A 137,053-nucleotide genomic window follows, 5' to 3' on the forward strand; every position below is an offset into this window, starting at 1 on the left:
TATAGGCAGTAGTCAAAATCGGTAAATCTAAATACCGATTTTGCGTTAATTTTAAAGGTGCTGTTTCATTTATGGGTGCAATGTTTTTTCCGCACAGCTGAATAAGGGCAACATAAAATTAAAATAGCCTCTATGTCTCTTACAGGACTGTATGTGTGTCTAGATTATTTTTTTTTTATGTTTCTTTAAAACCACAAGGGGCTTGACAAATGGTTTGAAAATCTACACTGAATCATGCAAACAAGACAGTAATTCCAATGTTTCCCTCATGTTATTACAATGGACTTGGGTTATTACATTATTCTAAATGTTTACAAATGACCCCTCCGCCCCCCCCCCTCCCCCACCTGTATGTAAGCTTCTGATTGGCTGGCACGGGGCCAAAGCATTGTCAGTCACAGAATGTAAACAAGACTCTGATTGGCTGTTAGCCAGTCCGCATTGGGCTGTCTGAAAAAAAAGGCAATAACTGGCCCTGCGGTTTCAAGGCTTCCCGGGTTAGATGATGAAAGGGGATAAGAAGAGTCGGTTTCAAGGCACCCCAAAGGCGGACCCCTATTGGCCCTAAAGCCATATGAGTCAAGCGTGAATCAAAGGGAATACTGCAGACAGGGGGAAATTATATGTTGGATATTTAAAATAATCGAGGTTAGTTTTCGGATAAATGCCTGATCATTATGAAAAGTTGTGAAAACAAGTTAAATTCGAAATAATTCGGGTTAGAGGCTGCACGTGATGGTGAAGGATCGCCCTGCCGAAGTCCGCTTTAATGGAGAAAATCTGCATGGAGTCTCTCACCATTTTAAAGTGTGGCTGCATGAGGTTTGTCGTAGTGGGGGTTAGTGCGGTAAAAATAATAATAATAAGTTGTTTGATGTAAAATTCGACGATGAGTCAGCCTAATCGGGTGATAGCGTCGCATGCTGTTTGTAATAGTTGTGGTCTGGCTTTAGTCGGTAAATTCAGATTGGGTGAACAATGTTTACACGGAGCCTGGAGCGGGTGGATAAATGAAGACAATGTAGACGATCATAAATGTGGTGCAGCAAAAAATATTTAACATTTTCCTCCTGCATGTTTGTGCCATGTAGGTTATACACTGGCTGCTCATGCCAGCCATGTAGCAAAAAAAAAAAAAAAAAGTCCATCACGTTTGTTTTCTGAAAATAGCCTCTTTTTGATAGCCTCCTCCCTGATTGACTTTTGGTAATAAAAAATAGCTGCTACTTCCTGATGTACACAACATTTTTTATTGTGTGTTTGCTTTGTAAGGATAATAAAGGAGAGGACTGTCTTCATTTACTTCTCATTTTGTTATTTCTCTACACAATTAAACAGGGTAGGCTAACATCGTTTTTTGTTTTTTGTTTTTTTAACTCTTTAACTATCAGATCACAGGGAAATATAATATACCAAGAGGCTATTAACATTTATGACAGAAATTACAAATGCACTTTCATGTGTGTTAGTGACCCCTGACCCACATTAGAATTTTTTTTATTATTCAGCTGTTTTTAAGTAGTTTAGAAACATTCATGCTTATTTATTTAGTATTTTTTGGGGGGGGGGAGTCAGATGAAACCTCAGACTGGCTGTGTGCTATTTGTCCATTTACAACATTTAGCCTGATATCCTGAATCCAGTGAACCTGGGCCTGCAATAATAAAAGAACATTAACACAAAATATTTTTGAAATCATCCTATTTATACACATTAATATCGAGTTGAATGTAATGGATTTTTATTTTATTATTCCTGACGGTACCCAGTTCAGTGTGGCCATAATGTCATTTACCACAGAGAGATTATTTTCGTCGTGCACTGCTCTGTGTAAGGTCTGACAAAAGGTCGGCTGCTGTGCTTGAATGCTAACTTGTATTTTAGCAGATGGTGTTGGAATTTCATCTCATCACGGGCTCCTCTCAACTGAGTGCATGCAATGTGAAATAGTCAAAGAGGTGGTTTAGTTTCACACACACACACACACACACACACACACACACACACACACACACACATAATACAGCAGGCAGAGTGATAATTAATGCGGAGTGAGTGATTTCTTAAGAAAAAGACCAGTTTTACGACGAGGATTGTCCTTGATCAATGAAGCGTTGTTGATTGACGGTGTGTGCCTCCCACCCACGTCAACAGACGGTGAAAGGGCCATTGGATATTAAGGACAGGCAAACTCATTGTCTGTATGCTTTTATATCAATGCATAAAATACTCACTACAAGCATGGATGATCACCTGACAGCGAGGATTCATGTTCTGGAAATATTTGTGATTGTTTTCAAACAAAAAGTCGTTATATTTGATGGGCATCTTTTTTTTTCCCACTGTTTAGCTGCTTAAATGCTAACAATCTCACTGCATGAACTTCATAGCACGAGCTTTAAACAAAACAATGACCCAATGTGAGTGAGGACTGGGATTGGTTTTATGAGTTTAGTTTGGTCAAGTTAAGTCATGAAAACGTAGTGCGAAATCATCTGGAGAAGGCTGACAAGGGGTAGCCTTTGACCTGTGTGTGTGTGTGTGTGTGTGTGTGTGTGTGTGTGTGTGTGTTTGGGAGAAAGAGAGACAGCATTCTGTGAAGGCATGATCTGAATGTCAGTCAATATATTAATACGCCCATAATAAATCACATATGGACAATGTTACACATACATTACATTCCATTTAGGGAGAAAATTTAACAGCACACATATTAGTATTGAAAATATTGTCCAAATAACATAATATATAGATATTTTTTATGTCTGTCATGATTGGATCAGGCAGGGTACGTGAGAGCAGCTTGAATCATGTTGGTATATGGCATAACCAGAAGCTCACTGAAGGCTGGCACTTTCACTCAGATCTGTCTTCACTTCCAAGGATCTGATCTTAACACACTAATAAAACTGTTGGTTTTATTTTTAGGTAATTCTCGCTGAGATGTAACTCTCGCTTAAGGGCAGCTCAGACACATTTCATTTTTAGCAACAGGCCAAAGAAAAGTCTGTTTTAAATCAGGTGTAGTTAATTCACATCATACTCCTCTGACTGAAAACAAAGACCACTGAAAACATCAGTGCCCACACAAGACAGTGGACACCAGAGCCCATATGATGGAGCACCCAAAAATTAGATAAATATACGTTGACTACCTGCAAATTAACAAAATAAAAGAGTAATAATAATAAAGATTGCCAATGAAAATATTACGCTATGAGATTTTTGCCACTGAAGGATGAAGGACGTTTGTGTCATGCAGATCAAAGACACAATCATTTCGACTTGCCCGCAGGCCTGTGACATCCTCTGGCCCATTTGTACTTTACCTTTAAGTTCACCCATCCAGGGCTCCTACCTGACATCATATTTAACCCCCTCATTACCACACTGAGAGGTTGATTCCTGTTGTTTCCTATGGTAGTCCTGCAGCACTACAGTGGAAATAACAAGTTCATCATCAGTTAGAGGCTGTCAGAACGAAGTTTTCAAAGGTGAACTCTCTGTGTGTTTATGCTCATGTGTGTGCAACAAAACACAACTGTTGCAACTAATGAACTTCACTGATTGACAAGCACTCACAAATGAATTGTTCCAGATTTAACCCATCTGGGCTGTCTTTATAAAGGTGGATGTGTCAGCATTTCTTTCCGGTGGCACTCAGGTAACTGCTCCCTCTACACTTTTAATATAAGTACAAATTAATGGACAGATTTATATTCACATAAGTCAGTAGATCATTTCCTCCAACTGTATCACACAGTACGTTAAGTCTTGTGATCATGGATGTCTAACACAACTGTTAACGGCTTAACAACACAAGACATTGTGCCTCCTTTATTAAATTCACAGGCCATGTTGTCACCCAACATCTGCAGCGAGGGGTGCATGGGGAGGAGGGGGGGGTCATGATGCTCCCATGGTCATGTGACCAAGATGACTGTTGTCACTAAAAAGCTCTTGTCTGAGAGAAGAAAGGGGGGTTTGTGGTGTGATTGATTTCTCTCCCAGCTGTAGGTTGGAGGAGCACTGCATCGCATCACATGGCTGGACCAGGCAGTGATCATGCAGATCAGCTCAGGGTCCCAGGCCCAGGTCTGTCCAGATCTCAGAGCCTCATCTCATTCATCTCATTCATTTTAAACAACTCACAATTTATCCACACTCTAATGACGCCCTAAATGCTGATTTATTAGGATATTCTGATTTGTCTTGCCAGTTTGATAGAGAGATAGCACCTCAGGATTACTGTTGGCAGCGACACGGTGCAAATGAAGGCTGTTGTATTTGTCTTGCTCATATTGTGATTGAGTTTCCGCTTCAAGTTGACTAGCAACAGACTGCTAAAATCCTCTGCATGCAGATGAGAGCCGAATGGAAGCAGATGATCACAGAATTTCACAATGAGGAAGTGTGAAATGTATACAAGTTACAGTTAAAATTCCCTTAGTGGTTACAAAGTCAAACTGTTTGATATGAAGATAATTCAGTAATTACTTAATAATTATTGCAGGGACTAAAACATAGTAGCTGTTGGGATGATGCTGAGACACAAACTATAAAATAATAAGAACTTGGTTTACACTTAAACAAAAATGTAAAAGTTTGTTTTCCCAGCTGAGAAATCTAACAATTACTAATGTGAACATTGGCGAAGAAAAAAAGTCTCATCCGCATAACAGGTTCGAGGTCAGAAAATGAAAGCAGAGTATACCAGTGAAGGCAACCTCCAGTCATCCACCTCTCCCTGTAAACTGCTGCTGAGACCAGGCCACCAGTTACCGATGGAGGATCAATGGGGATTCACTGAGTCAGGCCTGGCAGCACAGCAGGCTGCAGTTTCAGCTAAGACTGTCTGACTTACTTAAAAGATAAATAGCCTTATATGTTGACGCTTATCTACAATAACAAAGAAAACAATAAGATGCGTGATAAAAGGCTCCTGATAACAAGCGACTTTTGAACGGTGAGATTAAAACTCGGCATTCCTTCACAGTGATCTGACTTTATTCACTGATTGTAAAGTATTAACCAAACTAACTAACTAATGGATTGCTTTTATTTTTCCTTCAAAGCAGCTCTTTCTCTCTCCCGTCTCGATTTTGCTCAGCGCCATAAATCCAGCTTAGCCTTCATACCAGCGGATCATTTTATGTGACATGTATATGCTCTTCACATGAAGCTTGCAATTAAAAATGTCCTCTGCAAGGCTGCAAGGCCTAAAACAGTTTTCCTGTTTGTCATTGTGCCCCCCCCCCCATAGCAGATGGCCCCTCTGTCATATTAATTTCACATCCCGATAGTCGATTGTGCTTCCAACATAAAAGTGATGAGCTGTATTTCAGTGTCCCGCTGATGAGACTCCAAAAGATATGTGAGCCTTTTTATGGATCTTCAAATATGCAGTTACTGTTCCCGCTGCCCACCTGACAAGTCGGCAACATATAATGCCAGATCATTGTAACAATGCTGAAGTGGAGAAAAGAAGAAACAGCAGCAGGGACAGCCAGTTCAACAAGCAACACTAAAATCTTGAGCATAAATGCTAAGGTGCATAACTGATTTATCCAACATTTACACATAAATGGCTTTTTTTTTTTAAATTAGGGAAGTCATGATATATATTTTAAAAAAATATATAAACATGACGAATTCATTGTCTTTCAGCAGATCAGCCATAGCCACATTTGAAGAAACCACCAGATATGCACAGAGAATTGTTTGCCAGTACACATACTGCTAACTTTATATGTAGAATGGATACTGTAATGTGTTGTGTGATTATTAATCTGCGCCCCCAGTGTATGCAAATATCTTTCTCTGTGTCTTTTCACTATGATTTTTTTTCAGAAATGCAATATCCTTGTCGTTCGAAATGAAGCCGAATGCATGCTTCTGCATAGGCCCGTGCGCACGCAATACACGTGTGCCAGTGCATCATTTGGCCCCCTCACATAGATATTACAAAAGATATAAGTTGATATTATTGTTTGGCAGAATATGACCAGGGAGCCATGTTCTCTGTTCTCAGGAGGACATGACACATGGCCCAGGCCAGAGGATAGAATAATGTGTGGCAGAGTGAATGGCTGCACATGCTCATTAGTATCATTAATCACCAGGGATAGAGATGCCTAATGATAGAAGGAGGAGGGACATCATAGAGGGAGGATATGACAGAGATGAAATATTTCTCAAGAATATTAACATTTGGAAAATATAAGGCGTTTTCACATTAATTTAAATTTATCTATTTTGGGCACTCCCGGATCTGGCAACATCACACAGATTGCTCGAAACAAAAGGAACAGTGTAATTAATACCAGGCTTAACTGTCACTTTAAATTGTCATATAATCCTAATTTAATGTGGCGTCTTCACTCAGAGTGTGAAAGAAAATGGGACTGAGACAGTTCTCTTGTGGGAAAAAATGGGATCTCTTTGGAGAATCAAATAGGGTGTGTGTCATTTTCTCACAGACGTTTGGTTGTGAACTTAGGGATTCCTCTTATGGGGTTTCCACTTGTCCACTGTGCTATGCAGCTAATGGGAGTAGCAGAGCCTTGAACCAGATCTCAGACTGGAGGGTATCGGTTGTAGTCCTGCCGGCTGTTGCAGCCCATTCAGTGAGAGCACAAGGCCCTGAGCTTGGCCGTCCCTCTGCAGCAGCAGCGGAGGCTCTGGGGATAGTCGTGCATGGCGAGGGCAGGCTGTTTGATCAGCACATATTTTTAATTGGCTCCAGGCACCCTGGAGTGTCAGCATTGCCGTGGAGTAGATTCCTATTGCACCTTTCCTAATTAAAATCATTACAAATTCCAGGCGCATCATAAAGGATTAAATGAGACTGTGTGTGTGAGTGTGTATGTGTGTTTGTCTGTCTGTCTGTGTGTGTTTTATCCATTGGTGTGCCTGTGCATGGGTACGTTGTCTTCTTGATAGCTAATGTGTATAGCTTAATTGTTTTTCTCCTCAGTAATAGTAAATGAGGGAGGGCTAGCTGTAATCCTGGTCTTCTAATCAAATTACATGAAAGCGAATCCTTCAATGTGAAAGAAGGATTTAACTTTCTATATGTCTCTTCATGATAATTGAAATTAGATACGAAAAAGCAAAAACTCCTACTTTGGGGACTGTTTAACCTGGAGTGTTATGTCTTTTATTGAATATTCAAATCTGTCCTGCTGTGTATAGTGACTTTAACGAGAGCTGTTTGTCTTATTAGAAATAACTGATGTCAGACAAACTGCGCAACTCCTTGGAGAATTATTTTGAAAGACAAATGGTTCCAAGAAAACTTGCATTAAACGTCAGAGGATGTTTTATTCATCAGATCTTTTATAGAAACAAAACTCTTCCCACTTGTTAAATTAGATGCATACATGATAAAGATAGTATATAAAAGCTTCGTGATTTTTGCTGCTTTACTGTGCTTTAGGGAGCCAAGGAAGGAGTGGCTACAGCCCCCATAAACAAAGGAGGCTTAAATCTCTTAAATATCTACCAGTGCCACTTTGCCCTGAGGGAGCGCAGAAACAAGAGAGTGTTTCTTCGGTCTGATATTGGAAGCTAGAGTTCATGAAGGCGAAACCCAAGTGATGACTATGGTAGGATTTTAAGAGCTGGCTCTGTTCGAAAACATGCCCCTAAAGTCTTAACACACACCCTGACACAAACATTAAAATCACATGACATATGACAGAGAAAATTACTACAATTTATAACAGTAATAACCACGTCTGACCAAAGTTTAAGATGAATATCTCAGTCATGAGCCGTTATGAGAACCTCCGCAGCGTTCGGGGACAATACATAAGTGCTGGACAGAAGCCGCTGCGCGCAAGTTGTAGTCTGTAGTTATGGCGATCGAGAATGATAATGTCTCTTGTAGAACACAGTTGGACTTCTTTTCACAACAACAGCCAATAAAACTACAGTAACTCATATAATAGTTAGTGGGCAGTATTGTCCAGCAGTGAATGGATATGTTATGGGTAGGCAGACACAACAATAGACAGAATACAGACGCCAGCCGAAGGTTCATTGTAACTGTTGTGGCTGTGGATGTGAAAACTAAACCAGTCGCAGTGTGTAAACACAAAGAGGACATTAATGTTTTTGATTTTCATGGGAAACAGTGGTACACACATAGATGAATTATAAAAATTATGAGTGTAGTTACATGTTCCCCTTTTTCTTATCAAAGTTTTTGAGGGGAAAAACATGGAGTGGAATTCAATGGAATTTTGTAGATCCTTCCGTTAAACCAACACATCTGGACTTAAAAAGGTTATTCTAAGGCGTTGTGGGGATTCAACTTTCTCAAGAAAATGAAAAATGCAACCACATGTTTTATAGAGCTAGATTTGTTTAACACCATCGCTCGGTTTCTATTGACTCAAGAGGGCTCAACAACAGAGAGACGTGGCGGAGGAAAGAAAGTGAAAAATGGATCGGAAAGATGAGTGAGGGCGGGGTGACTCTTCAGCCATCGCCGCTTCCTGTCCGGAAAACTCCATTCATCATTTTCACGTCTTTGTGTCATGGCTTACTTTGCCAATAGCCAGAAGTGTGGCAACGACGACACAGAGGATTGATGAGGTGCAGGCGGGGGTTGCTAGCAGGGGTTTGGGGCGGAGATGGTCAAACCAGATGTGGCGCGAGGTGGAACTGAGATGGACTACGAGGGTAACCCGATGAAGGTCATGATGTTACCCAATGCCCCCCGTTAACCATATCCATTTGCAGACACACATGAATGTGGGCCACGTACAAAGCCTGGTTTCTGGTATATATGCAAACGAATCCTCAAAAACACAAGTTTGCACATGTCATTACCCACCAGCATGCAGGAAGACCTTTCCTAGAATCTGCAAGAATTCGTGGCACTACAATTACGTTACAAAAACAACATATTGCACTAAAACAATGTAACCCCCCCCCCCCCCCCAAAAAAAGGAACAGTAAATGCGTGTATTTATTTTCTTGCTGGGGGGGGTGTATTAAGAAACTGATACCTCTCCCATGGTATCTGCATGGTATAAATGAAGCTAATGGCAGCAGCTGGTTTTTGAGCTGAGCATCAAGAAAGTATTCTGTCTCAAAGCTCTCAAACTTATTAACACTGTAGCCTAAAAAACAAACAAACAAAAACAAAACCCAAACAGAAGAGAGCTTACATGTTGTTGCTTTACATTTTCCAGTCTTTGTGCTAAGCTAGCTCAGCCTCATATTTATAAGACATTTTAACTAACTCCGTAGCAAATAATATTTGAAACATTGCTGGTACATAATATTAATTTTCATGCTTAATTACCAGCAGTTACTGTCAGTGTATAGGCCTATATGTCTGTCTCAGAAGTACTGATTGTCAAATCTCAATCATTGACAAACGGTGCTAATAAGCCTTCATACTAATACTCCATGCTTCTGTAGCAGCATGTGAAATGTTAATTATGGAATTAATTCATTTAATTTTTTTATTAGTTTTTACAATATTTTGACCAACCCCCCGTTAATGTTTTGTGTGGCTAACGTGATAGCAAGAATTCATTAATATTCTATCTAACAATTAAATCTGAAAAAGACCTGTCAGTGTCACACTGTATTTGAAATCTTTTATTAATTTTAAATTAAATAATTTGAAACTGTAGCTTAACTCCTCTCTGTTGTACTGTAGATGAATGCTCTCTTTCCACATTAGCAGACACAGTGATACTGCACATGAGTGGGTACTGCGGGACTCCCCCTTGTGGTAAAATATTACACAACTGTAAAAGGTCTGCCAGACAGATAGCAATACACGGAAATGTGAAGGGGTAAGTGAACGCAAACTGAATTAAATTCCAGCCAAGAGTAATATGAAAAGGTGTTCTCTCTTTCCTCTCTCTTTCTCTTCGCTGCGCTGTGCAGTGTATCCCCTGCTGGCACCGGGCGTACTCTGAAGACTGTGGCTCTCCCAACTCAGTAGCTGATCAGAACCAGGTGGGAAGGCCTCCATGTGCTTTCCATTTGTGCAGGATGTAAATGGATTCAATTAGTTCCAAATGCACAACCTGTCAGCCAGGGGGAAGTGGCAGACTTTCAAAGGCCATTAGATTATGGACAGGATTTGGAATAAAAACTTCACTGGCCGGGATTGTGCCATTAAATTGCTTGATGTGAAACTATTGAAGTGATTTGAGCTCGCATGCTGACTGTGCTCTATTCATGTGGGCACAGATTCTGTCACACACTCCCAAATTATCATTAGTAGCCCTCCAACCCCCCCTTCTTCTTTTTCCATCTTTCTCCCTCCTTCCTTCATGCACACCCACACATACAAATGCAAATACACAAATGGCATACATAAAGCTGCACTATATCCTCAGACATATTGCCAATGGCCTCACAAACAGAAGCTCTTACGGCTTTAAAGTCAAATGGCTCCATCAGTCATGGCTGTTAAGAAGCCCAGCCATAAAAATTAAAGACTTCCAGCAAACTGACCAACTGTAACACGTCGCCTTTATTTTGATTGGCTGGAATAATATGATGTCTACTGTTAACATTCGGTTTCGCTCGCTGGTCTCTGTAAACATGTAAAATATGGAGGGATTTAAGCATTGCTTTGAAACGCAAAGGAGTCGTTCATCTTCTAAGGAGCACTACATTTAAGCACTGTTGTTAAAGAAATGGATATTATGGGGCCAAACAGATGTGTTAACTACAAACCAGTTTCACTCATCACGAGTTGGGTGCGGGGGATGGGCATTTGCTTTGAAAACAAAGGACCTGTCACCCAGATGTAGGATAGATGATGGATAGAAGAGGAGGTTCAGATGACCCATGATTTCAATGCAGGCTTTTGCTTTCACTTTACAGACCTGATATAGAAGTGAATCAATGGGACATTTCTAAGCCATTATTATCAATCACCATTGCTTAAGACATACTAATGAGCTCATTAGATAAGATGAACAGCAGATTGATTGCAAAAATGGGGCAGGCAAAAAGTAAGATGTAGAGGAGGAGAAGGTGATGGAGGAGAAAGGAAATAGGTCTCATGGATCTCCAGAAAGAGAACTAGGAGAGTAAAATTAAATGAGTCAGTGAGAGACAGTCCACATCTCTTGGGCTTCAAATTTCAAAAATTCTTTGCATCTCTTCAAGCTGTTTTTCCACCTGCACAATCCTTACAAAGATCATAGAGATTTATCTGTCATGCTGAGATGCAGATGTGGTTTTTGAAGGCAAGACGTCATCAAAAGGGGTCGGCAAAATGACCACGAACCCTTGCAGAAATTATAACTCGATGTATTCCACACACAGCTGGTGATCTTTGCTGTCTGCTGTCCATGGAGCCGAGAAGTTCAAGGTGATTCACCGGCTGATAATATGCAGACATAAGTAGGAGGGAAAAGAGACAGACAGAAAAGTGGTGAGAAAAGGAGAAACAAGAAAGAGGTAAAAGAACAAAAGAAGAAAGCCAGAGAGAGTCAGTGAAGTCACAGAAGCAAGAACACAAAGAAGGAGGGGAAATGATGTGTACGAGAGTGTAAACGATGTGATTTGGGCAGACATTTGTTCCCCTCGGGCGAGCTTGATAGGTCATTCTGTCTGAATCGGGGGTGGGGTGGGGGGCACGTACGAGAGCCCCGCTGGTGTTGGAGTTTGGCTGCTGTGGTACTACAGTGGATCAAGGGAGTGAAAATATTTAAGAGAAGGTCAGCATTAAAGCCGCATCAACCCTGTCTGTTTCCACCTAGGATGGAACAGATGTGCTCACAGTCCCAGCTGTTGCCAGATGTGGATATAGGACCATCTGCATGAGCTGTTACTGTGTGTGTATGTGTGTGTGTGTGTGTGTTTTAAAAAAAGAAGCAGCCATTGAAAGCCGGTTCATACGTGAGTCAAAGTGAGTAGTGTTACTATTTTTTGATGATTTGATTCTGATGTCACCCACTCCTCCCCTCCCCCATCAGGATTATCGTAGCTTCTGATAGCCTCAAGGTGAATTACAATTTTTAATTACTGGAACATAATTTGGAGTGTGTAAATACACTTTCAGCATCTTGTCGCAGTTCTGCATTAAAACACAGATCATAAATTGCTGATGCACAAGCACCTTGATCTCGTGCGCACAATTACAACCTGGAGATTGCTTCTATTCATCTGTGTGCAGATCCATACAAACACAGCATTCCTTCAATGTTAATTTAAAGGGGCTGACAATAAACGTTTCTACGTTAATTAAATGGTAGACATTGACCCTTCTCAAAATCCAAATTTCTAAGAACTAGAAACTACAGTGACTGAAAAGCCAAAAAGAAGAGTGAAGGAACAAAAAAAGCAAAGTCTTTTTTTTTTTTTGTTCATTCCCAGAGTATAAAACCTGATGAGACATATACAGCTATAAAGTGTTATGACACCCCAGGAGATGGCAGATTAAAATGTGCAAGGGCGATTTCCACCTATAAAGATGGAGACAGCGGCTGCTCCACCGCTGTGCTCTGCTCCACCAGGCAAAGAGAATGGTCTGAATAGATTTCAGCAACCCTCATGAAGCCAGGACTAAAGCTACCTCACAAAAGGGAATGGAAACCAAGCCAATCAATTAATGCCCCCCAACAATGATAACCATAGACAAGGAGAAATGCTTTCAGACCTGGTGTGCGTCTGAAACTTGCTGGGTTCCAGCATCCTGAAGCATTGAGCGAATGAGTCAGGGTCTCCTCTCTGCATGTTCACCGCTGCTTCCTTTGTGTGTGTGCATGTGTGTGTGTTCTAATGTATTTTTATATGTGTGTATGTGCGAGTGTGTTAAAAAAAAAAAAAAAAAAAAAAAAAAACCTCACTATTGAATGAGTACATTCAACAGAGAACCGAGCTCTTTAAATGCCAATGAAAATAAAGAGAGGGAAATTGTAGGCACTCTGAACCAACAGGGGAAAAAAATCAACAGAGCGAGACAGAGAAAGCAAAACCTTACAGTGCCAAGAGAGACTTCGTAAGGTTTAGCAGCCCTCCACTCAAATATATGACGGCCATAAATTCTCCACTTAATGTCCTTTGGGCTCCACTTTTTATGGGTAGTGACAATGACAGTAAGTGACTTCTTTTGAAAAAGAAAATATTAATCAACATAGCAAAATTCAACAAGGCTGTCTGGACAAACTCCAAGGTTTACTTTTTCAAAAAAAACTCCCATTCCTGTAATGAAAGCCGACATTACGTTCCGTTGCACTACATGAGACTTTCAAAGGGATGTAAAACATTATGTTTCCACTGAAGATTGGAAGGAGTAAATCATTAAATAAAATGCAGACAGCGCAATACACGATACTGTATCCTTAAGGAGGCCACACTTGATGAAATATATTTGTGTTAGGTTTCTTTTTTTTGGCGTTGTTTCTAGAACCCGATTCAGTCCTAAAAATGTCATTCGCAGTGACAACGCTAGTACAACATCACAAAAGAAGTTGCACTGAAGTATCAGCGGCAAAATCATTCATCAAATAAATAGCAGTGCTCTCTGTGAAGAGTGGTCTCTTTCAGAATGGTAAAGTATTAATGCACAAAACCTTTGGCAGCATTTTAATGTGGGCTTGGTCAAACTACTGTCTATACGTGTGTTAAATGTATAGTTCTACATTTTGGCAATTGGTTTTGCTCTTTGATGAAGAGCAGATAAGAAAGTCAGTTCAATAACCTCTGTCCATTAAAGCTAGTGTTAGATTATTTTAGAAGCTTTTTTGTGTTTGCAGAAAACTCCTTAACATCTTGACAACAATGAAAAAATCAAATGCTCTAATGAGAAGAAAGAAAGATGTCTGGTGTCTGTGGTTATAGCAGGCCTGTAATTTGTGCCTGTCTCCCTTAACCTGCCTACCCTTGTGCACTCTGTCTGTTTCTTTATAACTCATGGCCAGAGTCTTCCACAAGGCTGGAAGGATATGTTCCAAAGATATAAGCAAGTTTGTCACACAAGAAGAAAACATGCAAATAAAATCTCCAGTACCAACATGCAGGGCTGACAGCTGTGTGTACCAACAATAGCCACGTTCGCTGCTGCCGTTCATTTTGATAATGCTGGGTGTTTTCTCACATGTGAATGGGACATTAGATTGGCAAACTGGATATGGCGTCGAGAGAGATGTGCGAATGACAAGCAAGCATGCAAGCAAATGACTTAAGTTAAGATGGAATACATATGTGTCTCAACAAAGGATGGTGTGAAAATGTAAGGCCAACAGTTTGTATGTCTGTATTCCCAGGTCCCTGCGCCTGTGTTCTTTCCTCTCGCACAGATACAGGATACACGTTAGTTGGGAATTAGCTGAGGTCTTTGAGCTGTATGCAAGCACATTTTTTTTTTCTCTCGGATGTAAGTGAAGGAATATGACACAATAGTCAGTCTTCATCGCTGCTAGTTCTGACGTCAGATTGGTGTGTCTGTGACTAAATGCAACTGCAGAGCATCTTTTATTAGACCCTATTGAGCTTTCCAGTTTTCACATTTTGGAAATTTCCTTTCAGAGCCATAGAAGACAACATACAACTGTTTTTACAGGCTGACTAGAACTTACCATGACAACATGACAAATTAAGGCAAAATCAGTGACGTGCCCCTTTAAAGGTGTATTATTTTCCTTTCCTAATCTATTGAAGCAAGTACACCAAACACAAATATATTCAAGAACAGTGCCAGTGAAATTAAACAAAAATAAATGCACTTCCACGTACAAATCCAACTTAGCCACCAGCATCAACATCAGCCTTTTTTCTGGATCACATATAGGCCGAGAGTTTTAAATGCTTGTGTGTAATACAAGTGCTGCAAAGTTCAAAATCGCTCTCAAAATGTTTTCAATTTCTCCCTCTTTGTGTGTGTGCGTTATTAAACCAGTAATGCTTTGTGGATGAAAAGGCTCATCTCTGTGTATATTGTTCATGGGAACTCGTCTCCCTTCTGGTTTGATGATTGCTCGTGTTTTTGCGCCCCCCTCTTTGTAACTGGTCCAGCATAGACAAGTGTGCACCATCATTCACTGTTGCGTCGAGGTGTTTCAACAATCGTGAGCATGCCCAAACAATCCACTCTGTCCAAGGATTACTCACTGTTTTCTTTGGAGAGTCAGTTTGTTTTTCTATTTTGTCCATATATCCATGACTCCATACCAGGGCTCTGTGATGTCAGCCTTTTCTCTCCATGTTTCTGGTTGTTCACAGTCGATCTTGATGGCTCATCAAGTTGTCATGGCCCTCCAGCCTTTACAGCATTCCTTTCTTTATGTCCTTAGAGGTGGGTTTTTTTTTTCCATCAGTACTCACTGACTTCACTGTAAAATAAGCCCAGAGGTAAACCAAAAGCTTTGAGGTGCATTCAAGGCCAGGTATGTTGTGTTAATGTTGGAAGAGTCCTGCCTTCCATCAGAGTGCGATGCCACTTTGGGCTTGGCCTTGCTTTTGGAGGAACAGGAGGAGGTCACAGTCTTTGAAAGTCTGCTTTGGGTTTTTGTTCGTGTGAAAACAAAGGCACTTACACTCGAGAAATCTGTGTGGGAGAGAAAAAGAGAAGGAAGTTTGTGACGGCCTTAAGTTTCATGTTCAACAGAGGAGCGATCATCACCGTGCTAGGGGAGGAGAAAAGCGATGGTGACTTAGTAACGACTAGACCAACAGACATGATAGATGTCTTTAATAACCTCTGGCTGCTTTTTTATTGTCCTCCAGGATTTGTTGTTATTAAGATCTAGACCTTATTACGATGACCACCTCTGTCATCCGCTCCCACATCACGCTGGGAGTCAGTCCACACAGTCAAAATAAACACAAAGTCAAAAGGCCCCTGCACTTGTGCTGATGTGGCGCTTGTTGATGGTGCCAGCGTGTCTCAGCCTGACCAAAGAACGCGCATCTCCGCAATAGTCAGCAGTGAGGAGAAAACAAAACACCAGGCATGGAGATCACCTGTTGAATCAGTTAGAATCTGCTCCGCAAAGCCCTATGGCCGCTGATGTAATGTCACCACATTACAGGGCAGGTTTCAAAAAGATGTTCAGGTAAATAGCGTTTGATGGTTTTAATAAGCATTTCCATTACAGAAATAAAAGAAGAGAGAGGAGTTCATTGGGAATACACATAGGACCACGAGAGCTGTAAGAACCCACGCTCATCACTGCTGAAAAGCAAAATGAGAACATTTTATTGTGCTTCCATTTCCTTTGAAAATTGCAATCACAAACACTCACTCCTTTAGTGTGTCTAAGTAGCTTCAAGCTCAATCACAAGCATAGATTTGGTGAGGGCCCATGTTTTATTAATTTGCAGATGAGCTCAGCTATTGATGGCATTGGCCGCCCATGGGTTCAATTAGGATAATACAGGGAGAGGGGCAGATTATGGGCAGCTATTTAAGTGAGGGTATATCTCTTCCTGACAGTTATAGTCCAAATGCAACAAATTGTGCCTCGGTGGCTGTGAGCGGCGCCATATCAGTCCTCTGGTGATGAAACATGCCTGTGTGGCAGGTCAGCCATGTGGAGACAACACCAGACTGCGTGAACCATGTAGCCTGTCCTCTCTGAGCTAACAACACAGGCCTGAGTGCAACCTATTCCCATTCAGTTAATAGGGGCCATTTAGAAAACAGCGGTCTATATGGTGGTGCGCTGAGTGCATGCTCTACCCAGCCAACCCTAAACAGTCCCACTTAGCGCGACTACCTCTGAGTTAAACGATTGCACTTCTGCTCTCGGGCACTCTCTGTGTTGAAGGCCTGTGAGCGTTGACAACCAAACGGGGCAAAACTGCACCACGTAAATATCTCGTTTTGCAAATAAGATGTGTGAATATTCTCACAAGCAACTGTGAAAAGAGAAACGGTTGTGGCCTGCATGTGGGACGAGAGACCGCTCAAAGCCGTTTCTTTCTGTATTCTGGGGCAGACATTTATTATGATTGATCAGGGCCTCGACAGTAACTTCGCTGAGCAATGAAAACAGTCTACTGTACATTGGCTCTGGAGCGCATTGTGTGAAATTGAATAGCGAGGCCATAAAGTGGAACCGGAGACCCTGACCCAAGCATGCCAAGCCTGACCGTTATCTTACTTTTCTGTTTGGTCGGTTCAAAGAATTAAAACTGCAGGCAGCAGCGGCAGTACCCGGACTGTTTTGCTTTCTTTTGCTGACTGTTTCTCAGCTGCAGTGGGGCAGCATGTTTAGGCTACAGTCAGTGAGATAACCCAGTCCTCCTCCCCACACCCTGACAGCAACAGTTGGGGAAAGAGTGAGCCCTCGCAGGAGCAATACAGGCATGCTCATAGAGATTAAAGAAGATCCTCCTCGGCTTTTATTTTTATTCAAGAGCAGCTCATTTCACTTTGAGTGCATTGGTCATACATTTTGTATTTTAACAACTTTTGCCCTCAACTTGATTCATTTGGCTTTTTCTGCTCCCAGAAGGAGTGACGAACACAGGGAATCCAGAATTCCTAACAATAATACTGTATGAAATCCAGCACTTCTTTAATCTGTAGCTGTAGGATCAAAAAGAGACTTGAATAAATGTAGTAAACATAATAAAATCACCTGAATATCCATCTTAATTACTGACCTGTGAAGTACTTTATCATTCTGACCCACTAACCCTTCCCTCTCCTTGTTCGCCTACCACGGCTTTCCCTATTCCCCGCTCCAGCCAGTCCAGGGCAACAGGGCACCGCTAATGTGCTTGGTGGGTCATTAATTCTTCGGATTGGCCATGGGGGCAGGGAAGCGGGCAAGCTTTGTTGTTTGATGTTGGGTGAAATGGTGGTGGGGAGGCAAAGCAGATGTTTGTGTTGGCTGGCGAGGGAAAACAGTATACTTGATGCCAACCTCATCACCATCTCATGCTAGGCAACAGCTGCCCAAATACATTTCAGCCAAAGTTTGGCAAAGAGAGAGGCGAGGGTGACCGGATCAGCTTTAGCTCACTTTTGCTGATGTTCCTTTGGCCCTGACATATACTAAAGCCATTCGCTTGAAGGACTGTCCTGTGGCCAGTTTGTCTTCTCCACAGTAATCTTGGACGAGTGAGATTATTCAAGGAGATTTTCTTTAAATTTGCAAGTCTTGAAGCTGAAGGTGAACTGGACACTGATAAATAAAAGACACAAAATAGTTTGTCTGCTCGTCTGTATTTGCTGTGTGTAGCTGGTGTTTTGCTGTGCTTTTGCCTTCACAGGGAGATGGGAATCTGAGAGGACACGCAGAAAAGGAGCCATAGACTAACCCAGATTTTTTCACCGGCCATGGTAAAAATATAACAATGTATGCGCATACATAGACCCTAGAACAAGGACAGTTCATTTAACTCTCTCCTGCCCCTCCACTCAACTGATATGAGCCATTCATCACCGCCCACCTTCATATCTGCGTGCTGCCCCGGAAAGGACAGTGCGAGCGTACGTATATGTGTGTTGGTGCGTGTGAAAACAGATGGGAGATAAATATCTTTTGATTCCGCTGTAGAATTCCCCACCATTTATGAGATTCAGAGCACAGTGAGGACCACAGTATGTGTCCGGCGAACATTCAGAGTGTGCTGCCCTCTACTGCTGTGTGCATGAACATCTGGACTCAAAACATCTGCTGTTCGTAATACACGTGTTTATGTTCAACAAAACTGTGCTTTTGTCTTTGTATAAACAAAAACCTTTTAGTTATTTTGTGCCTCTACTCATCAACCCTGTCACCCTTGAGTGACACGTAATCAGATGGTGTCAGCACATGCATCCAAATGTTTATCTAGCAAAGTGTTTAAACGTCCAAAATTTTAAACTTGTAGCCCTATGATTACGCAAAATTTTAAATATATTTACTCATCTTGTTATATCTTATGCATCATTATAACATCAACAGTTTAAAAAAAGAGTAATAAGGTACTAATTAACTTAATTACCATTATGAGGTAAATTATTTCTTCAATATGCTGTAATGTTTTTCTCAGACATAAATTCGGATTATCACTGGGAAAATATTTATCCAAGCTGCTGCTAATTGCATCCCCACTACCTTAATTACATAGCACTTGCCTGGCTCCGACGTGATGTTTGCTTCAAGATACAAAAGGCCTTTGGGAAAGAGGCACACCGCAGATGATGCTAACATGAAAGGCACACTTACAATTCACTAATTGTCCCTCTTTATGTTGTTGCACTGTATGTTTGGTAGCTGCCTTTCAAAATAATGAGAGGGCACGCACCTGAGAAAAGGCAGAGCTACATAGTCACGATGGGGGGATATTTCTAATCCTCAATTATCATTGGCTCTTTCCGCCATCCCTAACATTGTAGAGGTAGAGCGAGGAAATCAAAGGAGGCAAGTAATGAGGACTCACAATAGCCAGCAAGGTAACTGTGGTTACGTGTGGTGCATTAATGTATGTAATCTGTTACTGTGTCTGTGACAAGACAAGGACATGTAGAGTGCTAATTAAAGAAACCTTTTCACTGCTCCTCGCTCAGACACAGGTCATATCTCATTAATGACGGTCTCAATGCATGGGGAGTCATTCATTACAGGACGATTGGAGGAAAAAAGGGGAGGATGTGGGAATGGAGGGAATTACTGTTTGCACACAGGATATACGCGATAAGCCGCGACATTAAAACCACCTGCTTGATATTTTGTAGGTTCCCCTTGTGCTGACAAAACAGCTCTGACCTGTCTGGGGAAGGACACAGGACCTCTGGGGGTATTTTGTGGTCACCGGCATTGAAATTATGGATCCATTTGTTTGGGATGAGGTTGGGATCTGGGGGAGTCTGCAGGTCATTGTTGTGGTCCTCAAGATATTCCTGAGCTGTTTTGACCAGCTGATGGGAAGAGCCGTTGCAACGTGGGGGGGGGGGGTCTGCAATGGTTACGTGGGTGGTGTGTGTTAAAGAACATCCATGTGATTGCCAAAATCCAAGGTTTCTCCACAGAACATTACATTTGTAAACAGATGATAAATGTCAATCACTTCACCTGCCGGTGGTGTTAATGTTGTTGCTGATCCATAAATAGCACTGCAGTGCTAACAGGCATTTCCTCAGGAAAGAACAATGTGAGTGAACCCAGATCATCCCAGCATTACCATGCTAAGGTTCATGGTATAATTAAAGGAACATCTTTGTGAAAAACATCAAAAACATTCATTTTTATTTTTGATATGGCAGGGTATTTACAAGAAAAAAAAAGTCAATGTCTCATTAATGTCATGTAAATTACTAAATACAAAAAATATATAATTGAAAAAAAAAAAATAAACCACATCTTCAAAATGCTTTTACTTCTGACACACTAGTAAAGTAACCAAAAAAATATAAATAAATACAGCTGAGCGTACTCCTGGGATGTGAGTTCAGCAATGAAACCAATCCTACTCAAAGGAGTGACGGTCAGTGCTTGTACCTGGATGTTCAGTGCACAGGGACACATACAGCAACAATTGAATGGTAGTGCACAGGCAGAAAGTCTCATCTGCAATTAAAACAGCATTTTAGTGGCTCCGGTAGGACTGCAAACAAAGCCTGGGGAATGTCTTTTCATTGCTAAAAGGCGGTACTGCAGCTGTAGGGTTCATGGGTATAACCACCATTTTGTTTTCTCTCTGAGGTCATGAAGTCATTGCTACATTTTCCATGAACACAAGAAAACAAACTAACAAAAAAAAACTTAATTGCTTATTTTATCTGACCTAATCTCATCAAAATCTAAATGATTTTCTCATGATCTCGATATAGTAAACTTTGACATTAATCAACATGTATTCTCATAATGATTACAGAAGACTTAATGACAGATGTTGTAATCATCTGTAAACCATATACATGAGACAAGCCCTACTTGGCATTGCTTTTGGTCCTATCATTACATCGTTAAATAATTGCCAACAACCACAGGTGGCCCATTGCTCCCTACAGGGGAATACCATAGTGCGATTATATGGACTTCTCCTTTGGTTGTAGTTGCATCAGTTAATAATAACGTTATATTCTGATGTCAAATATGAGCAGTGACATTTGGCAGTGCTGCTCATTACAGATGATTATGCCCATGCTACAATCCACAGTATTATTTAACGATCATGAGAAGACAGGACATGTTATGTCGAGATCATGAAATAATTTGTATATTACACAGCTACCTGATAGCTGGAAAGCTATGTTTCTAAAATTTAAATCCACACCTGGAGCAATAGTTCCACAACAACTAATAATTAAATATAGAATTCATGTGCCACTTTTGTTTTTATCAAAGTAAGTGCAGTAATGGAAGGACATTGTTGAAAATTCCCTGCTTTGTGATGTTATGAAATCTTTTCCAAAAACGTGACCTGTGATAAAAATGAGTCCATGGCCTAACTCTCAACTACATCTAACTGGAATATATATCATATACTCTATTAACTAACAGGAAACATAACTTCCTTGGCAAAGTTAACATCCATGGTTCCTTTGTGTCCCTGTAAAGGAGACCCTGTCTGAATATGAAAGCAAATGAGCAGTCCAAGACAAGTGCAAATCCTCCCTGAGACTGGTCCATGTACTTACACAGACATCAGATTCATCATTATACATGCCAAGTACCCTACTAGGAGACTAAACGAGTCACACTGACCGGCCTAAAATTTTGTTTGGTTCCATTTCTGCAGCTACAGTAGCACTGTTTTCATACAACAAAACACAAGAGATTCATCATCAGTCAGTCACAATAAGGCTCCAAAGCGCAGCATGTAAACCAGACTGGTCAGAAATCAAGTTGATCACAAAAAAATGTTTCATCTGATCACACAGTAATTATTGCTAAAATGATTATCAGTTTGACTTATTTGATTGATGAACCCCCTCCAGATACCTGACCAGGAGCCGGCCTCGATCCACAGATATAAAGAGCCGCGAGATGCCACGGTAACTGGAGACGATTGGGAAGAGCCGAGTGAAGTGAATCCGCATGTGATATTACAATGTGCCTCGGAGACTCAGCCCTCTGGTGGCTGACAGAGAGACATATCAGGTCGCCACATGTCTCTGAGGCGGCCTCGGCTCTGTAGGCTCTGGAAGTGGGCCTGCTTCAGGATGCGGTTTATCTGCAGGTAGGACACCAGGTGTGCATGGGCAGCCAGTTCAGAGGAGTCACCGGCACTGAGGGGACTGCTGGGGCCCACAACGCATTGACTGGTTCGGCTCCCAGCCGCATGTTCTGGACTGCTGATGCTGCTGCTGCTCTCGCTGTTTGATGACTGAAATGCAGGGGTCAACATTACATCCAGCGTTTTCTCGATAACACAGTCATTAATTCAAAGCCTTACAACTAACATGTTTCTGGGGAAATACGTGAGAGAACTAGAAAAATGTGTATGACAACAGCTATTTCTTCAGAGTTACGATTTAATTTCCTTTTGTACCTCAGAGTCCCAGCAGGCATCGCGACCTGGCTCAGGTGAGAGAGGATGACCTCTGCTTTGCCTTTTGGCTTGGGGCACCAGGTGGCCACTCTCCTCATCACCACCATTGCGCTGCCGTTTTCTGTAAGAGTGCAAGCACACACACAATAACATATAAGCTATGACTCACATATCGTTTAAGTAAGCCATGCACGACCAACTGATATTCGCATGTGTGAACCCCGATAAGCTGTTAGCATAGGCCGTAAACCAACATTTTCTACACGGCTTCAGCAAGTGCTTAATAATAGTCAGAATACCGTTACTCCACCAATTGTTTCAGGCAATATTGTATATTTTTCGTAATTGTGGGCCTCACCTGTTTTCAGTCAACATATGATGACGCTAAAACAATCTCGACGAGTTTCTTTTGTATTTGTCCAGGCCGGATGGACGCAGCTGGTTAGCGTTATCGAATTGTTAACGTAGCTTGTTTCCCGCAAGTCGACGGCCTATCACCTGAGTTAGCAAACTAACGCTAACACTGCCGGGCTAGCTAATTACAGAGAATATTGATGTGATATTATCAGACATGTTGATAATATCAAAGTAATGATCTGATTAACTACACCGACTTTTTAGGTAACTGACTATTAAACTGTATAAAACTCGGGCGTTAACGAGCTAGGTTAGTGAACAAACACTTTGACGTTACCAGTTTACGTCACTGCAAGCTAACCTTAATAGCTGCTGCTGTTAATTAGCTGACCACACATATATTACGGAGAAAGCGCTTAGTTTTGTTAAAGACATTCTAACGACCTCAGCGTCAAATTCCGAGTAAAACTGAACCTCTTTTATGTTGACCTATCCTGCTACAACAGTCACAGCTATAGCGAAAGCTAACCGCGGTAGTTGTGTTTACACGGTACTGCGGCTGCGCGAACACGAGTATGATACTTTTCAGGCTATCGGAAAAAATATTTGTACTATGCTAGTTGGGGGGAATGAGAGTAGAGTTTTCTGCTGTATAAGACATGTAAAGTGTAGTGAATAGTGAGTCATGATGACAAAGATGGTAGCTGAGCTGATGAGCTGTATAACTTTTGCGTAGATTACATATATGTTGTGCAGGTAATGTAGTTTCGAAAAGGAAGTTGGAGTTTACGAGCAGTACCCAAAGCTAGCATAAAATACCGCTGGCGCATAATAAACAGCGCAACGTTTATTCAAGTCAGCTAAATACAATGTATATTAATCTGTTTATAGAAATGTAGTTTGTCTTAATCGGAAACACTAATCAACAAATAGCTATTAGTGTATGACCTGAGTTAGTGTTAATTTCCCCCAAAACATGTTGCTGTTTACAGTATAAATGTTCCGCACATTGTAGGCCTGGCTGAGTGTAATTATTTCTTTAAGGTTTGATGCAGAACTGCGTCTTTAAAAACATGTAACAGACAGTGGGTGCAGAACATTTCCACATCAAACCATTATGTCTATGTTGTACGAACATGTGAAAGAATTTCTGTTGTAGGACATTAGAAAAATATGTTTTGTGGCTACATAGGACAGAAAATACTGCAAACAAAACATCAAATTCGACATCATCGTCACAACCCGGAAGTTACACCCTGTAGCGCAACCAGTCCAGCCAACCAATAATGAAAAAAAAAAAAAAACGCCTCCGCCAATGACTCAAGCGAAGGACGGAGGTGAGATTAACAGGGATTCTCAGCAGAAGCAGCGGTCCTGTTATTATAAAGGAAAAATATTCGCAATGGGCAGCACCGACTCCAAACTCAACTTCAGGAAAGCAGTTATTCAGCTGACAACCAAAACACAGGTATATATGCGCCTTCATCCTGCTCAGTGAAGGATTCAGGAGTGATTAGGGAGATCGAGATCTGCCGATGAGTGCACCGAGGAGATGAGAAAACGCGTCTGATGTGGAAGCCGAACACAAACTGCCTCATGCTGCATGAGACCTTTTCAGTTTACAGTCATTTAATTTAAATAATAGAAATGCTTATGAGGTCTGTACAGAAAAAGCTGCGTGCAAAATCTGTCGTAGGCTATTCTTCTAAACCTTTGGATTAAATGATGGTCGGTTCTGCCATGCAGATTACCGCGTCCCTTTATTCGGGCTGTGGATGTTTAGTTTTAATAACAACGTAAACGATGGCGTAGTTAAATGAAAAGTGATGACGCAGGTTTTGGAAATGACCACGTTTGCAGAGGCAGGTGGACTGTGCTGAGATCAGAGCGCCAGATAATACTGTTAAGTAGAATAGAGGTTGTGTTTACATTGCTGGGTAGGCCTTGGGTGAGTTATATGGGCCTAGTGTAATACTAAACAACCAAGTATGTATGTATGCATTATGATGAGAGGCAACATGATATTTTAATGCACTTCAAGATGATCAATCAGGGTATTGCATTTCAAACCTCCATCTGGCTCAGCTATATGTGAACTGAAATGTAAACATATTGTTACAGCCAGTGGAAGCCACAGACGATGCGTTCTGGGACCAGTTCTGGGCAGACACCACCACCACAGTCCAGGATGTTTTTGCACTTGTGCCAGCTGCAGAGATAAGAGCTGTTCGAGAGGAGTCCCCCTCGAATTTAGCAACCCTCTGCTATAAGGTACACGCTGTATTAATTGTTAATAATGCACCTGTAAAATGCTGACTTGCTTTTGAACGACATGAGGATTACAAAGGGGCACCCCTTGCTTCGGGTCTGCATCGTGGAACAACGTTGTTTTGAAACATTGAAGAATTTTGTTTATTAGAGCCCGGCACAGTCTGTCAGCAGGGCACTGCCTCATGCTCTCAGACATAGGAATAAATGAGTCAACTCCCCTTCCTTTCCCTTCGCTTCCCGTCTCTTGGCTTCAGCTTCCTTTTGAAGCTGCCCATCAGAAACAAAACAGACATACTGAGGTACTTAAAGCCTAATGAAGTAATGAGGAGAAGATGAGAGCTCTTGAAACTGGCCTAATTCAAAGGGGTTTGTTGCCTATTTTAGATGCAGGCTGATAATTAAATATTTTCTAAAGTATATCTTTGTCAATGAGCCATCCACCCCGAAAAAAACCCAAAACAACATATGTTCCCATCTCATAAGCCAAATATCTTCATTGTCCAATGAAAAAATTTTAGATATCTAAAACCGAGGATTTTTATTTATGACATGCTAGAGCTTGTTGGTAAAATTGTTATATTTTTGTACTCCAGAGACAAAATCATTAGTGTCCAGTTGATGTCATAGTAGATGTCATATGTGTATGCTCACTGTAAAGGTTTTATTCACTGCCCATAAGAGGACCCCACTCGAATTCTTTGTCCATTCGTCCATTTTCTGTACCGCTTATCCATCGGGGTCGTGGGGGTTGGGGACCCTGGACTGGTCACCTGGACCCTAGACTGGTCGCCTGTCAGTCCAAAGACCGACATACAAAGACAACCACAGATGCACACACTCACACCTAGGGGCAATGTAGAGTAGCCAATTAACATAATGTGCATGTCTTTGAGACTGTGGGAGGAAGCCGGAGTACCCGGGGAAAACACAGGCACAGGGAGAACATGCAAACACTGCTGCCCTCAAATTCTTTAGATTTAAACATAAAACATAACTTGTAATGGAACAAGAAGTCTAAAAATATTAAGAGAATAACTCACTGACGACGAATACTGAGAAAACGGATTCGATCATCATCAAAAAGTGTGCCTGGCTTACCCACATGCTCATGTGCGTCCTGGTCTACTCAGGCTGTGGAGAAGCTGGTGCAAGGCGCAGAGTCTGGTTGTCCCACGGAGAGGGAGAAGCAGGTGATCCTGAACTGCACTCGCATCCTGACTCGCATCCTTCCGTACATCTTTGAGGACCAGGATTGGAGAGGATTCTTCTGGTCGACCGTGCCTGGTGCTGGGCGGGCTGGGGTGAGTTTGTTAAAGGAAGGAAAATCACAAAAAAGCATAAAGACGGGGTAAATTTAACACTTTTTTATGAGGTATTTTTTTTCTCTTTGTGAGTACTTAGCCCTTCCTAAAGTTGATCGGTGAAATTGGTTTCCAGTTGTAAGGAGGTGATTTTTCTTCTTTCCTTGCAGGAAAATTAAATCTGCACTGAGACAGTTCTTCAATCCATGAGCACTTTTTCCATTGTACCTCATTATTTCTTACACTGAACGGCAGAGAATAATGTTCATGATCTCCATGTAGTCTCATCCACGTGCCCATCCTTTCCAGGCGGATGAGCTGGATGATGATGACGGAGCTCGACCCCTGGCCGAGTCGCTGCTCCTGGCCATCGCCGACCTGCTCTTTTGCCCTGACTTCACTGTGCACAGCCATAAGCGAGGCCCTGTGAGTGCCAAATTTGTCATTTCATTACAATGCAGCAAAATTAACAATCACTGACACAGGATGACAACAGCTGGAAAATAGTTAAAAAATAGTTAACATAATCTATGGTGATTATGATGTCTTTTTTTTGGGGGGGGGGGTCATCGTTTCCTCCTTCCTGGTCTGAAGTTTCTCAACAGACCAGTCGATCAAGTTTATCTCCAGAGAGAATGCAGAGAGATTATGATTGATGAAACTCTGTCAGTCTCACCTTCACAAGCTAAAAAGGAATGTTGCACTTCAGCCTGCACATTGGCGTCTCACAGCCATCTCTGCAGGGATCTTGACTTCCATGATTAACCGATGAGCTCGTTTTCTCCGATACCTGCATCACAGAAAATGCTCTCAGATACAGCTCCTAAAGAAAGTTCAGAAAAAGTGAGACTGTTGTCAGAAAAGTTTGCTTTGGGAGCTTGTTTCTTAAGACAAACTATGTTAACTGATAGTGGTAAAGCAGGAAGTGTGTGTGTGTAATGAGATGTGGGTGCGCATCCCAACAGTTGCCAACAGTTTTCATTTAAGCGTGACAGCAATGTTGCTGTAACCTCAGTGAATGTTTTTGTTGCCTAATCTCGACCAATCCCTAACGGTCGCTCATGTGCTGTGACCATGATGTTTTCCTTTTCATTTTCGCCAGTCAGAATGGCCACTTGTGAGCCATTTCTAAATGCAGCATTACACAACTAAATATATCCTACATTTGAGGAGCCGTCGGAGAAAGTACAGATAACAGTTTGAAATGTCATTGAACAAATATTCCCAGAAATGTTAATCTTGCACTTTGAAATAAACAATTTGATTTGTCACTACATCTAGGATTCTGTAGAGAGCATGCAGTCTCTAGACAGCTGTGAATACATCTGGGAGGCAGGGGTGGGCTTTGCACAGTCCCCGCCTCTCAACTACATCCACGACCTGAACAGGTGAGTCGGCTGGCTGTGCTTGACGTCATCTGACTCACAAAAAGTCCAATTTTTTTCCCGTGAGATTGACTTTTATTGCTGATCCTCTTCAGGACAGAGTTGCTGAGGTTGTTGCTAACCTGCTTCTCTGAGGCCATGTACCTCCCGCCGTCATCAGACAACACTGTCCTTAACCCTTGGGTGACATTCTTCTGCTCTACAGAAAATAGGTAATGGGCAAATGCTGGCACACTCACAAATGTATGGAGACAGAATGTGATGATATGCATCCATCCAACTGTTAAGTGAAGTTTTACCAGACGTTTTAAATGAAATGTTTTAAACTTTCATTAGGTTTGTTTACATTAACGTGAATAAACAAATTACTGTAATCAAACACTGGTTGGAATTTTAAACCACTTGTCATGGTCTTCACCACAAAGGATATTTGCTCAGTTATCATGAAGATGGCACATAGAAATAGAAATTTCCAAAATAAAAGCATTAAATGGAGTTTTGGTAAAGTTCTTTTTAAAACTACTATTTTCAAAGTCTAGAAATTTCCCTCTCGACTGTCTTTTGCGTTTCCACAGCATTTTATGTTTAAAAAAAAATTATTTTTTATTTCTTTGGTGGATTTACTGTACATTAAATAATAACTTGTACTATGCTAAGCTGTGTTAAAAAGGATAAATTCTGCACTGGGATGCACTAACATGGCCTTCATGTCTTTATCTGTAGACATGCTCTGCCTCTGTTCACCTCTCTGCTGAATGTGGTGTGTGCCTATGATCCAGTGGGCTACGGCATCCCATACAATCACCTCCTCTTCTCTGACTACCGGGAGCAGCTGGTGGAGCAGGCTGTGCAGATCCTCATTGTGACACTTGAGCATGACGGAGGGGTTCCCCACCGCCCCGCCTCCCCGTCCAGCATGGAGGAACAAGAGGTACAGCACCAGGACCACCGCAGACAAATCAGTCCGATGATTACATGATGACTAATGTTGTTTAATGTCATTCTCTTTATCTTTGTGTAGTCTACAGGCCCTGAAAACCTGTTTGTGAATTATTTGTCAAGGATTCACAGAGAGGAGGTATACCAGCTAGTATTTCTATAAAATATACATTGAGATTCCTTGTGAACATGTCCAAAACTCATCTCTTGTCATCCTGTCTCCATTGGCAGGACTTTGACTTTGTATTGAAGGGCCTAGCTCGTCTGCTGACCAACCCTTTGACTCAGACTTACCTGCCTAACTCGACCAAGAAGATCCAGTTCCATCAAGAGCTGCTGGTGCTTTTCTGGAAGCTTTGTGACTTCAATAAGGTTGGAATAAAAAAAGGAAAACAAACAAACAAACAGCAAAATAAAAGATTTTCTTTGGGAAGATGTAGCATTAAGAGTCAGTGCTTTTATTCAACAACATCTTTGTGTTCCCGTGACAGAAATTCCTGTTTTTTGTCCTGAAGAGTAGCGATGTCCTGGATATTCTGGTTCCTATACTCTACTACCTGAATGATGCCAGAGCTGACCAGTGTGAGTGCTATACCAGTTTTATCCTTGCACCCGACGAGTCTCCACCAGACACCTGCGTTTATTAACTACAGATGTGTTTAATCCTTTGCTGCAGCCCGCGTCGGACTCATGCACATCGGTGTGTTCATTTTGCTGCTGCTGAGTGGGGAGAGAAACTTCGGCGTGCGCTTGAATAAGCCCTACTCCGTCCATGTTCCTATGGACATCCCAGTGTTCACAGGGACTCATGCTGACCTGCTTATAGTGGTGAGATGCTTACTGCGTCATCCGAAATGGTCCTTATTTTTATTGTCTTCTTTATTGATACAGTTAATGCTCACAGCTGTCACCATGTTTGTTTTGTAGGTCTTTCACAAGATTATCACCACAGGCCACCAGCGTCTCCAGCCTCTGTTTGACTGCCTTCTCACTATTGTTGTAAATGGTGAGTCGCTTTGGCACCATCTGTCTGGAAATGCACAGATTTTATTTGCATCTATTTAAAAGTTGTAACACCTCGTGACAAACAGATGCGACATAATCAGATAGAAATGAAAGTTATAAGTTTTCTTAATTTTTATTACACAATCATCTTTAATTTGCATCTATTCTTCTTCTGCAGTGTCTCCTTACTTGAAGAGCCTGTCCATGGTGGCAGCCAATAAACTGCTCCACCTGCTGGAGGCTTTCTCCACCTCTTGGTTCCTGTTCTCTGCAGCCCAGAACCATCACCTCGTATTCTTCCTTCTCGAGGCTTTCAACAATATTATCCAGTACCAGTTTGATGGTAAGAGAAATCTGACCCCTAACAGTATTCTAGGTTTATGTGGATTTGAAAATCTTTCCTTTTTTATATTGTTGTCAAGATATATATAGTAAATCTGCCCCTCTTTATCTCGCCTCCAGGGAACTGCAACCTGGTGTACGCCATCATCCGTAAACGTAATGTGTTCCACCAGTTGGCCAATCTGTCCTCGGATCCTGCCTCCATCCAGAAGGCTTTGCAGAGGAAGAGGAAGTCTCCAGATGTCATTTCCCGCACTAGTTCCCAGGAGACTGTGTCCATGGAGGGCTCTCACCCTGCTGTGCCAGCAGAGCCTGGCACACTGAAGGCCAGTCTGGTCGCTATTCCAGGTACTGATTCTGTTATCTGCTATGTGGACACTGTAGACTGAATTTTAAACTGGCTAACTGGTCAACATACTGTATTTTTCTAATTTTATAAAATGACTTCTCTTGAATGTGATAGTCTAAGTGAGAGGCTGACTATTAAGCAATTTAGAATCAATCGATCAATCGATCAATAGGTCAATTTCTCAAAAACTATTTATGAAAAATCATTTTCAAGGATAAGGCTGATGATATTCCATACATATATAAATAATGCATCAGTCCACCTTTAAATACTTCATGGTTTCCCTATTTTGCTTATGGCCGTTGACCTCAAACACATCGGCTCCTCCTGAAGACATGAATCTTTAGAGAAAATAGAAAAGAAATAATAAAAAGATCATGAATATATGCTTAAATTTGTAAAACTTTCAAATTAAAAAATTCTCTATCACAAATGTATAGTGTTAGTATTTGTTTGGGACTATTTTCAGCCATGTATTTGTTTCAGCAAGAAAGTGTGTGTAGAACTGATTCAGAATAAACTTCAGTGCCCACATGGATGGTAAAAAAGAAATAGGTCACCCAGTGCAACGGTAGGGATGGAAATCAAGAACCAGGTTCAGCTGAGACCAGGTTTCAGATTGTCTGATCCACTGGATCATCACATGATATTAGGCCTACTTTTTGTCGACACAGGAAATTGATTAGGATTTAATAATGGAATCGATAAAGAATTGAACCGATGAGCAGAATCAATAATAGCATTTGTATCAATAAAATGTTCTCGCTTCAGCAGTGCTTCTCTGATGTGTTTTTATACATTTTGGACAAACTATGGCACACAGAGAAATAAGCCACACCAGGGTTTGGATACACAAACAATACTCACCAATATGATCAATTCATTCTTGGGTTTGGTCATTTTTTTCATTGACAGTAAGAAAAATGTAGAATATCAGTCTCCTCCTTTAAATATTGATTGGTTTCCTGTGATTCGTGGATCCCTGCAGGCATTGATAAGCTGACTGAGAAGTCCCAGGTATCAGAGGACGGCACCATGGTGTCAGTTCCAAACACAGACTCCCTGCACACAGTCCACACAGACCAAAGCGCCGTCGCCGGGACCAGTGACACAGAGTCAAACTCAGGCCGAGACAATGAAGTAAGTGTATCCATGTGTGAGTGTGTATGTGCACGCGTGTTTGTTTAAACCAGATACATCTCAGTAAATCCATCTCTTCATATTGTCAGGATGTTTTCTACACTGACGCAGAAATGGAGAGAAGACGTTTGTCAAGTGCGTCTTCAACATCCTTTTGGGCTCCCACACCAGACTGGGTCAGTAACTTCAGCTGTTGATACATGTTGGACTCTTTGTGAAAATGAAATGTCAAACTGGTCTGGATTTACCCTTTTCTGTCCCAGGTCCTTTCCTGGAAGTGTAAGCTACCACTACAGACTATCATGCGACTTCTACAAGTGCTAGTTCCCCAGGTGGAGAAGATCTGCATCGACAAGTATGTGCACGTCTGCTCCTTTTTTGGTCAGCATGCATATTGGCATAGATCCTTTTGGAATGCTACCTTATTAAAGTGTGTTCACGTTTTTCATTGCAGGGGTCTGACAGATGAATCAGAGATCCTGAAGTTCCTCCAGCACGGCACATTAGTGGGCCTGCTGCCAGTCCCTCATCCCATCCTTATCAGAAAGTATCAGGCCAACGCAGGCACTGCTATGTGGTTTCGCACCTACATGTGGGGTGTCGTCTATTTACGGTGAGTCAGCCATAAGAGCAGTGCGTTTTGAAAACACGTCTTTTCACCCTGACTAACATTTCATTCTGTTTTTCAGCAATGTGGACCCTCCTATCTGGTATGACACTGACGTCCGCCTTTTTGAGATTCAAAGGATGTAGACGGAAGACTAAAAATGGGACTGTTCAGGCTCCAGGGTTTCTCCTCCATTCAGTATATGGTGGTTTCTTAGAAAACCTCACTGTGTTTAACTTGCTTCTGTAATCATCATCATTATAATGCTTACACCACTGACTTGGGTAGGAGAGTCAGACGAGCAAGGTCAGATTTAGAGATGACTGAATTATCAATATTGTCCATAAACAACTGTGTTAGTACATTTTTTAATATCAGAACCATAGAACTTGAAAGCTGAGTTGACCACAGGGTTTCATGAAGGCTGAGGCTCTTTTCCTGGCAGCATAGAAGGGAAAGAGAAGTTTTCAGTCAGACCTGCTATAGAAGATATGGTGCTTTCCAGCAGAGGCTTGTAACACATCTTGGACGGCAGAATATTGATGTTTCATGTTATTTGTCGTTACTCGCTATGCTTTAAAGTGAACTTGCACTCTTTACGAATTGTTTCTGTGTAGTTTCTGTGACATGTGACTCTGCAGGATTTTGGAAATGATACAGACTGTATGTTTTTATGTATATGTCCAGGTTTACGTTTTGATCTGGCTGGGTGTGCTAACAATACTTAATGTTGAAAATTGTATTTTCCTTAAATTATCTTGAAAATATATATTGATATGCATCTGTGAATTCTGTGCTGGTCACCATTACTCTCTGCAAACCAAGTGTCTCCTCACCAAAAGTCCAGTTAAAGCAACACTCATCAATCATTTATATTAACTGCACAGCCATTTGTCAAGCCTTTACTTTGTCCATGTTGTGTATAAAAATTGACTTCAGTGTGCTGTGTGAAGTGAAAGCTGCCCCATGTTTATAACATGACCACTAGATGGCACTACATCCCTTTTCAGCAATCAGCTAAAGCTTAGCATATTTGCACTGTCAGAATGCAAAACCAGCCAACATTTATTAAACCAGAAGTTTGTCTGTTGTAGTACACAGCATAGCCACATTTGTAGTATTGTACAAATGCAGCTGTGGACCCCAGAGGTCACAAGATGATTAAGAGTAAAATCTGCAGTTTAAAAAAAAAAAAAAAAAAGTAACCATTCAATAGGGAAAAAACCTAATTACAGTCCACTGATTACTGCATTTTTGTTATCGCTTGGAATGTGTATTATGGCCTTATGTTTATATTATGTACTGTATATTAGAAATTCAACAGCTTATGACAATAGGCATTTTTCTTTTAAGCTAAAATTTATTAATATAGTTCAGTTTAAGCATTTAATCAATAAAAGACTCATTTAAAAATAAAAACAAAAGGAAAAAAAACAAAAAAAACAAGTCCTGTAAATAAGTCCGTCTAAGAGATTAAGTACACCTCAAAGAGACTGGCAACAGAGTGCATGCGGTAGAAGATGCCAAAAGGAAGTCCAATATTCACAATGGCAGCCCACATTGTGAATTTGTAGAATTTTGTCTCGACGGCATGATCAAACTGTGGACGGGCACCAAACGCAGGCATGATCCACAGCTGTTGATACAGAATTAGTGAATAAGGATAACTCCAAGAAGAAAACTCACCGAGTACTGGTTATTGCAATTTTAGTGAAGAAAAGTAATGTTAAAAGAACTTACAATGATGTTAGCGAGCAGCAGAAAGGCACAGACTTCCTTCAACACTCTTCTCTTCCAACTTGGCTTATCATCAAGACCTGAAGTCAGGAAATAGCTCGACTTATTGCTATCCATGATGCTCATCTCGGTATGTTCTTGGAAGACGTGAGCGTTGGTGTGCAGAGCTGCTTCTTGCATCACATGGAAGGGCTCCCGATGGAGGCCTTCGATGATGAAGTAGTTCTGCAGTCCGAGCTGCAGCACCATCAGCACAGCCCAGGACAGGTTGAGGGCGTCCAGGTAGCCTCTGGCTCCTGTCGCCACTACAGCCACAATAGAGAAATAGCTGATGATGAACTGTCCCATGGAGGCTCCCACCAGCAGTGCCACGTCCAGGCTGCGAGTGGGGTTTTTCTCAGATACGTGTTCCCTGTGGTCAAGCCTGTAGACGATGCAGCCAATCACAGTAGAGAGGGACATCATGCTCACTATCACTATGTTCATGACAAAATGAATCAGGAGGGCATCGTTTCTCTTCTCCTCATCCTCTTTTAATATGTACACCTCGTACACTATGAAGGTTACAAGTCCCGCCACCACCAGGAATAATCCTGTCAGGGGTCCCAAACACACATCCTTTGGACGGAACTTAATGCTGTGGTGGCTGTGATCCTCGACAAGTCGACCAACATTTTTCCACATGACGTAGGCCATAGCTGCAGCGAAGAGGCTGTATTCTATGTTGAAGGGGTACAAGTAGTAGAAGGCCTCTTTGAAGGTGTCACAAGCTGAATGACTGCATTTACACTTCTGATTGCCATAGCTGGCTGAAATGAAAAGAACAGTTTCAAGTCATTTTCTCTTAATAAATCAATGAATTAATCTAATTAAAATTCAACATCATGCCTAAATACCCCTGTACATCTTGTGAGAGACATTAACATTTAGATCCGGAATTTCTGTTTGGTGAAGCGATTCCTCAGTCACGGCTGCCATCCACACCACCAGGTTCGTTGAAAGTGTAAGAGTAAGCCCACACCTGAAAGACTGACAACATGAGTATCCTGCGAGACTAAAGACAGATTTTCTCATGGGTAAAGAAAAGAATTTACCGTGTAAAATTTGTGTGAAGCTGTACGCAGTCCTTTGCATGAATACACAGGAAGTATGTCTGAAACAGGACAGGTTTTGTTAAGGTTTGCCAAATCCAATCCAAGTGCAGGCGAGACTGCATGTTTTCTTGAAAGCATGAAGTGTAATGTTCTTCAAAATGCTACAACCTGGACAAACAAAAATACAGCCTGCACGACAGGGAAGGCAACTTTAACAGCAGAATCACAGTGAAGGTAGCCAACATAGTTGGCAATCTTGAAGATGTCCATGAGGAGACTTAGAAAACCAAAGAGCAGAAGTCCACCTGAAATAAAAACATTTAAGTGATTAAGCTTTGAAATGAGACTCCTCTAAAACAGACCCAGAAAGTCAAAGAGTACTCACCTCGGAGCCACACAGGCCCCGCATGGCTATCTTTAAACAAGACTGCTTGATCTTTTCGAGAGGTGAAGGCTGAATAAAACAGCATCCAAAACATTGTGAGGAGGAAGAGAATGATGAGGAAGATCTGCCTGTGCACAGCAGTAATGGCCACACTGTTGAAGGCACTGCCACTGACTAGAGCACAGCCCAGGATCAGGATGTTGATGCAGATGATGCCAGACAGGAGCCATCCACCGCCATGGTGGGCCCTCTCCATGACTGCCTCCACATGGTGAATGCCGTCTCCAAACGTCTCCACAGTGGGAGGATGTGACGAGTCGGGCAGATGTTGGATGTTTTCCATCTGTGCTGCCGTTTCAATGTTGGATGGATGGACCTCCAAAACATCATTTGGCATTTTTCTACAAAAAGATCACAAGCCATGAAGTTGTACATGTCATGAAAACCAGCAATTATACCATAAGGTTAAAGGTAAAGTCTGACCGTCAGCGGTAGCATTGAAATCGTTTTGATTGTTGAGGTTATGGTTTGCAATGGTGTTGAAGTGGACTACGTTATGGTGTTGTTTCTAAGGTTTACATTAAAGCGGTGGTGGGGGGTACAGAATATTACAGACTATTAAATATAATGCAATCTGATACAACAGGACCACTAACTATGATACACACATGACTGAACACTGCAGATTTTATGGCAGGCATATTGTACAGGATTGCATTGCACTATACAGATAACCTATGAAAGAAAAAGTGACCAGGAATCTTGAAGTAGCAACAACTTTGTTTTTAACAGTTAACAGAGACTTTTTAGGCCCTCTCTACAGGTGGTGTTTGGTTTGTCCGTTTTGGGTTAATGTAGAAACATGGCAGGGAAACAGTGGATACTGAATGCGCTACCTCTGTAGATATAAAAGGCTCATTCTACGTTAATCACAACCATTCTTAGTAAAGCACTGTAGTAGTAACCAATAGTCTCGGCACACTTACAAAAAAAGGAAAAAAGTAACAATAAAATTCTCCAGGGTGAACATGTGTCACCACAAATTTACCTAGAGAAAAGTTTGTTGCAGGTCCGGAACATCTGTTTCGCAACAGTTTTCATGTTGTCCCTCCGAGTGAACGTCAGAGGAAAGAAAAAAAAAATAAAAGTGTAGAGGAAGGTTGTCGGACACTCGGGCTTGTCTATATCGTTTCACTCATGAAATACATTCAGAGACTGACGGGAATACACCGAGAGCAGGAAAAACAGAAAATAAGCGGAGCAGCGACCCTCTTTCTGCAGGCCAGATGGCACAGAAAGGCTGCACGCTGCACCAGGTGTGCTAATTAAAGCCTAACAGGTGTAATTAGCTTCAGCTGATTAGCTCTCCATACATTTCAGAGACTGATTCCACGTCAGTCCACGTTGGGCCAAACCTTTTATCATTATTCCAAACCTCTCTGGACTAGTTTGCAGCGGCAGTGCCTCAAGGGAAATTCAAGTTCAACGAGGGCGTGTGTGTTTGTTCTGCGTATATCAGGTGTCTGTTCCAAGAAGCAGGATTACTGCCTTACATCCAAATCTTTGCAGAGTCCTGATTAAGGGCCACATTTGAAAATCCGATAAATAACTTTAAAATGCCACAAAGCAAGTTCTGCTTTTGTGGCATACAGTGGCCCTAATCCCGATTGACTGAGTAATCCCGATTCTGGTCCAAATAGTAGAGTTGTTAAATTTCATACATTTCACATATGCAACTTGATTGGATTTCCTGTTGGTTTATATTGATTCAAGAACTAAATTATAATATCAGGTATCTGCGTGTCACTGTGCAAAACAGCATTTCTGATGCATTGGTAGGTCTATGCAGTATGTCACAGTTCACAATTAAAACCTCAGCAAAAAGAGGAGCAAAGAAGCTCAAACCTATGTCCAGAAATTGTTCCTTTAGATAATTAATCTCTTCAAGAGTTGCTGAATACCTGACCATTTATTTATATTGTCATCTCTGTTAGTTTATCTATACCTTTGGCTAGTGACACACTAAAAAAAAAAAAAGAGAAAAATAAAACTTAATGTGGGGTAAAATGTGTTTTCTTGAACCAGGTCTGTTACTGCAGAAAACGTAAATATTTTACAGGTCACCTGCTTGTGCTTGAACAGGTTGATGTGGTTCATAGCTCATCAGTTTTACTGGTGAGCACTTGCAAGTCACAAGGCTGGAAACAAAGTTCACCTAATGCTCTCTCAGTCCGTCATAAATATTCAGGATGCTGAAAACACCAGACGTGCTCCTTCTCTTCTGTGTTGTTGGGGCAGTGAATGCCCTGTACAAACACTGGATTCCTGACACCAACTATGAGAATAAAACCAACTGGGACAAAGAAGGTGTTCCATGTGGCAATGATATCGTACTGTTTTCAGCCCAGAGAAAGGTGTCTGTGTTTGTGGAGACCACACACGCTGTGCAGGAGATGAGGCTGCCAGTTGATGGAGAGTTCATCCTGAATTCAGGAGCTGGATTTTACGTTGTGAGAGGAAAAGATCCAGGCTGCAGTGCAGGTCAGACAACCCAGTTCAAAGACTCAGAGTCTCTTCACTGGTTTAACCCAGCTCTCTGGCAGGCGGCTGCAACTTTCGATGACCTGCAACGTGGAAACTTCCTATTCTCTGTGCATGAGGAGAGTGTCCCTTGCCAGTATGATGATGTGGTTTTCAAAGCCCGCTCCTCTTTCAGGGTGGACACCAGCTCCAGTCAGTCTACAATTCCTGTCAAATCTGTGTCTGTGCTAGGGAAGACGTTTGACAGCAGATATGAGTTCTCCCAGTATCTCAGCTCACGCTCAGGCCAACTGCAGTTTCACGGATCCTCTACGGTCACTGTTGGAGAGCCAGGCTGCGGGGATCCTTCTGGCTGTGACTGTGGGAACTCAATAAACCATCAGCAGATATGTAACACTGTAACATGTGCCCCTGTGAGCTGTAAGAAGTCTCTACTCCCTGTGGGACACTGCTGTGATGTTTGTGGTGCCATTATCACCATCCACACTGCCACTGGTTTCAACCTTGAATCTTACAGGCAACGAATCAGTCACCTATTTCTTGTCCTTCCACAATACAAATCCATTCAACTTGGTATGTCTAAAGTGTTCAAGTCACAGCGGTTGCTGGGGATCATCCCTTTTGTTACCTCACCTGAGATCCAGGTGGTTATCCTGGATGGAGAGAAGGGAAAACAGTCAGAGAGTCTGGCCTGGGACATTGTGAGGGATGCCCGCTCTCATGGCTCTAACCTGGGGATCATTAACGCTGAATTTCAAGCCTCATCTGGGAGCAGCAGTGAGCAGACAGGAGGCAATGCCGGGATGGTGGTTGGAGTTGTGTTTGGAATTTTAATCATATTAACGCTCATCATCATCTTCATGTTCCTCTTGATTCATAAGGGAGTTGTTCGAATACCATCACTGCCTTCAGTGCTTTTTCTAAGCAGCTTGAAGAGAAAGACTGATATTGGAGAGCTTGGTGGTCCTCTTGACCATGGCTTTGATAATCCTATGTTCGACAAGCCCAACATGCTGCCTGATATTCCTGGTCTGTATGCAAATTCAATCTCCTTGACTCAGACAGGATTGCACTTTGTAAATCCAGTTTATGATGAGAATGAAACAGAGTTTAATGCCTGAAGTTGATAGATGTGAGATTTTATTGGTTTCCAAAGTGCTTTTGTTTGAAATTAATGATTTTACAGACCTGTCATAAACAATAAACAAAAATATAGACATATTGAAACTTGTACTTTTGCCTCATTCATATCACTTTCAAGAGCAATAAAGATGCAATAAATCTGAGGTAATAACTCCTCTACTACTGCACAGGTTCCCTATGTTCATGCTACACATTTACTACCACTAGATGGTAGTAAATTTAACCCTCAATGACATGTATGTGAAAAAATCCTGCATATGTGCCATGCCTTCATGCACCTTGTTATGTAACCTCAATAAACATTTAAAATGCACATTTTTTTCTTTTACAAGCTCACAGTGAAGGATTATGATGATTTATTAATAAAACCGTCACATTGCATCAACAAGATGAACTGTACTGTCTTTCTTTGACAGCCAGGCTGTAACATATAAGGGCTCAATGAAATCAGCCATGTACTCGTGGAGCAACTTCATAGCACTAGTTACATCATAGAAAGACACCGAGCCCCTGTGAAAGTCAATAAATAAACCAACTCTTGTGATATCAGTGACTTCCAAGGGCATCTCCACACCAGCATGCCAGGCAAAGAAACCTTGGCTGTTGCTCCCCACGCACCAGGAAAAGTTGTTCCCGGTGATGCAGCTGGTGCTCTGATCTCCCTTACGGTCAATACTCTTATACGTGATTCCTACATGTGCACCTTCCCCACTCAGTTCAACTTCAATGTAGTGCCTCCCCTGGTAAAGGCTTTCCAAAGTCATTGCCTGACGCCAGTATCCGAAGCGACTAGGGTGGTCTGGGTAGCTGTGTTGCCAGGGGCTGGTGTTGGTCAGCTTTCTGTTGTCCTCCATCACACGGAGGAAATGATGGATGGTGTCTGGGTCAAAGGTCAAACTCCTTGTGTCTATAACAAGTGAAATAAAATATGGGAATAGTTCATAAGATAAATGAACATGTTTGCTTTGACAAACACAGAACATACATAAAGTGAAAAGCATATTTACATTTCAAAAAGTCCTCACTCGTCTCAGGTTCAGGCAGGGTTGAAGGAGATTTTGGCATCTGGGATTTAGTACCTGGTTTGTCATTTTGCAGAGATATTGTTTGGTATTTTAGTAAGACATAAGGATCCATACAATGCACTGTATATAACAGACAAGCTTTATAAAAATGTCCCCAAAGAAAGAAAGATTGAGTAACAAGACACCAGTCTACAGCCAGGCGTGAGGCTTTGTGAAGTTGTACTACAGAGGAGCTAACATGCTGATGTTAAACAGGTACGATATTTACTGTCTTCTCGATCTTATTTTAACATGTTACAATGCTAAAATGTACTAATTAGCAAAAAAAAAAAACACAAACTAGCCCTACAAGTGAGGCTGGGAATCTCACTGGTTTTGTAGACAGGCTACTTGGTCACAAAAGCTTGTGCCAACTAATCAACTAGATGTTCAGATATTTCACAGGCTAAGAGAAACACCTGATCAACTGGTGTCACTAGGGAAAAACTAGGAGATCACCAAATTCATTAGGAGTCATCGTCTGTACAAAATTTCATTGCAATCGGTGTAACAGCTGTTGAAATATTTCTGATATTTTCTCCATGAGGAGCCAGAAGACATCAGGTAAAGTATACAATATGATTTACACTGACCACTTCTCCAAATCAAATTTATTTGTTCCCTGTAGGTGGAGAGAATCAGGTCACACAGCTCCTGTGTGGTATCAGTCACGACTTGGGCATAAGAGGTTAGATGGTCAATGTGGCTGACGTACGCAGTAGGCTGACAAATATCTTCCACTCCTTTCTTCCACTCTGAATATTCCTGGAACAAGCAAAACAAATGTAACATGTATCAAGTATCATGATGTGAACTGAAGCTGTGTAATGACATGCAACTCTTTTTCTCTGATCCAGAACATTTTCTGTGAAATTGCTGAATTGCTCTGTGAAATGTTCTGTGTACACTGTCAACACACTGGCATCCAAAATAAACATCATGTGCTAATCCAAGATCTTATGAAATGTCTGACCAAAATGGGTTCACAGGTTGCAGGTACTTTCTCTACTTATTTATCAATGTCTTAAATATTTCTTACCTGCAGGAAGTCAACATCAGACTTGGTCCTGGACAGCTTGTTCATTTGAGCCAAAGTTTTCATCATCTCTGTTCTCCTCTGCTCCAGATGTGCCTGGATGCTTTCGGCCTGTCTGAGGGCCTGTCTCTGCTCCCCTTCCAGCACCTCTTCTGCCCCTTTTCTGGCCTCCTCTACGGATGTCTGCAGCCTGGCAAACTGCTGTTCGACAGTGACACAAACCTCCTGCACTGATGACTGAGGGGCAAAGAGGAAAGAAAAAAATCTGAGTACGTATTGAAATGAAAACAAACATTAAAATCATTAAATTCATGTACAAAATATGTGTTACAGTTTAATATTTGCCTGGATAACAAACCTTAATTAAGTCACTGTTGCTCTGTAGCTTTCCAATTTCTTTCTCTGCTGCCGATGCACTCTGAGTGATCTCTTCTTGCTTCTTCTGCAGCTCTGCCTACAAACAATCAGCACAGTCACACCTGCAACAGATTCTCCATGAGGCCATTACTGGATGACTATTTTGTGACGTGGAGAGGGAAATAGTTTGAAACAATTAAAGCAAATTTGAAAAATTTAAAATATAACCAAAACAAAAATTCATTTCATAATATTACAGACTGTGATGTGTTGTGTTGTTAAGACCTCAATCTGTGTGCGTGCCTCCTCCACAGATGCAGTTGTGTGCCCTTCATGCTCCTGATTCTCACAGTCCAGACACATGCAGCAGCCGTCTTTCAGACAGAAGCGTTTGAGAGGAAGTTGATGAACTTCACAGGTCCGGCAGTCGATGTCATGGAGGGGATCCACCAAACGGTGGCTTTGGAATTTGGCGCTCTCCAGGTGTGGTCTGAGATGGGCCTCGCAGTAAGAAACCAGGCAGGTCAAGCAGGACTTTAGGGCCTTGCTGGGGTTGTCCATGCAGGAGTCGCATAACACATCTTGTGGGGGCAGCATGTCAGATGTCTCGCTGGAAGGATCCCTCAGCTCCCCCTTTACGTCTGTGTTGTGCAGAATCTCCTTCAGATTCTCCTCACTGTTACTGCTGAGAGTTGCCATGTTTGGGAGTGTTCCTCTAGTCACCTCAAACCTGATTAGGTTGAGCTACAGACAGTCACAAAGCCTACTCCACCCGTATGGCTGCTTTTTCCTGCCTATTGCGAGACCCTCAGAGTGCATAACAAAAGAATCAAAAACCACGCCTAAGGTCTTTTGTACTCAGCCTGCTGAATAATTCTCATTTTTCACCCCTCCCTTGTTTTACTCTTTTCTTTGCATCCAGCCTCACCAAGCTCACTAAGCTCACTAAGATAAAGCAGATTACACAATTGGGAGGAGGAAATGACGGGTGTATTATGACCAAGCCAGAGAGTGCAATGCACATCTTCTGTTTCATTCTGTACAAATTGTTTTACTAATTTTACATTCTGTTTTGTTTTTTGGGGGTTTTTTTCCGCAGTAATGGTGACTTTCTGACTTCTTGTGACCAATAAGGCAAATTAGATAAATGAATAAAAATATCAGTACTGTATCATTAGCATAGCATGTACATACGTCAGTGCTGCTGAGGGACTCTTGAGGAAGAGTCCGGCCATCTGATAACAATGTTATATAATAGCCTTGGAGCTTCCAGACCATGTTACTTTTCTACAGTTCAACTTCCTGACTTCATGTCATGCAGTACAGAGGAAAGAATGAGGGCAGCAGGAGAGGATTATCACAAAGGCTGAAGATGGCAAAACAAGCATTTTCCGTGCGCTTTGTCTCATTTTCATACAGACGCACACACCAAAAGTCGTGGCAGAAATGCTGAAACAAGCAATGACTGAGACAGGATGCTCATTGATCTGTAAAAACTGTATAATATGACTACATAACAACAGTGCACATTAGTTACACTGAGGGTAAGCAGGAATTTGCCAGTCGGACTCCACCCATCTAAACTTACCAACCAAACTCTATACAAGGTTTCAGAGTATTTAAAAACACATTTTATATTTAATTATTCAGTTACATTTCACTTGTTTACTGTTTAATTTGTCGCACCAATGTAGGCCACAATTTAAAAGTGTTATACGAAAAATCAGAATCAGCACTAAACAATTTAACGTGCAATGTGTGTCATCCTGGAATGTAAGCCTCTCCTCATGTCATTAAGGGGCTTCCTGCCCCACCAAGTCCCATAAATAAGACTGAGGAAATTAGGAATTTCCTCTGTGTTATTTGAGCTACTCTGCAAATAAATTATAGCAAATAGACTGCAGTAAGGAGAGCAAACCATATGGATACAAGTGATTTACAGCATTAAAAACATTAGTATTTTATTTCACATGCACCTAAAATGTTAAAAAGATGGAGTAATCAACATAAGCTCCCATGCCGATGTACGTTATTACAAAAAAAAAAATACAGACAGCTGGGAGACGGTCAGTGTCAACATGACATGACATGAGTGATATATAAAGGTTTATAAGTCCCCTATAGTGTATGGTCTGAACATGCAAAATGTAATGCTACCTCATGTTATATTGTGTATTGCAAAATTATCTAAAGATTGTTTGATATTACAAAACATAAATTCGAACAGTAATCTCCATTAACTATTGACCTACTGTACATTGCCATGTAATGGCTTGCTGTATGTAAACACGTTCAGAGATGAAAGAGAAAGAGGAAACAGATGAGTGGCTCTGGGTGGAAAGGTTGTTATTGATTAAGTTAGTAATGAAATTACATTGAAGCTAATGTCAAAGTTGTTCATAACTAAAGACACTTTTAAGCAAATGCACAGGCACGAGCAATGCAGGCACATGAGGTGGTAAGATTTGCCCCACAGGGGCAAACACGTTCAGGGGACACAGACCCCACAATCAACTCTCTGTCATTTATGCCACATGGCATACAATGACACTGCACAGTACTGCACACTGATAAATGTCTTGTTAAAGAGTTCGTTGGGGTTTTTGAAATGGGGTTGTATGGGGTAGACCACTTTCCACAGTCAGTGTATTGTCTACAGTAGGTGGCGGCCAGCACAACCCCAGCAGAGAAGCAGCAGGAATATCGGTGTTGGAAGCCAAGCAATAGACCCTATATTTTTAATATCTTCACAGCTTTACCTTGCTATCAGACATTGTGTTTGTAACTGAAGAAGACACAACAAAAATATGTCCAATATGTCCTTTCCTCACTAGAATGTGTAACTTAACATCCCATCACTCACAGTTCTGTGTCCTCAATGCAGTCTGGGTCCTCGACGGTCTCAAGACGTCTCTTGCAGGCATCTAAGATTTTCTTTCTTGGTCCTAAGGGGATATGGATACTCTTAAGGTCCTTGTCAGAGCACAGCAAAAGGGCTTCAAGGTCAATCTTCTCCCTCTTGAAGATAGAGAAAAACTCGCTCATGCTCTGTGCAGCGAGGAAGACTTCCAGATGGCTCGTGTCTGGCTCATCATCATCATCCAGCCCTAATTCTACTTCATCCCACGGCAGCTCCTCGACGTTCCTCTCTTGCAGGCTGCGTGCACTGCCAATGCTGTCTTCATCTAGACTTGGGTATTGCTGCAGCCGACTGCGTAAACGCACATTACTGCCTGACCTGCCTACATTGGCTTCATCCCGACCACCGAGTTCAAACATCCCTCCACTCACGTAGTTCCTCCTAAAGACCATGGTGCCCAGACCAGGTCGGTTGAACAGGGAATCATGTCCTGAGTCGGTGCTGATCTCAGAATAGTCCACATCCGGTCCATGGAGGTCAGGTTCGCTCATGGCACGTGAAATGGCATCGTAATTGTCTCTGGGGAACATGTCACGTACATTGCGGCGGCCGTGGTCCTTTGGGTTGATGTAAGTCCCCTGTTTGACAAACATGACATCGTTGCCCAGCTGAAGTCCAGAGAGGGAGCGCACACTCTTCCTCCCATCCTCGTAGATTTTAAAGGTCCCATCTCCTTGTTTCCTCTTCTCCAGCTTCTTTTGAATCTTTGTCTTCCCTCGGTTTGTGGCATGGAGAGTAGCCTAACAGGACATGAATAATACGACAATTGATAAATAATTAATAATGAACCTTAAACATCAGCTTGTTAGCATTGTCAGTGTGTCCATGTTTAGCTTAGTCTTGATAAGTTATGCAGTTAACTATGCAAAATGCAGAACAAACAAACTGGGTCCTTCAAGGATAGACAAATAAAAACTACTGACCTGAGAATATGGCACACTGACAGTGGCTGCATTTAAGTTGCGCAGCTTGTGGCTAAGTGAGCTGCTGGTGTAACTGGAAAAGCTCATAGCATCTGATGCAGATGCCTCTGAAGCATCCTTATGAAACTTCCGCTCCATGCGTTTGTGGTGTTTCTTTTGCATCTTCATGCACTCTTTGATTCGGCGCTCTGCATCACGAAAAGCTCGGTCCTTCAGCTTGCTGACCAGCTTGGGATTAAGGCCTGTCTGCTTGGCAGCAACAGAATCCAGGTAGCGGACACAGTCCATGTGATTCTTTGTGGCGGCCATGTCCAACGGTGTGTGGTAGTCGTTGTCCAGACACCATATGTTGGCACCGAAAGACACCAGGAAGAAAAGGCAGTTGTGGTGACCATTGGCAGCTGCCAAATGGAGCGGTGTATTCCCCCATATGTCACACTTATCAGGGTGTCCTCTGTGGGTCATAATAAAGACATTAGCTGTAAGTTGCATCATGCAACCTTTAGAACTTGCATCAGATTTACTAAACAAATATTTTCATTCCTTGTTCAGACTGTTAGGTGAGGTTATGGATACAGTTTCCCTCCTCGTTCTTCCGTTTAGATGACTCACTCTTGAGTAAGCATGTGATTTTTTTTTTATTATGTTTCCAACACTGACCTGCCATCCGTGGGTTGTTAATGGGGCATTATTTAATAATTTATAGTCCAAACACCACATTGATCTTTCAGAAAACTGTAGGCAACTACATTTTTAAAGGCTTGGACCTACTGGCAAATAGGATGGTTTCATTAAAATGATCCTACAAAAGGAATAAACTATCACGCAGGAGCCATAACTAACAACAGAAGAAACATTTACCCTTGGCTGACAGTCCACGACCTTAGGGTTACCTCTACCTGTGCTGCACTGTTGCTGTTTGTTTGTAATATGACCACAGACTTGCCAGCACCACTGCTACACTACCTGTATCCGGTTTCAGGGGAGGCTGAATAGGTAGCACCTGACAAAAAAAAAGCACCACTGTGCACGACTGGTGATGTCACAATGGATTCCTCAAGTCTAAGCATACAGCTGGTTGGAGGATGTGGATTACAGAAGTGAGCATGCTTTCGTTCCCAGCGTAGGCCTAGTATACAAATCTATCAAAGCTCATTTGTTTGCTCATCCTTAAAATTGTCTTCAAACTGTTATTCCATTAAGCATCTCAGTGATGATAGAAAAACAGGATTTATTCATTATATTTAGCTTTTGTTTAGTCACCATAACTTAATATTGGCTATGCATTTTCACTTAAGATTCCTGCCATTCTTTTTATTTTTTCCATTTTAGAGGCCTCCGATTGGTGTCAGACACACCGAATGTTAAGAAACTGTCTTGTGTCTTGTCCTTGTCTTACAGTGTAGCCATGACTGCTGAACATTTGATACAATGGACATGAAGCCACTGTCGGAGGGCAAATGTATTATTGATGCATTGCATCGTAAGGTTTTCTCAGGGAATGTGTGTCAGAGCTGCAAGACCCAACCTTGGCAGCGATTAGCAAAGTCCCACTCTGATTGCAGCCCCCTGTCCCATTTTGTCTGGACCAAGCATGACAAGGATGGGGTTTAAACAGAAAGCAAAAGCAGATTTTGGATCAAGAGTTGCTTGAGTTCAATTGTTGGGCTGAGAGTCAATGACAGTAAAGCAATGACCAAAAAAAAAAAGGTTTACGCTGTCAATATTAAATGCAACATAAAATTCACTAAATTGAGGCCAAAAGACAAACTTAAATTAGCTGTGATCGATTTTTCTTTTTCAGATGAAATATTAATCACCTTCAGATGATGCAATATGTTTGTTGTAGATACAGAACATTCCACATGAGAGCTTTATGAGTCATTAATTTATGTCTACCCTCGTAAAATGCTGACCGCAGCTGTGATACGGTGATGCTCACTTATCCCTCCCTCGTTCTTTATCACATTATGGCATTATGACAGCTTGATGTTCCTGCAGGCCGCCTGGTGCTATCTACTTGCCAAATATAACACTGCATGGATTCTTTCCCATGAAATTGTCATGAACCGTTAAACTTGTCTTCATTATATTGCAGGGTCTCATGAGTCTGGTGCCTCTGTGAAACATTATGGCAGCTATTAATGTTTTATTTTTGTACATGTCATGTCAGCCAGGAGTTTTATGTTTCTTGCTATCAGTAGAGGAATATGTCCTTGGCAGCTGGATGCCTCTAGAGCTTTATTTACACTTATTTCGTGGGAAATAATGAATTTAACAGTATCATGTCACTTTCCTCGCTTTGTTCCCTGCATGTTTGCAGACAACTGCAAAAATAAACGTTTTTAACCTTTCCTCAATTCCCACATTGTGCATTCAGTAAACGAAACGATGAACAATGTTGTCTCTCACAAACTTCGCTCAATTAAGCTGACTCACAATGGGGCCATCTTTCCGACTGACAAGCAAACCAGGTCAGGCAGAAAGACTGAGGAACGGGCTGTCACGTGTTTCCTCATTCCAACTGTCCATGAACACCAATCACACTTGCTCACTTTGCTGAAGGTCAGATTTTTATACTGTGATGCAGCCTGCTAAAATTATGCTTTCTACCATTTGATAAATCGTTATCCTTTTCCTGTGATGACAGAATGAAATAGGCAATGATGTAATCTATCAAAAGGAAGTAATGAAATGCTACTTTTTATATAACGGTTCATGTTTTAAAAATCAGTTCTATTTCATGTACGGGCAGTCTTTAAAGTCTTTTTAATGGGCCAACCCTCACTCTACCCAATTGCCCCGGTGATCAACTGACCTTGAACAGTTTCATCATTGTTAAATGGCACGGCCACGATCTACTGACATATTGCTAATGGTGATTTCTGATGATGCTCATTAAATTAAAGTCAGGAAAACATTTGGTGAATGTTTAATTAATCGTTTGAAAATCTTCAACTGTGCATTTAACTCCCAAAGCTTCATGTCATTTTGTAATGTAGACTCAAGCATGCTATACAAATAAAAACCCTGAAAAAAAAGGTGGACACAGGCTTGCTGACATCATGTAGGTTTATCTAACATTTTGGTACCCAGCCTAACTTGGGTTTTTTCCAGATGTGGTCAGATTGTAATCTGTATCTAAATAGTTACCAAACTGGTTATTTACTGTATGTAAAGATGCCATCCGTAGCCAGGGGCACAGCCTGAGGCTGTTTGAGTATGTTAAAACTTACTGCACCAGGTGACCTACATTGTTAGTGGTGTATTGTTACTTTAGTAGCAGGACTGTGTGGTTCAACCACAAAAGTTAGTGTTTCAAATATTGAAATATTATTTCCTCTTCTTGAATCTAATTTTATTCAGTTTGGGCCTTGTTTTCCTTTTTCTGCCTGAGGTGAAACTGAAACTGTTCAAAATCACAGGAAAATGATAAAATAGTTCATGTTTTGCTCTAATGGTGGTCATCTATACTCAGGGGGTTGTCAAAAATACTGATACCTTTTCAGTATCATGTGTTTAAATGAATAAAACATCATTCGATAGGATAGAAAGCCCCGAAGCTTTTAACAAATTAAAAAAATAAGATTAACAATCAGACTTCCACAAGGTTACACAATATGAACATCATTCCACATGTGTTGATATGCGTTCACTTACTATTTCAGTACCAGTTTTGTGTGCAGGATGTTAATAAATGAGTAAAAAAAAACGCATTTTGTGTGCCTGTGACTTTTTTCTTTATCACGTTTCTCTTTTTGGATTGCATCTAAGTGACAGCCTTAGTCTATGCACATGCCCAGTTAAGTCATATAGCAGCCGACGCTCTCTACCCACCCCCTCGCCACGATCAGCCGCAGAGCCTCCAGGTTGCCGTGATAAGCAGCCCATAACGTTGGTGTCATGCCATCCTCATCCGGTGCGTTAAGATCCTTCCGAGTTGCTTCCTTCAGCAGGTCCAGGTGGCCGTCCCGGGCCGCCTTGTGGTACCTGTCATTCATGGTGCAGAATTAATCCACCCTGCTCGGCTCCATACCGTTTTAACGACAAAACCACCACCACCATCGTCGTTGTCGTAGTCGTCGTCGTCCTGCAGCGACCGAGACCGACCGGAATGCCCGTTTAATCCCGCTGTTCCGCCACAGTCAGTGGCAGTGATGAGTGCAGGAGCTGCAGGCAGAGAGCGTCGATGGTATCCATGGAGGCCAAAATGCGCACCGCGTGGGTTAACAGTGCTCCCGGTGGTCAAGCTCAGATCAGGGAGCCAGTTCTGTGTTCTCCAAACCCAACCCTGTACTAAATGTAACGGGCTCTTCATGGACTTTTATTTAATTAAGTCACTGCTTGCTATATATTTCCATTTCCTGGGACTCCTATTAAAAAACAAAAACAAAAACAAGAAAGCACACATTGATATGCTGACTGCAATGAAGTGTGGAATCAACAAATGATCAAGACTGAACAATAAAACCTTCATGAAGCTTGGATTTATTGCAGAATGAATGTAGGTCTATTAGGCTGCATTAGTTTTAGCGAGGTGTACCTAATAAACTGGCAGCTGAGTGTAGTTTACTAACCATGCATATAATCTAACCTTTATGGCTGCATGCACTGCAAGAGACCGGAACTCTGCTGCTCTGGCAAAGTCTTGGAGCAAGCAAAGGTATTTATGGTATTTAGGCAATATGCATTTTAATAACTTACCTAAATGTCCTTAAGTTGGTCTCACCTGTTGAAATATTTACATTTTTGTGTGTGATTAAATCTTTCAGACTCATTCATCACAAAGACAATCATTAAAAATATCCACTGCACTAACATTGTATACCTGTATAAACATGCAGAAACAGGAAACGATGGGTACAGATATTTGAAAGTAGAAAAGTATTGCCGGAGATGTCTTGTTGTGATTGACACACGGGGAAGTATGAGAGTAAGTGTGTGTCATTGTTATTCTGCTTTCTTTTAAATAAACCATTGTTCTCTCGTTCGATTTTCCATCACTGCTATATTAAGAAACATGTGCACAGACAAAGGCAGATTTCATGAGCACCATTGAGTTTTACAAAAAAAAAAAAGCACCTGATGACGAGAGTATAAATTAGTCTAAACCTAAAACAGCATACTTGCACTAGAGACTGAAGTTCTCAGACACATTACCCAATTGAAACTTCCATAACAATAGGCACAGATAGTGGCTATTCATGCAGTACACCTCAGGCTCTTTGCAAGAGACAAGATATGGGTGCAGAACTCTCCACTGAGTCATGAATAGCATTAAAGAACTGAAAGTATTCCCTTCAAGCATTGAATCAAGAAGAAAAGGTCGGTAATGCATGCTACGCCTATTCAGAGAATTTAGATATTTAGATTGCGAGGCGTAGCTGCATGTGGTCAGCCGCAGCGAAAAAGGATCAAGTTGATCAAGACAACACAAGCCTCAAAGCCTTTCATGCATTTATACATGCAAAAAGATGATGGAAGAAAAAAACTAAACTTCCTATGCTTAAACATTTATTTTGGGTATGCAGCTTTTTTTGTATTATATTAATATTATACAGTAAATAATATAATTAATAAAATACAAAAAAAGTTGTTAATCATAAAAAGAACCATATTTTTGTATTTTGGAATTCATGAGAAAAAGTTTTTCCTGGAAACATCTTTTGAACTTCACAGGAATATTTTGTGCAAAACACACTGTGTTTGGTGATAATATGGTGCGGTCCATAACAGATTTACTGACATTTATGACTCTTTGTAGAGTAAACCACCATGTTCTCAAAGGCATATAAAAACCATCACAGCTCAGACTGCCTCCCAGAATCACACTACATCAGGTAGGCTTGCAGGTATTCTAAAACCTTCTCTTCATATTTAGAAGGGCACGGCTTTGCCCTGGTGTTACAACAGCTTGATTTTCATAGAGCTGTTTTTAAATTATTATATGAGTGTTTCACGTTTTCGTGGAAAGATGACTTCCCTCAAGAAAAAGCACAGCTAATCTATGTAAACATGGCTGTGTATTCTCAGCCAGTACAGCGCTGTTCAAATGCATTGCTTGCAAATACTAGGAAATTAAATCCCTTTGTTGATTTGAAGCTGCTCTTTTGTGTAACACCAACAGGGTGACAACTATGCTGATTTTGTGCTCATGGAAAGGTTTCGCTTGGGCGGGATCTGTCTTTAAAGGGAGCCTGTGAGTGGGTGTAGCTGTTAAACCTGTAATGTCTCATATGGAACCAGATGCAGCAAACAGCTAATTTGTGAATATAGATCTTAGAGAGTGGAAGCATGTGCGTGAACACTGGCTATACATGCAACTGTCTGACTGATGGGAATCCCTGTCAACCATGCAGGATGATGGCCAAAGACACAGAGACGGAGGAGGCCCACCTGTCCAACAACATCAGTGCATTGGGCCAAGCAGAGAACCCGTCTGAACCTAACCTGAACATCTCTTCCAGCGGAGCTGCGAGGGAGCGTGGTCGAAACTGGGGATGGATGCTGTCTGGGATCATCTGTGTCAACATTTTGATCCTGGGCTGCGCCTTGGTCAGCAGCAGTGCCCACGGTGATGTAAACATCAGCACCCAAGATCTGCAAATTTTCCTCATCCTCCTCCTCCTTCTCACCTCCATCTGGATGATTTACTATGTCGTCTACACGGCCAGGAAAGAAAATGCTGTTGTTTACAAAGATGCCCATGCTGGACCTATATGGCTCAGGGGTAACTAAAATGTGAATCTAACTTTTTTAAAAATTTATTTACAAAGCAGTTCTGAGTAGTTTTATGATTTCTTCCCCCTGTTCTTCATTTTCTTCCTCTTTCAGGAGGACTTGTGCTATTTGGATTCCTCAGTATCGTCATGGACATTTTCAAGATAGCCAGTTATGTGGGCTACCTCCACTGTGATTCTGCTGTTAAGGTGGCATTCCCTGTGGTGCAACTTGTTTTCATACTCGTGCAGGTAAAACTAGCTGAAATGCCAATTATAAAGAAATTAGAAATGTACTCACATCTTTGTCACTGCAAAATCTTAATATGTTGTATAATTAATCTGCAGACATACTTTTTGTGGAGCCATACCAAGGACTGTGTGCAGCTACAAAAGAACATTACACGGTAGTTGATCAATGGATTTCCTTTTGTATATTCCTTTTTATTGCTCACTGTTTGTGAAAACATGCTATCCCTGAGAGTATCTGTTTACAAAATGAATGAATGTCCTTTGATATTAAAATTGGGGTAACCTGGACAGCTGAAAATATTTTTAAATATTTTATAAGTCTCTGCCAACATATGTTCTTCAACAAATGTTCTTTTCAATTGCAGACCTTCAAAGTGGAATTATTATATTAGTTTTATATTAATGTTATCCGTTATTTTTTTCTTGGTTGATTTATCAGATGATTGACAGGCTGTTTTAACTCTAACTCTCCAGTAACAAACCATATTTTGGTTTGAAAACAAAATTAAATCCTGGAAACACTGATTTGACATATTGCTCTCATATCAAGCATACTTATGACGTTACATTAGTTTAGTTTTTAGCAGTTTTTGTCTCTGATGATTATTGCCTGCTGTCCCTATTGTCTCTGCATTTAGCTGTGGGCTGATGCTCACCCTCTCCACAAACCTGGTTCTGTGGATGACTGCAGTCACTGAGGAGTCCCTTCACCAAACAATAGTCCCTGACTATCCGAGCAACATCACTAAAATCTCTGGACGAAGCATGTACATCAATAAAGGTAATTAAAGCAGATAAAGCACTCAAAGTAGACACAGAAATCGATAAAACACCACAGCGCTTCTCTCAACATGTGCCCTGCTGTGTCTTACAGCGGGTTATGGAGACGACAAGTGCAAGTGCAGCCACACTTCTTGTGGCATCTTCAAGCAAGCCTACTACTACTTGTACCCCTTCAACATCGAGTACAGTCTCTTTGCCTCTGCCATGGCCTACGTCTTGTGGAAAAATGTTGGCAGAGTACTAGACGAGCACAGGCACCACCACATCAAATTTTGCCTGAAGGATGTAATTCTGGGCCCTATAACAGGAGTTCTCTTGGTGGTGGCAGGTCTGGCAACCTTTGTCGTATATGAGATTGAAATCCAAGGAGACAGTAGCAATGATGACAAAGACAAAGCAGTGATGATGTACTTTGTCATGAATATCGTGATACTGACCCTGATGTCTGTGTCCACTGTGATCGGCTGTGTCATCTACAAAGTGGACCACAGGGAGCACGTGTCAGACAAAAACCCCACACGCAACCTGGATGTGGGGCTGCTTGTGGGAGCCTCTCTGGGACAGTTCATCATCAGTTATTTCTCTATCGTAGCTATGGTTGCAACCGGAGCCAAAGGCTACCTGAACAGGCTCAACCTGACTGGGGGTATCCTCATGGTGATCCAACTCGGCCTGCAGAACTTTTTCATCATCGAAGGTCTACATCGGGAGCCCTTCCACGAGGTGCACCCAGTGGTCACTGTGGTTGCAAATCCATATGTGCTGCAGCCAAGCAAAGATCTGGGTAGCCTTGGAGGATCAGATATGGACACAAAGCCCAGTCCAGCGTTCACAGCGCAGAGCCTGCATGGCCACACAGCTGAGCACAGACACAAACTGTTGTGGAAGAGACGGGTGCTGAAGGAGGTCTGTTCGTTTTTACTGCTGGGCAACATCATAGTGAGTAACATTCTCCCCACACTCTCAAATTCATGCTTTTTTCCTTGTCAGATTCACTAAATACTCAACCTGTTCTCTTGTTTCTTTGGTTCACAGCTGTGGATTATGCCGGCATTTGGTGCCCGTCCCCAATTCGACCATGACACTGAAACTGAATTCTACAAATTCAGCATGTGGGCTGCTGTTGTGAATATTGGACTTCCTTTTGGCATTTTTTATCGCATGCATTCAGTTGCCAGTCTTTTTGAGGTCTTTCTGACCTCATAACGCCGCAGGAGCCTGCAATGTTTATAGCCAACTGTGCTGACATTATAAAGCTGTTTTGTATAAATTGTAGTTTGTTGTGATGATGCTTTATTTCTCTACAAAGTTGTATCTCCTCAGTGCCTCTCATTATATCCCGTACATGTGACAGTGTAAATGTATTCAAAATGTTATTTTCACAAGTTAAAAAAAATAAGTGTGAATCTAATCTTATGTGTTTCATGCATTATTCTCTGTACATACACACAACAAAATAAAAGTATTGTAATAAGCTGAATAAAAGATTCATTGGTTCACGGTTTATTCATATAATTAGTGTTATAATTTGCTGCAGCTGAGTAGCTTCAAAGGCCTACTTAGTCTGAAAGCAGCCACATCAAGAAAATGAATCAACATTTTAACAACCAACTGGGTCAGTTGATGATGGTTCACGGGTCATTTAAACAAATAAATAAACAAAAATGTCTTTTAACATCGTCTCTTTTTGCTGTTTTTCTTTCTCCAATTTGAGGACGCCACACCAGACTTACAATTGATTTAACAGAGAAAATAATCCGTAACTGACTCGACAGTGAAAATATTTATTAATTTAGTTTTTTGTTGTGCAAAGCATAAACGAAGAGTCAGTTAATTAAACACAGTAAGGAATTCTTTCCTAAAGCCTTTGGCATATCTTGAAATAAAGGTATTTATCGACATTGAAAAAACAAAAAAAGATGCTACAAATATCGCTATTTCCATGAGTTGAATGTGGGAGGCTTACCTTTGAGTCAGGCAAAATTAAAGCCACACTTCCTCGGGGTCCTTAGCACACGGTTTTGTTTACCACCACGTCACCAGGAAATACATCGTGAGCTGTCAAAATGCAGAGACAGGTGATCGAACCTAAATTTTGTGTTAATGCATACTTAGATGCTTGACAGTATTTGTTCTTGTAGTGTAAGTGAACTGAGTCGTTTTAGTGTTTAATATTCATAACTTTTAAGATTTAAACGTACAAACGAAGCCTTGGAAACAGACATTTAGCTCGGCGGCATTAGCGTTAAACTGCTCGTGTATTTTATGATTTCAGGGGTCACAAGATGCTCCTCTTTTTGGTGAAGATGACGACGCGAGGCTAATAAAACCTCAAATTAGGTGAGATTTGCGACTTTTGTGCTAAAAGTTTGAGCGTCCTAAGCAGTGGTGGATGGTAACTGAGTTTATGCTGTTAGCCTTCTTAAGTTCAGCTTTGAGGTAGGCCATCTTGTTGTTTTTTTTGGTTCTCTTCATGCCACTTTGCATTTCAAAGGGAAATATTGCATTTTTTTCCACTATGTATATCTAGAAGCTCCACTTAAGCTGCTAGTTATTTAACAAATGATTTTTGTGTTTATATAAGAGTTTATATAATGTTATGTTTTGTAATAATTTGAACTACCAAATACGGTCACAGGGTTTTTGTGCATTGAGTACTTTTATTTTTAAAGCTTTTAAAGAGTACATCATACTGATTATACTTGCATGTACTTACCTAGTAGCATTTTTATTCGGGAGAGAGTATTTTTATGGTGTGGTATTTGTGCTTTTACTTTATTAAAGGATATCAATACTTTCTTCACCACTGGTACTATGTAATATTCTGACCAAATGCTTTTTTTTTAAATAATATAAATAATAAAATGACCATCTGTGTTTCAGATATCCACTGGCCACATTCTTCCATCTTTTCTTCCGAACAAGTGCCATCTTGGTCTACTTACTGTGTGATATTTTCAGCAGTCGTTTCATTGCCTGCATGGTCACCATTATCCTCTTACTGTCATGTGACTTCTGGACTGTAAAGGTGAGGGCATCTGGTTATGTTGAACCAGTTCTGCTGTGTCATGCCTCAGATTTATATTTAACACTTCTAGTGCTGGCTGCAATTTTATCGATTAATTTTTGCAGATTGATTTCGTTACCACGGTGAAATGCTATCTATTGTACAGATGTAACCCTTTTACTTTCCACAGAATGTATCTGGCAGATTGTTGGTGGGCCTTCGCTGGTGGAATCAAATAGATGACGATGGAAAGAGCCACTGGGTTTTTGAATCAAGGAAGGTAAGCAGGAGCTCGTCAGATACATTCAAAAATACAGATTTTCTATTTGCACAGGCACAAAAAAAATTGTTACTTGGCGAAACAGGTTTCTGTTTGGAAAAGTAAGACAGCATACAACATTCTTTCAAAGTTGAAGAGAGTTATCACAAGACTTTAGTTGAACTAAATGTGACCCCCGGAAAGTAACAGAGAGCTCAGTAAAACCAGAGAAAGTAACTCAGGTGACTGCATTGCAGGAAATATTGGCACGTCTACAAGTTCACAGACCAAGTTCACCTTGCAATACTTTTTTAAGTGCCAGTGTAATATTTGTAAAGCTCTTTTACGGGGTAATGTAGCTGCATGACCTTACTGCATAACTGAAGATAGCGTAACACAGAACAGCTGCATTGTCTTCTCTTAGAAATATCATACGACACTTTGGAGACATTGCACATGAATTTTGAAAGACTAGTAACATTTTTTGTGTGTGTGTTTATTATTAGCATGAAACGAAATCTTGTTTCTCCTTTCTTCGCAGACACAAAGTCTGAACACAACATCCGGTGCCGAGTCACGGATCTTCTGGCTTGGACTCATTGTGTGCCCCATCTTCTGGGTTATTTTTACATTCAGTACCATCTTCTCTTTCAGGATTAAATGGCTGGTCAGTTCAGTGTTTTTTTTGTTTTTCTTTTTTGGAAGTGAATGTCATTTTCATTTCTGTCCAAATAGCTGCTAGTCATTGGCTCATTCCTGTTTGTGATTTTCCCCCCCCCCCACAGACTGTAGTTATCATGGGCTTGGTTTTACAGTGGGCCAACGTGTATGGCTACATCAGATGCAAGGTGGGTGGAAAGTCAGACCTGAGAAGCGTGGCTAAGAACTATCTTGGTGTCCAGCTTTTTAAACAGGTATGTGACGTTATCATACTTTTGACATTTTTGTCTTGATGAAATGATGTATTAACTTTTCATTTTAATTTATTTGACTAAAGGCAATGAAGACAACAGAGACTCTTTGAAGCTGCAGAGGATGTGTGACAACCATGAGCATCATGAGGGGAGTGCAAAGCTGGGTGGACACGTTATAGTTACTTGATTATAAATTATATTTTTCTTATGATGAATTCTGACTTTTGTATTCTAAAATAATACACTTGATTGAGTCACTTTTGTGGCTTTTGACAGCTAATCCCTGCAGCCAGCAGCTATGAATGTTCAGTGTACTGTTGTGGAGAGTACACAGGTATATTTGTCACCTCATTGTTTCTACTATTTAAACTTGGGTTGTGGACTTTATCTTGTTATATATGACATTGGCTGGTAGGGGGAAGTGCAAGTTTCTAAATGTTTTGAATTAAGTGTTACTTGGGTGTCATATTGTATGAAACTGTTTACTCAGGAGCTCTGTGGGAAAATTGTTGTGTTTTTCCAAAACAAATAAAGAGAATACAACAATAAACAAATTCTAACCTTTATTTCCGACTGGACGTGTCAGTCCTGTTTATAGCTCATTGCAAACACCTTAACCAAATAACTTTCACTTATCCTGTGATCGTGTCATTTAGACATTCTGCATGCTGAACTGTGAATAAGAGGGGTTTTCTAGTGGTTTTGTAGGGTATCGAAAGTGTCAAAATTCCCCCTTGATTACCTCAGGCACACCCATCAGTATATTAACTTCTCATTAGCTGCCCTTCAGCAGCTTTTCTTTAGACATAAACAGAGTTGGGAAAAATTCAGTCCAAGCTGCTGGTTAAAATTTGTTCAGGTCCAAATCAGGAGTGCTTGTGCAGAAAACTGATTTAGTGAATAACTGCCATATATATATACACTAGGTGGCAGCAACGAACCAGTGTTTGGCAGAGATTCTGGGTCACATTGTTTTATTTGTCTTTTCCATATTTACATGAATGAAAATATATAGTGGGATGCAGCCATGCAAGTCACAAAGAGGAACATGGTTTTGCTGGTTATTTATTTGACTTTTTACAAGTATGCTAACACATTTTGTCTAACACAGAAAGATCAACTGCAAGTACAAATGAGGACCACTATATCTGACAGATTATGTCTGTGAGATTGACTTCATGAAAAAGATGTGCTGAGATTGCATCAGTTAGGCATTTGTATTTATGAGATCATATATATCATGAAATTGTAATTTTATTCTGAACAGGTACGTGCAACTTTAAATAAAAAGTAATGGCATGAATTAATAGCATGTGCAGTTAGCCTCTGTTATTAATACCAGAAATCAAAATGGTTAACTTTACATTTATATTTCACCATCACAAAAGTCATGGTAAAAAAGTATAAACAGCCAAAAGAGAAATAGAACCAGAAAAATATCTTGTCCACTTTGTTGGCAAACTGCTGATGTCTCTCGCTTTCCTGCTGCTTCGCGCCAATATCTTCCAGAAAGTCGATCACCTTCCTGAACATTCGATTCTGCTCTTCCGAGGCATTCAGCTGAACAACACTAACATCGGCTTTGACTTCTGTAGGGCGGCAATCAGAGCAGATCATGCGGTGTTTATTGTTCATCAAATATTGTGATTACAAAACACCTTGCTTAGTGTTAAGTATTACAGCATAAACTCAACACTTGCAATATTTGTTTAACAACCAAGTCTTACTCACCCTCATCCTCTTTCTCCTCCCTTTTCTTTCTTTTGTTTTCTGGGAGTAACCCTTTGGTACAGCAGAAAAGGAAGGTGCCGTCACTGGCCAGCCTGGTCAGCACCATGGACACCAACATGCTCAACACCAAGAGGACCAGACAAACGCAGAAGTGGGTTCCTGCAAGCGCAGACAGGCGGTTAGTGACTCACACTGTGATGCTGTTGGTTAACGCACGAGTGTGTTTGTGTTGAGCTGACTGACGGATGACGGGGCTGCACTGGCTGTCTCCAGGGAGCTGGTCGTTGAGGATGATGAGGAACATGGTGAAACTGAGCACCAAAGTGACTTTGAAAGAGTTGCGTTCACCGCCTCCCAGCGGCAGAGCGAAACTAACCCCATCGGCCAAGATGATCAGGATACTGGGTAACAGTAATGTTATGAAGGGGTTGGTGTATTTGATACTCAGCGCCACCTGAGGAGTATCAGACAGAATTTCATAGTACAGTGAAACTGATTTTTTTCATTGTATATATAGGACGCCTGGCTTGAACACTAGTGGGCAGAGGAAATCATAAAGACGTCATTTTCTAACTCTAAATTTCTCACTAAGTGTCTCATTCAAAATGGTGACATATTCTGATTTCTTGATGTGTTCAGCCAAGTGTTCAACATGAGAAGTTTACAATCATGTATGACAAAGAAAAACTAAAATCTAAACAGAGCAGAGGCTGGAAGCAGGCAAATTTTAAGGATTATTTTCTGTTGATCAACTTATCGTTTACTCCACTAACCGTTTAGTTCTCACTCCATCAGACACATCACAATCACACAGGTCAGTCGTCGCTGTTTAAACTTAAATGCTGTTATACAATCCCACACATCCATGAACTTACACTGATGTAATTTCGGTCATCTCTCTGTTTCTGGAAGTCCACACTGTCAGTTTGCCAATCTCCATGGGTCCCATCAATCATCCACAATTCACCCAGTATCAGCTCTGTGCCACATCCTGAAAGAAATGGAACAAGTGGCAGACTCATTAAAAGCAGATCCACAGATATCAAGCTGAGTTACAGCCTACTGGAATCTGGAAAGATAACTTCATTCTAACCACACACTCTCAGATTTCTATTGGCTTTGACTCATGTGACCTGTATCTTTCTGCAGGTATCTCTCCATCCAGATCTTCAAGTTGAACTGTAGCCGGCTCTATGACCAACCCAATGTGTATTGTTGACATCTGCCTGTCATTCCTCTATGTACCGACTATGGGCGGGGTGGTTCTCCCTACGGCCCGAAATCGAACTGATAGGATAGTGATTCTCAACATCACATAAAAAAAGAATACATGAATGTTACAGCAGTTCATTATAATTTTCATTACTATAATTTTCTTATAACTTGTGAAATGTTAAAATCATATTGAGGTGGTAGCAAAAAGTGAAACTAAACAGTTGAGATTTTGTTTTACTTATCTTTTTAGTAATGTCATTTCTCATGTTGCAAATTGCTTTCCTGCCTGTACAACATCCATTGCTCGTCTGCCCGTCCTGGGTGAGGGATCCCTCCTCTGTTGCTCACTCTGAGGTTTCTTCCATTTTTTCCTGTTAAAGGTTTTTCTGGGAGTTTTTCCTTAGTCGATGTGAGGGTCAAAGGGCAGAGGATGTTGCTGATGTTATGTTAAGCCCTTTGAGACAAACTGCTTGTAAAAATGGGCTATGCAAATAAAGTTGACTTGACTTGACTTGACTTGACCTCACTTGAGACAGTTTATCAGACGTTGTACAGCTCCCTCTGGAGACGCAGCATGAGGACAACTGTCAGCCAGCCTATTTCATCATCACTCCGAGGCTCCTCCTCTCAGCTATTGTTCAGTTATTTTTCTGGGTTCTGTACCTGCTCTTCCCCATCATCTAGTGATTTTAAGAATATCTGAGCCACTTAACGTCTTTTGTCTCTCTCTCTGTTGTCACTGCAGTCTTGGCCACTTCACAGCTTTCCCTCAGTGAGTGTCAAACCCTCGTCCACAACTCCGGCTAATAAGGCCTGTCTGTCTCTCTAATCGTCAAAGAAAGCTCCTGTATTCATGTTAACTTGAGTCTGTCTTCCCTGATTTAACTTTTTTCACATATGCATCAGTATGCTCCAAGTACATTCAATGTATTCCCCTTTTAATTTTTTTCGCTCTGAATTCATGATAGTTCCACACAATGCGTTCGAACAGCTGATGTGAAAGGAAGTGAGGGTTTGCCACGAAAAATAGCCAGTTACATAAAACTCAGGTGTTTTACTTTGAATATTATGGCAACTCTTAATTGGAATATCATCCTAAGGACAAAACACATTTTGAAAGCAATGCTACCACATATCAAAGCAAGTTTGTCATATAACTGTTAATGACTAAACAAGATACATCAGTCTTCTTCAACACACAGATAAAATGGTGAAATCCTGTTTGTATCTGTGTTAGTGAACTGCTGGGCTCACCATCAGTGGCCCAGGTCTGGATCGCGACAGGGCACTCATCAGCAGCAAAGGGATAGTTGAACAGGTTGACCTCGCAGTTCACCTGTGCAGTTATGATCACATTGTGATGCAGCGTGCCGTTACTGTACACCAGCAGATCCCTGGAGCTGTGCGTCATGTCCGTTACTATTCTGCACAGGCGAGAGACACCAGGCACGTCAAGTGGATGTCAAGAAGTTCATTGCACTGAGTCTGCAGTTATGTTAGTGATAGTTAGAAGCTCTAATGCTAAAATTGACTGACGCATTTGTCACATGGAGCTCCGGAGTCCAGACTTTATTCACTGGCAGGACCACCTCATCATACTGGTAGACTGATGTGTTCCATGCCAACTCGAGGTCTGTCCATACCTGAGGTTTGAAATCAGGGTCAGTGCGACTGAGACATGCTCTTTGTTTCTTTTTGTTCATTTATGAATAGGCTGAAGCTTACAAGTGAGGCTTGCAGACGACTGTTCAGGCGGAGATTCTTTGTGTCCTGTTCAAAGTAAATAAAATAAATAACTGAGGCAAAATATTAACACGACCGGAATGCTGCTGACCCGATCACAATTCCTTCTCAACACATCTTCAGTAGGTTCGCATTTGCAGAGTTTGTAAATAATAAAAACTCCAACATAGATATTTAGTACATTTACTAAGACACTGCACTACAAATGAGTGGTTCTTTACTTTCAATTTTATGCAACGTTATGATTTTTATTCATATTATTACATTTGTTATAGTCGTATTTTGTCTTGTTGATTTTCCTCCTAAAAGTTACATACATTTACTGAAGCAAGGTTTTGATTTTGGTTGGATTTTAGGCTTTGCAAAACACGTATTTGGAGTATTCACATTATGGTGTTCGGATCTGATTGCTTCTTCCAACACTGATAACCACATAGAGAGTAACTGTAATTTTACAGTTCATTTCATCTTGTCAGGCTATGAGAGATCTAACCGGAGAAACAAAAAGGAACGCTTAGTTGCCTCCATTAAATAAAATGCATAATACTTACAACCGAGAGAGTTTGGTACTCGATGAACGGCACATGGATCATATGGGTGCAGTTTTCATACTGTGGCTGAGATACGTAACTTTTGTTGATCAGCATTTCAGCCAGACACCGACGATTTGTGCAGCTGGGCTCAGCATGTCCACATCCTAAAATCAGAGATGAATATGAACCAGAACTTTTAATATTTTTAGAAATAATTCTACCAGTGCACTACTTTCTTTTCAAAACATTTTGTGAGATAAAAGTTATACTTACCTACTGTCAGCAGACTCAGTAAGAAGACCGCTTTCCACAGACTGTGGGTGAGAAGTTTCAACATTTCTGACTGCATCACTGCAGGAATGAGATTTTTAGCTTCATATTTGACTAATAACTCCATATTGACTGACAGCTGCGTGCCATCCCTGGCTTTGCTCCTTTTGTCAGGCTTCAGCCTGACCGGACACTTAAATAGGCCCTTCTGTGACGTTTAACCACATATTCATCATTCATTCAAGCACTCTCCATGACAATATGACTGACCTACAATAGTGTGTGAGAACACCATTGCGTGATCGATTACACTGTATTTAGCGGGTCCCTCGGTGAGCCTGTGTAAACACTCACAACATAAATGTAATTACTCTCTCAGTACGTTTACCTGTCGGCAGTTTCAGGTAGCTCCAGCTGCTATTTGTCATTATAGCTTGCCATGCTACTCCACATTATAATGGGACTGTGGCTGTCATACAGGAGAGATGAGCTGAAGTGCTAATAATGCAGGCATGAGTTTACACGGAAGAGCGAGGGCGCTGGGTGCAGGACAAAGACTTGAGCCTGCTGTCATTAAAAACAAATTGTTTTTACAGCTGGGTGATGAGCTCATCTTTTGTCATGTGTACGTTTTGTATATTATTTGTATATTGCTAATTATGATCTTCATATGACTTAAGTTGCACTGTCACAACATTTATCACATTTATTTTTTATGTTTTTCATGTGTTAAAAGAAGCAGTGATGGGAGTGTTACTATAAAATATTGAACGAATGAGTTCCAGTGTCTTCAGTGCTCAAATTAAAAAAAAAAAACTGTTTTAATTAAATAAATCACTGAAAACAAAGAAATTTACCACATAGAGACAAGAAGAGAAAGCTCGTTGCCTGTGCTTATGTTACGCTTTGATGTTTAGAGTCTATTAAATATTTTTGAGGGGAATTTTTATTGAAAAGAAAAAATATAATCATGTTATGTACATGTGAATCCACTGTATTATATTTATCCCTTATATTTTACCGCTTTTAATAAAGTGAAACAGTTTTTTTCATAACCTTGACCTGTTCTGTATTAATAATTTGAGTGATGAAATACTTGCACATTTTTACAAACATCTGTGGCATTTTGAGTAAATACACTTTGCTAAACTGAGGTATGCAAAGATAATTTAAAAGGTGCCAATTTTTTTGCTTTGTTTTTTAGTTTTTCAAAAGATGTCAAAAGATGCACTAACCTGCTTTCTCTCTGGACTATTGGACCATTGAGAAACAGCTGCTTTATCTTGAATATTTTACATTTGTTTCATACCTTATTGGCCTGAATATTATCAGTCAGCGCTGAGGTTATCACCTTCTGGTCACAAATATGTCAGACGAACAACACCCTCCTCTGTCTCTAAAGCTGCTCACACTACCAACCTGCTGAGGACCCTCACCCTCCTTCTGCTCTCTTTGACCTCACTGACACCACTGGCACTGCATTCACTGGGAAAAACAGATTTATGGTCCTTATCCCATGTGCTTCAGGTTTTATAGGACACTTTGGAGGAAAGGAGAAATGAATAAAAAGTACTTTTGTAAATACTAGGTTGTTTTGTTTTATTTTTGTAGGAAAACATGGCAGCAGGTGACAAATACAAGAAACGGTGGAAAATAATGCAGTGTGGCTCTCAGGCATTCTGTGTTGCTTTCAAATGTTGTAGATGAGCTTTTCTCATTTGATTTTGTCCCTGCTGAGTCAACACACACGCAGGCAGGCACGATTCACTTCATTCTCTTTTGTAACCTCTTCAACCTCTTTGATTGTCTATCGGATAGACAGGATAGACTCTCAGTTCTTTCTCAGAATTCTCAGACCTCCTCCTCCTCGTTCTCCCTCTTTTCCCTTCTGGCTTCTCCATGGTTACCCGCTATATGCTGCCTGTTGGTCTTTTGGCAGATTGCAACCGTCATGTATTGTCACCACATTCCGGGAGGAAATGTTGTGCCACTGCTAGTGTCAAGCATCGTCACTTAAATCAATGCCTTTGCTTGTTGTCCACAGTCTTGTTTACATCCACCGTACCTACAGTAAACCAGTAAGGATTTTATTGGTTCCTGATTAATACAAACTATTACACTTTAAGATGCAGGTATTGTATTGTATTATGAAGTGTTACCAAAACCGCTACAAAAACTGTTTGTACACACAGTTTGTAGTGACATGTGGTGCAGGACACCTAAAAAAAGTAAATAACACTATTGGTTTGTGCCATCACATTTCACAGGTAAAGAAATAGAAAAGTTTTACTTTCTGTGTGTGTTTTCACTCATTCTTTAAATAGCTGCTGGCTGTGCGTGACAGACTTATGAACTGTTCTTTTTACAGGTTATCTCGAAGTGGAATGTCTCTTATCTCTGTCTTCACACATCATCTTTAAAAAAAAAAAAATACAGGATGAATCAGGAAGTTTTCTGAAGGGAGCAGGGGTTGTTTTGGTGCTGTTGACCTCCTTGTAGCTTTGGATACTCTGATGACAGCAATAAAAGTGGTGTAAAAGTCGCGCTGTCCTGGCCATTCAGCTGTGATCTCCCTTCGTTTATCAGAACCAAACTGAGAATAACTGGAACAAAGAAAATCCTTGTGCCAGTGACGTCTCAACACAATGGAGCAAAGGTTAACTTTCTGTCTAATGAATCATGGAAATCTGAAGGGAAATGACTCAAATATACATAGCTGCAAAATAACCAGTGATAAATAATCAATATTTGTCTGCTTTTATCATTTCTCTGAAGGCTACTGAAGTTAATCAATTTAGATTTCATCATCCATAAACAGTTATGAGGACATTAAGTGAAGCTCTGAAATATTCCATAGGTCATAAATACCTCAAGATTGACCAATAAGGTTTTAGAGGGAAGTGATTGATATCAGAACAAAATGGGACTTTGCCTCAGGACCAGGCCGGCCCACTGACACTCTGCAACCAGCTAAACTCAGAGGTTACTTCTACTGCGGCAACACATCGTTCTGATGAGCACATGTGACGCATGACGAGCACCTAATTTCTACTCTGCAAGTAAGTTGAATTCTGGCATACATTGTTTGTGTTTTTTCAAACAAGATCTGTGGGTATGTTGAAGATCTAAAGACTTAATTTTTTTTTTTTTAATTCAAAGAAAATTTGCTTTTGTGTTCCTGCAAAGAGTGATGTGTCAAAGATTTTACTTGACTGCTTGTAAGTAGCTGAAAGCTACTGTGAGATGAATAGACACAAACTAAACCTAAACAATAATACTTAAAGATATTAGCAGGGGAGGAAAAATAATACAATTGTAAATGAACTCAGTGGCAAACAGATTAGTAGGTAACTTGTAGGCGTTTTCCAATCCTGTTCATATTCTTTCCCCTGTGCTGTTTTATATTGATTTCATTTTGAATACAAGGAAATGTCAACATGTTTCAGCACATCGTCTGCATTGTTTGGAATTTAAAAAATCGGGACATGTAAGGAAAAATATGCAAGAAAACATAAGGTAATTTGTGAAACTTAATGTAGCATTCAGTGTGCTGTCACATATAACACACCCTGTGTACTCACATGGTCCTACAGAAAGATTAAAAGAACAAAAAAATAAATGTGGACAGCACATGAATAAAACAAACAAACACACAAATATGCACAGACAGAACAAAATTGGAAGCACCATACCTTAACAATATGTGCTTGTGTAAGTTTCCTTGCTGGTTCTGTGTGTCCAGTGTCATACATGCGCTGCAGGGTGGGCCAGACTACCTGACTGTCCTGTAACCCGTTCTGACCTTGTCCACGCACTCAGTGATTGCTGTGTAGAAATCAGGCTGCAGCTGTCTGCAATCTGTTTATGAGTCAAGGATTCACCAACTTACAAATGCATGTTGACTCTGTAACTCGCTGTGTTTCCAGCACCACTGGCTTTTTTTTTTTTTAGCCATTATTCAAACACAAAACTTGTGTAAGTAGAAGTTGGTTTGAGCTTTTATGTATTATTTTTATATATTTTCTTTCTAACAGTTTCGCTCCTAAAGGTCTCATGCATGACAACATATTTTTCCACTCACATGCCTGTTACTGTTTTCCTGCCAGCAGGAGTCCTTTCAAAATACAGTGAAATCTTATTTGGACTGACATTTATCTGATTGACAGGAACTCTGTGTTTTAAAGAGGGCACTAAAGCACAAACATGATAACTAAGATGGCTTACAGACAACTGTTTGGCAACACAACTGAGCCACATGAGGTGCAAAATTAGAGCTCATTCACCATAAACTGAGATAAGCATCAGCTATGTGCTCTCAGGTGACTCAAATAAGCAATAAAAACTTGTGATAAAAGTCTGACAGACTTGTTGCAATGAATTCTGATCAGCGAGTAAGTTTACTCAGCGTTAGGCACTCGGACATAGAAACTTGATAGCGTCCCTTTCATCAGTGACACCTCAAGCAGCTGTCGCTATCAGAAGACGATAAAAAAAAAAGTCCTGACTTTGTTGTTTTTCATGTGTTACTGAAAAGGAGGTGGCATGGTTAAAGTTTGACGTTCGGGGCAACATTTAGAGGTGAAAGTTGTTAGAGGTGGTTGGGGATAATAATTTACTCTCATGAGGACAAAGAGATTAATAACTGAGGTCGAGGTTTCGCTTAATTAGCCGAGACATATTTTCTTAGAACTTGTAAAGTAAATACACAGAAACACTTTTGTCAGTGTAATTTTGCCAGTACTTAAGGTAAAAATGTAAAGATCCTTTATGGATCATTTATCTGACTCTAACTCTAAAGTCTCTCTAAAGTCAGCGTCAGTCAAAAGACTGCAGACTGCTGACTGTACCCTGCTTGCTATTGTTCTGGGTCACATCTGGAAGGTAATGGACTTTGCCAAAACTCAAAACCAAACAGATAAGCCAAACTGATTAAAAAGAGGTTCTTCCCTGTGGGAAATAGATTTTCCTGACCCAAAGCCTTAGTTAATCTCGTCAGAGGGTGATGGCCAAATGTAGACATATCATCATGGGCTGAAATCAATAGTTGCACAAGGTCAAGATTAAAGGACTCTTGTCTTAGAGCATTCAGTGTTTGAAGGACAGAAATATAATGTGTCTCAGACATATGTCAACAAAAGCTTGAATGAGAAAGCAAAATTGATGTGGCTAAAAATAAAACTGCAGTAACTACTTGTAGAATGTTACAATTGTGAGACAAATCAGTCACCACCAATTTTTCAACAGCAAGCCACTGACCCGAGATCAGATTTAGCTGTGAGGAATTAATGTGCGTAAAAAGAAACATGTACAACAGCTGTACAATGTACAATTGGAAAAGCTTGTCAGCACTCACAGACAAAGAGTGCACTGACAGATCAGTGAAACAATGCAGTAAGATGCTAGATACATAAAAGAAAGCGGACAAAAATACAATAATGACCAAAGTAAATCACTACTTCTTACAAACCAGGCCTGCCAGGGTCGTCCTGGGCTGTGTTATCACATAAGCAACTTGTACAAAATCAACATATTAAAACATTAAAACTGATGTTTATGTGTGATGAAATCTGTCTTTATAGTTTCCATAACAATTTATGATTCTTATCCAGGGTGATCATAACTGTTATTTAAGCTCAGATACTTCAAATGAATATCAAAGCTTTTACTCTTAGTAATCCGGCTTCCTCCCACAATACCAAAAACATGCACATTAGGTTAATTGGTTACTCTAAATTGTCTCTAGGTGTGAGTGTGAGAGTGTGTGGTTGTTTGTCTTTGTGTGTTGGCCCTGCGATTGACTGGCGACCAGTCCAGGGTGAACCCCGCCTCTCGCCCGTAATCAGCTGGGATAAGCTCCAGCTCCCCCGCGACCCTGACGGATAAGCGATATAGAAAATGGATGGATGGATGATTTGGGCAGCATCCAGTCTGTAATCAAACCGGTAAATAATCAACCGGTAAGAAAGTTGTGCTCTTGCAGTATGTTTTTCACACCCAGACACGGTCACTATGAAAGTCATTTGCTGCTGATAGCCTGAGGCTCTGAGTGACCAAGGCTACTCACTCAAACATGAAGGGTTCAGCTTGACAAACAACTCCGAGAGCCTTTTACAATTGAGTCACATGTAATGAGGAAAATGCTGTCCCTCCTACCTCCTGTGTCCACTTTCTCAACTTTAACTTGAAACTCACCCCATAACGTGCATTTTCCATCTCACCTCTGTCTTTCTACAGGACACCGAAAGGCAGCATTGGTCATAATGAGCACAGAAAGGGGTGAGCAGGTCATCATCGATACCCACCACACCACAATCCACACACTGGGCAGGCAAAATGAGTCGAAGCAGCTGCGATATATGCAGAAAGATGGCAGGTTCTCTGTGGATTTTCAGAAGGCTCCTGGAGACTGGAGTCCATACCTGATGGACATCTTCACCACTCTTGTGGAGATCCGCTGGAGGGTGATGTTACTCATCTTTTCCCTCTCTTATATCCTCTCCTGGCTGTTTTTTGGCCTCTGTTATTGGCTCATTGCACATGTACACGGAGATGTGGACAATCCAGACGATGAACTCTGTGTGGCAAATGTGCGTGGCTTTACTGGAGCCTTTATGTTCTCAATGGAAACCCAGGCAACTATTGGCTATGGCTTCAGGGGGATGACTGAGAACTGTATGGTGGCCATCGTGGTGGTGACAGTTCAAGATATATTCAGCTGCCTCCTTGACACTATTGTCATTGGCATTGTTATCACTAAAATGGCATCCGCTCGCAAGAGAGCCCAGACGGTGGGTTTTAGCAAATGTGCAGTGGTCAGCCTGCGTGATCGGGCTCTGTGTCTGTCATGGCGACTTGGGGACTTAAGAGGTAACCACATCCTGGAGGGTGTTGTTGGGGCCATGTTAGTCTGCTATAAGAAACAGCCACAGGGGTCAATTGTGATGTCATACCAGGACCTGGACATCCAGAATCGTGACATTGTCCTTGCCACACCAGTCACCATTGTTCACAAACTTGAGCCTGGTAGTCCCCTCTACACTCTGGGCCCCTTAGACCTGCTGGAGGACCAGTTTGAGCTGGTGGTGTCATTCACCTACACCGGTGACTCTACGGGTATGCTCCACCAGACGCGAACCTCCTACAGACCAGCAGATATCCACTGGGGCCAGCGCTTCCAGGAAATGCTGAAAGTGGGCAAGAAGCGCTACAAGGCAGACTATGCCCTGTTCAACGAGACCACGTGGGTGCCGGTGCCCATGCTCAGTGCGGAGCAGTTGGACAGGGAGAGGCGTCCTGCAGAGGGCAGACAGTCCAACAGTCCAATTTGTCCATCAGTCAAGAGAAACGGACACACCTGCCTGATGAATCCAGATGTCATTGAAGAAGTGATGCAACAAACCTGTTTGTAGCTTAAACAACCAGAAAAGATATGTACATATTAATATAGGGTGCACTTATCCCATGATGCTATGTTTAAGGAATGTAATAGCGTGATAAGATGTTGTCTTGTAAATGTAAATATATTTATATGTGATTTTATATACATAGTTTTTTATGCTGTAGATGAATAAAATCCACAAATGTAAGTCAAATTAAAGGCGTGTTGTTCTTGTGAAACAGCAGCAATAATAACAACAACTTGATGTGACGGCAGTGCCATTAAGTACTTATCTGTGAGTTTATCACCCCTTGTAGCTCTACACCGCCACCTGGTGTTCACCGAGTACACTCACGTCACTCCAGTAGTAGTGATTACTTTGGAAAGTCACAGATCAGACCAAGTCTCCTTCACATTAGCCAGTACATTTGACTGATTTTTAGAGAGAAGACAACACTTGGTCTTTTCTTGAATTAATCAAAGTGTTTTAACTAATTTTAGCTTAAAAATCAAATGAAATTTTGTAGCGACTCTGGATATGCTTTGCACTCAAACTCTTTCCGGTATAAACGTCAGATCTTCGGCGTCCTTTTCAGAAAACGAAGGAGGTTGGTTTAACTCCTGCAAGACAGATAACATAAACCTCCATGTGGGCTCAGATCAGCGAACTGGCGCTGGAGCTTCCGATTGGCCGCCGCTGCTGCGGGGGGCGGGGAGAGACACACGTGTTTTTAAAGTGAGTCTTTGCAACGAGAAACATCTTCTTCGGTAGTGCTGGGGAGGGTTATGGCTGAATTTGCAGCGCCAGATGGGAAACTAAGTGAACACAGTAAAAGAGCAGCAAGAAGAAAAGAGGGCGAAGCGTGCATATCTGGCGCCTATGGGACTGGACTTATTACAGCGGGAGACGGGACCGATTTGCGCTGCAAGGACCAACAGGTTGGTGTGATAAGCGACAAAGAGGTGACTCTAATTATGGGAGTGATGTGCAGTGGGGAATACGGTCGGCTGTGGCTAAATGATTTCTAGCTTAATTAAAAGCTTAATGCTAAAACTGATGTTCTGTGATAAGAAATGAATTTCATTTCTGAGAAAAGTTGTTTCATGTGTTACAATGTAACTTTAAATATCACGATTCTTCTTCTTCTTCTTCTTCTTCTTCTTATCATCATCATCATCATCATTATTGATGTTATTAGTAGCAGTTATAGTAGTAGTAGTAGTAGTATTTTTTCATGCATCTGCCTGATATTGCAGGATGTAGACTGGATGATCTGGACTGGCCCTGTCCTTGATTTGAACTAAGCTCTATAGCCAATGATGTCTGCGCATGAGCTAAATTATGTAGTACCACATTGACCCCGAACAGTTAAAAATAAAATGACTACATGAAATTAATACAAACATGTGAAATTGCGACGAGAATATAAAAACGGCTTCTACAGTATAATAACAAGTGTTATAAAGGCTTGTAACAAAAGATACCAGCTGCTGAATGATTGGCCATAGTTATTGATTTGTGTAATGATAAATAGAGCAGCTTTATGTAACCAGTTTCCATCTGCCTCAGCAGTTGGCTCTAATTAAGACCACATGCAAAACAAACAATCACAGGTTGTGCAGCCCCTGGAAGCCTTGGTCTGTCACCATGTACCAAGCTGTGGTAATAAGTGATGCGACATAGTGAGCAGATGAAAACTCCCACACAGAGAATTCAGTAAACTGTTTCAGAGGACACCTCACTTTGTCATGTGCTCAATCTGATTGTCACCACAAAAGTTAGAGGTCTGATTTGCTCTGCGGTCTCCCATGTTAAAAACGTACTCTGTGATAAGTGTATTACGTCCTCTCAGCCGTCCTCCTCTCTCCAGTTGTGGCGTCTAAACTAGGCCTCTGTGCAGCCAAATTGCTTGGTTAAACAAATGAATGACTGAATTGTCAGCATGCGCATGAGGTGAAGTGCATATTGTATTTGTAATAAGAAAGCTGACATGGTCTGACTTTCCTGTGGCAAGTCTTCCTGGCTAAGAATGTGTGAACAATAAAAATGTAGCACTTAAAAAAATGGCTGCAATGTTTTCGGTATCGTATATAGAATCACTAATATCCAATAAACAAAATTCTTTGGCAAGCCTTGAGCTGTGAATGAATGGAGCCCCATATTCTTAATAGTGTCCGTGACAGGTTGCTATTTCTAGTTGACCCAGCAGTGACATCATTAGTTGAGAAAAACAAAGATGATGCACAGGGATTTAGGACCACGTCCTGGACATCTCATCCCACATGACTGTTGATCACTTTGAGAGCAGTTTAAATACACACAAAGTGCGAAGATGGAATATAAATGACCGTTGTCTACACACACTTTTTTGATCTTTTTGATTTTTGACATCTGCCCTGTGTTTTTTTTTTTGTTTTTTTTTTTTTTTTCAAAACTAAGTCATAGACAGATTATTCTGAATATCTGCTGAAAATCATCGCCAGATTCTATGTTATACTTTGTGAATCTCTTTTTTGGATTTGTTTTGCTTTGACACAATAGTGACCCTCAGATAACAGCCAGAAGTGGAGGTCGGGTGTTATTTTGGCACTAGCTGAGCTTGTCTGGCTGACCATCGCCCATTGTAGCCTGTGGTGTTGCATTTTAATGGACCTTTCAGGCCACACACACCAAGTCAATAGCCTTTCTAATTTAGCTGTCCGTGTTGTTCTATCACATATGACGCAAGGTTACTGTTGCCTTCAGAGAAAGAGACTCATCCTCTCTGAAAGGCTGCGAGGTTCATTAAATCTTTGACATGATGTAGCGGTGCAAACTGCAGTTGAGAATTAGTTTTGGCTGAGCATATGCACACGTGTTATTGAACCTGTGCGCTCAGTAACTGACAGAAAATAGCATGAAATGTAATAATTACTGTTAGTAAATGCATTCCACATGTTTCAGATTTATGCACTGCTTTCTCACTTACATCTGTGCAGGGTTTAGAGAAACATCTGCACAGAGCTACTACTTGTATTTGTTCCAGCGGCTCACTGGATTCACTCGAACTTGATCTGTAATTTGACTCAGTTCCCCATAGACTGACGTGCTTAATTAATTCTTACATTTGGCAAGATTCTTTCTTCCTCGCTTCATCAGCCAAGTCCTACTACTGATAATGCACACATAATGCATTCCCTGTGCTTCCTGACTGCACTGCATGCGCTGTTTGTATACTGTCTCTGTATGCAGTGAGGGTACAAATATATTATTTAGACAGCAGGTAACCACACACCCCCACACACACTGATCTTTACTCTGGTTCCTGTCAATTACTTTAAAACTGTTATTCTCTCTGTCTGTAATTTCCACAGCCCACTTCGCTGATGAGGTCCAAAGCAGCTGTCAGAGAGGAGTGACTTGCCCTAAACAAAGGTGCACAGCACATTTGCAGAAGCACAGGCCTGGTCACCCCTGTCCCCCGCAGGATCTAGTCCTGCTGTCCACATTTTCTGCTTGACTTTGTCCCTGGGATCATTCAAAACTGTTTCTCCAACGCTTCTACCAAAAACTTAGACTGTTTTCCAAAGCAGAATCGGCCCAGCCCTCCCAGGCGGAAGTAATGGGGAGTGTGCGAAGCCACCGTTACAGCATTGTGTCCTCGGAGGAAGACGGCATGAAGCTGGCCAATATTGCCGTCCCGAATGGCTACGGAAACGGCAATGTGAACAAGGTGCACACAGAGCAGCAACATCAGAGCCGCTTCGTCAGGAAGGATGGCCACTGCAATGTGCAGTTTATCAATATGAGCGAGAAAGGCCAGCGGTACTTGGCAGATATCTTCACCACCTGTGTGGACATCCGCTGGCGCTGGATGTTGCTCGTATTCTGTCTTTCTTTCCTGCTGTCATGGTTGTTTTTTGGCTTAGTCTTTTGGTTAGTGGCCCTCTCATACGGGGACTTAGAGAACGAGACTCAGATGTGTGTTTCCAATGTGGACAGCTTCACTGCTGCCTTCTTGTTCTCAGTGGAGACCCAAACCACTATTGGCTATGGTTATCGCTATGTGACCGAGGACTGCCCCATTGCCGTTTTTATGGTTGTTTTCCAAAGCATTGTGGGCTGCATCATTGATGCTTTCATCATCGGTGCCGTCATGGCAAAGATGGCCAAGCCCAAAAAGAGGAATGAGACCCTGGTGTTCAGCCATTACGCTACAGTGGCCATGAGGGACGGTAAACTTTGCCTAATGTGGCGTGTGGGAAACCTGAGGAAGAGTCACCTGGTGGAGGCCCACGTCAGGGCCCAGCTTCTCAAGTCTCGCACTACTGCTGAGGGCGAGTTCATACCCCTGGATCAGGTAGACATTGATGTAGGCTTCGATAGTGGCATCGACAGAATCTTCCTGGTGTCTCCAATCACTATTGTGCATGAGATTGATGAGGACAGTCCATTCTATGAGATGAGCAAACAGGATTTGCAGACGTCAGAATTTGAGATCGTAGTGATTCTGGAGGGCATGGTCGAGGCTACAGCCATGACCACTCAGTGTCGGAGCTCCTACGTGGCCAGCGAGATCCTCTGGGGCCACCGCTTCGAGCCGGTGCTCTTTGAGGAAAAGAACTACTACAAAGTGGACTACTCTCGCTTTGACAACACATACGAGGTGCCCAGCACGCCCGTCTGTAGTGCCAGAGAACTAGCCGAGAAGAAGTCTAACGCCTCCAGCTCAAGGAACTCCTTTTGTTACGAGAACGAGGTGGCTCTCGAAAAAGTGGAGATGGAGGAGGAGTTTGAGGAAGAGGAAAACAGGGAGATGAGGGGTGTTGATGTCGGTGCACTTGAGGACACAAACGAAGGTGTGGTGTCAGACTCTGAATGCAACCTGGACTCTTTGCCTTTAGAATCAAGGCCTTTGACAGCAGAATCAGAAATATGACCACAGAAAGAAGGAAGGGTTAAATACTACCACAGGGTATGTTACAACTTGCTTGAAATTGGTCCTGATTGCTGTTGTTTGTAATGCATGACAGTTTGTGAAAGACTGATTAGAGTATGAAGTTCTCTATGCAGAAGCTCACGCACAAGACACTATAGAAATTCACACGTTACATTATTTATGGTGATAAAATGGCTTAGACGTCCCTCCTTAAATTATTTTGTTAGAATTCGGTTCAGAGAATTTTGTCAAAAAATGCAATTTCTAAGTTATTCAAGCACATATTCCCAGCTTGAACATTTTGCATTTAGCATCCTGGGTATAATACATCTGTGGCCTGAAACCTGAAACTTTGAAATTTGTTTAAAAATGCCAAGCTAAATTTATATATTTTTAGTCATTTTAAGTTTAAAAGTCTTCAAGTTTGAAATGCTACTAAAACCACTTTAAACCTGTTAAACCGCCTGCACAAAGGCTATTGTTTGTTAATGAGCTGGTCTCTTAGCAAAGTATATTTATATTCTTCTTCATTGTGGTTGGCTTGATGTTGCTCTTGTGGTGTGAGGCACAATGTCTTGCACAGGTATACTATGTTTTTATCATCTTATCTAATTATAGCATCTTTTGCAGTGTGCAAAACTGCAAAAACGGAGCACCCTCTACAAATGATGTTACAGGAAGAAATATTCAGAGGGGATTCACTGTGCAGTATACTGCCGCTCCTTGTAGATCTTCGTGTTCTAATATGCAATACTGGTCAGTGGTAGAACATGACAAGAAGCTCAGCCCTGAGCCAAGGTGATGAATGTTGATGATAAGTGCTGCTAAGTGACATATTGTATGTTTAGAGAAAATCTAGGAGCCAAAATGTATTATTTATCTATTAAAGTATCCATTTTGAAGATTGCAGATGCAGCCTATTTCTAGACTTAGACAAGCATGATTTGTCAGTGTGTTTTCCAAAGCTTTAGTGGACCCCCCCCCACCCACACCCCCCACCCCCATAACAGCAGAAACTGTTTCATTACCCAAAGCCAAATGTGTAAATATATAAGCAACAACCGTGACTTATCTGTTAGTTGTTGTTGACCTTAAACCTGAATTTTCCTCATCTAACAGCAGTGGGTTGTTGAATCATTGAGTTATTTGATATTAACATCAGTGTTCTTGGCATGGCAGACGTGCATTATTTGGACACATCTCATAGTTAACCCTAACACCTCACCACTGCGGGTCTCGTGAAGTAATTTGTCATTTCTGAATGGACCCTCGCTTTGATTAACGTTTTAGTCACAATCACAAATCCTATATGGATGTAGCACACTCAACTCCAGTCTTACACAAGATTGAGCTTTAATGTTTTGTAACTTCTACTACTGCTGGGTGTTATGTCACACATTAATGCCTGGATACAATCAGTGGAATCCAGAACACTGTACTGCTTCTCTGGTAAGGAAATCTATGAAGACATTTGGTCTGCTCTCACATTGACTCTCCTGTCTTAGGTCTTTATTTTTCTACCAAGGTCTTCCCATCTTCCTGCACAAACCAGAGACTGTACAGATTTTTTTTTTAATCTTTTGTAAAATATAAGGCAAATACTGTACATTGATATTGCAGTTGCTGAAAAGTCTTTATGTCCTTTTTTTCAATAAAAGTGTAAAAAATAATTATTATGAAGTTGATGCATTCATTGTAAACAGCAAATCACTTTTGGTGCTTGTGAGATCTTTGAGCTGATTAACAGTTATTACTTATTCCTCTATGGTTGAAGTGGTTGAAAAATTTCCAAGCATTTGCACTTTGACCCAAAATGTATGACATTCGCTGTCATCAGCTGTGGGTACACATGCTGCTCCTCTAATTTGGAGCTGTGGCCCAAATTTCAGGCTGCTAGCTGATGGAGCCCACACCATCATTTGCTATAATTCACCATAGTGACTCATTCCGGTTCTGTGAAGTCCACGGAGACGGCTCGCTATATCAGTCAGCTCTGCTGGAAGTCATTTTCAGTGACAGCGATGGAAAGAACACCTCATTGGTTTTACGCAATCTATTTCAATAAACTGTGGAAAATAATTGTATTCTGCACTTGTCTTAAGAGAGGGTGTTAATGTGTAAAAATAGCAGGAGGATATACTTAAATGTTTGTATTTCTCAAAGTATTATCACTGTTAAATCCTCTTTTCACTTTTTTTAGATTGAGCTACTGTAAAAATGATAAATGTGTTTACGTCAATCTAGCTACAAAACCACACGAATGCAGATTACATAACACACCAGTACTCCAGTGAGGATCCCACCAGCTCCCCTAATCTAGCATAAACATGCATAAAACACTATTAAGCAATAGCTGTGATCAATATGCTTGTATCAGAGATGAACGTGGGTTTGCAGTATGACACATCTGTGGGCAAATTGAGTTCCATCTGCCAGCAGGAGACACAGTCGAGGCACCTATCGATCGGATGCGTCCGCAGGAAGGCAGTGAGCCGATGTGATTTGGCTCTACATATAGGAAGTGGGTGCTGCCCGGGGGCTTTTTCCACATTAGCCAATGAAACTCCCACAAAGCTCCAGCTTAGAGTGAAATTGTGGACTGTCTTTTTCTTTTTAGAAACAAAATTTCAGTTCATTCTCACTAGTGAGTCCCAGTTTGCCTGAATTGTAAAAGCTGAGAAAGTTTTACTACGTTTAGATGGCTCTGAGTCCTGCAGGGTGGTTTGTTATATGAAACATTCAGAACTTTTAGTTTCAGCTTCCTTTTGAAAAATTCTAAACTCTAAACTCCTGAAACCTCTCAGATGACATTTGATCAAACAACATGGTGGCTGTTCAGTCCGTCCTGGGAGCATTGTTGCAAGGAAATCGACAGCCATCGCTCGCCAGAGAGCTCCTGTCAATGACGCTGATGACGTCTCTCTGGCGGATTCCCCTGAACTGGCTTATTAACATCAGGCACATCAGCTTGACCTTCAGGTTAGATGGGTGAATATAAACAAAAACACTTCACCAGCAGAGTAAAGCCATACCTGACACACAGTGTTTGATTCATCTGGTTTACGTGAAAGTAACAGCTTTTGGATGGAAAAGTACTCATAGGCGAGCAGACATATTCCATGCTCCAGACCTCAGCATGAACTGATGAAACATTAAGACATGATCAGTGGAAATGTAGCATTTGTCCTCTGGTTATCCCCTAGAGACGCCGCTGCTTTGTCTCAGTGACTGTCAGTTTATACACATAATTTTAGAGAGTGTTAAAATCACAGGCATTTTTATCACTCAGGAGGAAGTGTCTGGACAAAGTCTTTCCTGAACATATTTAAAAAGGGTATTAAATGAGAAAAAAATATCTGACTCTGAGCTTATGTGGGGCATATCCACAGCCTGCAACTTTATAAATAGCTGTAACAGTCCGTGGCCTAAATTCACGCCTTGTGTGTGCTGCTGAGGTTATCAGAGTCACTGACATTAATGCTGGTTAAAAAGATAAAGTTTATTTTAGTTTCTTCTTAATTATGAAGAAGAAACATGGCCATACAATTCAAAAGAGCATGTGACAGATATCTCTGTTATGGAAGTGCTCAGCCAGGAGATGTCGAGTAGAAGTAAGTCGAAGGAAGCTGGATTTGTTCCTGCCAATTTTGGGAAAAATGAAGAAAGTGTTTCGTGATGACGGTGCTCCTTCTGCAGTGCCAAACAAGAAAAGCAGTAATCGATCAGTGAGCGACTGAACCGAAGTACACGCAGCTTTATCCCATCATCACAGACATTGTTTCCAGCCATCTGACAGATGTGACGTCTCTGTTAAACTCAGCTACTCCATTTTGTGTCACTTCCGAGAAAGCAGTGTGATAATGTTGACAGTAAAGTAAAGCTGTAGTATAGCAGTGACGTTCACAAATTGTAACCATTCAGTCAAAATGACTTATTGCCTCAGCAAGTCTGGAAGTGGGACAGAAGCTGCAGAAGGCAAACTTTTCTCAGAGAATGAAAGCCAATACAAGTCTGAGCTTTGACCGTAGCTTTAACAAGCACATAACTCACACAGCGTGTTCTCTTCACGGCGAGGCCGTAATTAACAGCCTGTTGAAGCCTGTGATCTAGTCAGGTGAGGCTGAATGCTGCAATAACAACTTTTAATGCAATTATAAGTTCACCTCATTGCAAAGGGATCACATTAGTTTATATATCAGATCATATAATTGCGATGACATCGCAATAAGACAAGGTGCCTGGTGGGTCTGACTGTGCAGTAGAGATCTGCTGTCTCACGCAGGCAGTTTGTCAGTCGGCGACGGCAGCGGTTTGAATGATGAGGACTCACAGAGGCTGCAAAAATATTCACCCTCAAGCTGCAACTTTGGGAGTGATCATGTTGCCTTCATTCCTGTGCAACATGTCACTGTTGTGTGCCAATGTTCTCCAAGTAGTGCTGGTGGCAGCACTTATGGATGCAAGAACACAAAGATGTTGCATACCGTAGTTAAGGTGGTCAATGTATATTTCCATACCTAACATGCATTTTGATGAGTTTTTACAAGTAAATTTTGCAAAACAAAAAACAAAAAAAAACAAAAACAAGTGTGTCAGTAGAAAAAGCCAGTTCAAATGAACAGATGTGGCCTGATTTGAGACATTGAGACATTAGAATACACTAAATACACTAGACCTATAAAGGTTTACAGGACTGGAGGCTCAGATAACAGATGAATGTGTTTCACCAAACAGCCAACAGCTGACCCACTTGCCAGAACCTTCTGCTGTTGAGTGCATGTGTGTGTGAAGGGGATTCCTGTCTAGTGACAGTGAAACCCCTTTCGTGATCGACCTCTTCTCATAATACTGGGTTATTCTCACGCGTTTTACTCATACTTCACTCATGTGCAGTTTTAAATTTTGCAGTTTATAGTAACGTTTGACCACCGAATGTTTGATAGTGACATTAATGTTTTGTCTCAGATCTGATGTCAGTCAGATCTCTCTCTCTCTTACATGTAATTATAATTTCAATCATTTTTGAACTATAATAACTTTGTTCATGCACACTCTCACACACACACACCTGCTGACACTCATTCTGGCTCTATCATGAACAGCTGAGTGTCTCATGACACTCAGGGGAGGAATAGGAGAATCCAGCAGGTACAATATGTTGGAAGGGATACAGGATTTTTCCATTCCCCAAGCCTGCTGAAAGACAATATGTATATTTATTCACAGTGGGTGTGTCTGGTGACACAAGCAGAAACAAAAAGGCAACATGTCGAAGCTTACAGCTCAATCATTGTGTTTTTGTGATAAGTTATTGCTTCACTTCATGTCTTGGCTTTTCTTTCTCATGCAAATTATCTGCGTTCGTGTCATTGTCTGAGATCACGTAGTCTGCACTTTGTAGTCAGAGCAGAGAACATTTACTGTCTCGTATCTCTGTCAGTAAGTGCTTGTCTGTTCGTGTTTCTGACCTTTATCCTTCTGGCTCAGACTCCTCTGACCTTGACAAATACATGGAGGGCCAGGGAACAAAAGTGATACCTACTTTATGCTCATTGCTGGCCCTTGACCAGTGGCACCTCATACTGAGAGGACTTGGCTCTGTGTGGAGTGGCTCTTTGTTGCCTATAATGGAGGTACATCAGTGAATGAGCCACATCAGTGAACACGTAGCCCCTGTGGCCTCCTTTAATAATGCCTGCCTCCACTGTTGGACTCAGGAGGGTGGCAAGGGACTCTAGAGAATGCCCTAGGGAAGATTTTTTTGTGGAGTCCTCCTTTCTTTTCCTGGAGCCAACAACTATGAAATAAAATTATGGAGTATATCAGGTGGATCTGAGTAAAAATACAGTAAAAATAGCAAGTGATGACAATGATATTCAACCGTTGTGGGCCCATATCCCTTAGACAGGGTCTGGGCCAGAGTCTGCCCCTGTCTGCTTCCATCAGTGCAATCCCTGCTGGCAATTTGGATCCTGCTGCAGAAAACAGCTAAAGCTCTTGAAGGTGTTGAAAGTGATCACACACTTCCATTTTTTTTTAAAAAATTTGTCTGCGTTGTTCTGTTTGTGGTCATCCTGCAGGGTCTTGGCCAAGTTGCACTTCACGATAACAAACTCTTGAACTCATTGTTGCTGCGTCAACGAAGCCTGAAAAGTAACAATGAAATAAAATAGGAACCTGAAAAAAGCATTTGCGATTTCAAGAATGGAGAATTTAAAGGACAGGGGACACTTGAGAGGGGGTTGTTTATGAGGGCAGCTGAGGATAGCTGGATACCTCTGAACTGTGTCCAGCCCTTCAGTGATAAAGGTTACCACCAAAATGGTCTTGCCAGCCAGCTACTATGTTCATACACTGAGGACCACCAACTGCCACAAGTGCTTTGACTATTTATGGAAACTAATATCTGCCAAATAGCCATATGTTAGCTGTAACATAATCCGAGAATATTTCCTCAGTTATCATCAATATTACCATCTTTAAAAGCTAAATACAAGTTCAAGTTGAGTATACATGCTCCTCTCCAGGAAGACCATGCTTCACATTCACACAGTTAATCGTGTGATTATTAGCAGGTGAAAAGAGAGGTAGCCAATTTCTCCTCTTATCCACATATTCCCAGCATTCCCTGAGGGATCCACTTTGACCACAAGTCTGTTTCTGTAATCTGCTCAAAGAGCCAAACTGCTCACTCAACATTACAAACCTGTTTTTGTGAATGGGGCTGACATCTTTCCACTGAATGTGTGGTACATCAGCCCCTCAGGGCAAAGCAGCTTCTGTACCTAAAAGAGCCAAGAAAGGCCTACAGCCAGGGTTACTATAACGATATCTGGGCAACCAGCAACATCATCTCTACTGTGGATCCCTCTAGAGGATAAAGAGAGGCAGAGAGAGGAAGAAACTTAGAATCAAACTCTTGTTGTTTGTTTAGTGTCCAAAGATAGATGGTGATGTGACTGTATGACATGTTTGATTATTTTTAGGGCCCACAATGAAATGCACAACCTTCACAACTCTGCTACATGATGTCTGCTTCGTATCTGTGACAGTGACTGCTTTTACTCTGTTTACGCGATAGTTCATGCATAATATAAGATATAAATGTTGTTTTATGTATCAAGTTATAAGCTAATTTCCAATTTTTAACAGAGATCCAGAAAGACCTTTTTAAAAAAATGGAAGGTGCAAACAGCCTTCCCTTGAAAATAAAAAGTGCTAAATTTAGTATTTTTGGAGCATGGCCCATACAAGAGTCCAAGAATTGGGATATCTTTGATTTAGACTACTCCTAGTTTGTTTGTTTGTTGTTTGTTTTCTTAGCCATGCTAATTATCCGAGGATATTGATGCTGAGCTTTCCTTCAGCTGACCAGACCATCCACTTCGGTCCACACTGAAATATCCCAACAATTATTTGATTTGGTTGAATGGGTTATAATAACTTTGGTGATCCCTTAACTTTTCATCAAACACTTTAATTTATGACTTAATACCTGCAAAACTATTCCCTTTAGACATTCCCATTAGCCTAACCGTTTAGTGCTGCTTAGCAAACATTAGCATGCTAATTCTTTAAACTAAGATGACGAGCATGGTTAAGGGTATGGCAAAGGTTACTGCTATAAAACTCATATATAACTTGATCTTTATTCATGGTCTTCAGCGTCAATTTATGCACACACGTCCTTGATGCATTAATTTGTTTAATTTTTCATTAATATGCTCATTATTTATTTATCGCTACGCTTGCCCATGTATATTGTTACCCCAGAGAAAATGTTGTCCTGACCTTGCAAGCTGCATTTGCATTTTAGAGTCTCCCACGGTCACCTGTTAACGTCAGGTAGAAATGGTGTCAGAGATACAGATCCCTCTACCAGAGCCAGGATAGCTGTCTCATACTGTATCTGTTAATCATGGGAGAGAGGAAGTTAGTTACAGCAACACACACACACACACACACACTCACACAGAGAATCGGAGCACAAGGTAAAGTGAATGCGATCATCCTCTTCCCCACTTTAGATTTAATTCACACAGAACAAGATTAGAGGATCCAATCAGTGGTGACACTGAGCTGGGTGCTCAGCGGAATGGGACACCAGGGAGGCCTAATCAGCCCCACTGCTCTGCTCTGCTGCTGCAAGCCATTCAAATCCCCTCCAGACGAAGCAGATGGTTGATATCATATTCTCCCTTTTCTAGGTGAGATTATCTCCTCAGCTTCAGACCTCACGGGTGGGTTTTTTACTGCAACTGTGGCCATTCTGCTAACCAGTTGCGGGATGCTGATGCTGAGTTTCCCAGCTGAGTTACCCAAAATGTAACAGCTGGGTTGGGGCTCCTTATGTCCTCAGTTTGGCACAGTGAACATCTCAAACTCTGTGCTGTATGACCTTCAAAACACAATAAAAGGGAAGCATACAATAATGAGAATGTTTCATTAAAAAAAAAATGCAATTTTGACCATAAAATTGCCACCTAAATTGTTGAATATGCGTCTTTTTTCCCTTTAATGACATTTTAACTGTTAATAAGCAAACAGCCACTCGATTCTAAAAATAACGAGTGCTTTCTTAATTCTGCTCAGAATGCAATTTCTCCCTACAAGAAGATTATTCCTTACGTCACACCACAATTTTCTTTTCTGTCCTGCCTGTCCTGAGATTACAGAGGTGGCTTACGCTTGGTTTAAGCAGGTCTGTCATAAGGAAAACAATGTGGCAGGAACTCTGCAGGAGATGACATGTGACTTCTGATTAGACACTCCTCAGAGAGAGAGAGAGAGAGAGAGAGAGAGAGAGGGAAGGGCAAAGGTTGATATGATGGGTAATTTTCCCCTATAGGCAGTGACTGAAATCAAACACACACACATTATTATTATCAGCCTTATCAGCTTAAAGGCAATTTGACAGCTCCCTAATACACAGCTAAATCTGTGCCTAAAATAGCAACTGTTGTAAAAAAATAAACAAAATAATAATAATATACAACACTGACACTTCTGGAACAGCAAAGACACATAGTATCCCACGTGGCATGGTGCCAAAGAGGACTGCTTCTCAAATGTGGTCTAATTAATGCAATGTGCAAGTACGACAAGTGTAATGGAAGCCATCTCTACTCAAGTGGAGCACTGAGTACAGGGCTAGTTTTCCATGTCCACCGAGAGAAACAGGTAACAGGAGAGGAGCGGCAAACCACTTATGGACGTCTTTGCCCCGCAGAGAGAGAGCTCAGCGTTACACCTGTGGGCTCAGGTAATCAATGTTGTGTTCTGATCTCTCGACTTTCCTCGTGACTTACAGCGCCAGATAAGCAGCACAAAGACGTGCTGATTAAAAGTCAAGCTGCTGATATCAAGACGGGGCGAATTACACAAGTGGCGGTGGAATAACGGAAACGTCAGGACTGAATGGATGCAATGCTCTGCACTGTTTCGCCAACTTGAAAGATTACTTTAAAAAGCAGACACAGCACATGCAACATCATCTTTCCGAGAAGCCAGGATTATTTGTCATTTAAATATTGGCAGACTTGGAAATAATCAGGACAAAAGTCAAATGTTATGCCAAGTCTATTTCAGGAACAATCCTCATCCCATTCATGAGAGATGATTACTTTCCATTGCTAATATAAAAAAAAAAAATGAACGGGATATATGAAAATATGGACACTAATCACTCCCCAGTGGATCTTGTAAGGCCTTGGGAGCAGGATCAGCTTGCTGTTCCTGCAAGCAAATCATATGATTGGAAAGAAAGACCTTCCACTTTTCCAGCATGGAAGTTAATCCTCAACATACTGTACACCTGCCCCCGTCACTGCGACACTCTAGAGTCTACCTTAGACACACTTACGCCTCCTTTTTATTTTCCTGTCGTTGCCCTCTCCAGTGCTGATGTCATTATCCCACCATGTAAATTTAAAAGTATCCAAAAATCTTAAAAGACAACATTTCCTCCATTAAAGCATCTTGCCATTTAATCTGAAGTTGCTGACCATCTGACCTAGCTGTATTTTTTCAGCATCTTTTACTATAGTATGATGCAAAGGTGTGATAAGAGTGGGGGTATAAAAAGACATAATCCTCAGCATCATCAGATCAGGCTTCATCACTAGAAGAGATTTATATATAAAAAGAAGTCGCAGCATTCTGATCCTTTTTTAGTCCTGGTTGTTTTGCATTAACAGGCACAGACTTGCAGCGAGCCAGCCTTGATGAGAAGCATCTCTCTACACTCAGTCTCACTGGGGACGAGCATGTTTCCATTAGACCAGCTGGGCTCTAAACGCATCACCTCTCCTTCAGGAAAACAGCCCTGGATAGGGGGGCTGTGCTCTTTGCTTCTCCTGTCCCCTGCTGCCAGCTTCACTTCCCACCATGAGAAACCAGGAGACATGTGATGGCAACAAAGAAAACACTCATTTGCTGACCTCACTCCAGTGTAAACAGTAGGCTAGCAGGTGTAAAGAGGCTGAAAAACTGTTTATATTTAATGTAGCAGTAATCTGTCCCTGGGAAGGGATAGAATTAGCCAACTGCTGGCAATCAGATCATCCATTACAGTATAATCTAAGTCATTTCCAGAAATCTGAGCACCTGTGGCTATATTTTGGCCTCTGCCGAAGTAGTTTGATTAACAGTAGTTACAAAACAGTCTCACCAGCCACCATACTACTCCTTCTTACAAAAAACTAAGCTAGGCTACTTGTGATTGTGATACTAAGAAAAAAATAAGCTGTCTCTGAGGCTACTTACAGGCACAATGGTGCTTTGAGCTAAATGCTAACTGCTCACAGTGAAAATGCTAACATGTTTTTGTTGTAGTTTGAGATAATGCTTGCCATGGTTGACAGCTGACAATGCTAGCATGTTGATGTTTGCCATGTCATAGTTTTAGTAGCTACATTAGTATGCCAGTGTTTGCTACAGATTTGCTACCTTATGAAGAAAATGGATTGCTAACAGCTGACAATACTAGCATGTTTAGCATATTATAATTTTAGTTTTAGCATGCTAAAATTTGCTACAATTAATGAAAAAAAACATCAGACAGGTGAAAGTGCTAGCATGTTTATGTTTTGCACACATTTTGTTTTCCAAAGTACTGGACAAATTATGTGAGGGGATCACAAAGCTATTAGAATTCATCCTGAAGTAGACATTTATGTATCAAATTGATTTCATGGCAATCCATTCAATAGTTGTTGGTATTTGACCGACAGACAGACATTCCCACCCCTAGAGCCACTCCACAATGTACAGACAGTACAGTGTAGTTTTGCTGCAGGTTGCAAATACTCATTGCATGTGCATTAATTCTTGTTCAACAATATCCTATAGTTGGAGTAATGGTCTGAGTGGTGTTAGCAGTCTCCCTGCTTATTTGCCAGGCTGCCTGCAAAACTGGGAAATCAATAGATGCTTGTCAGTAATGCTGGAGGTCATCAATGGAAACACATTTATGTAATCACGCAAATGGGAGATGTGATGTAAAAAAAAAAAAATCCTTTTCTTTTTCTTTACATCTGACTGAAAACTAAACCCTGGGGCATAAAATAGGTGCAAAGAAACTGGAGTGTGTGAGCAACTGATTAATATTCATTCATGACAATGTCTGGACACATTTGGACGGTGAGGGCTCTGCACTTCTGCTATCGTTTGACAGGACGCAGGACAGGATGCCTCGCCCGTGCTGCAGCTGTTCCACGCGTTGACATCAGCCCACAGCACTTCTACTCCAGCAATGGATGTGTAGATATTACATTTCACCTTCTTTGGCTGTCCCATATTTTAAAATAGTACAAATGTTCCGAATCATGCAGTAAACAAGACACACCCTCCTTGTTCAGCCTGCACTGTCTTTTGAAATATTGCATCTGTAATCCTTCATCATACTGGTTATTACTGATATCTATTTAAGGTCTTTATTAATATTTCACTCTGTATATGGAGGCTCAAGTATTTCCTACTCGGAGTCATCGTTTGATCACCTGACAAAACATGATTAAAAAAAGGTTTTATGAGTGCAGAGAGCCATTCACTCAACTGTTTTGATCTTGGGAGTTGGTTAATTTACTGAAGTTGTAAACTGGCACAATAAATCAGACAGACTGCAGAAAGCTGTGGCAAGAAAGTGCATGTAGAACATCTCTTACATTTGCTAGTTTGATTAAATATGCTGTCATCTGATTTTTATTATTTAGTGCTGATCACAAACATTTGCTTTAATAGAGTTAATTAAAGCATTCTGTACATATGAAACTGCAGGCCTCGTCAGGCTTTGCTTCTGCATTTTTATGATGGATGTTTGCTGCTGTGCTTAGGGGGTTTAATTATGACATTGCTTAATCCAGGCTTGACTATCAAATCTGTCCAGGTATAACCTTCAACACAAGAGAGACGAATGCTGTGTTTTAGCACAAAGCAGTAAAGTTAAGCTTGCTGTTTTGGAATGTAAGAGTGTAATACTAGAGTGCTGTATTTCCAGCAAGTTCAGACTACTCTGGATTCTGTTTACAAAAGGCAGCTGGAGTTTGGGGATATCAGCTCAAAGCACAAAGTCCTCTCAAGTTACCAAGGTTGAGAAATATCTCTCAAGCAGGTGCTACTTATGACATATGATGGCCTTTACTGCTTATGTTTGATGCTTAATCCAACTTTGGCCTTATATTCGATACATAGTGCTGTGACCTCGCATCTAATGGCATTCAAAAGCTGTACATGTCTAATCCTCACAGCCACCTGGTATAAAAAGAAAAAAAAATACAGTAGCAGACATTCCCAAGCCATGGGCCCTTTTTATTCCCAAACAAGTCACCAAAATGTGATTATGTAATTGCTTCATCCTGTACGAGTCCTCTGTGAGACGTTTTCTTCTGCAGCAGATTTATTCATGGTCTAGCGTCTGCTTTGTTGCCCACTCCTTTGAATCCAGAGAGCACAGCACTGCCCTGGAGGCTTTGGATGTAAGGAAGAAAGTTTACATGCAACATTGCAGAAGTTCACTTCAGGCTAAGCGTTAGCATTATTGAGCTAGCATTGCATCAAATCTAGGCTGTATTCAAACTTGCACTTTGTGTTAACCAGTCGCAGCATTTATTTCAGCCCCACCCTCCAAGTATCCAATTACTGAGGGGACTGATTAACTTTTATGTCCTCCTTTATCTCACGCTGATGCCTTTTGGTGAAAGTCATGTCATTATCAGCCAAATTTTCCACATCCATTATTGTAACAAATAAAATCATGTTGCTATCATAACTTCACACTAAAAATTCCCAGATTAAAAACTGACACAGTGTGTTTTAGTGTAGCCTCGATTTAATGTTATCTTTTACACACTTGATGTTTTGACCAAGTGTCACTGCTATGATATTAATTTAACAGAAAACCACCCGAGAGAGGCTGTTCTGATTCAGTAACCCACAAGTAATACAAAAATAACACCAACACTGGGTCAATCAGAATTCCTTTATTTATCCCTGAGGGGAAATTCTTTTTACGTACAGGCATTGCACTTTGCAGTTTTCCCGACCAAGAAAAAGAAAATGATAAAATTTACAAATTTAAATCTCTAAATTTACATGTATCTGTACATTTATACGTCTCCGTGAAAAAGTATGTCTGTGTGTCCGTTACGGTGCAGAGTTGATTTAATAAAAAGTTTGATGGCAACAGGCAGGAATGATTTCCTGTGGTGCACTGTGGGAGTCAGAGTCTCTTACTGAATGAGCTCCTGTAGCTGATCAAAACATTGTGGAGAGGGTGAGAGGGAAAGTCCAGTATAGCCCTTATTTTGGACAACATCCTCCTCTCAGACACCACTGTCAGAGAGTCCAGTTCCTCTCCCACAACATGACTGGCCTTCCTGATGATTATGTTCAGTCTGTTAGTGTCCCTCACCCTCAGGCAGCTGCCCCAGCAGGCAACGGCATATGTGACGGCACTGGACACCACCGACTCATAAAACATCCTCAGCATCGTCCTGCAGATGATGAAGGACCTCAGTCGCCTCAGAAAATAGAGGCGGCTCTGGCCCTTTCTGTACACAGTGTCCACATTCTTAACCCAGAGTTTTCTAGTGTGAACATCTTGCAGCAGAAACAAAATGTCCCTAACATATTGCCAGTTGCCTGGTGTGTCCTTGAGCAAGGCACTTAACCCCCAATTTGCTCTCAGGGTGCTTGATGCAGCCCATTGCTCCTGTGTGTTTCACTGCATGTAATTTGCTGGGTGTTGCATGTGTGTTCAACTAAGGATGGGTGAAATGCAGAAGACAAATTCAGTGTGTATGTATAAATATATATATATACTGCCAATAAAGTGATTCTTCTTCTTCTTCTTCTTCTCACTGACTCTCATTTCAAATGAACATTGAAATTAACAACATGATGCTACCTTCGTTGCAAAAATATAAATGTTTCATTTTTGATTCTGGATTGTAGAATATATCTGACAAAGGTCCTATCTTAGGTCAACTTCCATCAAATATTTCAATCTTTTCCCATTTGAAGAGATGAAAGGATGACTGCTAGATGACAGTATGTTCTGAATAGGGTTCTGACATAACATTTTCTCTTATATAGGTTATACAATATGTTTGCGTGTATGTGTAGAGTTCAGACACCCTGTAATTTTGTCTGTAATAAGGGTATCCAAGGCTATTCAACCTGTCATGAGTCCATGTCCTCACGCACCACCACCCCTCCCAGACTTAGACTCACGGTGCAATAGAAGCCCAGCATGTTGCATAATGTTCTGCAGTGTCAGCCCAAGGCCTAAGAAGATCTGATTCTATAAAGGCTCTTTCACCCCCTTCAGAAAAGGGACTACATTCTAACTTTCCACCACAGGTCATCTTATACAACAAAGGATTTTCATCTCCAGGCAGGTCATGAGATCATGAGATCTGTCAGTTGATTGAAGAAGTTATTTTTCTATTGGATTTAAAGATAAATATTTTTGATTTTGTCTTTTAGTTTGATTTTTTCTTTTAGTCACTGTGATTTTTGAGTGATTTTCCCTGGCGGTGATAGGCGAACTATTTTCTGCAGTGTAGCGTGGTTTAATCTGCTTAATTTAGTGGTGCATCATCTTTTTTCAAGATCATCACAGGTTTTATATGTAAAATCTTGATGCGTTAAGTAACTAGCAACTATAACTGTCAGATAATTGTAATGCAGTACAAAGTAAATTGCAGTGGAGTGGAAATGTAAAGTAGCATAAGACTAAATTTGAGTGCCTCTAATTTGTACTTAAGTGCAGTATTTGAGCAAATGTGCTTTTCTAATGTCATGTATTCATAATGTATTCATTCTTTTGTTATTAAGGACAAAACAAGCCACAATTACCCAACCATTCAGTTTTTGCTGCTACCCTGCTGAGCTCCTAAAAGGCCCCTTTACAGCCACAGAGGCTGTGATTCACTTCTGCGTCACAGTCTGTAATGAATTGAGTTGGTACAGTAATTGAACTGGATGCTGCCTATTTTAGTTCTCACACGACAATCTTTTGAGCAGCTTTATGTAAGTTCTCATCAAAAGACTTCTTTCTTTAAAAGTGTCTTTGGTTTAGCTGACAAACCACTCTCTCCCTCACACTGGACGACTGCCTGCACTCTACTGGCATTAAGTTTTCTCATCCTGGCATGAAGTCATCGGTCTTTGACGGACACACTCGGAGCAGAGTAGTTCACTCAAAGTGAGCTTTTGTTAACCCTTGTTGTAAACACAGCCAAAAAAAAAAAAAAAAAAGCACTCAGAAAGAGCCATCAAAGTGAGACTCTTCTTTCTATTCATCACACATCCTGAAGTATCACGACTGTGCACTTACATAAGGATGTTTACACAACGATATAGATACATAGACTGATAAGAAGCATAGTGTGATTAAAATAAACCAAGTAATTGCAATATTTGGATTGGAGAAACTGGACTGTACTGGAAACCGTTAGACCTTAAAATTTGTTAATGACAATTTACAGAAAATTATCTGGAATTAAAGCTTAAAACTACAGAGTTTGAAGCCTATGTATCCATCCAGCCTAAGTAACCATGCTCATGTAATGCGGACAGGAGTACCATTTCCGGCTCTTGTTTCAATCACACTTCCATTACGTTATACCTTCTTTACAGTATCACGTGTGAGAGAAGAGTCAGAGAGCTGGAGACTTGGCTGTCTTATCAGCTGGATCAGTCAGCTGCAGTATCTCTCATCTTGATTAGAGTGGGCGGTTGCAGGAATGACAGCCTTAAGTGGAACTGTTAGTGACATGAAAGTACGAATGAAGTGGGTTGTGGAGCGGCCTGAAATGCAATTTAACCACAGAGAGAAATAATGCACGACTTTATAAATATGTCTACTTGCCATCATATTAAGTAGTTGCCTCCGCATTCTATTATTATTGACATTCAACTGTGCAACTATTCACATACCTTCATTGCTTCAAAAATGCACCTATGACGATTTCCTAAAACTGGACCTGGCTGCTACTACTCATTCTTGGGATTTTTTGTTATTTTTCTTGGTGCCTAAAGTTGGCATACTTGACTCCTTTGACACCGCCACTGTCTCGTTTACATCGAAGACATCTGACCGCCAGTGCAGAAAGTGAGTTTCACTTGGGGAGAAATCTTAAAATAAGTCAGGATAAGACACGTCTTAAAACAAACGTCAAATTTCAAGATCAAATTACTTAAACTAAGAGTGATGCTATCCTTGCAGACAACCAATGATTAATGTCGTGGCCCGAGCCATGGTAAAGTCCATCGAGTCCACAACTGTCATGAGCTGTTGGATTGCTGATGAAATTGGGACAAATTATGGTAAAGACGCTCTGCAGCATGGAGCATGTGGGATCTTAACAAAATGAATTTATGTGCCATGTTCTTGTGAATCGTCAGGGTTTAAATAAAATCTGCTGATTTTGTGAAATCAAGATGCAATAGTTTAACAATGCAAAACAAAAAACAAAAAAATGTTTTAGCTGGAAATCAAACTCAAACGTGACCTTAAAATCATGGATGTGGAGAATCAAAACACCCCTTAAGGTAATGAAGGAGTACGTCAGCCAATGCAGCGATGTGGATATTTGATGTGTTTTTAATAGTTTTTGTAACAAATGATGAATGTACATCACACTATCTATACACCCAATAATATATTAGTATGAGTCGAGTATGAGTTTTTTGGTTTTGGTATTTTCAAACTTACCCTTTAAACTTTGGCAGTGTTGTAATCTGTGTTTTACCCATGAACATAATATTTCATTTCTAAACCTGCAGCAATCACAAAGGGCAAGTTATAAACGGACATACTGAACAATAAAGCCTTTATTTTTTTGTCTTTCCATAGTTCAAGTTTGTCAGTCCCACCCAATGAAAAGGTGGCAAATAGAGTGAAGGAGTAAGAGGTAGAGCAAGTGTTCCATTCTCATTGTGATCAGTGTAAAAAGTCACTTTTTACACACCAAGGGAATGGCCATCCAAAGAAGGCCGACTAAAAAAAAAAAAAGAGAACTAAAAACAAAAAGAAATAACAGCAGCTTCTTTGTGGTGTTGCTAGCTTTCCCTTATTATTCACAATCATAAATACTCCTAACTCACTGACTTTTGATAAAGGTTGCACTACAGTGTAAACCAGAAAGGCAATGAACGCCAGCCACGAATGGCGGCATGGCAGTCATCATCACTATCGTCACCATCATCATCATCATCACAGTCTCTGAACACTTGGGAGTGGGGAAACTGCCACATGGCAGGGGCCTCTTGCTGTGGGTCCAAGGCAAAGACGCTCTGCATAGTACGGTCAGACAGAAGAGATACCGGCTGCCCACCACGGACTGAAAAGAAGCTCTCGGTCCGGCACTCAAGGAGAATATGACCTCGGGAAAAATAAACGGTGTCGTCTCCACATTAAGGAGAGCACAGAAACCTGAGCGGTGGAGCCTGACAGCACATCAGTCCAAAATAGGTGTACGATAGTCAGCTGGCCCTGCGAGTGTGTGTGTGTGTGTGTGTGTATGTGTGTCACACTGCATTAAAACCGACTAATACCAACCACTCTACCACTCATCAGCACTTCCAGGATGGGACAGTGCCATGTTACATTAAAAAAAAAAAGAAAAGAGATAGTATTTACATCCTCAAAACATAAATTATTTCCCTAACATACTGTTTGTGTAATGCATAACAAGGACTCTAGGGGGGAAAAAAACAACACAAGTGCCTCCTATGAAAAGACTATTCTGACTCCAGAATTGAGAAAGGCAGACCTAGTGAGGAGGAAAAAAAAAAAAAAAAAGTTTAAATGTTGCTTAAATTAAATCAAAATTCAGGGCAAAACAAGTCCAATGGAAAAAAAAGAGAGAAAAAACACAATTAATGCAGTAATTCATGACAACGAATTGCAAAATGGCACACAGAAAGAGATAAAGCTGTAAGCTTGATTCAGCAACCCCTGAATACTTCCAGGTAGCAACAATGGCAGCACTGAATCAGACTCTTTAATACTCGAGAAAGAAGAAGAAGAGTACACTTGGGGGTCACCGCATGAAGGGTTTCAGCTCGGATGGGTGCCGGTTCAGATGACGCCCATACATTCCTGCCTCGCATGCCGCCAAGAGATCTAGGGATGACTTCTAACTCCTCCAGTCCAGACTGTGACCTTTTGACATTTCATATGTGTTTTGTCTCAGTTCTGGAGCCTCCTTCGGCCCCGTCCACGCCGCCCCCATGCCCCTGACAACTGCAGTCCCTGCACAGAATAATCACCGCAGGGCAGAACTCTTCACCTGACACGATGCGACAAAAAAAAGGCCCAAGTCTGGTAAAATTCACACTTGTACAGTATCAAAACTCTGTGTAATGAGAAAAAAGAAAACATACAAACGGATATGCAAATATAGCTTTCAGCACACAACATACACATTAACTGTTGGTTTTGCAGATGAAATTCAAAGTATTCATACAATATGTGTCACAAAGTAATAATGGCTGGCTCTGTCCGTTCAGAAAAGAGAGAGGAAGAAAAAGGGCAGTGGGGCAAAAAACAAACGAAGAACAAGACAAAGAAAAACAACAAATCGATCAGTTCATATTTCTCATGTTGAATAACTGCACACACAGGAAGCTTGGAGGAGTGAATTAAACCTCTCCAGTTGGGTTTTGGACTGTTCATATCACCACCACCACTCTCCCACTTCAGTGCTGCTGGGCTGCCATCAGTCTTTGGGTAACTCCCCTCCCCCCCTCCCTCCCCCCCCTGGTGTTTGTGTGTGGGTGCATGAAAGTCTGTCATTCCAGTGAGTTTTAAAAACGGTAGGCCATTGGTGCGTTTTGCTGAGAGGTCCCCGCCTACCCTGACATGGTGGAGTCTGGAGGGAACCCATCAGTCTTCCAGGATGACCTTGACAAAACTGGCCACGTCTGTCTCTTTCGAGTCATGCAGGGTGAAAAATGGATGTTGCTGCAACAAAGGAAGGACAAAAAACATGGATATATGTTCTTGAATGACGAAAAATTATTTAAATGGTAGCTTTGTTTTTATTTACTTGTGAAACACACACATCATCATCTTTGTGGGTTAATTGGGTAAGCCTGGCCTCTTGTGGACAAAAGCAAGAACTAGAACACACTTAACACTACATAACGGATGCTGATAGTAGACAAAGTAGCATAATGCACGTTTTGGGTGAGAAGGTTAAAAAATAAAAACTACTCACCATTAATTCTGTATAAGCTGGTCTTTCATTTGGCTTCTTTCTTAAGCTGTAAAAATAAAGAGATAAATGCAAAGGTGAGGGGAAAACAGCCAATAGCTAAATTCAAATGTAGTACAACTTCACATAAAACACATCTAAAAATAGCAAGTGAAGTAAAAAATTATATAATGTAATGTTGGACCACAGATACTGTGCCACTTAAAGTGAGTAAACGCAGAGCAAACACTGACCCCTGCTGGGCGTCTGTGCCACAAGGTGACTGAGGAGCATTAAGGAGGAAAGTCTACACATTAGTCACTGAGTGTGAGGCTCACCACTGGGAGATGAAGTCTACAAACTCTGGGGAGAAACGGTCAGCAGGCAGCTGCGGGGACGGCTCATCCACCACCTGTTTGAGCTGCTGGAACGGGGTGCCCCATGAGTCGTAGGGGAATTTCAAAATGGCCAACTCGATCTATAGGTGACAGTGATTTGAACAAGGACGGAACATGTTTAAGCTGCATTTCGTGACGGCATGTTATGATCTGCCTCAGTGCGATATTTTTCTTGTAAGCACTTGTCAGAACTTTCTCTGGCTTTCAACCCTGTCAAATTGGTCCTAGAAGAGATCAATATGACTTAAAAGTAGCACTTTTGTGACCTGAAAGTAAAGTTTTGTCAATCTGTAGGACAGCATGTGCCACTAATGTGCGGCACACACATGGCAGAGGTAGCAAGACTGTGAAAGAGCTTCATGACTCAGCATTAGCTTTTGTCTGGCAATATGAGTTACCAGTAACGTGAACTCTTTTAACATTGTGAAGTAAATGAACACATCTAACCAAGTGTATCATATGACAAAGTAAACTTTTGCTGGTTGTTTGTTTTGTTTTTGATCGTGCACTATGAAGAGCGCAATGAATGTCGAACAAAAGGAGGAAAACAGAATGGAAAAAGCTCATCTTTCACTGGTGGGAAAGCTGTTTTCATTTCCCATGACACACTCAAGAAATGTTAATATGCTAATAAGAGTTTGGTCTTTCATAACTGTTGTAAAATCAACTGTTCAAAAATCAAACTGCACATACACAAACCCAAGTCAACATGTATATTTTAGTGTTTTCCATCAATATTAACAATATATGAAACAAGCTTTTAGAAAGGTATAAGTATCATTTTATTCACAATTACACAAAGTAAAAGAACTGCGAGTTAGTGAATGAAGGGCAATGATAACATGGATTCAGGCAGTGATTTAATTTCTCTTAAATATAATAAGAATAGCACTGTTAATAACTGTGAGAATAACAAAGATTTTGATACTCACCATCGTGATACCCAGACTCCATATGTCTGACTTGACGCTGTAGCCTTTCTGGTTGAGGTCGGGGTTGATCCGCTCGGGCTGGAATAAAAATTATTAGCAACACATTAAGTACCACCATTACCTGACGATATTTTGAACTATAATTATAGCCTATAAGTATACTGCAATTTTTGGAGACAAGGCTTGCTTTACAAAAGGTATTTTTAAATCTACTTTTTAAACATGAATAGACCAAAAAAAGAGGTACATACTGTATAAAAATAAATACAAATTGCTAAAGGCCTTTTCAATATCAGACAGGAATTAAACCCTATCAACAATTAAAAGGCCATGTAAAAATGAGAATAAGTGTAACAAATCTGTCAGATTTTTTTTTGAGAGACAGAGGATTTACAATAATCCAATCCAGGCAAGATGTTTGAAAGCTTTGGGGTTAAGACAGTGGAGGCCTGATTAGTCTGGGGTCATGGAGGTTTCTGGTTTTACTACTACAAAAGAGGGGCTTGAAGACACAAGGGATCCTTCAGTAAATCTTTGGAGAATCCTTTCAAATCTCAGCTAGCTGGCACCAGGAGTTCACACTTACCGCCATGTAGGGCTTGCAGCCTGCATCCATTGTTTTAGCCACAGAGTCCACCAGGTGGCCACTGATGCCAAAGTCACACATTTTCACTTGGCCCTGAGTGTTGATCAGAACATTGGAAGGCTTCACATCTGCAGAGGGACCAGACCACAGAGAGATAGTGAGAGGACGCTGAGAAACATTTTCAGGAAACTGAAAGCTGTGCACGTCGATGATGTGAACTTCTGATTACCTCTGTGAATCACTGATAGATTACTGTGTAGATGCTCTAATGCCTTCACGATCTGTAGTGAAAAGCGAAGAAGAAGAAGAAGAATGAGTTCTTCAAGAAATATTCTCGTGGAAGACATCTCTGTTTTACACTGACATAAACAATATAACTATATAAATATAACAACAATATAAATATAATGTAAACATCAGCTAAACTGATTTGTTTAATAATGCATTTGCCATCAGGGTCGGTGATGTAACTTCTTATAGTCATAATATTTAACACATGTTTAAGTATCTAGTGAAACAGCCTCAGTCCACAGAGTTGCAGTGTTTCCAAGTAGAAAAAAAAGGGGCTCAGGCTACGGGAGTTTTATAATCTTAAATCTGCTTCACTCTCATAGTGAGAAACATCAGAACTTCTCTCCAATCTCTACTGCTCACAAAAAATTAGGAAATAATGGTGCATCACACACTAGAGGAAATTAAAATTCGTATTCGCCAAAGGGAGCAATGCACCATCTCAAGTGATCTCATGGGGAAGGAGATGTAAACAAAATGGACTGATTGATGCAGTGTAGCAGCCTGTTTTGTAGGAAGAAAAAAGAAAAACAAAAGCAGAAGGCTTATCAAGTTTGGATAAGAAAATGGCTGCTGTGACGCGGTCAACACGGGTTGTTAGTTTCGTTAGTTTTAGTCGTCTTCACATTAAGGGTAGTAATGTTAGCAGCAAATGGTGGCTACCAAGGCGAGAATGTCTGTTATGTGGCACCTTTGTCACATGTCTCTCTCATTGGTTACTGTAGTCTTGCTTGGAAAGCAGTGATGAAATCATCTGAATTGTAATTCCTAAACATCAAATATGATTGACATGATCATGACATTATCATTCTTTTCATCTTGCTCTCAGAAAACAAAATGAGCAAACTTTGCTATGTTGAGCTCCTCCACTAATGTACACATAAAACACCCTGTATATCAAAGTGAGACTTGTTGAGTTAAACATGACACAACATACTGCTATGGTGATCTTGCCCAAGATGTCCTCGGGGATGGTTTTCCCTTTCTCAATAACCTTCTTATAGAATTTATCCAGAGACGTGTCCATCAGCTCCATACAGATCCAAACATCACCCTGAAAAAAAAAAAAAAAAACACAAAAAACACAAACAAGATGAATTCACACTCAACATTCACTATGTAGACAAAAGCATCCAGACAAGCCTCTTCACAGGGGAATTTTCAAGGGTTGGGCTCAGCTTCTTACTTCCAGTGAAGGGAAATCTTAATGCTTCAGCACAGCAAGACATTTTGGACAATGCTATGCTTCCAATTTCGTGGCAACAGTTTAGGGAAGGCCCTTTTCTATTCCAGCATGACTGTGCCCCAGTGCACAAAACAAAGTCCATAAAGACATGGTTGGGTGAGTTTGGTGTGGAAGAACTTGACTGGCCCACACTGAGTCCTGACCTCAACCCCATCAAATACCTTTGGGGCGAATTGGAGCGGAGATTGTGAGCCAGGCCTTTTCATCCAACATCAGTGCCTGACCTCACTATGGCTCTACTGCATGAATAATGCCCCAATACTGTTGTCTATATAGTGTAACATAAGCAGGAGTTCATGCCAGCCATAAATTTCTTCAGTTATTCACCTCTCTGAAGAGGGCGCCATAGAAGGTAACAGTGAAGAAGCAGTCCACTGTCCTCATGGAAATGTCCAGGTCCATCAGGAGTCTCTTTTGCTCCAGAGTGTTGACTGTGGCACGAATCCTCTGTGGACACAAACATCACACACTGGGCTGTCAGTGTCATCAGCATGGCAGATAAACTTTGAGTCAAATGGCGTTCAGTGTCCTATAACCCTCGATATAACATACATCCAATAGATCGCATCCACATGTTTGCAAGTTGAGCTCATAAGCTGAATACATCTCTGTGTCATGGTACTATTTTAAAAGCATAGCACCGTTGCAGAGATGCCAAATCAAGTAACCTGAGCAGCAGCTTCCTGGCCTACCTTGACAGCCATGATAACACCACTGGGCACATGTTTCATCATGTCCACCACCCCGTACGCTCCCCTCCCCAGCTCTGCAATCTGCTCCAAGTCATCAGCCTTCACCACAAAGTTCTGGACAGAGGAGGCAGAAGTTACATGTATTTATTCAGCTCAGCCATCAAACAAACAAAAATAAAAAAAACAGAACATTCATGTTTCTGAGGAGCTAATTTTTACCTGATCTCCAATTGTGACACAAGCTTTCGAGTCAAGATCCCGAGGGGGTCTACAGGAAGAGAAAAACATTGGTTAAAGTTGGCACCAAAAGCAAAGATAAATTCAAATGATCCATGCAAGACCTCACTCTCTTTGAACCAATGTAAATCTAATGCTGTGTGTTGCTTATATGACTACCCAATGCAGTTCTCAAGCTTGACTGAAATTATTAGGTAAATGCCATAAGATAAGATAATACTGGGCTGGTATATTTTCAGGACATTTTAGCATTCTGGCTCTTAATTCTGAGACCTTCTCAGGGTGGAATAGCTTCTCTCACCAGGCATCACGTTAACCAAATATTTTCTGTCCCTGACTGAATTTCTTTAACAGTGACGGATAAATCTAAAGTCCGTCATTGTGACACATCACATCAGCGATGTGCTCGTATGGTACAGTGTTCATGCAATACTGAAATGACTGCCTATACCGGTCAGCCAAGAACAGGGTAAGTCAGTTCTACTTTGACTGGTGTGAGTGTTTGCTTGTAGCCAGCGTGTGGCTGAATGAAAGACAGCGCTGGTGTCAGGATTCAGAGCAGACAGTGTTTTCTAGTGGCAGTAAATGTACAGTGCAAGTTAGAGTTTACCCATGAATGAATACAGCAGCACCTAAATATTCAGCATGCTCCCTGTTCAGCACATAAAAAGGGGGGCTTTATTACCGCCTATTCATAATGCCCCCCTATTTATCTGTACACAATAATTTTACTACAAACTACACTGTACTATACTGTATACTGTACCATACTGTATATCTCTACTAGCTACTCCTTGCATTTCTGATTAGATGCTAAACCACATTTCGTTACCCTGTATTTATACATGTGTAATGACAATAAAGATGAATCTAATATAATCTAATGTTTCCCAGCTGCTGAGGATCTACAAACAATGTGTCATGACGAACAGCAGCACACTCTGAACCGCAGGCTTGCAAAATGTAGAGAAATGTAATTAATCAGTGCATTTTTATTTGGCATCAACCTCGTGTTTACACGTGTATTGTTGATAAAACAGGCCTGAAGCATAAATCCACGCTTCAGGCGGTGGTTACTGCAGGGAGACGCAACTGAGCCTGGATGGTGTGGTGCAGAGATTAAAATGAACAAATCTGTGTATAATTATAAAATGTAAATTGAAAAGTCCAATTTTCTGTCCGACTCTGTCCATCCAAATGAAAAAAAAACCCCCAAAAGATTGGCTTCCACTACAACGCTGTGAAACAAATAATTTAAATAAAAAGGAGCCTTACGCTGCTGCTGCTGGTGTGGGCTGCGCAAATACTTCTTTGGCCAGCTTCAGCCCAGGGTTCTTCTTCTTCCCTAGGAGGCAACGAATTAGAAAACCGTTAGCATCTCATATCTATGATGGGTATAGAGTGATCGATAAAGCTGTATTTAGCAGCAACCACAGCTTAGTATGATCAGGAGCGTTTTGTGGAAGGACAAAGGCAAATGGAAAACATCTACAGTGCACACACTCATTGCTCTGAGCTTAGAGGACAAGTTTGCCAAAACAGAGATATACAATTCCAATTCAAATCATTAAGTGCAAACTAAATGGACCTCACTTGTTTTAACATGTCCCTATTGGCCTGTTGAAAGGGGATTTTATTCTGTTCTGCTAGTAAGGAGTGTTTTCAAGGTAGCAATCATTTTGTGGCTGCCTCTGACACAAACTATAGCAAATGATCTGTTATCTAACTAGAGATTAGGTGTACTCAACGATGAGGCCCTGCAATAGAGAGAAGGTGGACTGTATGACTAATCGGCATTGGTATGATGACTCAAATGTAGAGGGAAAGGGGGTGGAGTTCAAGGGAATCTAGCTTTCCTTCCTGTCATGATTTTTTCTTTTTTTTATTCTGTTTAAATCACTGCAACCAAATTAATTTTCAATCCCCTGTTCTGTTTAAGTTGAAGTATCTTTCACATATCTTTATTTGTTCATGTCTAGAGTAAACTGTGCAGCTCTGGGACCTTTCTGTTTTAAATCACTGACAGCAGCCCATTCATAAACACAGTTTACCAGCAGCCTCTGGGACTTCCCACAAGGGGCCGCGACTCCATGCCAGAATGACACAGCTACCGGGCCTGCAAGCAACAACACCGGAAAAACAACTCGACTTCTCCTGACATGGACATTCATGTTCAGCACGTTCGCTCTCATTGCAAGGTCGCCAGGATAAACAGAACACTTTTCTTGACCCTCAAATGTGTGTTTGTGTGTGTGTGCAAGGACTCAACCACAGTTTTGCCCCAGTGGGATATGATGAGAAACAGTTTAGACCTGCCTGATTATTTTCTGTTCTTGTTCTCTCTGTACTGTTGCTGCAGACAGGTCTGGGCCAGGCTTTGTTATTATTCTACCCCAGTTAGGAGCATCTGGGGAATCGAATCACCTTCACCTGCATTCACAAATGCAACAGCTCTTTAGAAAGCTTGCAAAAGTTAGCAGTGGGTCATTTCATCGGTTTGATTTCAACTGTCATCATTACTGTGGGGATGCATTTGCCATTGAGCGAGTCACAGCATAGAGGAAGTACGATTGGGTAAACCCCTCCTTGCTAGATCAGACTGGAAGGGAAGTGAGGTTTTACTAAGATTTTTTCTGTGGTCTTCCACTGAAACGTCAGACAAGTCCATTTTGTGCTGCAGCCCTAAAATAGGCCTACAGTGTGTGGAGAGACTACGGCAGTCTCATGTGGAGGGGAGAGATTGAAGTATGATTTACTCACACATGCTCAGCCAAAAATAGACTGCATTTCCTCTGCGTGGGATAAGGTATGAGCACTCAAAACCTTCTGATGACCTGACAAATGAGACTTTTGTTCATGCAATAAAATTAATGTAGCGCACAAACATGGTGGGAAAAGTGCAAAAACCATTTGACATGTCAAAGCTGTTCTTCTAAAATTACACTGTAAACATGCAGCTTATAATATTGTATATCACAGTTTAAATTAACTCTGAGTTACTGTTCAACACATTTGCAGTGAAGTATTGCTGGACTCGAGTGTGTTGACCCTGTAGCTGAAACTGTGGGGTGGGATATGACTCACAGCCAGTCAGACTGGACACATCCGCTTAAAACACAACAACTGTCAGGGACCCTTTGGGAAATATGATGTCACTTCATCTGGCCCGTTTGCTGCTCGCTGTCCCCGTTAGGGCCAACTGAGGCCAGCCTGCCGCTCAAACTGAGCCTCATAGAATGCAATACTGCCATGACATCGGCCTCAGCTGCAAAGTCGATCCAGGAAGCACGGAAAAATTATGCATGTACTCAGGTACTTTTTTCTAAGAAAGCAGCAAGTATTTCAAGGAAGTGGGTGATGCAGAGTAACAGTCCCAATCAATGTGTGCACTAAAACCTGGTTTTCTATCTAAATGTACAGGGCTTTGAATCAAATATCAAAGGAAATAATCAGAAGATCAGTGGCAGCCCTGATCTTCTGATTATTTCCTTTAATCCATTAGTCATTTAGTCTATAAAATGTCAAAGAATTGTGAAAAATGCTCATGAAAATTAACCAAAGCCGATGCACTAAAATTGCATCTTTTATTCAAGTGAAAGTCCGAAAGCAAAAGATTTTTCATTTATTAACATAAATGACAAAGAAATTCTGCAAACACTTACAGTTAAGAAGCTGGAGCCTGATAATTTATGGAAACAATCAAAACTGAAACTGGGAACTAATTTCCTTTAGATCAACTAATCAATTATGTAATAGCGACAGCTCTACAAATATGGCACATTTTGCCACATTTTTATGTAAAGAATCTCCATTTATCCCATAATGGAAAGATATTTATTAAGCTGAAGCATTTTTCAAATGAACTAGTAATCTTGTTACCTGAAAGAAGTCTCTAGCTGTCTGTCCTTTGATTTTCTTGCAAACTGTTTAACTGATCGAAATGCAGCATCACACAGGAGCTCTTGAGAGCTACAGTGCATATGTATTAATAGAGGTTTACTACTACCAGAAGTACACACCGTGTAGTATATCAAGAGGGGACCCCTATTAACTTTTACGCCACCAAATGCATGCTGGGTAGAGCTTGAGACCTGGGATACTGGAGATGGTATAAAATGTTTGTGCAAGCTTTTGCACCCAAATGATGCGATTACTCTTTAGCATTGCCAGGGGATGCAACTATGTCACTGGAGGTGTACTGCTCAGGACCTAAGAAAACCAAGTGTTGCATGTGAAGTTGTTTGGATAAGCCTGAATAGTGCAAGCAGCTATACCAGGTTTTAATAAAATCAATACTTTAGCAAATGTTCTGTTAAAATTACTGGGGTCTCTATCAGCTGCTACAAAGAGCAGTCATGAATTAGTGCCCCGGTTTGACAGGAAATGCTGCAATTCTAAGAAAACCAAAGATGTTCTGCGGAAACTATCCAGAGTGCAGTAATACATACGTAATGTGGACAAGAATTTCTGGATTGTTGCATGGGATCAAACTGTCAATAGCTGTGTGGCGAGTCACCATCAGGAAGCTCCAGCCTCAGAATGGGTCCATATACAGAAAAGGATGAGTCATGCACAGATAATCTTCCACACCGCCCTATCAGTGCAGTTAGAGAGAACCCAATCTCCCAACATGCCTCAGCAATACGCACGAACAGCAATGCAGTGCACTTAGGCCCATTCCACCCTTGACCGCAAAAAGCACAACTCCTTTTAGTGTCCAGAAACAAAAACAAACACTTTCACAACACCTTGGGGCTGCTTTGGTGCACACAATGATTACTGCACAGGACCTGTGTAGCAGCTATAGAGTATCTGCTTGCAGCCAGCGAACTGTCAACAAAGAGAGGCTGCGTTAGGTATTGGTGCTGCAAGTCAAAACATGCCATGGTAGGCCAAGGGCTGTGAGTGCCTGAGCCAATCTACACAGCCCTCTCAAAACAGTGTGTACTCCCGACCATAGTAACGCTAGTATGATTGTGTAACAGCACAAGCGGTGAACTTGAAATGTAAATTGACATCATCATCATGTTGTGTGTGAGGGTGTGTGTGTGTGTGAGTGTGTGTGCGTGTGTGTGACGCAGAGGCAGGACCAAGATGTCTATTTTATTCAAAAGTGTGCGGTAATTATACAGCAGACACTCGCAGAATGACCGGCGGAAGCTCAGTGCGTGCGTGTGTGTGCGTGTGTGTGTGCGTGTGTGTGTGTGTGTGTGTGTGTGTGATAGCACCCTGGTGTCTTTGGCATGGCATCGCCGCCAGTTTTTAAAATAAAGGAATTTCCACTCCGGAAAAAAAAAAAAATCAGTTTTCATGGAAGTGACGCTTTTTGCGCCAACACATTCGCCAAGGAGAGCCGACACAACCCAATCAGTCATGAATCAGGAGGCCGACAGAAACAAACACCTGTAGTCCCAATGTGCTTCACTTTAACCGAAAAAGAGAAACTAATCCCAGCTCGGTGATTTCCAGCTGAGGGGGCAAGTTCGCTGATAATCACAGCTTGGCAAAAGTCCTCTATTGTCGTGAAAAACGTTGTTAGCTAACCACACGGTAACTTAAAACGAAGCGATGCGCGAACACCATACAGCTAAAACATGAACAAGTACAAACAATCACTTAGCAAAGTACCGACAGGTCTACAATAAATACCTTCAGACACCGGGGTGTCTACAGACTTCTCATAATGACAGAAAGCAGGAAAGACATGCTGGCTAGCTTCTTTTTCCTTCTCTCATACATGCAGATTTCCACCTGGCAAGGTTACGTTACTCAAACGTCGCTAGCTAAATTAACGTTACTTTCACGGAAACTGCGTCTCTATATTCAAAATATATGCACGCTTGCTTTGAAAAAGATGTTTAACAAACACTCACCTCCTTTGGACAGAGACATTTCCCCTTTGCTTTGATGAGGGGGAAGGGAAGCACAAAGACTTTTGCCTTTTTTTACTCCCTCCCTCCCTGCATCTAGCCTTACACCGCTCAGGATCGCTGGCTTCTGCAAAAACTAGCAGCGATTAAAACTAACTGTGTCGTCTTCGTGCGGTTTTAGTGCTTCGATCACCAGTTCGCACGTTCAAAGATCGATTAGCGAAAGAATGCACAACTTTAAATAAAACAGACGCGGGCCGTACAGTTCGAGTTAGTTTGCTAACAAAACCTGCACTTTTAGGGTGGCCAAAGTCTGACAGCTGAAGGTTCCAGCGACGTGATGACGCATTTCCTGCCTCGAGCGAAGCACCGTGGGATGCGTAGTTTGTATTGTGGAAAAAAAAAAAAGATGCCACATTAATTTCTTTTTTAAAGTTTATTTTTTACAAATGAAAATCATTATAAGCCACCACAGACAGATATTTTACGCCATCGTCTTTAATTATTATTATTATTATTATTATTTTTGCATGTGTCACATACTGATGTAGTCATTAAAAGCTAGATAAAATGCTTATGTAACAATTTAAAAAAACAAAACAGGGCTGCTATTACAGTCGTCACTGTCTTGCAAGTAAGTTATATAAGGAACACAGATAATGGGATTGCACTTTAATGTACACATTTTGGTATGTAAAAGAAAACATAACTGGAATTAAGTGTCATGTCCTAAAATCTATATTTGACTGCTGAATAGTGAAATTCATAAAATTTGTAGCAAGAAGTTTTTATTTTAAAGTAATATTTCTATAGCACCTATGCAAACAATGTAACCATCACACAGATTTAATAAAGTTAACAAACAAACTGCCAGACTATAAAATACCTGAACAAGCACTGTACAGTCTAGTGTTTTTTTTCTTAGTATGAATGAAATAGTGAAAAGCCCCTCATCATTATTGTGATAATCACAGCTGAGCTGTTAAATTGTGAGTCCTTTATTGTACCAAAGATTTCCTTGCTTAATAGTTGGAAGACAACAAAATGCACAACTCAACAATGGAGATGTCACTGCATACACATGTGCTGTGATATGAGTTTACTTTGGAATATATGCATGTGATGGTGGGTGAATGACCGATGATGGGGCCAGACCAAATTCCCACCTTTACTTCCTAGCAACTAGGAGAGTATGGTAGATAGGTTTTATTACAATGTGCAGATAGAGTGAGCTGTCAATTAGGTACTCTGATGAGCGACGCTGCAGGTCAGCATCCAACAGGAAATCCCCGGCCTCCTCTGTACTTTGGTGGAAGTTATAGACGTGGCGAACCACCACTTTTCCTTGCTGTCTTGTCATCACAATCACCGTCTTTTGGAAACTGACACCGGCAAAGTCTGGGCTAGAAGTGGCTGGTGTTACAATGATGCGAGGTCGACCGCCATCTGTGCGGGTAGGCTGCATGGCACCAAGCTCAGTATACGTTGACCTGGCACTGAGTGGGAGCCAACGAGGGGAGAACAGGGCGTTCCAGGTCACTCTCTTACTGGAGTCATGACCACTGGGCCCGAGCTGGGTCTGAAAGCTGAAACTGCGGTCATCACGGGTGGGGTTATTAATGACCCAGGGGGAACCCCAGGAGGAGGACAAATAGTTACGGGGAATGAAAATACTGCAGTTGACATCAAAGTATTTGGCCAGTTGGATAGGTGAGGCAGAGTGAAACTGGAAAGCTAGATAGAGTAGATCACGGATAGACTCGTAATACTTCAGCATGAGCGGGGACTGTTTCTGAAGACGGAAGAGCTGCTGAGGGGGGATCATGCCGTATCGAACAGCCCTAAGGGCACTTTCCACTGTTGCACTGACAGGCTGGTTCTGGCTAATCCAGGCCTCCAGGGCCTCGTAGAGCTCCAGCTCACTCTGCAGAATGAGGTCAGAGCGCTGAAGCAAGGAGAGGAGCAGGTCTTCACTGATTGAGCCCCATTCTCCGCTCTGCAGCACAGAAGACAGGTTCCAGGACAGGTACTGCAGGCAGCTGTCCCGCAGCGCCATGTCCCCAATTTGCAGTGCATAGTTGTACCAGCCGATCACATGGCCTGAGGGTGAATCACTGGACAGATGTTGGGTCATATACTGGGTCAGACCCTGTTGCAAACCCCACACATGGTACTTGCTGGCCAACTTGTGCAGGGAAATGGCCTGATCTAGCCGCACTGAGATGTCACCACAGTACAGATACCTGCAAGAGTAAGTAAAGTAAGTTGAGCGTACTACGTTTTGAACTCTGTTTTCGCTCCTCTGAGTCACTGAATAAACCCACACTGTCCGATTTTCGACCGTGAGCTTAAAACAGCAGATGTAATTTTAGAATATTTCACAAGATGGAGCATCCCACTCCTCCAAAGGAGCGAGGCAGAATGTTGAGTGAAGATTTCTAAATAGCTACGTGCACTGCATTCACCTCCACAGTTTCCTGAATGCTTACATTTGATCAGGCCTGATGAACTCTGAACACATGAGTCACACTCACCTGACAAACTTGTCAAAGACAGCTGCACAATCGGGCGTTTCCCTCAAAACCAGAGCGCTGTTGTTGCGGGTGAGCAGCAGTTCCTCAAACACGTCACTCTGCAGTGTGAGAACCAGGCTATGGGCTTGGATCACCTTCACCTCGTCTGTGTTGATGGTCTGCACACGGAGATTGACATCACTGCCGTTCCCCATGGCCAGCAGGGTCTCCATACGCTGCACCAAACTCATGGAGTGATTCAGCACCGTGGCCACACTGTCCAGTCCTATGTCCTGTTTCAAGGCAGCTGTAGAAAAAATTGTGCAAGGTGGTGGACTTAGCAATGCTTAAAAATATATTCATCCCTATTTAAATGCAGAGGAAATGGAACTGCAATTAACTTCACTACAACATCTGCTTTTTGTGAGATCGGTTTCATTCTTTCTCTGAATTTGGATAGTATTTTACATTCTTTCTTATGTTCTCTTTTCATCGCCATAATCTGACTCTGCTCTTTGAGATTTCACAGGAGAATTCATACTCATTTTTTCCACATCTTAAATCAGATTTGACTCAGCAGGAACTAGAAAAGCACTCACAAACTCTCTGACTAAACCGCAGCTGATAATATGTGTCAGGGAAAAAGCAGACTCGCTCATCCCTCCATTCTTCTGATTTCACTGAATTGAGAAAGATAGCAACAAGCCAGGTGGCTTACTCAGAAAACCTCCGGTACCAGGTGCTCAGAAAAGAGTTTGCGGCGCCATTGCAGATGGCTGCTTCTATGGGCGCTCTTGTGCAGAAAAGTACAAGTGCCACATACTGGAGAATCACATATGAAAGACTCAGCATGACAAGCTACTGTCTCAATTCTGCTCTGCCACAGCCATCAGTGGCCTATTACTGGGGGTTTAATGAGACACAGTGGGAGCACACTTGGCTCCCTGGAACACATCATAGTCTTCATACTGTATCTTTACCACAATCAAGTGCCGACACTTCAAAGTAGCCTTTTTCCAATTAGCCAGCCAGCACCTTGAGCCAGCTGAGCATGGTGGAGCATGTGAGGGTGTGTTCTGGCTAGTGATTTTGGCACAGCGTAGCAAACTGAAAAATTCATTGTCACTGAGTAAACAGTATGTGTTATCTGTTACATAATTTATCTTTATTTCACTGATTCTGCAAGAAAAAAAAATCTGACATTTGAGAGATTCGATTCAAAGCAGACAAAAAAAAAACAAAAGTTATGAATAAAGAATGTTTCAGTGTCTCTTCCATTCAAACTGAGAGCAGCTGAACACATTAAATAAAACATTTTATATACAGTCCCTAAAAATAGGATTTAGATGAGTCTGTCCTCACGAGGAATTTCAGATGAAATCTAATCTGACAGCACAGGAATGTGGCCTTCACTAGCTTCATTTAAAATCTGTCAAAGTCAGATCTTCCTCTAAGGAGTAAGAAAAACCTTCCCCCAGTGCTTGTATTGTAGTGTACTACTGAGCCGGCACAAAGCCAGGCAGCAAATGGACTTGCCTGTCTTTCCCTGCACCCAGCAGACAGATAGATGAGGACAGGACGAGTAGAATAGATGAATACCCATTCCCTGCCCGGAGGCTGAGCACGAGCCACACATACATGCTGTGCCCTACTATCCACTGACAGTGTGGGAGAAACTGGACTGAAATAGAACAATACAGCTTCAGCAATAAAAAAAAAAAGATTCAAAAGTGATATGACCCATTAGAAAACACAGAGACAAACAACTCAAACTGATGCCATTTGTTATCTTACCTCCTGTAACTGTGACAGAGTGGAAGTGGATTAAGAGGAGCAGGGTGCCCACATAGACCCGGGCAGGGATCCCTTGTTCACATGAGCGTACCATTTCTTCTCAGTTACTCCCTGCCTCTCTTCCTTTGTCCTTTCCCCCCTCTCTTCCTCACTCTGTGCCACTCTTCTCCTGACTCTTCTTCTTGCTGCTGTGGCTTTGTTGCGTGTGCGCAGTAAGGTGTGTTGCCCCGTGTGTGCCGCCCGGCTCCCTGTCCTGCACTCTTTATGTAGGACGCTGGCCTTTCCCTGGCGCACATCGCAACCCCACGGGCTCCATTGATTGGTGGAATCTGGCAGGGGCGTTGCTATAGCGACAGCTTTGATTTTGAATTTCTCCTTTTTGGATGCTACATGGCATTGATCAGCGGCACTGGGCCAGCCAAGGACTCAGCTTAATGGTTTTTTTTAGTTTAAAAGTCAGTGGAGTTAGGCACTATTAACAATCAATATTAACACAGTTTCATGTTTTAATGGCATTCAGGAAGCAGATCTCTGGAGTGCAACATTTTGTTTATAATTTTTAAATTAAGTACAATCACTGCCATATAATTAGCCAATTAATTACAGTAGGTTGCCACTGAGACCACATGCCAAAAGTAATTGAGGTTCTAATATGTGTGACCCACTGCAGTCAATCAAATTTCATAATCCATTTTGTCAGACAGTTTTTCAGCTGAGAGCAATTATCTCTCTGAAAGCATGTTAATCCCACTAATGGGAGGATAATTTCATTGGTGCTCGGTCTGCTCATTAGTCTAAGGACAGTTAGACACTGTTTATCAAATTCAACTTCCACTCAGGACTTTATGTCACATTACTAATATTGAAATAAATGTATTATTTTAGTTACTGTTGTAAAATAAGCTTTTGTAAAAGTCACTGTGCGTAATCAGGTTCAACATTTTCAGGTTGCGTCACAAACTCATTGAATGTGGTGCAATATTAACTTCAGCTGTACATGGAGTTAATGTCGCTTGTAGGGAGCATGCTATGATAATCAATATAAACTGCTACAATGATTCAGTGTGAGCTCAGCAGTCATGTCACAACATGAGAGAATCACACATACTAGAATAACGTGCAGTCACTGAGAGACATGTTTACACTGCCATTTATATAAGCCTCTATTTATCCCTCATTTAACATTGATCTGTCAGAGATGGGTCAGTCAATACTGAGATCCCTGTTAAAATCTTTCTAAAAAGATAAGCTCAGTGTGGATCAAAAAAAAATCATTGCAGCAGACTAGGCCATTAGTCCAATCACAATATTTATACTAGCATACTGCAATGTGACAAACGTGTTTAAAATAGCTCCAAATCTACCGTGTCCACTCCAGAGAGACAGACAAGGAGAGCTATCACTTTAGAGGGATTTGGATTGTGGTGAAGGCCCCGAGGGCTGCCAGGCTGCAGCAAAAATGCAGAAAGACGTCCTGTGAGACCCCAACCTGAGCCACTGCTATGAATAACCCGACAGGTTCTCAGAGGAGAGCGGTGCAGTTGAGGTGTCCTAATGAAGCCTGCCTGCGACAAACTGGACAAGACGAGCATCTTACATTTGTTTGACTGTCTGGGGGTGGATACAGATGCACCAAAATAAGATTAATTATGTGAATGCAACAAGCCTGTATGGATACAAATGATAAACCTTAGTTTAGATTGGTTTACAGCTCAAAGTACAGCTGTGAACTAAAACAGAATAAACCCCCAAACCCTCTTTATGCATCTGAAAAGGGTATGCCCTTCATTAAGGTCACATTGCTTTCTCCTTTGAGATCAACTCCTATTAAGAATCTGCAAGCGGGACCACAATGCAAAGGGGCAGATTGGCAAGCTGCCGGGTTTGTGAGAGCACCCCTCGGGACGGGATCCATTGAAGGATCGATGCACCGCAGGGGGCTCCATCACACAGTATAAACAGTGTGTTAAGTACAGGCTTAATGAGCTTCAGCAAGGTGTCCTGGATGACCTTCCTCTTGTGCTGGACCCACAGGGGATGCACTGGCAAAATCAGGTCTCCAAAACATGACACACATGGCTTTAGATATAAATTTACATTTTACATGTTGAATTCATAAAGTGTCCAATGACTACAAAGAAAATGAACTACTGAAAGCAGTAAATTTTAGCAGTTGCATTTGATGTCTTTGTGACTTGTGAACTTCGCAAATCACTGATCAAGTGATGATTAGACAAGTTTTGCCATATTAAATTTTTTAAAGGTCAAAGAAATCAGTGTAAATGATTATCTCAAAAATTACTCCTCAGGAGACCAAATTCTGCTCTTATACTGTGTTCTAACATTCTCTGATCTGACAGCAAACTGCTGTGTATTTTATTTTGTCACAGCTACAAGGAGCTATGGATGAAAAAAAATTACACATTAATCATTTTTTTAGGCACAATAGCAACTGTGACTGTGAGAGTTTCATGCTGATCACACGATTCAGCAAGTTTCTAAGGTGTTATTGTTGAAAAGAAAAGCATTGTTCAGGAATATTTCTCAGCTTTCTTGAGTTTAAATGCCTGAAATCAACTGCATCAGTCAATTTTCCTATTAATCAAATGGTTGTGAAGTGGCCTGGCCTACAACAGATCAATGACGAGATCCATGTTGTTGTGTAATCTAATTTGATTATCTAACACAAGAGCCCATCTCTCCTGTGACAGCATTTTCCACCAGGTGGCTCTGCAAACTGGATCCACAGCCTGCCTCCTCCTCTGAAGTTCTTATCTTTTAACAGAGATAGCTGACTCAAGTAGATCTCTCAGATGTCTGTTTATGCTCATGTATAAAGTGTTCATTCAGTTACGGAGCATGAGTGAATGTCACAGATTGGAAATGAATTGTTTAATTGAACAAATTTATGTGGATTATTTTGTTCTCTGTAAAACAGAGAAACCAGGCTAACTCAGCATCAGCTGCATATAGAAAATAACTATTGAAGACTGGAAAGTAATGAAGTACATTTACTTCAGCTTGAAGTACTTCTGCTTTATATTCATACTACATTTGATAGATACAGGTACTTCTTACATTTTACCTTCAATTCGTGTCCAGTGAAAACCATTTATGGCCAAATGTGTTGCATCTGGATGTGAATGTGTGTGATAAACTGAGGTGTTAAGTGTTCCTTTACGGGAAGAAAGGCTGAGAAGAGGACTGCTTTGCTGAGTTTATGGACAGTTGATTTTTAGAGTATCACAGGACAGCCACACTACAAACATGGTGCATTACTGTGTGTTAAATTACTCAACAGAATATAAAGTATTTAAAATTAGGGCAGTCTTTAATATCTACAGCAGTATAATGCAACATAACAGATACATTAACATCATATTTTTAATGGAAACACACTGCAGGGACATTTTTATGAATGATGAGTATTTTTCATTTTTGATTCTTCAAGCTTTTGGATGCAGGACTGCAGGTGTGCTGTTACTTACAAGCGAAGGACCTGAATACCTGTCGAGCCACTGCACAAAACTGATCTAATCATTAACCCCGTGAAAGCCATTAATCATCAATGCGTTTGAAATCAAAGTCTGTGCATGTCAAACGGGTCACAGCTCTGACCGTGTTGCACCGCCTGCACGGTGGAAACGTGTGACCTGAGAGATGAGTGGACCCTTTGTTTGGATGTAAGCTGCCTGACACAAATAAGTAGGTTCGACAGCCTACCTAATCTCCCAGAATATGCAAAACTGCAAACACACCAGGAAGGCCGGTTTAAAAAGCCGTTAGAGAAAGTATCCACATTCACAGAACAGTAACAACTGCGCAGGACGACTGCTTGGAGGAGACTGCATCAGTCCATTAATTATAACATGGTTCAGTAACAACAGATAAGGAGGGGGCAGATGGAGGACTGTCCGTGATCCCGCCCGGAAACAAAGAACCGTGGATCCATTCAGTGAACGTTTGAAACTGGTCGAATCGCCTATCAGGAGCTTGATAATACAAGAAATAAGAAAGAGTAAGCAACACTCCGGGCAAGGATTTGGTTTTTGTTTTTCTCGGGTGAGTTTTAAGTCCTCGCAGTAAATACGAGTCACCTGTTGGAGCGGCGCCTCACGGTCTGCAGTCCAGGTAAATCAGTACTGCTAATACTATACTACCTTCATTTTATTGTCCTTTTAGGCTGCTTAATGGCATTCGGAAGTAATGTTTATTCCAGTGAATGATTTCCTAAATGTAGCTATTATATTAATATTCGCCAGAATGTCAACTTCTGATGAGCCAAATTTTAAAAAAGAAAAAGTTGCAACAGATGGATTTTTAAATGTTTATCTAACGATATGTTGGAATGTTGTTTTCAATAAACACTATTTCAGTTCAATTATGAGGTCTTTCCATGGACAGACATTGAAATAAGGGTTATTAACTATATTGCAAGAGAAAACACTCATAAATTTTACAATTAAAGGCTATTAAAGCTGAATTCAAAACAATCTTAACTTTAAATCAAATCACTGAAGCTCAGGTAGGCTACAGCCCCCCCATGACCCAGCACAGATAAGTGGTATAGAAAGTGGATGGATGGATGTTACTGCCAGTATACCTGATGGGAATAGTGGGAATAGGCCTGCTCATTATGTCTCCTGTTATAACGTTAAAATGATTCCTCTGCAGATTAGATGATGTACCATGGATAGACTGAGCTGAACATGACTCCATGTTGTAATTAAAAACTGGACACACACACACACACAATCACCTGTGATGGATTATTCTGAGGCTTGAATGAACTTTCTTAAATGGGCATCTGTTTTAGTATAACACAGTAAGAACAATTTCTTTGTGAAGCTCCCCTATAGCTCAGTACAGTATATTACACTAAGGTTCATTTACTGTACTCTGTAATATTCTATAAGTAGACCTAAATAAATCCTTTGTTTTCAGATGCATGCAAATTCAGTCATTTGTTTTTGAATTCTTATAATCATATAATCAGAGATGCAAACATTTGTTTGTAACTAAGTAATTGTTGTATTTTTGTTTCAGGATTAATAAATAAAATCTGCAGTGAAGTCATGGCCAGTGCTCCAAAGGGATGTGGCCCCAGTATGAGCTCCATATATTACAACCTGTGTGACCTGACTACAGTGTGGGGGGTCGTGGTGGAGTCCATCGCTGCTGCAGGGGTGGTGACTTCTTTTGTCCTGTTTGTTGTCCTCATGGCTTCATTACCATTTGTGACAGACAAGAAGAGAAAGGCTATGGTGGCCCTGCAGGCGGGCATTTTGATCTTTACTCTTGGACTCTTTGGACTCACTTTTGCCTTCATTGTGGGTCGGTACTCCACCAGCTGTGCTGCACGAAGGTTCCTCTTTGGAGTACTGTTCTCAGGCTGCCTAGCCTGCCTCCTGATGCACGGTTTGTGGCTCGCCCTGCTGGAGCGGCGAGGTCGGGGACCCAGGAGCTGGATGTTATGTCTGGGAGCCCTCGGTCTGTGGCTGGTCGAGGTGATCATCAATACTGAGTGGCTTGTTATCACTGTGATCAGGAGCCCAGTCGGTGGTGTTATTGTTCCTGACCTGTCCTGCAGTATTGCTAACCAGGACTTTGTGCTGTCTCTGATCTATGTGATGATTCTGCTGCTAGCTGTGGTGCTGATACCTGTTCCCTCACTGACACACAAACGCAAGCAGTGGCACAGAGATGGTGCTTTCATCCTGGCCACAGGGATCTTCACCTTGGCTATATGGGTAGCTTGGATTGTCATGTACATCCATGGAAACAGAGTGGCCGGGAACCCAAGCTGGGACGACCCTACTTTGGCTGTAGCTGTGGTGTCAAATGCATGGGTGTTTCTCTTCCTCTACACCATCCCAGAAATCTGCTTCCTGACCCAGGAGGACCCAGACCAGGAGCAGCCACATGATGGAGATCATGTGTATCCCGCCAGGAGCCTGGTTTATGATAACATCCTCAAGGAGCCGGAGGCACCACACCACAACTTGTACCTGGAGAATAAGGCCTTCTCTATGGACGAGCCTGCGACAGGTACAGCATGATTCACCTTGGTCTAACATGGTGTCAGTGCAAATCGGCACTTCATATGGTTTATTCATGCATAGATCAGGTATATCACACAATGAGGTGCACATTGTAGTTAGCTAATCTGCCGTAACCTCTGACGATAAAGAAAAATATTGTGAAATAATTTTTGATTGGATTTGGCAAAACAGCAAAAAAACAGGAACCATTTTGCTGCTATTTGCCTTTTATTGTTGAGCTCAGGTCTTGTCACCAAGTATAACCATGACACACCGTACATGCAAAACTACAGCTTGCGACACGCATTGATCAGCATAACCTTTATTGTTCATGTACACATAAAACACTGCACATGCAGAAACCACAACCAAATACAGAAACGCTGCATACAGCACAGACAGCAACTGTTTCTGAGGGACAGTAAAATGTGATGAACATGCCCGGACATGGCTGCGACACAGCAGTTCTCTTCTGCACTACTTGTAGGGCATTTCTGTATTTGGTCGTATTTTGTCTATTTGCAAGTGTTGCCGTGTGTTGAGCTCTCAGGACCACCGTGCCTTTAGCTTCAAGTGCGTGCAGATGCAATGACAAAAAGAGAAATCTGCAACATGTTTGGCTGAAATCATGTCATTTATGTGGCACTGATCAACAGGAACAAAATACTAAAGATGTAAAAAAAAAAAAATCAAATAAATACTATTTTTATGTTGATGTCAGACATTTGGAGCTTTTCTCCTGTGCAAAGCTGCTCTGTTCTTTCCGCTCTTTCCGTTGAATGTGTTGATGTCATTGGAACCTGTCATGCAAATAACTTTAGATGCATGCCAGTTTCTGTCCGGTAATAAAAAAAACAAAACAACAATCAACAAAGAAAAGTTAATAGGTGTAGGCTTTTGGTACACACAGGATTTCATTATTAACCACCTACAGGTAGCTAACGCGTCAGACCAGCTCACAGTTTTTATCCACATGTATTAGTGTTTGGCTGCTCCTTTAGGAATCTACTTGCGGGACAGGACTAAATATGTGGCATTCAGGAACCATGCCCCTCTCTTGTTTTTAGGACAAACGTCTGATCTACTTATTGGAGGTTGTGTCCTTGGCCAACATTATGAGGCAGCTGCATCAGTCACTTACCTGGAAACAACAATCACCACATCACAGTTACAAAATCTTAAATAATGGTATTCATTTACTTGTAAACAGCTTATGTTTTGCGGTCTTACGCTGTCATAATAAGAGCGCTACTCTTAATAGTATAAGAAGTATCAGATGTGCTGCGAGTAATGGAAACTAATACAAAAGAGGAAAATATGTAATATGTGTTTGATTTATGTTGAACGACTGATGCAGCAAATATTGATTCACTGAGCTGGTCAGTTTGAGTAAATGTCCGTTGCTACAGAGACTGTTGTCCAAGTCTCCTCTTTAAACAATGGCAGATGTGTTGGGAGTGAAAATGCAAAGTTATGAAATGGACATCACAACAAACTTAATTTCCAGTCCTTCTCCTCCTTTTTTTTTTTTTAAACCAGCACCCACAAAGCCAGTGTCTCCATACGGTGCTTATAATGGTCAGGTCCGGAGTTGCGTGTACCAGCCCACTGAAATAGCCCTGATTGCCAAAGGTCTGAAAAAGGTGAGCGTGAACACAATATCCAATATGACACACACACACACACACTGATCTCCTTTGCTTTCACATCTGAAACAATCACTTCTCTCCGCATTTCTATAGCTGGACCAAGACATGATGATCCCTCGAGCCAGAGCTCCGTCTTTGAATCCAGGAAGTAGCAGCTCCCTGCCTCGTTCAGCCGAGTCCTCACCTTCTTAAGGACTGTGCCACCGCTACAACGCGAGTCGAGAATCACCTCCACACTCACTTCTTACAGCCATGAAATAAAGCTCCACCAGGGTTTTGTTCAACCCTCAGAGTTCCTCGTATAGACGAGGAAGTGTCATAATTTTGAAAGGTTGTGCCTTAGCTCCTATTGTATCTAAATCCTCACTTTATTCCTCTCAGCTAGTGTCCTAAAGGTTTTATGTTCAACTATAAACAGCTTTGCTCACAAAAAAAAAAAAAAAAAAACAGTCAATAATCCAAGACAAAGCATTGCATGTGTGCATCTCTATGGGGAATCATTCACTTTAACTTCTGGCTAAAAGAAAAACCAAAAACATTTTTTGTTTTTTACATTTCACCAAAATCTAAATGTCATAGTGTATGTCACAATGTATGAACCCAATCTGTTGTAGGTTGATGGTGGAGAAACAGCTGATAGGGATTAGGTACAGGAAGTTTAATGGTGAACAACTGAACCGCTACATGTTAGCTTTTATTCACAAACAATACGATTTTCTTATCATAAATCTGCTGACTCTAATTTCTTGTAAAACAGACTTTGTTCACTTTTAAAATTATGTTGTAATTCAGACTTCCTCTAAAAGTCATATGATTTTGTAGTGTCTTCTAAAAATGTCATTTCATGTAAAGGTATACATTTTAACTTATTAAACACGTAAAAGTTACTTAAGTCCTTGTTGGCTGTTGTTTTTTCGGATTGTCACAGAGAAGAGACAGATGTGGCATAATGCAAGAGGAAGTTTCACAAAGAATCACCGTGTGTACTACCCAGAGAACACATTTACATATGCTGGCTTGATAAAATTGAACTGTTTTACCGGAGGCACCTGTGCACAGATTGGCTCCCATGCTGTTGTGTACAGGATTACACTGCTAAACATAGCTTTGGGTGGCACTCAGAGTGGTGAATGTGACACCGTTACATCACCCAAACAGTAAAATCCGACAATAAATCCATCACAAATCTTTCATTTCTAGTTTGAATTTAGGACTACCACACTCTTACAGCCCATTGAGTGGACGCACTTACAGTTTAAGCGTTACAAAGACATGTGTCTGAATATCTCACTAAAACACACACAGTGATTCAATGTGATTTGATGACTGAAATCAGTTTAAAATTGCTTCTGAGGATATGTGGTTTGAACCAAAAAAAACAAATTGTATATTGGGATAAATTAGCATGGATAAATGCTTTGACTTATGATGAGTTCTTCCTTTTCTCTACAGGGAGAGGAACAATTATTCACATATAATTTGCCTCACACACACAGACACGCTCACACACGTACACACTTTAAGAGCTTCAGAGTGAGCTGTGGCTGCCTAGCAGCAGGCTGAGTAGGCTCTCTCCCAATTACTCCCACCATCCTGAACTGTCAGCAGCCATGAGTACTTGTTCAGAGAGGAAATTGCTCACCAACTGGAAATCAGACAGTTCAGAAAAGGGGAACATGTGTGCAAATGTTAAGAGATTTTACTCTGCCACGCCTCGTGTCTGTAGACTTTGGTCCCCAGCATGCAGATACAAAGAACAGTAAAAAAAAAAAAAAAAAAAAAATATATATATCTCTATACATTATTAAAAATGCAGACTGGGGGGGGTGCAGGTCTAACGTGACCTGGTCGGTGACATTAGACACTGACCAGAGGAGATTTTGTTGTATGTTGTCTGTTTAGGAGTTACTCTAATCCAACAGTATAAATACATGTGATGGCCTTTATTTAAAATGTGTTGGAGATTAATTCCCAATAAACAGTGACTTGAGCTGAAATCGCAAAAAGTACCTTTCGCTGACAGGCGGTAGCGGTAAATCCCCTGATAATATGAATAGCTGTCATGTGCACATGGACACGGGTGGTTACATGACCAGTGGTGGTTGAGCTCAGCACGAGGGAGTCAGCCCTTCCAATCACAAGCAGCTGTCCCCACTTAATGCATTTCCTTGTCACTGTGACAACGCTCGGCGCACAAGCAGCGCACAGACCAGACAACAGGGATCTGGTGGTGTTGTTCAGTAGATCACTTGAAAAAAATATTATCAATATAATGTTTGCTTTCGGATATAGGATGCTTTGTAAAAATGAAGTCTTATTTTGTACTGTTTGTTCCACGGGACAATATTTAAACAAAGGCCTTGTTCATGAGGGTAAACCTTTTAAGGATTACAAAAGTAAATAGCTGTGCCAGGCTCTATTAAGGGCTCTGCATAAAAGGGCTGATGCGATTTATTTATCCCAGGAATCGGGTTCTCAGAAAGGTACAAAGGGAAACAAGTTATGAATAATTTTATATTTATTTTCCATATATTTTTCTAGAAAAATATCCTTATAGCAGAGGTCTTGACCTTTGCTGACAAAAAAAAAATCACGTGATCTTTACAGACACTCGTGTCAGACATTGAAAGGTCTAGGGACAACAACTGCATGTTTTCTCTGCAGGATTTTCCAAGTTCAGTCTGTTTAGACCAATACGGACAAGATGAAATTCCCAAAGTCCCAAAGAAAAAAAATGGTAATTTGAACATGAACAAATCTGTAACAACTGGGCAAAGTTCAGCATGTGATTTGATAAAAAGCTCCAGAATTGCTACTGAACAAACCTTTATGGCAGGATTGTTTCATGAACTGAATTCTTTCACGTTTTACATATAAATTGTCCTCATTTCCACTCATTAAACACAAGCTGAAGTATGCTACAAAACTGCAACCATAAAATCGCATGTATAAACAGGGCATGGTTTGATACCAAAAATAGACTTTTACTTTTAAAAAGTCCAAGCTAATTCAGTTCTCATGTGCTGTAGACGTCTCACTAAAAACAATATGAAACCTGCTTTCTGCTGGAGGACTGCCATCTAGTGGACCCACAGCAAACAATCAGAGGTTTGTTGTTTCCTTGAGATACAATCTTATGAATTTTATTGTCTATCATATCAAGTATGGCAACTATCAAGTATCAGCTGAAGACACAACTGCGAAAAACAGAGAATGTACAAGGGAACATCCAACACAGTTACAAGGGTGAGAAATCAACATAAGTCACCTCAGCCAAGGCTGATTTAGAAGGCATTTAAACAGGCACTAACAATTTGAACTTCCTGCTCTCTGTTGAGTTCAGCATGTGATACCGAAAGTGGCAGGTGCCCATTGATAACAACTTACTTCATACTGTGGATCCAAATGTTTGCCAAGATCCCTGCTGGCATACCAGTCCCAGAGTTACATAACACATACTGTCTGTTGATGGATATCTTCCATTCTGTGTCAGTTTCTCAACTTCAAAGCCGAGTAAGGCCGGGGGATTTATAATACCTCGACAAGAAACATCACTGGAGGTTCTTGAGTTTTTCCAGACTCGCAGTCCTGGCCTCCTGCTGCTGTTGTTTCTGTTGCTTGAGATGGCGGTAGGCCTGCACTGCCCGCTCCCTCTCCTCTTCCATGATTCTCTGTCGGGCCATGGAGGGCTTGTTGGTGGAAGTCACAGTGTGACCGAGGAGAGAGTTGAGGAGCAGCTTCCTGGGTGTCTTTTGGATGATGGAAGTAGACGGGGGGGAAACATAGTTAACCCACATACTCAGCCATTAAGAGCACTGATATGATATGTGATAACTGCATACAGCTCACCTGAGATTTGACCTGAGCTTTCTTGGGTTTGCTCAAAGATGGCGGGGCCACTACAACTTCACCAAAAGGAACATGATCTACAAAACAAAAATTCATTATACCACTATACTATTTGTTGCACCTTAGCAAGTAAACACTCCTAACTGTACACCAACTAGCTCCTGTTTTAACACTCTACAGTTTGGTACTTGTTTCTGCTAAATATGAAGTTGATGTGAGCAGAACTGTGGGCTGGCAAACTAAAATAACAATCAAACATAAACAAAAATGCTCAGTAGATTTGAGGGAAACAGCAGTGATGCTAAGTGTTCCTCACTATTTGCAACTCCTTCCTCCTACAAAAATCATATGATCCATTGTGTATATAAAAAAACTCAAGCTTTAAGTAAAGATGTCCCAGAAACAACCGGCCAGATTCTTCTCACTTTGATTTCACGGCCATAGACTAAAAATATACAAGAATCATTAGCTACATTAAAGGTAAAAGCTGTAGCATTTTGTCACCTAAAATAAATAAAGAGTTTCAGGGTTCCTTAAAAGATTTTGATCAATCATGACTTTTTTCCTTGTTTGAATTCCCCTGAACTACAGCACATACAAAATGATTGCTACCAAGATTTTAACAAGAACCAGATAAATTATTCCGACTTCTAATTAGCTTACCGCCATATCTTTGTATAATTCAAACTAGAGATAAATACACTTCTCTGATAGGGCCAAACACAGTGACCTTGCCGAGATACTGCTGATATTAAACACACCTCAGAAATGGTCAGCGCAAGCTTGTCCTGACTTATAGAGGAAAGCTGCTCCCTCACATCCTTTGCAGTGGAAAATGTTCCTGAAAAACATGCTTTCATTACCTACAAACATCTCTTTTTCCATGCAGGCCTCCTGTCTGTCCAGTTTTTTCTGCTGAAGCCTCTGTAATCTCACTTTATCATACCTGTAGCAAGACATCAAAGATCAAGTAAACCAGACGTGTATCATCCTGTAATGAAAATCACCGATTCAGCTGGTCCCATCTTTCTTTGACATTTCAAAACTGTGCACTCACTCCTTCTTTTTCTCGGATTTGCCCTTGTCTGCGGGCCTCTCTTGTTTGTCTGCATCCAGCTCAGGCTTTCTGTCTACTTGGTTCTTGCTGAGGAAAAGGATGTGTTTTGTCTCGCTGTCCATGCGCCGCAGGTACGCCTTCTCACTCTCCCTCTTTCCCCTCCTGAAATGAAGAGCCGGTATGTCTCCACAGTCCTCCGGGGAGATGGCTTAAGAGACACAAACAAATTCCTCATTGGTTATAAAAACCCATTAAAGTCTGAGTACGCATGACAAAAATATAAAGAAGCTTTCCTCACTCTCTTTTAGCTTTTTGGCCTTAACGGGTCCCGTTTTCATGCGCTCCTTGCTCTTCATTATCTCTCGGAGCCTATAGGGGATGTCTTGGAGATGGGCTGGCTTGGCTTTCTTGAGTTTACCATCTCGTTTGAGCTTCTTATCACTGAAGTTTAACCACGTCATGGTCAAGACAGCATGTAGGAAAAAATGAACATTAGCTTTCGAAAGTATAATACAGGAAGGTGCCCTCTCATAAATACAAGGATATAGTTACAAGATGAGTCTCATTTTAACAGATCGCAACTTACGTAGAGGCTAATAACAGCTAGCTGCTGGAGTTAGCTAGCAGCATTTCTGCTAGCTTCCTTACGTTACCTTGGATGTTTTCCGGCCTTGTTCGCCTGTTTTCCCGACTCGTTTCTTTTGCTCTTGTTATTCTTCCCCATGTCACTGTGGTCTATTTCAATAAACGACAAAGTATCTTAACAAAACAATAACATGTGTGGAGCTGCATGCACAGCCTTTAACCTATGAACTTCAACCTTATGCGACACGAAAGGAGGAAGTGAAGAGATCCCACTCTGTTTTTTTTATACTGTGGACGTTTATACAGACTCCAGTAAATGGTGTCTTGATGTGCCTTGCTTTCTTGTATCGATTTTAAATGTGTTCAGTGTGTCATTGTGTTGAAAAAGTCAAATGTATTATTATGACATTTACAAAATACACAATATTTCGCTTCAACTTATCAGACAAAGCAGAGAATCTGCCTGATGGAATAATTTTATTACGGAGTGACACACTGTCGTAACAGACGATCTTTGCCAGGACTGTCACGTTTATTGGCTGAAGTAACTGCTGGTGCTTTCATCTGCCACCACGAGATGGCGTCGCTATTTCAGGTGGCCAACACATGCTACTTCGGTGTGACACCCTGCCGTTTATTTGACCATCCAGATTTTGTATTTTTTTGTTGTATGAAAAAAAGCCACAAATAAAATTATGAATGTCAGAACAAGCACCACGCACACGTTAGAAGTTCTTGAACACATAAAATAAGATAAGTAAATAAAATAAACTACACACATAGACAAATAAAAGTGCTACAGTTCATTGCATCACTCCAATAAATTACTATACTATATATACTTACTATATTGGGAAATTACTATACTAATACTATAATAACAAATATAGACGTGATTGAGCTTATTATTATTATTATTATTATTATTGTTATTAAGCTGTAGGTCCTTGACTGATGTATTTAGAAGGGACGACTGCTGCTCAGCTTTGTCCTGGGGATCAGAGGTTTAACAAACGATCGGTGGCCTACACTTCCTCCTCGTCACTGGAAATATCCTGAATTAGTCTCCCTCAGACCAAAGCAGATCAAATTAGGCTATTTTTAATTCCAAATCAAACAAAATATAGCCTAATCTTTTGTAAACAAGTAACATTGTGCACTAAATCTTTATGATCACATGTTGTGGTTTTTATATGAGGAATAGAGATGCTGCACGTTTCTTGGGGACTCAATGACCTCCAGATGCTCACTGTTATTCTTAAAACCTTTTGCTCTGATGTCATGTGTTTGCTCTGGTTTCTGTTCAGATATCTCCTAAACTGCTTGTCGGCCAATCCAATGAATGTTCTGTTCCATAAACATTGTGTGAGACCTGTGTATGTGTGTGTGTGTGTACAAGCGATGAGGTTCATTGGCTGGTAGCCTCATAATGTTCTCAGAGTCTGGGGTGTATAAGAGGGTTTCACCAAATATACCCCACAGTCCAACAACAGCCCTGAACTCTACAACATGGCTGATAAAGATAACACGATAACACAGGAGGTAAGTATTCATTTATCATAACTGCTATAACGATTTAATTATATTTTTGCTATTTTCCCGTATCTTTCAGCTTATTATCAGTTACTGGGAAAACACTGGCTTTATTGGATTGTCTTCAAATTTAGATATCAGTTTACTGGATTAGACAAAGTAATTCACAGGTTAAAATGTTATTGGAAGCTGGGAAACTTTTATGTAACACATGGCTATTGGTCACTTTATTATGTACATCTTTACATTTTACAGCATACAATCTGTCATTAAATCTACTTTGCGTTTGTTGTGTTAATGGAGATGTTAAATGTGTAGACAAATCATATGTTTTAGCACTGAGGTGATAGTTGGTGTTGTTGTCCTGGACTGCATTATATTATTATACTATAAAAAGGCTTTGTCAAGGGTTCATTAGTAATGTACGTGTGACACTAGAGGACAAGTCATTGTCTGTATTTCTTTAGATAGGCCTATTAAGTTATTTAGAGGTATTTGCAAAAACAAAATACACAAGAAATAAGTGCAGACTTGTCTTTAAAGCAACATATTAAAATTTGGCCATGATAAACAAAGTTTAAATCGGTATTATGACACATTAACTGCCCCATTACAGTTGAAACAGCCAAAGTATGGATTTGGATGTGGCCAAAACCAAAGCCAAGATTTGCAACAAGGTTCCACTCAGAGCCACCGGCCCCGGATCCGGCCCACCCAAGTTCAAACAGCGGAGCAGCCGCCAGTTCAAGAACAAACCTCCTAAGAGGGGCGTCACTGAGTATGCCTTTTTAGAGTAAATCATCATGAGTGTCATCTAGATAGTCTGCAGTTTCCCCCACAACAAAGCCTTCTTTCTTCCTCAGCTTTGGAGAGGAGATCCCAGGAATGGAAGGGCTCGGCTCTGGTAAGCAAGCACTATACCACGGAAATGTAGACACAAATCACACGACTTTTCTTTGTTTGTTCCTTTGTTTTTCAGACTTTACCGTAATCTGTCCATGGGAAGCGTACAGCCATCTAGAGCGACATGAACTGGCTCAGTATGGCATCATTTGAGGCTGACATGTATTTTATGTAATAACTGATGTGGATGAGAGAAGGATCATCATTATTGGCTGCTTTTATTGTTTTATTGCCTCAAACCAATAAATGAGTATGAATGATGAATGAGCAAAAGGTTGCATATCATTAATGCTGTTCTTTTGGTTTATACCTTCAGTTTATTTTCATAAGACTCACAAGCTGCTATTTAAAGTGATACTGAATGTGTCTATTTGTCATTGCCTGAGGCCGCAGTGGGAGCTGTAACTGCACAACTGACAGCCTCATGTTTGATCAAATTCAGAATAAAGCTTGGATTTTTTAAAACAATTTGAAACACTTCTTCTTGTTTTTGCTGAACTTATTGTGTTCTTAAACCATGCTACACTATTTGAAACACTACAAAATTCCAGTTATAAGGCTTCATTTGTCCCTTTGACAGTTTGACATTTTGGGAAGTACATTTCTTTGCTTTCTGTCTGAGTAAGATGAGTAGAATGATAACAGACTTGTGCCAAATGTTGTGCAAAGAAGTATTTCTTAGCAGTAACGTCCTGGTGTTTCTGACTGGACAACTCACTGACCTTCACATTTTATGTTGGAATTTGTGACCTTAAAATTAATTATTTTTCATTTTCACTGACAAAACACATGGGAGTTTTTTCAATCAAGCTGAGTAAAACATTTTGTTTGGGAGGTATAGTATATTTACTGCAGAAGGTTAACAAGGTGGAGATCCAATAGCATACAATAGATATCAGCTTATACGATATATTCGTCACCAAATGTTAAATGTAAACTTTATGCCAGTGGATGCTTTCTAACAGTCTTGCAGTGATCAGCAGAGTCAGAATCTGAACCCCGACAACAACAATTCCAATAGTCCCTATGAGGCCATTGTGCTGCTCGACCCAGCGCGAGATTCCCCCAAGACAACCTCCCAGGAAGATCACGCTCTGAGCTGTGAACTCATCCAGCGTCTGGGCTCCTACGCCACACTGAGAGTTCCACACTGTGCCGTTCTCCAAAGGATCCACACAACATGTCGCAGGGACGCCACAGGCCAGCACTCCTGGAGCTGAGCAGTTGTAATATCTGAGGGAAGGAGAACAAGTCACTCTGACAAGTCACTTTCCAGCACATTCCTACTTCATAACCGATAAGTCATGGTATACGTTTTTATGAATAGTTTGCCACCCTCTACTCACATGTTAATCTCCCAGTCGCGGTAGTCATCTGCCCCACAGCACTGCAGATATGACTGAATCTCATCCACAATGAACCTCAGATCCAGATCATCCTGGTAGCCCACCATGGCGGCTAACATCCCTGACCGTAGGTAGCTTCCAATCTGGTCTTGTAGACTGTAGGCCATTATGGCGGCCAGCGCCTGGGCCGCGATGAGCACCAGCACAGTGACAGAGAACAGTTTCAGCAAGGTGCTGTTCTCTCTTAAGGCACCCACACAGCCTGAGAAGCAGAGCATAGTGAGCAATAAACCCAGAGTCACAAGTATCAGCATTGGATCGGTGCCAATACTGCCGATCTTCTCCTGAGCAAAAGACTCTTTAGTGATGAGGCCCCACATCCCCAGACCAAGAACCAGCAGGCCCAGAACTGTGAACACCAGATTGCATAGGAACAGTAAGTATTTTAGGAAATAGTCCATCAATGAGTATCTGTAGAGGGGTCTTGCAAATACACCACTGTTGCTGTCCTTTCCGTTGTTTGGTCCTGCTTGGTGAAATTCAGTGGTGACTTTGTCAAGTTCTCCAGCATCCTCTTTTGCAGGGCCTGCCTTAGGACACACAGAAATACACCTAAATACTGTAGTTTTTGAGAACTATTGCCACCTTGAACATTTAACTTTCACTTCAATCATCAGAGATACCCAGAAGGAAAATTCAAAGGTGACCACTTACCTTTGGTATGAGCGGACTGGACTCATCCTGCGTGTTGCCCTTCCTCAACCATGGGAAAGGAATCCTTTTTACCACCAAATGCCTCCACATGTTGTTGACCACTGGGAGACGATTCTCCCTTTGCTTTTAGCTGTTTGGAATGATGTGAGCTGAAGTGGAGCATGGGGCGAACACTGTCTACAGTATGAGGAGAGGAGCATGTGAGCTGAGGTGGAGTAACATGCAGTGTTCAGACCGTGGCTGCTGCGAGGCGTGGGATTTCTTGATCATGTGAGAGTCACAGTGAGGGGATTATCAGAGAGTAGGGCTCTGACTAAAACAAGAGACTTTTGATGTGAGATTTACACTTAGAAGTTGAAATGTTGTGTAATAATTTGATTGCATCCAGAAAAGAAGATTTAATAGTAAAAAAGTAAAAAGGTATGTCATTGCCCCACTGACATTCAATTTTCTGATTTTTTTTTAGTTCATTATCAGCTAAACTCTGCTAGTCTCATTTGTTTTGTACAGTGCAATACAATTCTGTAAAATTTCATAAAACACAACAATAATTCCGAAACATGTCAGACTGCAGAGATGGTGGGACAAACCTTCTTGTTTGTGGCTGGTCAGGACACAACCTGTTGACAACAGCTCTATGTCATTTCCTGTTTCCGCTGTGTACTACTCTCACCCGTGTCCTTGTGCAAATTTTAAACTGAATTTAAAATAATGGAGGAGCAGATGATAATTGTAAGCGACTATTTAAACACTCATATGATCTAATACTTGATATGCTTCCAACACTCTGAACACATTAAAAGGTCCCACGGATCCCTGAAAGCATGTCTGAAAGACTTGCGTCTGAGGAGACAGGGCCTATTGGCTGATATGGGTTGGTCCTGTTCTAATTCAGAATGGTGGTAATGCACCTGAATCTTGTTCTCTAACACCACTTTGGTTAAATGTAAATCGAGGTAGTTATTTGTTGTCCTAACTGTCCATATAAACGTTGTAGTTCTGTCTAGTTCCACCTTAAGGTATTAACAGACTCCTTTTGTCTGTTTAAAAGATCAAAGGTCCCCAATCCACCTCAGATGTAACATCAGAAAAATATATATTCCTTTATGTTATCATGTATGTGAGCCATTTTCTTGAGGCTGTTCGGCTGAGTCGGACAGATCAGATGGTCCTGGTATTATGGACTGCAATTTGTTTTGCTAGAACAGAAGAAAATTAGTCAAAGTTTCCACCAACCATCTCAACAGAGTTAAGGAAGCCCAGGCTGTTCTGGTGCAGGTCCAGGAGAACTAGTGCCTGAAAAAGAGCAGATGTTGATGATGTGATCCAGGCTCATTAATGTTACACCTAACAGGCTGCTGCTTGGCTATCACTGTGTTTTAACACAAACATAAGATCACCATGCAACTCTCTCTGTCTCTCTTGGTGTTGCTGCTATCCTGTGTTTCCATATTCCAGTATTGGGTGGTCATGTGGAACCACAACACTGAACAAAATCATTACAGTACATGGAAGTTGTTTTGTTTCTTTCAGAGTAAGTTCACTATTCAGGCAGGACTTCAGTGATGCATCCCTCTCTTGGTCCAGTCAGTAAGAAGATCTTCCATCTTTAATGTGTGGCAACGTGACATTCAGACCCACTGTGTGCCGACATTATCCATAAATGTGTCCTACAATGTTCAAACCCAGAAAAACTACATAATTTTATTCAAGGCAAGGTTGCATTTGATTTCCTGACTGTCAGGGTTGTAGCAGCTGTTTTAAAGAGAGAAAGTGACTGTGAGTGATTACATCCTTCCTCTCAAGATTTTTAAGATAGCTGTCCCAAAAGTCAAATGAGGCAGGCAGATGACAACTGACTGACATCGTCTTGGTCATCTGCCTCCTTTGATAAACCCTGATAGTCATGTGACTCTGTAGGAAACGTTTGAATTCTCATGATGCACCTTCTGTTTGGCATGGGTCTTCGAAACGTAAGAGCATATATACTTCAGGTTAGCTATCCCCTTTTTATTGCTCCGATAAAGTCGTTGTGCAGGGATTCAATTTCAATTCAGTTTATTTATATAGCGCCAATTCACAACAAAAGTTATCTCATGACACTTTCCAATTAGAGCAGGTCTAGACCAAACTCTTTAATTAAATTGTAAAATAGAGAGAGCCCAACATTCCCCCTTGAGCAAGCACTTGGCGACAGTGGCGAGGAAAAACTGCCTTTTAGAAGGCAGAAACCTCGGAGCAGACCCCGGCTCAAGATGGGCGGCCATCTGCCTTGACCGGTTGGGTTGAGAGAGAGAGAGAGAGAGAGAGAGAGAGAGAGCAGGAGAGCGACAGAGAGAGCAAGGGAGAGAGGCAGAGGGGGTGGGGCGTGAGAGAAGGAGCACACAAGCAGAGATGCATAGCAGCAGTAATAATACCAGAAGTATCGAAATGTAGATAATGATAATGACAATGAAGTATACAGAAGGTATTATGGTGATTTTGATAACAATGGTAGTGACAAAAATGGTAGTAGCTGTACTGAGTCTTAACAGATTTAAATCAGATTATGACTAAACAGTAGTAATTGCAGTAGGTTTTGAGCAGGACGACAGCAGGACCGCAGCAGGAGGTCCAGTCATGATCGCTAGGAATCTGCGGGACAAGAAAGCACAGGGACTCCAGGGAAGAAGTTGAGTTAGTAATATGCATTAATGGGACATGAATGTGTGCAGAAGGAGAGGGAGAGGAAGAAAGAGCTCAGTGCGTCATGGGAGGGCCCCCGGCAGTCTAAGCCTATAGCAGCATAACTAGGGGCCGGCCTAGGCCAGCCCTAACTATAAGCTTTATCAAAGAGGAAAGTTTTTAGTCTACTCTTAAATATAGAGAGGGTGTCCGCCTCCCGGACCGAAACCGGAAGATGGTTCCATAGCAGAGGAGCTTGATAACTAAAGGCTCTGGTTCCCAGTCTACTTTTGAGGACTCTAGGAACCACAAGTAGCCCTGCATTTTGGGAACGCAAAGTTCTGGTGGGATAATAGGGTACTATTAACTCTTTAAGATAGAATGGTGCCTGACCGTTCAGGGCTTTATAAGTGAGGAGGAGAATTTTAAAATCTATCCTGAATTTTACAGGTAGCCAATGTAGAGAAGCCAGAACAGGAGAAATATGGTCTCTCATGCTGGTTCTTGTCAGTAGTCGTGCTGCAGCGTTCTGGATTAGCTGGAGAGTCTTTATGGATTTACTGGGGCAGCCTGATAGAAGGGAGTTACAGTAATCCAGTCTAGATGTGCTCCCGTGAGTCAATTAGAAGCAGTGCACAAGGGAGCGAATGTGACAGTGAGTTAAAAACCAGACAGAGAGAAGCCTGGTTACTTCACTCTCTGGCTCTGCAGGGCTGCTGCTCTCATTCTTTCCTCTGGCTGTGCTGGAAGGGAGTCAGCCTACGGACTGCTGGTGGACTCCAGATGGGGCTACAAGATTTTTATAAGAAGTCTTGGCAAAAACATATTTCCATATTAATACGTCTCAACAGAAACACATATTGTGACTTGTCCAACTCATTACCAACTTTCCAGAGAATTTGCGTACTTGTGTGCATAGTTGGTAATGGTTTTCCCAGAAGTGGTGGTGTTCCTGTAGATGGATAAACACCCAGCAGGTATTCACTGCCACACAAAGAGGTACAGTAATCAGTGGAAAACAGTTATACACATTTGCTTGCGGTACTTTTACTTTACTAGAATATTTCCATTTTATATTACTTTATGGTTGTAGTTCATTGCATTTATAAAATATATATATAAAATATAAATAAAATACGCTACTATACTTCATTTATCTGCCAGCTGTACTTCTGTAGCTAGTAAGGGTTCACATTCTTAAATGAACCCAATATATAAAACATAAACTTTACTTTACTGACATCTTAAATGCTACTGCTGCATAAACATCATCAACAATAATAAAACAATAATAGCAATGGGAGGGGCCATTCTGTCGAGTACTTTACATTACATACCTTTTGTTGATCCTTTGTATTTGTACTTTGGTAAAGTTATGAATGCATTGTAGTGGTGTAGCTTTATCGTGAGGTGTCGATCAATACTGCACAAACCTTCTCTCGCTCTCCACTGATGTAGTGGAAAACAATAAGCTCAGCAAATGCTGATTTTGAACCTAGAGAAATGGGGTTAACAGCATTCTAGATTTACAAAACAGCATGTTTACTGTGAGTGGTTGTTGACAGAATCTCACAAAATCTCACCTTTCTAAATCTTTCAGGGGGTTGGATTCAAAGAGCATTAGAAAAAGAGATGAATGAAATCTAACTCATTCTGTCATGTTGTCAGTACTGAAGATGTATGGCACGGATGGCATGATGTTCATTATACTTACAGCATTGCAGTATGTTGTCTCTACGGGTTTTAAGTTGGTGCAGCTGGCAGGAAACCTTTTTCCCAGTCAGATTCCTTTTCAGCAGATAAAAACCTCATGCCACATGTCAGTGCTGTGTGCAGACATCAGCACAGGATGCAGCCGTGTTAACTGCCTTTCAGATGGAATAAAGTCCTCTGGAATTTCTTGTGACAAAATGTGTTTCGTTTCAGATCTGAAGAGGGAAAAAGCCCAGCATTTAAAAATGAAGGAAAATGTGCTTCTGTGACATATGTTTTTCTACTTCTTTTGCATCCAGCTGCATTTTTCTGCCCAAAGCTGTTGAAGTTATAGATCGAATAATCTGTTTTAGCACTGGAAGTAAAGAAAACATGTGGCTTCACCATCTGCAGTGAGGTTATTTCTAGCTAAATTATGTAGACTCATTAGGGGTGGAATTATGTTAAATTTTGTGAACTGATGGAGTAAAGCAGATAAAAACCTACTTTAGTTATGTAAACATAAATTTATCCTGGACTTGATGCAGTCCTTGACTTCAAGATTCAAGATTTTCTAAAATTATTTCATTTATGAAAAATGGCACAACACATATTTTCACTCCCTTATCTTCAGCCTCATCATCCCTGACAGTTAAAGGGACCATTGCTGGCTGGGTCTGTTAAAGCCCAGATGTTAAGCAGATTGTATTACAGTAGGCAGTAAGAATGCTATGTTGGAGCCACACGGCTACATCAAACACCTTCTCTGGATCAGAGCCCGTAGGGAGTGTGGTTGCCCTCCACCACTCACAGCAGCTAAAAAGACATGTGGAGGGTAGATGGAGCATACATGGAGTATTATCAGGACCTCCCACCTCACATTCAGGTGCTGTGGGCTGTTTATCATTGTAGTAGATGTACAATTGTTTTTTGCAAAACACTAAATTGGGACCGACGTGGAAAGCATGTGTCTCTGTTTTAGGAGCTTTGTCGTCGGTGCAATCTTATGTGCCTGCATGCATCAAGCTGTGAGTATGCATGTTATAAAGGAACAGAGTGTGTCAACACTGCATCACCGAAGTGGGTGGGAGCAGGTGGAGGGAACGGCTCCGGGAGATTAAGGAGGCACTTATAAGAGAGTGCTGCCCAGGTCATGTTTTCTCAATGCTGAAGAATCTCACCACAGAGTGTGTTCAGCTGCTGTGACCTGGAAGGACCCCTGGTTCTACTTCATAGAGAGGTAGGCTATAGTAAAACTGATTAGATTTTTTGCATTGGGCTTGACCTGCAGAGCAGTACAGCGACTGAACATCAAGAGTAAGATAAATTTCCTCATATATATGCATGCATCAGTTGGGTTTCAAAATTATAATCATGCTGAGTGACAAATCCTTGTTTTTTAAATCATCAACACAAAAAGATTAATCATTGCAGATTCAGCTAATTATGTTAAGTGAAATTCTAACTTTGTCACCTGGTTTAAGAGCTTCTCTTCAAGTGAAAGTGTGCTTAGTACTGAACTCTTAATTTTGTCTGGCATCACTTCTCTTGTTTCTTGTTTTTCTGTTTTTGTTAGGTGAGGAAGATGAGGATGAAGGGCGTTCTGGCTCTGCTCTGCATGACTTTGACATGTGGAGCTCAGAAAGAGAAACGGGAAACCTCAGGTTTGAACCCTAAAGGTCAGGGAAGATTTGATCTCTCACAATCTGTAAATGATTATCAAAAAGGTTTCATTTCAAAAGGACTTTGAGATTGTTTATTTGTACTCTTTGAAGTAAATACTGGGTTGTATACTCTAATATACATTTCTGTCTTCAACAGAAAATAATAAAATTAAGATTTGCTCCAACCTGACTCAAGTACTGGACAACTGGAAATTTGCCATTATAACCCAAGTGAAAGACATGCTGGTCAATGACCATGCCTCTGTCCTACCTGAATACAGCAGGTGGGTCACCCTGGCTTCTGCCTGTAAACTGAAGAAGCATGAACAAGAGGAAACAGAAAGTCAAAATGTTGGATAAGAGAGAGCCGAAATGCGCGAGAATAACAGCAGTCGGTGACGTCAGTGAACATTTTATTGTTCTCTCACAATTGTATAAAATTGGGAATTATGTAACTTCGGTAGCACGTGACCACTGACCTGTCGGAGCCAGCAATGTGATTCATGATGACTCTGGTCCACACACTGCTTTGTAAATGACCTCACAATGAAAGCTGTTGCCAGAGGAGTACGGGAAATGTTTCAGCCTTGTGTGCTGATGGACTGAGTGTTTCTGGCAGATATCAATGCCTGTCATTGACCCTTTCCTTTGGAGATTAGTCCCCAGATCCCCAATACCAACAGCTCAGAGCATGTTTATTGTGAATGTTCCTGGGCAACCACTGCTTTTGGACTGTAGTCTAGGTGTCCTTTCTTAAATTTCGGCCAAAAATCTGTTATTTTTTATACTTCCGCTCTTACGTCTGTTACCCTGATGTTTCCTGCAGATGATTGGGCTGTTCCTGTTTAACAAAATGTTGTGACTCTCATGTTCACGATGCCAATTTGACTTTCTTTGGTTCTCCTCTAGGCTGTGTTTTGCCAGTAAACAACAGTCCTCTGTCATGTGAGCTAGTGGAATATTACAGTCTTTGAACTGGCCATTCGAATACTGAATACTGAACTCATTTGAACTTTTTCATATTTCTCTGCACGTGTCCAGGATCCAGCCCTTATCAGCTGCTCTGGGAGACCTCTACAGGCAGTTCAACACTCTGAAAAACGAGCTGGGGAAGCTCACGTCAAAGTTGGACGGTGTGGAAGCTTTTGTCGACCACCTTAAGGAAGGCAGGTTCAGTCTGCCTCAGCGGATCATCCCGCCCAGCATTGGTCTGAGGTCTCCACTGCGAGCACAGATGAGGGCTCCTGTCAGGGGGATTATCAGGACACCAAAACTGACCAGAACGAGAAGGAGAGGACCACAGAGCTCTTAGACGTGTTGCCAACTTTTGTCTTGCACCCGTGCTGACGTATCAAACATGAGCTGAGATGTTTATATACTTGTTAGAATAAGATGTGTAGTTTATATTAGTTCACTGATGTGAGGCCACAGGAGTAAGACTAACACGGCAATGCATGGTGTAGAAAAGAGCATGTATTTATCTTTATCTGTCTGTACAAAGTCACTTTTGACCACAAGGTGGCAGCATTTATCAAATTATCTCCACTGTCATCCTGCTGCTTTATGCTCACCACCAGACGTAAAGTACCATAACGGCTGAAAAGTGGCTGGTAGAGTACTTCATATTCACTTCATATTATTTAACACTGTATGAACATTGTTTGTTTTTCTTTTTTTTTTTTTTAAATCAAATAATTATTAAAAATAGATGAACTTGCAGATTTTATTCATCAGCATTTGGTATGTTGTACATGGGCTACATTCACACACCTTACCATGTGGACAAGAAGACACATGATATACTTTGCATAGAGTCTTTTACCATAGTTTTTAAATTTTACATACCTCTATAACAAAATTGATTTACAAAAGTTCAGGAATTAGCTTATGTTTTTCCCCCATCTGTCCTGATTAGACCACCAATAATAGAATTTCATAACGCACCTTAAGATTGAAGGAAATCATTTCTGACAACCTGGTGAAGTCAACTTAACACTATAAACAAATTTTCCATTTTATATTATTTTGAGAGCAATGAACACTGAAATGTAGTTAATATGACGGAACTAATCAGCATACTGGGCAGATAAAATGAAACTAATTTGATCACTAAAGAGGCAAAGTAAGTAAAGTGTAATGATTAACTGGACATTGTTACATTGTGCAAATAAAACTTTTCGTCCACACTCACAATAATAAAGACAGAAAAGACTTTTCCCTGCACAGAAGACAAGAGACCAACAAAACTGACACATATCCACCACATGCATGTAACTAAAGCTCCTCCTCCTGTCAGTCTCTCAGTTTCAGTGTTGTATTAAATTGCTCGTCCAGCACCTCCTCTCCTCATCCTCCAAAGCCTCTAATCTGTCAGCAGTGAACTCACTTTCCAAGTTACAAGGCCATTCTCAGCACACACTGACAACATGCTGGGGACCCTCTGCTCTCTCATCACTGCTCTAACATGTAAGGAGGCTGACTTACTGCAGCTTTGAGCTCATGTTGGATTCATCAGTCTGTGTGTTTCTCTTCACTCCATGTCTTCTTCTTGTTTCCAGGTGTGAGTGGTGTGGTGGTGCTGACACAGAAGCCTCCTGTTGTGACACTGAGGACAGGAGAGACAGCCACCATGGACTGTAACCTGGGGACTGTTACTGGCAGTTCAGCTTTCTGGTACAAACAGATTCCAGGAGGAGTTCCTCAGTTTGTGTTGTATTTTCATCACAGCTATAGTACTCCCTACTATGGCTCTGGTTTCTCTTCTCCCAAGTTCACATCCACTCATCAGTCACAGACAGATTATCGTCTGATCATCAACAATGTGGAGGAGGGAGACTCAGCAGTCTATTACTGTAACACATGGGACGACTCTGCTAAGGAGCGTGTATCACAGTGATTTCCACTGTGACAAAAACCTCCTCACTGAGCACTTCTGCTTTTTAAGACTGCAGCAAACGCTGGCTGAAGTGAAGTGAAGATCATTATTCTAATCAGCAAATTAATGTTGAAAAAAAGTACAAATTGAAATTACAAAACAGACGTGAATAAGAGAAATTCCAAATCTACTCAACTGAAATCCAGCATAAAAACACTGATGACTCCCGATGAACAAGGACATCAGTGAAGCAGTTGTAGTGTAACAAGTCAGTCAAAGTGCTCACAGTTGATAAGAAAATAAGTCATAGATGTTAATAGTTCAAAAATGGGAAAATAATGAAAGTTCTGTGGTCACCCAACATATTCAAAGATACGCAATGTGTTTTCTTTTGCTTTTCAAGCCCTTTTATGAAGCTTTCCCTCAAGACACCTCAGCAGAGAAAGAGCCATGAAGCAAACCAAGACCCCCACCAAGTTGGCCTGACAGGAACGTTACATTAGACATAAATAAAAGAAAAAATAAGTGATAAGGTAATAGCAAAAAACATGTTGTTTCATCAATATTACTTGATAAAAATGTAATGCCATTTATTGCATACTCACATAAAACATGAGGAGACAAATGACAGCAACATAACAGCTTGTGAATATTTCACTTTAAATATATGGCATCTGGTCTTTTTGCTGCCTCGTCTGCAGGCATCCACTTTGTTGCAAAGGAAACAATCCTTAAAGAAAGCAAGAATAAAAGTTTTTTGAAATGACTTCCAGATATTCTGTGAAACAACGGAAATCTTTTCATTGAACTGTAAATGAATTGGGTGTTGAGTGTTGAAGCTCCTCCTCCTCCTCCTCTTGTCCTCCTCCTCAGTGTCTTCATAAGCTTCAGTCTCTCTTGTCCTCACACTCCAACCCTGCTCACCTCTCAGCTGGACAGTAAGGGACGTTTACAGCACACACTGACAACATGCTGGGGACCCTCTGCTCTCTCATCACTGCTCTAACATGTAAGGAGGCTGACTTACTGCAGCTTTGAGCTCATGTTGGATTCATCAGTCTGTGTGTTTCTCTTCACTCCATGTCTTCTTCTTGTTTCCAGGTGTGAGTGGTGTGACGGTGCTGACACAGAAGCCTCCTGTTGTGACACTGAGGACAGGAGAGACAGCCACCATGGACTGT

At 41.2% G+C, this 137,053-nt stretch overlaps 19 protein-coding genes and 1 long non-coding RNA gene across 30 annotated transcripts in view; 11 read left to right on the forward strand and 9 right to left on the reverse strand.

Moving 5' to 3' along the window:
- Positions 1-20,146: 20,146 nt before the first annotated feature.
- On the reverse strand, positions 20,147-23,334 carry LOC124072815 (protein FAM104A). Its single transcript, XM_046414518.1, has 4 exons — positions 22,889-23,334; positions 22,778-22,852; positions 22,420-22,540; positions 20,147-22,254 (listed from the first exon to the last, which is right to left on the reverse strand). The coding sequence occupies exons 2-4, from the start codon at positions 22,792-22,794 to the stop codon at positions 21,994-21,996; spliced, it is 399 nt and encodes a 132-aa protein (XP_046270474.1). The 5' UTR covers positions 22,795-22,852; positions 22,889-23,334; the 3' UTR covers positions 20,147-21,993.
- Positions 23,335-24,074: 740 nt separating this feature from the next.
- hid1a (HID1 domain containing a) lies at positions 24,075-32,904 on the forward strand. The gene is made up of 19 exons (XM_046414511.1): positions 24,075-24,244; positions 24,898-25,047; positions 26,178-26,348; positions 26,658-26,774; positions 27,630-27,736; positions 27,829-27,945; positions 28,457-28,664; positions 28,755-28,811; positions 28,904-29,044; positions 29,164-29,254; positions 29,349-29,500; positions 29,600-29,678; positions 29,856-30,020; positions 30,140-30,367; positions 31,357-31,508; positions 31,598-31,684; positions 31,772-31,863; positions 31,963-32,121; positions 32,198-32,904. The coding sequence occupies exons 1-19, from the start codon at positions 24,092-24,094 to the stop codon at positions 32,259-32,261; spliced, it is 2,490 nt and encodes an 829-aa protein (XP_046270467.1). The 5' UTR covers positions 24,075-24,091; the 3' UTR covers positions 32,262-32,904.
- A 551-nt stretch (positions 32,905-33,455) lies between these two features.
- On the reverse strand, positions 33,456-36,630 carry otop2 (otopetrin 2). The gene is made up of 7 exons (XM_046414512.1): positions 36,380-36,630; positions 35,332-35,732; positions 35,115-35,251; positions 34,947-35,005; positions 34,749-34,873; positions 33,856-34,661; positions 33,456-33,751 (listed from the first exon to the last, which is right to left on the reverse strand). Exons 1-7 carry the CDS (start codon positions 36,430-36,432, stop codon positions 33,581-33,583), a joined length of 1,752 nt encoding a protein of 583 aa, XP_046270468.1. The 5' UTR covers positions 36,433-36,630; the 3' UTR covers positions 33,456-33,580.
- Positions 36,631-36,788: 158 nt separating this feature from the next.
- On the forward strand, positions 36,789-39,093 carry amn (amnion associated transmembrane protein). Its single transcript, XM_046414517.1, has one exon. The coding sequence runs from the start codon at positions 37,581-37,583 to the stop codon at positions 38,991-38,993; it is 1,413 nt and encodes a 470-aa protein (XP_046270473.1). The 5' UTR covers positions 36,789-37,580; the 3' UTR covers positions 38,994-39,093.
- A 134-nt stretch (positions 39,094-39,227) lies between these two features.
- LOC124072813 (tripartite motif-containing protein 16-like) lies at positions 39,228-42,506 on the reverse strand. The gene is made up of 6 exons (XM_046414516.1): positions 41,758-42,506; positions 41,474-41,569; positions 41,119-41,352; positions 40,673-40,844; positions 40,023-40,094; positions 39,228-39,922 (listed from the first exon to the last, which is right to left on the reverse strand). Exons 1-6 carry the CDS (start codon positions 42,169-42,171, stop codon positions 39,387-39,389), a joined length of 1,524 nt encoding a protein of 507 aa, XP_046270472.1. The 5' UTR covers positions 42,172-42,506; the 3' UTR covers positions 39,228-39,386.
- LOC124072816 lies at positions 40,838-41,924 on the forward strand. Its single transcript, XR_006845602.1, has 3 exons — positions 40,838-41,075; positions 41,206-41,384; positions 41,787-41,924. It is a non-coding gene; the product is annotated as an uncharacterized LOC124072816 (long non-coding RNA).
- A 951-nt stretch (positions 42,507-43,457) lies between the features above and the next one.
- On the reverse strand, positions 43,458-52,063 carry ush1ga (Usher syndrome 1Ga (autosomal recessive)). Of its 2 annotated transcripts, none has more exons than XM_046414513.1 (4): positions 51,766-52,063; positions 49,153-49,305; positions 45,316-45,769; positions 43,458-45,132 (listed from the first exon to the last, which is right to left on the reverse strand). In XM_046414513.1, the coding sequence occupies exons 1-4, from the start codon at positions 51,954-51,956 to the stop codon at positions 44,332-44,334; spliced, it is 1,599 nt and encodes a 532-aa protein (XP_046270469.1). In that variant the 5' UTR covers positions 51,957-52,063; the 3' UTR covers positions 43,458-44,331. The 2 variants fall into 2 exon arrangements, with proteins under 2 accessions (XP_046270469.1, XP_046270471.1); XM_046414515.1 differs by lacking the exon at positions 51,766-52,063 and adding an exon at positions 50,020-50,249 and having other exon boundaries at positions 43,751-45,132; positions 49,153-49,688.
- Positions 51,961-54,151, forward strand: LOC124073565 (proton channel OTOP2-like). The gene is made up of 6 exons (XM_046415866.1): positions 51,961-52,045; positions 52,150-52,286; positions 52,383-52,441; positions 52,925-53,067; positions 53,161-54,012; positions 54,105-54,151. Exons 1-6 carry the CDS (start codon positions 51,961-51,963, stop codon positions 54,149-54,151), a joined length of 1,323 nt encoding a protein of 440 aa, XP_046271822.1.
- An 873-nt stretch (positions 54,152-55,024) lies between these two features.
- Positions 55,025-57,799, forward strand: zgc:112148 (uncharacterized protein LOC550424 homolog). Of its 2 annotated transcripts, none has more exons than XM_046416501.1 (7): positions 55,025-55,147; positions 55,345-55,409; positions 55,953-56,097; positions 56,267-56,356; positions 56,877-57,002; positions 57,121-57,249; positions 57,333-57,799. In XM_046416501.1, the coding sequence occupies exons 1-7, from the start codon at positions 55,136-55,138 to the stop codon at positions 57,357-57,359; spliced, it is 594 nt and encodes a 197-aa protein (XP_046272457.1). In that variant the 5' UTR covers positions 55,025-55,135; the 3' UTR covers positions 57,360-57,799. The 2 variants fall into 2 exon arrangements, with proteins under 2 accessions (XP_046272457.1, XP_046272456.1); XM_046416500.1 differs by having other exon boundaries at positions 55,144-55,211.
- A 508-nt stretch (positions 57,800-58,307) lies between these two features.
- On the reverse strand, positions 58,308-63,356 carry LOC124073394 (5-hydroxytryptamine receptor 3A-like). Its single transcript, XM_046415552.1, has 9 exons — positions 62,745-63,356; positions 62,490-62,635; positions 61,921-61,965; positions 61,732-61,838; positions 61,450-61,619; positions 59,856-59,971; positions 59,224-59,434; positions 58,981-59,139; positions 58,308-58,838 (listed from the first exon to the last, which is right to left on the reverse strand). Exons 1-9 carry the CDS (start codon positions 62,866-62,868, stop codon positions 58,582-58,584), a joined length of 1,335 nt encoding a protein of 444 aa, XP_046271508.1. The 5' UTR covers positions 62,869-63,356; the 3' UTR covers positions 58,308-58,581.
- A 1,995-nt stretch (positions 63,357-65,351) lies between these two features.
- On the forward strand, positions 65,352-70,157 carry LOC124073709 (inward rectifier potassium channel 16-like). The gene is made up of 2 exons (XM_046416122.1): positions 65,352-65,800; positions 68,976-70,157. Exon 2 carries the CDS (start codon positions 69,002-69,004, stop codon positions 70,148-70,150), a length of 1,149 nt encoding a protein of 382 aa, XP_046272078.1. The 5' UTR covers positions 65,352-65,800; positions 68,976-69,001; the 3' UTR covers positions 70,151-70,157.
- Positions 70,158-73,712: 3,555 nt separating this feature from the next.
- Positions 73,713-76,738, forward strand: LOC124073708 (inward rectifier potassium channel 2-like). Its single transcript, XM_046416121.1, has 2 exons — positions 73,713-75,074; positions 75,669-76,738. Exon 1 carries the CDS (start codon positions 73,722-73,724, stop codon positions 75,036-75,038), a length of 1,317 nt encoding a protein of 438 aa, XP_046272077.1. The 5' UTR covers positions 73,713-73,721; the 3' UTR covers positions 75,039-75,074; positions 75,669-76,738.
- Positions 76,739-92,119: 15,381 nt separating this feature from the next.
- LOC124073501 (dual specificity mitogen-activated protein kinase kinase 6-like) lies at positions 92,120-105,340 on the reverse strand. 2 transcript variants are annotated; one of them, XM_046415774.1, is made up of 13 exons: positions 104,997-105,340; positions 100,399-100,468; positions 99,106-99,154; positions 98,887-99,000; positions 98,522-98,641; positions 97,886-98,002; positions 96,887-96,938; positions 96,658-96,785; positions 96,072-96,149; positions 95,080-95,219; positions 94,766-94,811; positions 94,402-94,509; positions 92,120-93,835 (listed from the first exon to the last, which is right to left on the reverse strand). In XM_046415774.1, the coding sequence occupies exons 1-12, from the start codon at positions 105,013-105,015 to the stop codon at positions 94,432-94,434; spliced, it is 1,011 nt and encodes a 336-aa protein (XP_046271730.1). In that variant the 5' UTR covers positions 105,016-105,340; the 3' UTR covers positions 92,120-93,835; positions 94,402-94,431. The 2 variants fall into 2 exon arrangements, with proteins under 2 accessions (XP_046271730.1, XP_046271728.1); XM_046415772.1 differs by having other exon boundaries at positions 92,120-94,509; positions 104,997-105,339.
- Positions 105,341-105,525: 185 nt separating this feature from the next.
- On the reverse strand, positions 105,526-109,951 carry btbd17b (BTB (POZ) domain containing 17b). The gene is made up of 3 exons (XM_046415440.1): positions 109,301-109,951; positions 107,528-107,813; positions 105,526-107,236 (listed from the first exon to the last, which is right to left on the reverse strand). The coding sequence occupies exons 1-3, from the start codon at positions 109,392-109,394 to the stop codon at positions 106,162-106,164; spliced, it is 1,455 nt and encodes a 484-aa protein (XP_046271396.1). The 5' UTR covers positions 109,395-109,951; the 3' UTR covers positions 105,526-106,161.
- A 2,834-nt stretch (positions 109,952-112,785) lies between these two features.
- LOC124073694 (G-protein coupled receptor family C group 5 member C-like) lies at positions 112,786-118,233 on the forward strand. The gene is made up of 4 exons (XM_046416102.1): positions 112,786-113,431; positions 114,347-115,348; positions 116,881-116,984; positions 117,084-118,233. Exons 2-4 carry the CDS (start codon positions 114,376-114,378, stop codon positions 117,180-117,182), a joined length of 1,176 nt encoding a protein of 391 aa, XP_046272058.1. The 5' UTR covers positions 112,786-113,431; positions 114,347-114,375; the 3' UTR covers positions 117,183-118,233.
- A 1,870-nt stretch (positions 118,234-120,103) lies between these two features.
- On the reverse strand, positions 120,104-122,740 carry ccdc137 (coiled-coil domain containing 137). The gene is made up of 6 exons (XM_046416103.1): positions 122,550-122,740; positions 122,195-122,337; positions 121,897-122,104; positions 121,703-121,785; positions 120,840-120,916; positions 120,104-120,739 (listed from the first exon to the last, which is right to left on the reverse strand). The coding sequence occupies exons 1-6, from the start codon at positions 122,618-122,620 to the stop codon at positions 120,542-120,544; spliced, it is 780 nt and encodes a 259-aa protein (XP_046272059.1). The 5' UTR covers positions 122,621-122,740; the 3' UTR covers positions 120,104-120,541.
- Positions 122,741-123,885: 1,145 nt separating this feature from the next.
- On the forward strand, positions 123,886-125,749 carry LOC124073987 (retinal rod rhodopsin-sensitive cGMP 3',5'-cyclic phosphodiesterase subunit gamma-like). Its single transcript, XM_046416583.1, has 4 exons — positions 123,886-124,023; positions 124,631-124,792; positions 124,878-124,918; positions 124,994-125,749. The coding sequence occupies exons 2-4, from the start codon at positions 124,647-124,649 to the stop codon at positions 125,068-125,070; spliced, it is 264 nt and encodes an 87-aa protein (XP_046272539.1). The 5' UTR covers positions 123,886-124,023; positions 124,631-124,646; the 3' UTR covers positions 125,071-125,749.
- Positions 125,750-125,822: 73 nt separating this feature from the next.
- LOC124073986 (tetraspanin-10) lies at positions 125,823-129,013 on the reverse strand. The gene is made up of 4 exons (XM_046416582.1): positions 128,214-129,013; positions 126,978-127,154; positions 126,264-126,853; positions 125,823-126,150 (listed from the first exon to the last, which is right to left on the reverse strand). The coding sequence occupies exons 2-4, from the start codon at positions 127,065-127,067 to the stop codon at positions 125,844-125,846; spliced, it is 987 nt and encodes a 328-aa protein (XP_046272538.1). The 5' UTR covers positions 127,068-127,154; positions 128,214-129,013; the 3' UTR covers positions 125,823-125,843.
- Positions 129,014-132,419: 3,406 nt separating this feature from the next.
- Positions 132,420-134,716, forward strand: si:dkey-282h22.5 (uncharacterized protein LOC107988040 homolog). 2 transcript variants are annotated; one of them, XM_046416160.1, is made up of 4 exons: positions 132,420-132,573; positions 132,910-133,012; positions 133,155-133,281; positions 134,039-134,716. In XM_046416160.1, exons 2-4 carry the CDS (start codon positions 132,919-132,921, stop codon positions 134,307-134,309), a joined length of 492 nt encoding a protein of 163 aa, XP_046272116.1. In that variant the 5' UTR covers positions 132,420-132,573; positions 132,910-132,918; the 3' UTR covers positions 134,310-134,716. The 2 variants fall into 2 exon arrangements, with proteins under 2 accessions (XP_046272116.1, XP_046272117.1); XM_046416161.1 differs by having other exon boundaries at positions 132,503-132,650.
- A 619-nt stretch (positions 134,717-135,335) lies between these two features.
- The window catches only part of LOC124073726 (immunoglobulin lambda-1 light chain-like), a 7,138-nt gene continuing 5,420 nt past the window's right edge, over positions 135,336-137,053 (forward strand). For 2 of the 7 annotated variants that reach the window (XM_046416153.1, XM_046416157.1), the window contains exon 1: positions 135,409-135,463. In XM_046416153.1, the coding sequence (XP_046272109.1) occupies positions 135,424-135,463 (40 nt within the window). In that variant the 5' untranslated portion in view covers positions 135,409-135,423. Of the gene's footprint in view, positions 135,464-135,555; positions 135,882-136,825 lie in introns of those variants that run through there. The other 5 variants (XM_046416149.1, XM_046416150.1, XM_046416151.1 and 2 more) reach the window with 5 other exon arrangements.

This window comes from Scatophagus argus, chromosome 16, assembly GCF_020382885.2.
Source record: "Scatophagus argus isolate fScaArg1 chromosome 16, fScaArg1.pri, whole genome shotgun sequence".
Classification (NCBI taxonomy): Eukaryota; Metazoa; Chordata; class Actinopteri; family Scatophagidae; genus Scatophagus; species Scatophagus argus.

Excerpts from the sequence above, each read along its gene's own strand:
- LOC124072815 (XM_046414518.1), bottom strand. Across the intron at positions 22,255-22,419 it reads ATGCCTGCTGGGACTCTGAG|TCATCAAACAGCGAGAGCAG; the intron begins GTACAAAAGGAA and ends CCTGCATTTCAG.
- hid1a (XM_046414511.1), top strand. The coding sequence starts at position 24,092 with ATGACTCAAGCGAAGGACGGAGGTGAGATTAACAGGGATTCTCAGCAG. Across the intron at positions 29,045-29,163 it reads AGCTTTGTGACTTCAATAAG|AAATTCCTGTTTTTTGTCCT; the intron begins GTTGGAATAAAA and ends TTCCCGTGACAG. Across the intron at positions 31,864-31,962 it reads GAGAAGATCTGCATCGACAA|GGGTCTGACAGATGAATCAG; the intron begins GTATGTGCACGT and ends TTTTCATTGCAG.
- otop2 (XM_046414512.1), bottom strand. The coding sequence starts at position 36,432 with ATGAAAACTGTTGCGAAACAGATGTTCCGGACCTGCAACAAACTTTTC. Across the intron at positions 34,874-34,946 it reads CTTCACACAAATTTTACACG|GTGTGGGCTTACTCTTACAC; the intron begins GTAAATTCTTTT and ends TCAGTCTTTCAG. Across the intron at positions 33,752-33,855 it reads TGCTGCTCGCTAACATCATT|CTGTGGATCATGCCTGCGTT; the intron begins GTAAGTTCTTTT and ends CTGTATCAACAG.
- amn (XM_046414517.1), top strand. The coding sequence starts at position 37,581 with ATGCTGAAAACACCAGACGTGCTCCTTCTCTTCTGTGTTGTTGGGGCA.
- LOC124072813 (XM_046414516.1), bottom strand. The coding sequence starts at position 42,171 with ATGGCAACTCTCAGCAGTAACAGTGAGGAGAATCTGAAGGAGATTCTG. Across the intron at positions 41,353-41,473 it reads GCAACAGTGACTTAATTAAG|TCATCAGTGCAGGAGGTTTG; the intron begins GTTTGTTATCCA and ends TTTGCCCCTCAG. Across the intron at positions 40,845-41,118 it reads CTGATGTTGACTTCCTGCAG|GAATATTCAGAGTGGAAGAA; the intron begins GTAAGAAATATT and ends TGCTTGTTCCAG.
- ush1ga (XM_046414513.1), bottom strand. The coding sequence starts at position 51,956 with ATGGAGGTGAGAAGGAGGAGGAGGATGAGGAAAATTTGCAGATCTTGG. Across the intron at positions 49,306-51,765 it reads CCGCTGGAAGAGATGTTCAG|GTACCACAAGGCGGCCCGGG; the intron begins GTTAGGTTCAGA and ends CATGAATGACAG. Across the intron at positions 45,770-49,152 it reads CGGCTGATCGTGGCGAGGGG|AGGACACCCTGATAAGTGTG; the intron begins GTGGGTAGAGAG and ends TATGACCCACAG.
- LOC124073565 (XM_046415866.1), top strand. The coding sequence starts at position 51,961 with ATGATTTACTATGTCGTCTACACGGCCAGGAAAGAAAATGCTGTTGTT. Across the intron at positions 52,287-52,382 it reads TTGTTTTCATACTCGTGCAG|ACATACTTTTTGTGGAGCCA; the intron begins GTAAAACTAGCT and ends ATTAATCTGCAG. Across the intron at positions 53,068-53,160 it reads AAGCATGTACATCAATAAAG|CGGGTTATGGAGACGACAAG; the intron begins GTAATTAAAGCA and ends TGTGTCTTACAG.
- zgc:112148 (XM_046416500.1), top strand. The coding sequence starts at position 55,185 with ATGCTTGACAGTATTTGTTCTTGTAGT. Across the intron at positions 55,410-55,952 it reads CTAATAAAACCTCAAATTAG|ATATCCACTGGCCACATTCT; the intron begins GTGAGATTTGCG and ends TCTGTGTTTCAG. Across the intron at positions 56,098-56,266 it reads GTGACTTCTGGACTGTAAAG|AATGTATCTGGCAGATTGTT; the intron begins GTGAGGGCATCT and ends TACTTTCCACAG.
- LOC124073394 (XM_046415552.1), bottom strand. The coding sequence starts at position 62,868 with ATGGAGTTATTAGTCAAATATGAAGCTAAAAATCTCATTCCTGCAGTG. Across the intron at positions 62,636-62,744 it reads ACTGAGTCTGCTGACAGTAG|GATGTGGACATGCTGAGCCC; the intron begins GTAAGTATAACT and ends CTCTGATTTTAG. Across the intron at positions 59,140-59,223 it reads CCAGTGCAGCCCCGTCATCC|GAACCCACTTCTGCGTTTGT; the intron begins GTCAGTCAGCTC and ends CTGCGCTTGCAG.
- LOC124073709 (XM_046416122.1), top strand. The coding sequence starts at position 69,002 with ATGAGCACAGAAAGGGGTGAGCAGGTCATCATCGATACCCACCACACC.
- LOC124073708 (XM_046416121.1), top strand. The coding sequence starts at position 73,722 with ATGGGGAGTGTGCGAAGCCACCGTTACAGCATTGTGTCCTCGGAGGAA.
- LOC124073501 (XM_046415774.1), bottom strand. Across the intron at positions 95,220-96,071 it reads GGAGTCTGGGTATCACGATG|ATCGAGTTGGCCATTTTGAA; the intron begins GTGAGTATCAAA and ends TGTCACCTATAG. Across the intron at positions 94,812-95,079 it reads GTAGACTTCATCTCCCAGTG|CTTAAGAAAGAAGCCAAATG; the intron begins GTGAGCCTCACA and ends TTATTTTTACAG.
- btbd17b (XM_046415440.1), bottom strand. The coding sequence starts at position 109,394 with ATGGTACGCTCATGTGAACAAGGGATCCCTGCCCGGGTCTATGTGGGC. Across the intron at positions 107,814-109,300 it reads CTCTGTCACAGTTACAGGAG|CTGCCTTGAAACAGGACATA; the intron begins GTAAGATAACAA and ends TTTTTTCTACAG. Across the intron at positions 107,237-107,527 it reads GTCTTTGACAAGTTTGTCAG|GTATCTGTACTGTGGTGACA; the intron begins GTGAGTGTGACT and ends TTACTCTTGCAG.
- LOC124073694 (XM_046416102.1), top strand. The coding sequence starts at position 114,376 with ATGGCCAGTGCTCCAAAGGGATGTGGCCCCAGTATGAGCTCCATATAT. Across the intron at positions 115,349-116,880 it reads TATGGACGAGCCTGCGACAG|CACCCACAAAGCCAGTGTCT; the intron begins GTACAGCATGAT and ends TTTTTAAACCAG. Across the intron at positions 116,985-117,083 it reads TTGCCAAAGGTCTGAAAAAG|CTGGACCAAGACATGATGAT; the intron begins GTGAGCGTGAAC and ends GCATTTCTATAG.
- ccdc137 (XM_046416103.1), bottom strand. The coding sequence starts at position 122,620 with ATGGGGAAGAATAACAAGAGCAAAAGAAACGAGTCGGGAAAACAGGCG. Across the intron at positions 121,786-121,896 it reads AAATCCGAGAAAAAGAAGGA|GTATGATAAAGTGAGATTAC; the intron begins GTGAGTGCACAG and ends GTCTTGCTACAG. Across the intron at positions 120,917-121,702 it reads GGAAAAAGAGATGTTTGTAG|ATCATGTTCCTTTTGGTGAA; the intron begins GTAATGAAAGCA and ends TTTGTTTTGTAG.
- LOC124073987 (XM_046416583.1), top strand. The coding sequence starts at position 124,647 with ATGGATTTGGATGTGGCCAAAACCAAAGCCAAGATTTGCAACAAGGTT. Across the intron at positions 124,793-124,877 it reads CCTAAGAGGGGCGTCACTGA|CTTTGGAGAGGAGATCCCAG; the intron begins GTATGCCTTTTT and ends TTTCTTCCTCAG. Across the intron at positions 124,919-124,993 it reads AATGGAAGGGCTCGGCTCTG|ACTTTACCGTAATCTGTCCA; the intron begins GTAAGCAAGCAC and ends TTTGTTTTTCAG.
- LOC124073986 (XM_046416582.1), bottom strand. The coding sequence starts at position 127,067 with ATGTGGAGGCATTTGGTGGTAAAAAGGATTCCTTTCCCATGGTTGAGG. Across the intron at positions 126,854-126,977 it reads CCAGTCCGCTCATACCAAAG|GCAGGCCCTGCAAAAGAGGA; the intron begins GTAAGTGGTCAC and ends GTGTGTCCTAAG. Across the intron at positions 126,151-126,263 it reads CGCGACTGGGAGATTAACAT|ATATTACAACTGCTCAGCTC; the intron begins GTGAGTAGAGGG and ends TCCTTCCCTCAG.
- si:dkey-282h22.5 (XM_046416160.1), top strand. The coding sequence starts at position 132,919 with ATGAGGATGAAGGGCGTTCTGGCTCTGCTCTGCATGACTTTGACATGT. Across the intron at positions 133,013-133,154 it reads CTCAGGTTTGAACCCTAAAG|AAAATAATAAAATTAAGATT; the intron begins GTCAGGGAAGAT and ends TGTCTTCAACAG. Across the intron at positions 133,282-134,038 it reads GTCCTACCTGAATACAGCAG|GATCCAGCCCTTATCAGCTG; the intron begins GTGGGTCACCCT and ends GCACGTGTCCAG.